Raw genomic sequence first — 144,179 nt, 5'->3', positions numbered from 1 at the left:
GCCAAATAGCGAAAAAGTTACTAAATTAGTCTGTTCCCAAACGAGACCTAATTTCTAATTAAAGTTACTGAAAACTCATTATTTGTTAATAGGTTTAACCCCAATCCCTCATTCATTATTCCTATTACTGTTCCTAACCTTCTTGGATATTCTGTTGAAAACTTTGAATCATGCTTATAGTCAATTTTGATTTCGTTAGCGTTTCAACTCCTAGATCTACCAGAAGTTTTTTTCTTTTTTATTTATTTATTATTATTTATTTCTCTATGTTTTGTGGTAATTACTGTATTGTGATTGTATATAAAATGACTAGAGGTACATGTTGGTTTAGGATGCGCGGTGGTAATGAAGGAGACTGGTATAGTGTTCTTAAACTTTTCAAAGTATAACTTTTGCTACCTAACCTTTTGTGAGTTTGAAAAGTTGAAAGACATTTTATAATTTGATATATTAAACGAATGTTTAATGCTTAACCACCCAGATAACCCTAATGTATGTATATATGATATGTGGGTAAGTGACCCACGTGCAGGTGCCTAAGGGGTGTGATTTCAAATTTCAATATAATAAATAAAGAGAAAAGTTAGGGATCATAAATTTTTTTTTATGAAAATGATCGTGAAAGATTTATGATCTTTAAATTATTTTGATTAGTGTGTGATATTTTATTTTAAATATAATTCAAAGGTCATAAATCTCTCATGATCATTTTCATGAAAGTTTTTTTATGATACCTAATATTGCTAATAAATAAATAGATGCTATCATAACACACATTAGTCATCCTAGCAAATATTTAATTCACTCATTAAGCATACCTATTTGGATCTGGCCTGCCAAATGAAAGACAATAATGAGTACTTTACGCTCTTCAATTATTTATTCAAAACCTGTTTCTATATATTTTATTCCTGATTTTTTTTTTTTTTGGGGTGTTAAGTTATCTTGAATCATTTGGTGCATTATTTCAAAGAATCTGATAGAGATTTTTTTTTTTAAAGTTTTTTTATTGAAATTGGATAGTAATGTGTGTTTGGCTGAGGAATTTGAAGAGGGATTTGGAAAGAGAAATTGAAAAGGTAGGTGAAATGTGAAAAAAATATGTCTACATTTCATATAGTTTCACACATCTTTTCTCTTTTCTTTTCTAAATCCCTCTCCAAATCCTCTAACCAAACACGCTAAGCATATCACATGCACAACAATCCAAAGCAGTCTCTCGCGCATGGATGCTACAGTGCACCTTATTGTGTTTGGTTTAATTGAACGAGCCTTTGGTTATGAGAATGACCCATATGATTTTTTGACGTATAGATTTCATTTTTTAAGTTATTGGACTAATTTTAACCATATAATAAAATTTAGGGTAAATTATATTGACACCTCACGAGATTTATGTTTATTATAATTTCCTCCCTCACCTTTTAGAAATTATATCATTCTCCTTGAATTTTAAAGTTTCATTACAAATTGCTCATTGAGGTTTAAAGTTTCATAACAGTTCTCTTGCTCACTGTAATGATCATCATATATAAAATTAAATTAACAAAGAGAGTCAATATAATTTTTTAAATATGAAGAAAAAATTATAATAAATATAAATCTCATGAATTGTCCGTGTAAGTTACCTTAAAATTTAACAAACAACTCATTTTGATGGTCTAATTAGACTAGAAAGCAACAATTGTTGTGCAATCCCTTTTAGGTGACCTACATCATATTGCGTGCTATGCGTCATTGACAAAAATTCTCTCGTCTCTAAAATTATTTCATAATGATATAATTTGAATTAAAAAGTGTGACTTGTGAAATTGCTAAGGCCAAGTTTGGTGACTTTTATTTTTTGTTAAAATAGTTAATAAAGACAAAAAAGATAGTATAATAGTTAATAAAATAAAATATCACGTTTTATACATCAATCAATCACTTTCTTTTTTCACAACTATCTATTCAAAAAAAAAAAAAAATCTACAAATCATTTTTAAAAACAACTTTTTTTTTCATCTCGTAAAATAATAAAAAGATCAAAAAATCAATTAAAATAATCAAATTTCCAAACGGACCTAATTACCAGCAATCTTTATTTTTTACCCAATCCAACCACACCAATTACATTTCTACTTTTAATGATCCAATGTCCAAATTTCGTAATGAGTATTTGGGATTTGCTTATTTATTTTTTGTTTTGTTTTTTTTTTTTTTTTTTTTTGTCTTAGTGAACTTTTTAAAAAAAAAAATCAAAAAACTAGGCTATTTTAAATATGACTTATAAGTTAAATTTTTTGCCTCCTATAAAAAGATGATTTGATAAAAATAAACTAATAAATAATTTATTTGAATCACAGTATTTATTTGACAAATTAAATTAAATAGAATTTGAGGTGTTCCAAAAGAGACCCAAGTAAAGCGGTGTGGTCTGACTCAACCCGGGCCCAAATTACATAAAATAGGATCACAGTTGTAAAGAAGCCGTATCAATTTTGGAAAACACTTGTCCCAAATCACACCCCTCTCGATGAGAAGTTATTGGTTGGTTGTAAGCACGGCGCTCATGTGGTGTCTGCGTGTGTTCTCAGGGTAAATTGTAACAATAATGATAGAGATTACTAATTTTGAAGTTTTAAAAAAATTATTAATGACATGACACTCAATAAAAAAAATATAACACCAAGACTAAAATATCAAATCATTCATGGTGGGACTCACTGCCACATCATTAGTGATGACACTAATTAATGCTCTCACTCATTTTTCAAATTGTAAATGAAAAATGTTTGGATTCCGTTTGAATTACCCTACATTCGTAAAGTGATCTTGAGGGTGATCTTAACCTTTTATGTATGTGTAGGATATTTGAGATTTATATCATGAGTGGTCCACATTCGTAAGAGCTTTGTGGAGGGTGAAGTTTCAATCATTGCTCATTATAAATACATGTTCAGAAATTTATTTAAAATATAAATAGTCTTCTGTGATTAGAAAAATTATAAATATCTCTATATCAGAATTTTTTATTTAATAGAATTAATTGAAAAAATAAAATTTCTAACTGTTCACCTATACAATAATAAAATTTTTTAAATTATTAATTGAAATAAAATTTTAACATTATTAAAAATTATTAATTAACTTGTTGATTTATTAATAAAATGACATATATATTATGAAATTAGAAATCTTAAAGAACATAATATAATTTTTAAAATTACAAAAATAATTTATAATTTAAATAAATTTCAAGAATTGTGTTTATAATTTATCCTAAAATTAATGATTTTATATAAATAATTTATAATTTAAATAAATTTCAAGAATCGTGTTTATAATTTATCCTAAAATTAATGGTTTTATGTAAATTGATTAGAAAGTATAAGAGACATAAAAGTTTATGATTGGCCCAAAACATGCCACGTGATGGTCGGAACCAATCAATAATTTTTTCGTCCCCACCGAATCGGAACCGTCTCGACTCATGCAAACCAAAAACCAAACCCAATTCAATCCAATTCAATTCAAACTAAAACCCTCTCTCACACTCCTCCTTCCCAAAAGGAAGATTCGGCATCTGCAATTCCGAGCCACCGATCGATCAGCCGTAGCACCCATGGGAGTCCCGGCGTTCTACAGGTGGCTCGCCGATCGCTATCCTCTGTCGATCGCCGACGTGGTGGAGGAGGAGCCCCAAGAGGACGACAATGGCGTCTTCATACCCCTCGATGTCTCCAAACCTAACCCTAATGGCATGGAGTTCGATAACTTGTACCTCGACATGAATGGGATTATCCACCCCTGTTTTCATCCTGAAGGCAAGGTATGGACTTTACTTTTAAAAAAGAGAGTAGAAAGTTCATTTGATACGCTGCATTTCGATGGATAAACTTAAATTTGAGTGAAATTGGCAATTGTCAAGTTTAATTTGGGTAGAAGAAGGACCTGTGTGTTATGTGTGAAGTTTTGATTGCATGGAAATTTGAGTTAATGAAATGGGTCTTCCTTGTTTTGAGTCAAAATGTGAGTAAAGTTTAATTTGGTATGGGTTTGATTAAAGGAGTGGAGGGGATTTTAGTGACTTTTTACTCAAATTTAAGTTTGATTGAAAATTTGGGTGAGGCTTGTAGATGCCCTCACACACACACACACACACACACTCTCTCTCTCTCTCTCTCTCTCTCTCTCTCTCTCTCTCTCTCTCTCTCTCTTTAAAAGCTTTATTTGATAACAAAGTCAGATTTAATTTAAGCATAAATTTGAGTAAAAGCTTTATAAATTATAAAGCCAGAGTGTGGTAATTTAAGAAATTTGAGTGAACTCATTTTGATATGAGTTTGAGTAAATTAGTGAGACAGAACAGAGACCAACTCCCAAAAGAGAGCTAGACTGAACAATTAATCAACACCAGCGGTTAGGCTGAATCAAAGTGGCAAGGCAAAGTGTAAGATCAAATCTGAACAGTATTTCTATGCTGCTTGTAAATTTGTTTCAAAATGTACTAGAAAATAGTCACATCAGCGTGTGCGTCCTGCTCATTATTCTTTGACCGTATGTCTCTAGTACAATTACCTACGGATCATTTGCTGTCTGACACCTCTAAAATAACTAATTGGCATTGTACTGTAGTGTATCCTTTAACTTGGCAAAGTCAGAATTGATTCCGGTGGGTGACGTGGAGAATGTTCCAGTGTTGGCGGCTGTTTTGGGGTGCAAGGTGACTATGTTGCCAGTTTCCTATTTGGGTCTTCCGTTGGGGGCTTCTTTTAAGGAGACTAAGGCATGGGATGGGGTGGTGGATCGTGTTCAAGAGCGTTTGGCGGGGTGAAAGCGTCAGTACTTGTCCAAAGGAGGGCGGATCACTTTGAACAAAAGTGTCCTTTCTAGTATTCCAACATACTTTATGTCTGTGCATATAATCCCAGATTCCCAGCAGGGGTGGCTACAAGATTGGAGAAGTTACAAAAGGATTTCTTGTGGGATGGCGGAGGAGAGGGCTTTCATTATCATTTGGTGTCTTGGGAGAGGATTTGTTTTCCAAAGGAGAAGGGGGGCCTAGGGGTGCGGACGTTGGTGGTGTTTAATCGTGCTCTTTTGGGGAAGTGGTTGTGGCGGTTTGCGATGGAAAGGGAGCGCTTGTGGAGGAGGTTGGTGGTGGCCAAGTATGGGATGGATAAAGGGGGGTGGTGTTCAAATAGGGTGTGTCAATCCCATGGGTGTAGTCTGTGAAAGGGGATTTGGTTAGGAAGGATAGCCTTTGGGTATAGGGTTCGTTTCAAAGTGGGGGTAGGGGATCACGTTCGCTTTTGGGTAGATAGGTGGTGTGGCGAGTTGTCTTTGGCGGCCATGTTTCCATTGATTTTTGTTATTACAGTTGATGTGGACGAGGTGGTCGCTTCGGTTCAAGTGCGGCAAGGGCAGTCATACACATGGAATCTTCGGCTTCGTCGTAATGTGCTAGATTGGGAGTTGAACCAATTGGTGGGTTTGTTGTATGAGCTTCGGTTTGGAGGGAAAGGTGAGGATACTTTATTATGGGAGGTTCCGAGGGCTAAAGGGGTTTTTTCGGTATCGTCGTTTTATAGGATGCTTGAGGGGGATGGAGTTGGGGTGTTTCCTTGGAAGACCATTTGGGCGGTGGGATCACCGTCCAAGGTTGCTTTATTTGTTTGGACAACTGCTTTGAATCGTATTCTGACTATTGATAACTTAATTCGGCGGAGCCATGTGTTGGTTAATTGGTGTTGTATGTGTTGTAGGAATGTGGAGACAGTGGATCGTTTGCTAGTTCATTGCCCGTTTATGTCTCGGCTTTGGAATTTGATTGTTGCTTTATTTGGTCCAGTTTGGGTGCAGCCGGGTCTGTACTGGGGGTTCTTCAAAGTTGGGGTGGGGTTAGGGTGGGCAAGAGGCGTTGGAAGGCTTGGGCACTTGCTTCTCATTGTTTGTTTTGGCTGATTTGGTTGGAGCGTAATAGGCGGGTTTTTCAAGATTCGAGCCATTCGGCTCTTTGGTTAGAAAGTAAGTTACTCTTGGTCTTGTATAGTTGGGTGAAGGGTTTGGTGGATCCCAATGTTTTGTATTTTGTTGATTTTGTGAAAGATTTGTTTAGTTAGTTTTGTGTCCGGTTTGGGGTGTTGGTTTTGCTCTTGTATTTTTTGCATCGCCTTGATGCTTTCTTAATAAAGTTTGATTATTTATCAAAAAAATAAAATAAATTGTGGCTATGATGAGACTTTTTGTATCTTCCTTACAAAATGCTCAAACTCAATATTTTTTTTTTTCCATGTTGCTTGGTAATGTCATTGAAAGATCTTTGTTGGTGTAATTGGTAGTTGGCATATTAGTTTGAAATGGATTTTAGTTTGATTGACCTCTCTTTTTTCCCTCTCTCTGTTATTCTGTCATGAGTTTGATAAGGCTATTAGTGTGATATTGAAGAGATGTTCTCTGCTAATGCAGCCCGCACCTGCCACTTACGACGATGTATTTAAATCAATATTTGATTACATTGACCATCTATTCTCATTGGTTCGCCCAAGAAAGCTTCTTTATTTGGCAATTGGTGAGATCTATTTTCTGAAATGCCTTATTCTCTTCCTAGTTACACTAGAGCCAGTTATCTATAATTTTGTAGATGGGGTTGCTCCAAGAGCTAAAATGAATCAGCAACGTTCCCGGCGCTTCAGAGCGGCAAAAGATGCTGCTGAAGCCGTAAGATTCTTTTACTCTCGTATCAGCTTAATAATAGAGAAAGTCAGTAAATATGTAGCCTTTTGTTTCTCGTATTTAGGAAGCTGAGGAGGAAAGATTGAGGCAGGAGTATGAAGCTGAGGGGAGAAATCTGACTCGTAAAGAAAAGACTCAAACGTCTGACTCAAATGTCATAACTCCTGGCACTCAATTTATGGCAGTGCTCTCAGTAGCACTTCAATATTATATACAGACTAGGTTGAACCACAACCTTGGTTGGCAGAGTACTAAGGTTTGGTAGACTTATTCCTATATATTTCTTGTTCCCTTGGTCTGTTCAAGGTTGGATAATTACTTTCCTGTGGGGTAAATCCCTTCTGGTTCTTTTGCAATATATTCCTGGCTTTCAGTATAGTTTCTGTGTTAGTTTATTTATGGCTCTGCATTGGGTGATTATTTGAAGGTTATTCTTTCTGATTCAAATGTTCCTGGTGAGGGCGAGCACAAAATCATGTCTTTCATTCGGCTACAACGTAACTGTCCTGGTTTCAATCCGAATATGCGGTATTGTTTGTATGGCCCAGTGAGTGTGATATCTTGTCCTTGTTTTTGTTAATGAAGAATAATCTGATTAATTCTTTCTTCTGTCTTCTTCTTCTTCTTCTCCTTCTTCTTTTTTTTTTTCTCCCCGTGCTTCCTGTTTACACATGCTATGTGGTAGCAAAAAGGGCTTTGAATATACATAAATATATATATATATATTTGTGTCCACTATAAACTTGCAATTTGGTAATTTCTAAATGAATGATATAGTTTAATACAAGCAGGATGCAGACCTTATTATGCTGTCTTTAGCTACACATGAGGTTCACTTCTCAATATTAAGGGAGGTTGGTGGCTACTCTTTTAAAATATTCTTATACCTCCTCTAACTTGTTCAATAATCATGATTGATGTCATATGCCTTTTGGTCAATCATACAGGTGATTACTCTCCCTGGGCAGAAAGAAACATGTTTCCATTGTGGTGAAGTGGGTCATCTGGCTGCTGAGTGTCCAGGTATGCCAGGTGGCAAAGATGAAGATGTTAATGGGAAGGTGGTGGACAACACGCCAATTCACAAGAAGAAATATCAGGTTGGATAATTGTCATCTTGCCTTCTGATGCTTTATTTTGTTTGTCACATACTATGTGCACTTTGTTTATGAACTTGTTTATGGCCTGGGCAGTTCCTCAACATCTGGGTGTTGCGAGAATATTTGCAATATGAACTGGAGATTCCTAACGCTCCATTTGAGATTAACTTTGAGAGATTAGTGGATGACTTTGTGTTTCTATGTTTCTTTGTTGGCAATGACTTTCTTCCGCATATGCCTACACTGGAAATGCGAGAGGTATGTGACTGGCTGGCAATCTGTTGCTCAAATGGTTTATGATTGAAACAATTGGTTGAACTTTTCACATTTGTACTTTTTAGATGTTAGGGAAATAGAAATTACTCATCTCTTTTTCTATGATGAAAATGATAATAATCTTGTTTTACAATAAAAAAAATATGCTACATGGCTGATGGCATTCTTCCCTTAGGACTCTAAATACTCTTTTCATACTGCTTTACGCTAACAAAAGCACACTTGTTTTTTTTATTTTATATTTCAGGGTGCTGTTAATCTTCTGATGTACGTTTATAGAAATGAGTTTACTGCTATGGGTGGTTATCTTACTGATGCAGGTGAGGTAATATTCTTCTCTAAGTGTTCTAGTGAATTCTTGTTCCCCCCCCCCCCCCCCCCCCCCCCACTTAACTCCTGTTTTGTTGAATGTTGTATTTGATGGTTGCAGATGCATTTATTCTGTTTTGATAAATTTAGCATATTATTAAAGGCCCATAGGTGCATAAGCAATATGCCTAGTATGTGTACTACCCATTCACATCAACTCAAGGATCCAAGATCTAGGCATTGCTAAATGAAGTATTCTCTCCTCGCCAACCTCAATATATTGTAAATCCCAATATAGTAAAAGGAAGGACAGTTCATTTCTCCCTCAACTCCACACACACTACAGATTTATTGTGGCATCTACTTAATATAATATTCCAATTTAAAATGGTTTGGCTTGTGTTTATCATTTCATGATGGTCATTTGATAACTTTATCTTGCACTTACCAAGTCAAAAATCTGGTGTTAGGTTGGATTAATTGCCTTCTTAAAAGCATGTCCTGAAGTCTGTAACTTACTTATTCAGGTTTTGCTGAACAGAGTGGAACATTTTATCCAGTCAGTCGCAGTCTTTGAGGACCAAATCTTTCAGAAGCGGGCTTATATACAACAGGTGTTTCCCTTGTGAGAATATTGTGTGAATATTTTAGATTGTGTGAATTTTTTGTTCTTAGGATTATTCTTATTTCCTATTTGGGATTTAGCCTAAAATTGCTATATTTATTAGATGTACACTTTGTATTGTTTTACAATTGAATATACAAATTCATTCAGAAATCTTACAAGGTATTAGAGTTGTGTATGAAACCCTAGCCCATCAATTGTTGAGGAGTTGCGATTGTACCCACATCACAATCAATATCAGTTCTCACCAAAATCAGAACCATTCAATACCAGAATCATAGTACCTCATCTCCTTTGCTTCAACCTTTAGTTTGCACATTTGATTCGCGTGACTGACCTATCTGGTTCGCACATCTGGTTCACGTGAGTGGTCCATCTGGTTCACACCTCTTCTTTGCTCATCTGGCTCGTATGGGTGACCCATCTTCGCAACTATCTCTGATTTGCTATTGCCTTTGCCTATGTTCATTACAATAGTTCATCGCATGACCCATCAAGTTGTCTGCCTCATCTGACCTCTCGACCAACTGGGTTCCTTCGTTGATCCATCTGGTTGATTCGGTGCACCTGTTTGTTTGGACCGATTGGTTTGAGAGATCCATCTGGGCGACTCACAATAGCTGTTCGGGTCTTCTCCTCTATGTGCGACTTATGATAACTCTCCCTCCCTACCTCGTCTGGTTCGAGAAACCCACTTGGTTGAGTCGTCGCACTTGTTCATGTTCTTCTTCTTTGTGTGTAACCCACGAAAAGTGTTCTTTGATTTGTGGTCTCTCCTTGCTGATTCACTGTGTTGATTGGTAATAAAGCTTCTATTTACAGTTCAGCCCCTCTATTTGTGATTAGCTGGCATTATTTTTGGATTATTACACTTTCACCACACCAATACTAGTCTTGTGTTTCTCTAGTTTTGGTGTTTTGGGGTTTATTACGTTTTGACCCATCAGTTTCTCTGGTTTCAAATTACAATGTTTGATGATAGGATTGCTAGGCCCGAAAATAGGTCACTAGCTTCAAATGAATGTGTTTTTTGTCATCAGAAGGGTCATTGGAAGTATCACTATCTCAAGAAGGGATGCTTTCTTGTCTTGTCTCTTCTCTTCAGCAGTCTCAAAATCCGTTCTGTACTCCTCTTGTAGCTTATACTGCATCTGCTCCACCTCTTGATCCCGGCTTCCTTAAGAGCTCAGATTAGTCAACTTCAGCATATACTGTCTACCTCCCAACCATCCCCATCTGCCTCTATTGTTTCCTCTTTGCATTCAAGTTTGGTTGGGTTCTTTTTCAAGTATCTCTTCGGTTGTCTGGCTTTTTTACTCTGGTGCCTCTCATCATATGGCTCATCATCTTTCCTTATGAAGATCATGGAAAGAAGAGAAAGAACAAATTTGGAATTTCACATGTAGCACATTTAGGGCATAAGAATTAAAGATTTGGAATAATTTTGAGTCTTCGTGTCATTATAGTAGGTTTTAGTAATTAAGGGTATAATGGTAATTCCAATCCAATAATTGTTGGACATGGGTTGTAGGGGTCATCCATGAGTTTTATTTTGGGTCAATTTATTAAATGAGTGATTATATATGAGTTTTATTATGTTTAAAATAATCTTAGTGGTCAAAAGTCCAAGTTTCCTATTTTGATATTGAAGTAGAATTAGAAGTCATTAAAGTTTTCTATTATGATTAAAGTAGAATTGGAAGTCATAGTTGGTCTAGAATATTAGTAGTTGCTAAATATTTTTAGTTTCTAAATTTGAGAAGTAGTCTTTATAGAATTAGGAGAGTCTTTAGCCTATAAATATATGTGTAATCTCAATGATTCAATAGCAGAGTTAATATTATGAAAATTTGAGATTGTGTTTGTGTGATTGGTCTATCCCTTGCGAGGGTAAAGCACCTCTCTCTCTCTCTCCCCTTCTTCTTCTTCTTCTTCTTCTTCTTCTTCTATCCAGTAAGGTTATTATTCACGTCACTGTTCACAATGCTTAGAACAACCACTCAATTACTCCTAAACACTTGTGTTTTCATTTTCAAAACCCCAGCCTTTTATAAATCCTTAAACTCCTATTTTTTAAATACTTTTTGCAGCCACAAAATCCCACCAAACCCAACCCTATAAGTCTATTGTTGCTACTGTCAGTATACTTAAACTGGGCTCACTATTTGTAGGAAAGTAATCCCTACTCGCCCTACATCAGTTTGGTATAAGAGTTTCAAGATCGTACTTTTATTCTCCACTGTTTTTGGTTTTTTTTTTTACAAAGTTGTTTTATATCATGGTGACAAACGCTGAATTGAATTCCAAGTTCGAAGCCTTCTCAAAAGATTATGAGGCTACTGACGAAGATGTTGCAATGATAAAGAGTGATGTGCATACTATCAAAACAACTTTGAATGGATTGAAAACTTCCATGGAAAGATTGTTGGTTGCTGTTTTAGAGAAGACTAATATCTAGGAGCAAAAGGATGATAGTGTAGAAGATTTTGAAGAAACTATGAAAGAACAAGATGAACATGCTGTTAATATTGAGGATATTGAAGAAATTTGCCTACTAAAGAAAGCATGAAAGATCATCTGATTAATGTTCTAAAGCCAAGGAAGCTATAGAGGATGATGAGAATGCAATTAAACTTTATGCTTTTCACAAGAAAAATGAAGTTCACATTGAGTTTATTATTCCTGACAAATTCGAAGTAGTCAATGGAGTGATGACAACATTGAACTTTTTGATTTTCTTATCGTTCGTTCCAAACAATCAAGTTGAATTGTTGCAAGTGCAAGATTCCATAATCCTTATACTTCAACATTATAAAACTCGAGGTCAAGTTTTTTCGAATACAGGGGAGAATGATGAAGATCATGGAAAGAAAAAAAAAAGAGAAAATCTGGAATTTCACACGAAACACATTTAGGGCATCAAGAATTTCCTATTTTGATATTGAAGTAGAATTAGAATTCATTAAAATTTCCTATTATAATTGAAGTAGAATTGGAAGTCATAGTTGGTCTAGAATGTTAGTAGTTGCTAAATATTTTTAGTTTCTAAATTTGAGAAATAGTCCTTATAAAATTAGGAGAGTCTTTAGCCTATAAATATATGTGTAATCTTAATGATTTAATAGCAGAGTTAGTATTATGAAAATTTGAGATTGTGTTTGTGTGATTGACCTATCTCTTGTGAGGGTGAAACACTTCTCTCTCTCTCTCTCTCTCTCTCTCTCTCTCTCTCTCTCTCTTCTTCTTCTTCTTCTATCCAGTAAGGTCACTGTTCACAGTGCTTAGAATTAGGGGTGTGCGCGGTGCGGGTCGGTGCGGTTTGAGAGAAAAATAGAAACCGTATGGCGGGTGGCGGATTGATAAAAGTGTCACTAGAATTTGCCATTTTCCTTATAAAAAATCGACGGTTCGTTGGCAAATAATGACGGATTTGCCTTGGCGGTTCGAGCGGATTGGCGGTTTATAAAAAATATAATTCAAATTACAAAACTTAAATCAAAGAGTAAAAAAAAGACGAGAGATACCGTGATGTTAAACATCTTGTGAAGCTTTTTTCTGATGCAACAAGTGTAGCAACAACATGATAATATCAACGACTATGCCATCAGTTCATTACAAACATCTGTGGAAGCTACAATGATCAAATACAATACATAAAATTAATGTCATTCAGGGTTTACAATATATTGAAAATGTTTACTATTGAAAAGTATTTAGATTGAAAAGTGAGCTGATGTAAGTTTGCAACATGGCTAGAAAAAAAAAAGATTGAAAAGTGAATTGGAATCCAACTTTATTTTAGATTACTGACATCTTGAATTCCCCTCGAGCAGTAATGTGATACTATATTCTAAGGTATAGAACAACAAGCAAACTTAAGTAAAAGAATTTTTAGAATCTTATAAAATATGATTTAATAGCGGTGCGGGTCGGTGCGGTTTGGAAGAAAAATAGAAACCGGCGGATTGATAAAAGTGTCACTAGAATTTGCCATTTTTCTTACCAAAAATCGGCGGTTCGATTTGCAAATAATAATGAATTTGCCTTGGCGGTGCGATTCGGTGCGGTTTTGGCTGTTTCGGCGGTATTATGCACACCCCTACTTAGAATAACCACCAAACTGCCCATAAACACTTGTGTTTTCATTCCCAAAACTAGAGGTGTCCGTAGTTCGGTTTAGGACGGTTTGCGGTTCGGTTTGGACCCGCCCGCATCTATGCGGTTTGGGAAAAAGTCAACCTGCAACCGCTCGCAATGCGGTTTGTACGGATAGGGTTCGCAGGTGTACGGGCGGTTGCAGGCGGTTTGCGGATTGAACTTTTTTTCCAAAAAATTATATTTAGACCTTTGCAGTGATTGATTAAATAAAACAAACAGATTCTATTGATTGATTAAATAAAACAAATAGATTCAACTAAGACACAGACAGATTAAATAATCTGAATTCCAAAAATTAAATAAAACAAACAGATTCAAACAGACAGATTCAAACAAACAGATTCAATTAAATAATCTAAATTCCAAAAATTAAATAAAACAAACAGATTCAAACAGATTCAACAGATTAATAAACTAAGATCAAACAGATTCAACTAAGACACAACCAAGATCAAAACAGATTCATATTTACATTCCAAATAGAGGCCAAACACAGATTCATATTTATTTACAGATTAATAACAGATTCATATTTACATTCCAAATAGAGGCCAAAACAAACACAACTAAGATCAACACATTACAGATTCAACACAGATTCAACACAACTAAGATCAAACAAAACAAACACAGATTCCGAATCAGATCTGCTGGTCCACAACAAAAATCAGATCTGTTGGTCCACAAAAATCAGATTTGTTCGTCCACAAAAAATCAGAGATAAGAGATCAGGAAGAGAGAGAGAGAGGGGGGCTTACCTGTGTGTGAGTCGATCGGTTGCAGAGATGCAAAACCAGAGAGTGAGTGTGAGACTGATGAGATGAGAGAGTAAGGGATACAGATCGGATCAGATCAAATCAGAGAGATATATATCTGATATATTATATATAGATATATAAATCAAAAAAAAAATCAACGATCGGGAGAGAGAGAGACAGAGATTGAGAGAGAGAGTTCACCTGTGAAGTAGATCGGCTGTGCGATGATGATCGGTGCGATGAGATGAGAAAGAGAGTGATCGCCGATCGGTGTGCAGAAACGAGAGTGAGAAAGAGAGACAATGATGTTGAGATGAGACTCTGAGAGAGAGTGAGAGAGCCAATTAGATTAGGGTTTTTTTTTTCTTTTGTTTTGTTTGTTATAGGTGAGTGAGAGATGGACGGTTAGATTTGAAAGAGGGGGGGGGAAAAAAAAATTTAATTTAATGCGGGCGGGTTGGGCGGGTGCGGTTCAAATCCACAACCCGCCCGCAACCCGAAATTTATATAAAATTCAAACCGCACCTTACCCTAATGTGTTTGCGAAACTGCCCACATGCGTGCGGTTCAGATCGGGTAGGACGGTTTGGGCGGGTCGAATGACCCTATGCCCAGCCCTACCCAAAACCCTACCCTTTTATAAACCCTTAAACTTCTATTTTTTAAGTATTTTTTGCGGCCACAAAATGTCACCAAATCCAGCCCTATAAATCTATTGTTGCTACTGCCAGTATGATTAAACTGGGTTCATTGTAAGAAAGTAATCCCTATTCATCCTATATCATCTCCTTACTTTAGAATTGTACTTCCCTTTCATTTCCTATTACTGTTAATGCCGCTAATGGGTCTGGTATGTCTGTTATATCTGTTGGATCTGTCTTACTGTCTGCTATGTCTGCTGTCTCTATCCCATCTGTCTTTTATGTTCCTCAGTTATTTGTCTGTTTATTATCTATCAGTAAGGTTTGATGCCTCTTGTTTAATGTTATCTTTTCTTTTTCTATTTGTTCTTGAATGTCCAAGTAACAGATTGGGATCAACTGTAAAGTTAGAGACCTCTATGTTGTGGTGAACTTGCATCTGTCTATGACTGCCTCTCCAATTGCCTTTTCTTTTTTCAATTAGATTCTCTGTCATGTCCTTTCTATTCGTGGCATTCTAGATTAGGGTATTTATCTGCTAACCGCTTACAGCCTTTGGCTCAGTCAGGTATATTGGGTAAAGTTTCTCCTAATCAAATTATCGAGTGTCGGGGGTGTAACCTTGTCAAAATGATAGTCTTATTTTTTCGTAAAAGTACTTTTATATTTGATACACCATTTTCTTTAGTTTATACTAATGTATGAGGTTCTTTTCCTATTCTCACCAAAAGGGGTTTTACATACTATGTGTCATGTATTGATTATTGCACCCGGGATACTTGGGTTTATCTTATAACTCATACGTTTGACTTCTACCAAATGTACCGTATTTTTCAGTCTATGGTCATTTCACAGTTTTGGTCTATTATTAAATTGTTACGGTCTGACTTGGGTGGAGAATATTTTAAAACTAAGTTCTGTGAGTATTTGACCAATTTGGGTACCATTTACTAAATTTCTTATAGTGATACACCTGTCCAAAATGGTCGTTTTTTGTGTAAACATCGTCATCTCATTGAGACAACTAGGTCTTTCCTTCTCTCTGCCTCTATTTCAGTTCTTTTTTAGGGTGAAGCAGTTCTTACTGGGCTTTTCTTCTAAACCTTATGCCTACTCCCCAACTCTCTGGTCGTTCTCCTTATGAGACTCTGTCCTCCCAACTTCCCAATTATTCTCTCCTGCATATTTTTGAGTCTGCTTGTTTTGTCCTTTTTCCTCGTAAAGATAGGACTAAACTTAGTATCCGATTTGTTCTGTATAACTTTTTAGGCTACAACCTTACCTATAAAGACTATTGTTGTTATGACCTTGTTTCTCGTCGCCTTTATGTCTCCTACCATGTTGCCTTTCTCGAACGTCTATCTTACTTTAGCTTCCTTCGATCACTACGCCGTTTTCCAAAGAGGATTTGGTTCACATTGATCCATTTCCTTCTAAGTCCCTCCGGATGAGTACATCTCTATTATTTCCCATGAGCTTGTTCCCTCCACCACCTCTCTTGCTGAGTCTCTCTCCATTGACCCATGAGTTTGTTCCCTCTTCTCCTCCTTTTCCTCCTCGTCCGTTGTTAGTCTATTCTCGTCACAAGGCTCTCTCTCCACCAGTTGTCTCTACCCCTACTGTCGATCCTTCTGCCTCTGATGACTCTGATCTTGCCAATTGTAAGTATCCACTTCACATCCGTAAACAGATAGTCAAATTTGGTTTTGCTAAAACATCTTTTTCTCCTTCGTACTGTACCTTTTTGTCTACTGTTCACTCTTTTTTCAGAACCCCAGTCTTACAAAGAGGCCTGTCAGGATCCTAATTGGATTCAAACTATGGAGGATGAGTTGTTTACCTTGCAGAAGACGACTACTACTTAGGAGTTGGTTCTTTTGCCTGCTAGCAAGAATCTGGTTGGTTGCAAATGGGTCTATAAAATCAAGACTCATTCTGATGGTTTTCTCGAGCGCTACAAAGCTCACCTGGTTACCAAAAGTTTCTCATAGGAGTATAGTATTGATTATGAGGAAACCTTTGCCCCTATTGCTAGGATGACTATTGTCTGTACTTTGATCTCTGTCGATGTTGTTCGTCATTGGCCTCTTTATCAGATGGATGTTAAGAATGTATTTCTTAATAGCTATCTCACTGAAGAGGTGTACATGCGTCCTCCTGCTGGCCTTCTTCATTCCTTTGGACAGGTTTGTCGTCTTCGGCGTGCTTTGTATGATTTGAAGCAATCTCCTCATGATTTGTATGATCGCTTTCAAACAGTTGTCACTGAGCTTGGGTTTCATCCTAGTGCCCATGACTCAGCTTTGTTTTTCTTCCACACCTTTGCTAGTTTTCTTGCCTTGTTATTGTATGTGGATGATATGATAATCACTGGCTCTGATTGTTCTATCATCTCTAAGGTCAAGTGGCATCTTTTCCGTACCTTTGAAATGAAGGATTTGGGCCCATTGTGGTATTTTCTTACTATTGAAGTAGTTTCTTCTCTCAAGGGCTACTTTTTGTCTCAAGTTAAGTATGCCAATGAGGTTATTCACCGTGTCAGTCTTATTGACACTAAGATTTCTAATACTCCTATTGAGCTTAATATGAAGCTCAACATTGATGATGGTGTCCCTCTAGACGATTCTACTCTATATTGCGAGCTCGTGGGTTGTATAGTCTATATGACGATTACTCGCCTGATCTTGCCTATGTTGTTCATGTGGTTAGTCAATTTGTTTCTGCTCCTCGCTCTACCCATTGGGTTGCTTTAGTTCAGATTCGTTGCTATTTTTGCAGTACTATCTTTCAAGGCTTGTTGTTGTCTTCTACTTCTTCCTTAGACTTGATAGCATATGTTGATTTTGATTAGGCTGATGATGTCACTAATTGCAAGTCCATTTCTAACTTCTGCATGTTTCTTGATAATTCCTTGATTTCTTGGAAGAGCAAGAAACAGACCATTGTTGCTCATTCCACTGCCGAAGCAGAGTACCATGTTGTGGCCCATGCCATTGCTGAGATTGTTTGGCTTTATTGTCTCTTGTCTGATTTGGGTGTCCCTCAATTTTCCCCGACCTCTCTTAATTGTGACAACTGCAGTACTATTCAGATTGCCCATAACACTGGCTCCCAAGAACAAACGAAGCACATTGAAATTGATTGTCACTTTGTTTATCAGCATCTACAGTTTGGCTCCATCTTGCTTCCTTTCGTCTCTTCGACTTTGCAATTTGATGACTTATTTACCAAGACTCACACCACTGCTCTATTTTAATTTTTTCTTGCAAACTCTTAGTGTTTTCTGTTAAAATGCCTTGGGTTTGAGCGGGGGTGTGAGAATATTGTGTGAATATATTAGATTGTGTTAGATTGTGTAAATACTTTGTTCTTAGGATTATTCTTATTTCCTATTTATGATTAGGCTTAAAATTGCTATATATATTAGATGTACAATTTGTATTGTTTTACAATCGAATATACAAATTCATTCAGAAATATTACATCCCTATCTTATATTGTTTCATCAGGATTTACAACATTAGGATTTTGATTCATGATCCAATTTTTGATTTAACAACTATGATTACATAACAGCATTGCCAATTCTTATATCTTGCCCATCGAATTAATATGCAAGATGCATCTGCATTGGTGTGTGTTTGCATGTGTATTATTTCATTCTTGTCATATGATTTTCCTAAACATCGTCGAAAACTATATACTTTAATCTCGTTGAGCTCGAGTTTGTTTTGCTTGGGCCATGGGTTTTGTTTATGCTTTCAGTGCATATCTTTATGCATAAATCCATTTATTATTGGTGACAAGTTTATTTTTTTTTAATTACAATGGGTTTTTTTTTTTGGGGGTTGTTGTTGTTGTGGTCAGGCTATGGAGAATAATGAAGATATGAAGCTTAAAGCAAGAAAAGAGGTTTCTGAAGTGCTACCAGTTGTGGATAAGGTCTGCTTTCACTTGGATTTATTGAAAGATCTTAAAAGTAATGAGCACCTAATTCAATTTTAATGGTAAACTTAGATTAGGGAAACTGGAAAACCCAAATCTTTCACATTATAATTCAAATAGCTTGTTGACTTTGTCCGATGATAAATGGTTGGGGACTAACTTGAGCTGCATGATATGGGTTCCCTTTGAAGATGAGAATAGATTATGGACGTGCGTCACAAGTTCTAAAGGATCCACCAAGCTCTCAATTATTTTGCCATTGATGCAAGAGTTGGAGACGCTAATTTTCTCTCTTCCATTGATCATTTAAGCGGTTGATCATTTTAGTTTTTATGTTTTTTGATAACAACTACAACTTTATTAAAAGGAAAGAGAAAAAAGAGATACAATGAGGTTAAAGGAAGAAAGTCCATAAAAAGAGAAAATCTGCATATCACATACAACCAGCCAATTTGCAGCGTTTGGTTCATTTTCAATTTTTAGGTTTTTTTAAACTACCTTATTAGAAAATTCAACTAATTCTTCTTTGTTTTAAATAATTTAAAAACTTGTTCCATCCTCGTACTGTTAGTATTTTAAACGGCTTAGATGTTGATTAAAAAAAATTGACATTTCACTTTCAAAAGTTGGATTTACTTTTCCAGCATGGAAAATGGAATTTAAAAAAAAAAGAAGAAAGTATTATAATATGTTTATATATTTGTATTCTTTGGCTTGTTTGTGATTAACAGTGGTCCTGTCACTTGGGTTTTTGGATAATCTTTATTTTAATTTGTAGAAATTTAATGTATAAAGAGAAATGATTGTATTATTGATTGTTATGTTGATTGATATTTATTACAATGATTCATGATTCCTATATATAGAAGAGGGTGAATGTGTAGTAGGTAAGGAGTAGGTGAAGTGGAGGTGGTAGTGGTGTAGTGGGTTAGGTTTAGTGGAGTAGGTGAGGTGGTAGTGGTGTAGTGGGTTAGGTTTAGTGGAGTAGGTTTAAGTGGGTGAAGTAGGTGATAGGTTTTAACAGCCCCCCGCAAACTCAAGGGGGATAGGAACTAGCCAACTTGAGTTTGGAGAGAGTAACAAAACAAGAAAATAGACGAATACATAAAAGAAAAGAGGATAGGAGACACTGTATGGTCGTGTCAGACCGATGGTGAAGACACTGTATGGTGGTGTCATAACGTTGTAGAGGACACTGGATGGTTGTGTCAGACCGATGTAGAAGACAGTTTATGGGGTCATGTCGGACCGTTGTAGCAGACAATGTTGTGATAGTTGTTGTGACAGTTTACGGAGTCTTGCTGGACCCTTGTAGAAACTAACCGAAATCAATGTCGGGACAGTTTACAGAGTCTTGTCGGACCCATGAAGGAGCTAACCGGAATCAATGTCGGGACAGTTTACAGAGTCTTGTCGGACCCTTGAAGGAGCTAACCGGAATCAATGTCGGGACAGTTTACAGAGTCTTGTCGGACCCCTAAAAAGTCGCACCCTCAAAAGGTGTTGTGACAGTTGTTGTGACAGTTTACGGAGTCTTGGTGGACCCTTGTAGAAACTAACCGGAATCAATGTCGGGACAGTTTACAGAGTCTTGTCGGACCCTTGAAGGAGCTAACCGGAATCAATGTCGGGACAGTTTATAGAGTCTTGTCGGACCCTTAAAAAGTCGCACCCTCAAAAGGTGTGCCCAATCTGTCAAAAAAGGCGTGCCATCAAAAGGCGTGCCCAATCCATAAAAAGGCGTGCCAGATATGATGGCGAGGCACGTGAGTGCCTTGGCTGGCGCGCCCGTTTGTCGTCTGGCGTCAAGTGGCGCGCGATACGCGTGGCTGCCTCGGCTATTTAACCAAGACGGAGGCTGAGGCTGAGGCAGAAGCTGAGACAGAAAAACTGAGAGAAACCTCTGAAAATTTTCTTCGTTTTGCTGAGAAAGATACTCTGTAACACTCTGTTGCCCAGAAAAATAGCTTCGTCTTCCCGAGGTCTGCTCACTTTCTTTCCCGACCTCAACGAGTCAACAAGAGAGATAACTGGTGCGGTGGCACTGGAACCTCAACCAAGCGCCCCGGAGTTTGCTCCGTTGAACTTTCCTATGCAGTCTGTGGAGCAAAGAATGGCAGTGCAGTCGGATGTGGAGGCCAATCAGTATACATTGAAGTCATGTGTGGAAACCATGACTGCGGTTACAAATTTGTCGAACCGGCTGTAGAGTAGGACAAATGAGGTGCAGCAGTTAAACGCCCAACTGGCTCTGCTCCAACGCATGTATAAGGATGCGCGAGCAGAGTTAAGTGTGCTAAAGGCGGAAAATAAGGAGCTGAAGCGGAAGGCCACCGTGATGTTCCGATTTGGAGGTCCACCGTATGCTGTAGTGGAGGAGCAGGGAGGAGGCAACTTGCTTGGTGGTCTAGGAAGCACGGAGGCAACGCCATCAAGGGCCGCGCAGGACGGAGGCAAGAAGAAGAAACCGGCGGCAGAGTAGATAAGAAAAAATCCCGCCTGTGGATGTGTTGTTTGTTTTTGTGGTTTTTTTTTTTTTTTTTTTTTTGGGTAAAATTGTGATCGGGGTTGAGCCCTGAGATGAATAAAATATGGTTTGTTGTGCAAATTGGTAAATTGTTTTGTTTAGGTTTTTTTTTTTTTTTTTTTGGATTTGGTTTTGGTTTAATAATAATAATAATAATAATATATATGTATAGATAGAAAAGAAAAGAAATGGAATGCAATGTATATATATGTATATGTTTACATATTAAAATATAGATAGAATATATTATGATGAGGTTTTGGGTGGGAAAAATGATAAATTATTGTAAGAGAGAGTGGGTGGTTCATGTGAGTAGTCTCGTGGGTGAGAAGAAAAAGAGGGAGTGGGGGATATAAAAAAAAGAAAAGAAAAGAAAGTGGAAGAGAGTGTGAACATAGTGATGATGAAAAGTGGGAACCAACCCATGTGGAGACATTCTCAGAGTACCCCCCACTTGGACGATTTGCAGTCAGGGACATGCGTCAAACTGTTGCTGTTGGTGTTATCAAGAATGTGGAGAAGAGGAGGCTTGTCTGATGGCCTCTTGGGCTCTGTAATCATATCGAGGTTGGTGGACCTCTCAATCGTGTTGTCACCCTCAAAACCAGAGATTGGGACAAAAGGAATTTTGTCAGGGTTGTAACCAACCTTCTTCAGATAGGAAGAGACTTCCTGCACAATTTCATCATACCTTGCTTTTGAGTACTTAGAAGTGGTAGCATCCATCTTGTTACAGCAGCAAATCATCTGCCTCACTCCAAGAGTAAAAGTAAGGAGAGCATGTTTACGGAAGAACTTGGGCTCCTTCTCAATCTCCTTGCCAGATCGACGATCAATCTCAGCAAACTTGACAGCAATGTGGGAGGTGTGGCAGTCAAGAACTGGAGGATACCCATTACCAATCTGACCCGGGTGATTCATAATAATAACCTGGGAGGTGAAATTTGCAGCTTCCTTGGCTGGAGCATCCTTTGAGTTGGATGCAACAAAACCACGCTTGAGATCCTTCACTGCAACATTGTAGATGAAGACGACCGAGACGGTGGTGTATGGGAGGACAACAGTGAGAGGAGGGGCAGTGGTGGTGGACTCGAAGAAATTTCAAGGTATGTGTAGAAAATTCTAGCGGATTAGGTTGAGGCCCGGCGGGCGGCTAAGGTGAGGTTGCCGCCCGCCGGGGAAGTGAAAATACTAGATTCTAAACCCGCTCTGATACCATGTAGAAATTTAATGTATAAAGAGAAATGATTGTATTATTGATTATTATGTTGATTGATATTTATTACAATGATTCATGATTCCTATATATAGAAGAGGGTGAGTGTGTAGTAGGTAAGGAGTAGGTGAAGTGGAGGTGGTAGTGGTGTAGTGGGTTAGGTTTAGTGGAGTAGGTGAGGTGGTAGTGGTGTAGTGGGTTAGGTTTAGTGGAGTAGTTTTAAGTGGGTGAAGTAGGTGATAGGTTTTAACATAATTTTTCAGCATATTTGCTTGTTCGATGTGCACATGAAACATATATGTATGGCTGTTTTTTTTATTCAATACTAAGAAATTTGTCATTTTCGCAGGTGAAATTAGGTGAGCCTGGATATAAAGAAAGGTATTATGCTGAGAAATTTGATGTATCAGATCCTGAAAAGATTGTTGAAATTAGAAAAGATACAGTAAGTTCCTTTTAAGTTTTGTACCATCTCAAAGAATGAAGTAGGTAAAATGTGTTTTCCAATTACTATGATTGTTGTATCTAAATGGTGTGGAGAATGTCCAACACCCCCCCCCCCCCCCCCCCCCCCCGCGCCACCCCTCTCTAATAGTGCTTGGCTGACTTGAATCTTCATTGTGCTATGTTTCTATGAATTTCTTTTCTTGGCATGCTAGTTTCTTCAAGTTTCAATTCCCTGACCATGCTTATCAAATTGTTTCACTGACGACTCTATGGAATATAGACATAGGGTGTGCTTTTTCCGTGATGTTTTGCAAAGATCCAAGTGAAGTTCAAAAGAAAAGCTTATATCACATGAGTTCCCCCCCATCAGGCACCGATTTTCTTTAGTTATGCCCAAATGGATTCTTCTTAATATTTTGATACTGTTAGCCAAGGAGAGGTTCAAAAGACAAGCTCACGGCACATGAGTTTCCCTTCACAATACCTGGTTTATTCGGTTTCTTACATTTCTTCATTCCCATCTGAGCCTTAGTATTGACTTTATCCTCTGTACCAAAACAGCTTGAGTGTCCCCCAGTCGTGTTATGGCAATAGAATAGAGCTAAGGCACTCTTACGATATGCTTGGTTTGAGTTATGCTCGATGGGTTTCTTTTGAACTAAGATATTTGATATACATAGAGAGGTTCAAAACAAAATCCTATTTCACATGAGTTCCACATCTGAATTCTTGGTTAAAACAAATTTCCCATATAGCCCAAAAAATAGACGTACACCACCTGGTCATACTACGCCTATCCTTCTAATGAGTATAGTGCACTATGTAGCTGCCTAAGAAATATCTTTGTTACATGGACTCTCCTAAATATATGGAGTACCCATGTTGGACCCTTGACACTTGAGTAAGGGCATGGGATACATGTTCCACATGTGTAGGTGTACATTTATCCAATACGTATGTCTAGCAATTCAAATTTACAAGATAATTATGCATGAGTTTCCCATATAATGTAAGCAACACTCTATGCTACATTGTACATAATATTGTCCAACAAATTTAAAGATGAATATTAAGAAATATAATTATTTTGCCATGTTTTTAGACATGGGGATTAGATGAATTTGACACTTAGACACATACTCAAGCCGATACCCATACCCAAGCCTGTGTAACATAGGAAATATCTACCAGTCAGCAATGAGAGGAGCAGTATTTAAAAATAAGCATAAATTTTGGGGTGGTATACCTTGTAGACCTTCCTTGCTTGAAAGTAATATTGAGGAAAGACTTCCAGTATTTGGCGTCCCGTTTGTTGGTGTCTTATGCCAACTACTTGCGATAATTCCTTGTCTCCATTCTTAACGGAGTAGCCAATCATTTCTTCCCTTGTATGTGTGTTTTTACTTGCCTTTTTCTCTCTAAAATGTATTCCAAGAATGAAGTTCAATGATTTTTTTATTTTTTTTACTGTATGGCTAATGATGCTTTTTTCCACATTTAAATGTTTTCACACATAATGAATGGAGTATCAAATTTGATAACCACATTTTGTACATTGTAGTTATAAAGTTTATATGATTGCCACGCAACAGGGATTGCACTGGATGATCCTAAGCTGTATTTGCAGGTTTTGAGATATGTAGAAGGTTTATGCTGGGTTTGCCGGTATTACTACCAAGGTGTCTGCTCATGGCAATGGTCAGTTTCTGATTTATAGGAGACAGCATCATAATTTGTTTTACCAATAATGTTCGGGACACTAACAATCATATTAACTAGACTATTTGGTGAATGTGAACCCTATGTCAACATGCGATTCTTGTATCTTAGTTGGTTTGTTTGTTGGTATATTTGTGACTGTTCTAGCATTACTGTTTGTTCTACATGCTCAATCATGAAGATAATCAGTCATCTGTGTATGTGTATAGATATTAGATATTAGTACATATGTTGATGATAAGCTTCTGTAACGACATATGGCAAAATAAGTGGCTGTCCACCCCTATTGTGCTGTATGTTGTGTGGGTTGGATAGGCAAAAGAGGGGAATTTTGCTTTGTGTCCTTAAATGAAGTCAGGGAAAGCAGTCCATGAATTCTTCACTTTTTTTGGATCTTATTTATAAGATGTTATTGAGACCAAGTATGTAGACATGGGCAGATGCTTAATCCCTATCCCACCACATAGATGATATAAACACTGTTAATATAAACACTGTTTTAATTAAGGAGGTTTATGCTTTTGACCATTTTTTGTGTGGGATGCTGTTCTTCAACATACTTCTAAAATTTTCTTACCTGTTTTTGTTCAGGTTTTATCCATACCATTATGCTCCATTTGCTTCTGATCTAAAAGGTCTAGCTGATTTAGAAATAACATTTTTCTTGGGAGAACCTTTTAAGCCCTTTGATCAGCTCATGGGAACCCTGCCAGCTGCAAGGTTCATATTACTTCCTATTTTTGTTTTTTAGTTTTTCCCATCTGCAGTTATCAAATATACTTCTGATTTCTTTTATTTTTTATTTTTTATGCTGTATTTGGTTGTGTAAGCATCTATCTTTCATGTTACAGTTCTAGTGCTCTGCCTGAAGAGTACAGGAGATTGATGACTGATCCAGCATCACCAATCCACGAATTCTACCCTTCTGGTAGTATTACTCGATTGTCATGTTCTTCTATAATTTATTTTTGAATCTTTTTCTCCTGTTCATTTATTGTTGGGGTTCTCCTATTTGGACAGATTTTGAGATTGACATGAATGGCAAACGCAAAGCGTGGCAGGTATGGCTTTTATGTTCCTAATTATTCTTCTAGCTGGACTACTACTACTACTAGTACTACAGATGTTGTTGGCTTTTACAAGTTATCTTGAATTGTTTTGTGAGGATCAGGGCATTGTCAAATTGCCATTCATCAATGAGAAGAAATTGCTTGCTGAAACAAAGAAGCTTGAGGACACTTTATCGGTATGAAACATGGGATTGTTTTTTACCCTTATGCTTTGATTATATAATGCACATTATGATGGATAATATCCTGATTGTTTTGCTGAAGAAATGTTACAGAAGAGCCTGGCTTAAGGAAATCCTTCTTGCCAAAATTAGGGAGACTTCAAAATAGACGATACTGGTCACCTTTTAAGATATTCTCTAGGTTATTTGCTGACAAGAATAGTTGTTACCCTTCTTGTCAAGCTTATACTTTTCCAAAAATGGTGAACGTATGAAATAGTCTTAAAAGCTTAAACTGTTAGGAAATAAACCCAACATTGTATGTCAAATATCCAACAGTGCAACCTTGTTTTGCACGTGGAGAGACGAGCAAACAACCCAACAGGGTTCAAAGAAACAAATATACCAAATGAGGGATCAAATGCAAATGGAGAGACTTAAAATCAAGACCTTCCAGGACCAAAAGCTCTATATTATGTTAGATCAATACTTGTCCTAGAAATTTAAACATGGATATTAATAAATATGATTATTTTGCCATGTTTTTAGACATGAGAATTAGATGAATCTGACACTTAGACACATACCCGATACCCATTCCCATACCCTAGTCCATGTAACATAGCAAATGCCCCTAATTCCCCACCCCTCCTGAACCCACCCAAACACCGATGCCCCTACTGAGGCTTGAACCCCCAACCTCCCCTATAGAAGTGTTGGGTTGATGCCTCTATCCCACAAGGCCATTGGCCAAAATTCTCTTCGTTGTTGATAAGAAAGAAACAAAAGACTAATGTTCTGAAAGGTCACATTTAATCCCTCTAGTTGTGTTACTTTGCTTTTTTCAATTTTATCGTTTTAGAATCAAATTACACTGAATCCCTTTTCGAAGAAGGTGAGATGTTTGTGGGTTCTTAGGGCTTGTTTGGTTTGTTTTTGGGAAAATTTTTTGAAAAAAATTCTCTACAAACAAATTTTCAAGAGTAATCAAACCAAACAAATTTTTTCAAAAAAAATCTCAAAATTTTGTTTTGTTTGGTTTGCTTCTTTCCAAAATCACTCTCTCTCTCATACACATCAAATCAATCACTTTTTTTAAAACTCTCCTCAAAATAATTTTCCAAAACCATTTCTGAAAAAATTCAAACCCAACAAGTTTTCGTACTTTTTATCTCAAAAACTACTCTACAAACACAAACCAAACAAGCCCTTAATTTCCACTCTTGTCAGATGATTGGAACAATAACACTCACACGATCTCAGAATTATAAAATTTGCGTTTTGTTCTTTTTATATATAATTTTATTTTATGCTAATCAAGGACTTGATACATGCAGGAGGAAGAACGAGTTCGCAATAGTGTGATGCTGGACTTGCTATATGTACATCCTTCTTATCCTTTGGCCGCCCAAATTATATCATACTACCAATTGTTTGATCAGTTAACCCCACATGAAAGATTTCCTTGGCCAATTGACACAAACATTAGGTTAGTTTAATTTATCTGTTCAGTTTTTGATTGTTGTGTTCACTGTTGGCATAGGCTGTTTTACAAACTTTATTTGTTGTCAATGTTTTGTAGTGAAGGAATGAATGGATATCTTTGGTTATGCGAGAGGAATGGGTGCAGGAATGTGGTTCCTTCCCCTGTCAATGGCTTGCAAGATATTGAGAATAACCGGATTTTGTAAGTTCCCTTTTGTTTTATTTATTTATTTATTATTATTATCATTACCATGTTTTGTGGACCACTTTATGGAGTGCTTTCCTAATGTGTTTCCGTTTTACAGAAATGCTACCTATCTGAATCCTCCGCCCCATAGCCACATCCCAGAACCTCCTAAGGGCGTACACTTGCCTGAAAAGGTGCATGACATGTGACATCTGCGATGTAGTAGCATAAATAGGTTAAGTGTCTATTAAATGGCCTATTAGTTGTAGTTTATAAATAGGTGATATAATACTCTATTGTACTTAGCTTTTTGATAAAAGAATATACATTGTGATTGGAGTAGAACTTGGTTTCTCTCTCTAGCCCTTAGGGGTTTCACCCCTAATTGGGGCATTTGTCTTCTCTCTCAATTTGATCATTGATTTGCATATGGATTGCATTAATTTGGATGCTCTTAGAGTTGCTTGTAGTAATCCTTTATTTTTTGAGAGAGAATACATTAGACTCATTTATCTACTTCAAGAATGGCACTTCTCCACCCGTACAAATGACATTGGACTACTACTATTTTGATTTATAAATTTGTTGTTTCTATTTGCTGCTCTTCCCTTGTGGTGTGGGCATAGGTGGAAGTATTGTGAAGTGTTGTTTTTGTAGGAACATATGCTCATATATGTGGCTATTGGGTTGAATATTATTTATTGTTGATGCTATTACATAGATCCTTTGTAAACAATGACCAATAAGTGCTTTGTTTTACCTCTGCAGGTTTTAAGCCCTTTGGACATTAAATCTTTCCCTATTTTATGGCACGAAGATAATGGTGGCCGTCACCAGCAAAGCAGAGAAAGGTAAGAATACATTTGACTATTTTGGGATTGTGAGTATGCTCCATCTTTGGAGTAGTTGTACCTCCCTGTCTGGATTTTACATGACTGTTAAGATTGTTATTAACACATGTAGGGAACCAATTTCGAGCCTTTATTGTTCTGTTACTCTTGTAATTATTTCCCCTAGTTGATCAATTACTCTTGTAATTGTTTGGAATGTTACTTTCTTTTTATTTATGAGTTTATGATTTCCTTGGATCAAACTCAATCCTGCCCCTTCCACAAAAAAAAAAAAAAAAAGCATTTCCTGTTTGAGCAGCAAAAGGTGTCCCTCTTCTTGTGCCTGACCCCAGAAGATGGGTATTTCTTCTTACGAGGACACTAGGGCTCGATTTGGATAGATGTGAATTTCAAATCAAGAGATTTGAGGTTGGATTTATAGAAATATTAGAGTAACTTAATTTAGGTGGATAGAAAAACTAGTAAAAGATGTATTTTGGTACTATCTTTGTAGTTAAATGGGGAATCCTTAGCACGATTTCAAATAACTGCTTTTGCATAGGTATTTCAAATGCTTCATGATAAAGCTCTTTAATATGATCTTCAAATACTTTTTTGGGTGAAATCTTCAAATACTTGGGTACACTATCAAACCTAAATTTGAGTTATTTTTCTTGCTTCCTTCTGATCTTGCTAGCCAGTCTAATTCTTTCAAGATCAGATTGAGAGATTGTTAGATCCACATCCTTCCCCTTGCATTGGAGGATCCTGCTATGTGGGAGATGGATTTGTTGATATAGCTGTAATTTTGTGAATTTGGCTTTTTTCGAAATACACTTCAAAAGGAATCAGTGCATGAGCTTTTAATGAATTTGAAAGAATTTGTATGGAAGTTGTGACAAGTCTGTCTTTTAATCATATTGACCTACACTTGCAAAACTTCCAAATCTGAATTCTATCATAAGTACATATCTAGCTAGGATTCTCTCTCTCTCTCTCTCTCTCTCTCTCTCTCTCTCTCTCTCTCTACATATATATATATGTTGACAAGTGACAACTGTAGTAGTATTTATGATTTTAGTTAAAAGTAGTCATATGAGATCATTGCCACCATCACCGTCATTATTATTATTTTTTGTTTCTAATGACAGCATATCTTGACATACCATTAATTTCGTTTTGATGGCATCTCCTTTTTCAGGCCACCTGTACCTGGGGCAATATCCAGTGCTCGGTTAGGAGAAGCAGCGCATCGTCTGATCAAGAACACACTGAATCTCAAACCCAATCACAAATCTTCTGAATCTTCGGAACAAACTCGGTTAGGAGAAGCAGCGCATCGTCTGATCAAGAACACACTGAATCTCAAACCCAATCACAATTCTTCTGAATCTTTGCAACAGACTTCATATACAAATTCCCCAAGCAACCATGTAATTAGAAGGCCAAGGCCAGCCAGACCGACTTGGTATCAAAGGGCCTTGATTGAGGATCCAAGTTTCTCATGCAGAAACTATAATCACCCTCGAGCAATAATGGGTAACCCTGGATTTGTGCTCTCTCGGTGCAAATTGCAAGCCAACAGATTTAATCAAGAACAGCAACGCAACTTTAGGGCTGAGATGTCTGCTTTGACAATTGGCGATGACAGAACCAGGCCAAATGCATTGGTGTCTCCGAGGATGCCAAATTCCGAACAAATTCCAAATATTCGTAACCAGTCTGTGCGGAACATTAGTGCATTTCCATCTCCACCTCCCAAGCAGATGATTGGACCAACAGTTAGAAATACCGGAGTGTATAGTAAGCAACAGAAGACTTCATTAGCTGCAACATATGGGAAGCAGGTGAAGAAAGTTTATCGGGTCAAGAGCCAGGGGTCCCCACCAGAATCTTCCTGATGCTGGTTATCAGCACCGATGTATGTTATTGTAATATTATCATATCTCAGTCATTCTGCTTGCAATAGCCTCATCCAAGAACATAATGCCAAGCTCCAAGCGTGACATGTCATCTTCAAGTGCAACAAAGAATACCATCTTCTCAAGTTAATTGGTGCGTGCTAGTGTAGGAACATCGTAGACGATCAAGTTTTCTTGATAGGGGGACATGGATCAAGTCCCCATAGCATTGGGTGAAAAAAGAAGAGAAAAAAAAAAAAAAAGAAAAAGTAAAGAAAAGAAAAGTAACAGGTAGCAAAATGTTCTAGTTGTTCTGATTGGATTTACCATAGCTGACAATATCCCATTCACAGCCTTACCCTCTTCTAAATTTCCCCTTTTTGTTGGGTTGTTGAAGAGGATTGTAATTACCTTAACTTGCTGCTGGGATTAGATATATTTTATCTTATTGTTTTTTCCCCGTTCATAATTTCATTGACAGGTTCGTGACAGGATTAGGAGTAATGTTGATCCCACTGTTAATTTGTGGGGAAAATGTGATCTACACCCAATTTGCTTATTGTTTGTGTTTGGACAGTACTTGGGAGAGATATTTCTGCTCCAAGTACTTGTTTCTTGACCTTTAGAAAGGTTGGAGAAGTGGAGAACTATGAAATCCAACCCAAGCATGTTTATCTTTATAAGAACAGTGCATTTCGTGCTTTGATTGTGAACAAGAAAAAAAAGGGAAAATTTATATGTAAATGACCGGGATATTATTTGGATGATGTTGATGCTTGCTTTCACAGTAGTGTTTTGCAGGACAAAATTACTTTGTTTCAGCTTAGTAAAACACAGGCATTGTATCCTTATAAATTTGAGGCAGATATACTTGAAAATGTATTTGGATCATTGATTGATCAGGTTTGGATCAAGTTTGTTTTTATTACTTTTGTAAAGGTATTTTTGCAGCGTTTTGTTTCCCTTTTAGGGTTGCTAGGGACTCATTTTTTAGGAATTGAATGTTGTTTTCACATTGAAATGCTACTGATTTTGTATGCTCGAATGAGGCCTTTTAACACCAGGGAGATATCACCTTAACCCCTGCGTTGCAGACTAAAAAATGTGACGTATCTGTATCACTTACTGATTAAAAGTATAGGATATTTAGCTAAATTTTCATAAATTTTAGAGTATCGTATTATTTCTTTTACAAAATTAAAATTATATTATTTCTTGCATAGCGTTATAATATAATATAATATAATTGTAAGGATAAATATAAAAATATTTTTTTAATATTTTGTTTAGTTTTTTTATAAGAACATTTAAGTTAAAGTAATAGAATTTGTCAAATTAATATATCTTTATTGTTTTATGCATGTCTTCTATAACTATATAAAAAGTAAGGATTAACAAAAAAATATAATTTGGTTCGGAAAAAAAAAAAGAGAATATAACAATAAGAAAAATAAATAAACAAATTACTGATTTAAATTAATACTTAATTCTTAAAGGTTAATATTTTGTATTATAAAATTATGGTGTGATTTCTCAACATTGTTTAGTTTATTTGTAACTCAATATTAAGTTTTGTTATATTGCCGTATCAATATCGTATCTATATTTTGTATCCGTATCTTGCAGATTAGTTTACTACGATTTCGTGAAGTAATCAGGTAATGCTACTTTTCAATTGCATATTTTATTATGACAGTTTGTCCTATTTTGAATCGAGTTGTTTGTAAAACAAATCAAGCCATTCGTTCTCGGTTTGTGTTTAGTGTTTAAAAATTTTGAATGAGATTGACTTGACACCGGTGACCATTGTAATACCCTCTTGGGTCTGTTCTGCCATTCTCAACCCTTCTTTCATTCTAACCTTTTTCAGTGTCGATCTCATTAAACTTCCTATCCAACAGAGCAACCCAACCTCTTTCCACTGCAAATACAATTTGTGTTTGGTGCAAATGCAACTTGGGTAATTCACTAATATTGCATAAATTTGTAGAAATTATCAAATATAGGATCCGTTTGGGATGTTAGTTGGCTTTTTAACTTTTTTGGTTATTTTAGCCTGAGACTAAAAAGTCTCGTTTGGAATGGGTTTTTTTATTTTTTTGAGAGAAAAAATTAAATGATTATAGTTTAGATGTGACATTTTATTTTATTAATTTTTTAGTTTATTTTATTTTATTTTTTTGTGACTATTTTAGTTCCATAGCCTTATGCCAAACGAGTGCATAATCTAGATCATTTGTTCCTATTTTGTGTATTAGAAGTGCTCAATGGATATTCTGATATATCTAAATCGATTGAATCGAACCGACCTGCCGCATTTTGGACAGATATGTGATAACGAACAAACGGTTACAGAATAATTTTTTTCAATTCATCTAATTTTGAATGAATGATAGATTTAAAATTTCTTTACCCATGACCAAACCGTCAAACCGCAATCACACTTATTATTATCTGTCTATTTTTTTTTCATAGGATTGCCTTTGATCATATAGACAACCCTTTGGACCAATAAGACGCAAGGGGATAAAAAAGGGAACATGAAAAGGAGTAAGAATATATATAATGGACTCACTAACCGATTAATTAATGTGCGGTGTTAAAAATAAAAACATGTAATGAAGAGATTATTGGTACATGTTTGAGATGTTAATCTTATTAGATTTAACTTTTTGAGTCCTTTAGCAAGTAGGAGGAATGCTTAGGAAAGGGAAAAAGTAATAAAAATAAAAATGATAGAGACATCAAATAAATTATTAAATATTCTATCATATATTTATAGGGATACTTACATGTAGGTCCTAATAAGTTTTAACGACAATTTATAAAAATCATGACAAAAAAGTCATTAATTGTCAATTTTTAGCGATGTATATAAAAAATTATCACAAAAAAATTATTTTTAGCAACAATTTTACTAAGACTTATTTTCAATGGGACTTGATGAGAATCTCAAATATTTGATTTATAAAAATCATGACAAAAAAATCACTAATTGTCAATTTTAACGATATATATAAAAAATTGTCACAGAAATTTTTTTTTTAACAATAATTTTACTAAGACTTATTTTTAATAGGATTTGATGAGAATCTCAAATATTTAATTTTAAATAAATTACCAAATATTTGATTTTAAAAATTATTGCAAGTCCCCCATCTATGTGAATATTTAAAATCAAATATTTGATAATTTACTTGAGTCGTAACGTTGCTTAGAAGAAAGGGGAGAAGGGATGCACGAGTCTTTTTTCACTTTTATTCTTATAAAATATATTAAAATGGTTCTTAAGGTATTGTATCTTTATTATTTATAATAGCGGTAATATTATAATCTTAGACATAAAAATTCAGAAATTCCTCAGAATATTATATCTATGACTTAAATTCATATTATATGTAAACTTCACATTATGTCAATTTAATTTCAACCACACAATACACTATCTAGAAAAATTTAAGTAGTTGTGCTTCGGATCAAAACATTTTTGTTATTGTAGTGCCTCAAGTACTCATTAAATTAATAAATCTCGAGCTATAAAATTAAATTAAACTTTTTATTATTTTTAAACAATTAATACACAATTTCAAAATATCATTGGAGGAGACACTCTAATTGATCCTTGATTCTTATGGAATCAAAGCAATGAAGATTCCGTCAAATTGGGAGTTGGCTATAGTGTGATTGATTAGCTTGCGACTTGTGATGAAAAGAAACTCCAATTCGGTGACCAGTGACTCATCCACCCAGTGGTCTCGTCCCACACGCAATAGCAAAAGAAACTCGTGAACCAAACCTAACCACCCCCCAACCCACCACTCCCTTCAAAATACTTTTATTTTTTAAATTTGTCTGAAAAAGTATTTTAAAAAAGAAAAAAATAATAATTTTTTTAGTGATTATTTTTTAATTATATCTATATATATTTGTTATTTTTCAAATTCATCTATCTAGTAAAAAAAAATTTCAAGTTTTTTTTTAAAATTTTAAATTTACCCCAAAAAAAAAAAAAACAAGTAAAGAAGCAACTGCTGAATGAATAGCTAAAAAATGTTATACATACTAGAGTATGCCCGTGCCTGAAGGCACGGTGAAAATATTGTTAGAATCAAAATGTAATTGAATATAAAATTATTGGGTTAAAATGTAATTTATTTAATTTGTTGGGAAAAAAATTTGAGGTGAAAATATAAATAGATGATCCGTATATAAAAAAGAGTTTGTCAAATTCAAAATTTTGTTTGGTTGTATATATTAAAAATTAAAAATAATTTTTACAAATTTAAAATTCAAAATTTACTTAGTTTTAGAGTTTTCAAAAATAATTTTTAAAATTTTAATTTGTATTTTACTATTTTTAGTGAAATTTTTAATATTTTAATAAATATTTTTTACTTTTCAGATCCACTCAATTTAAATATTTTGCATTATAAAATTTAGAGAGATGGAGAAATTAAAAATAGTGATGACACAATCATTACCTTGGCCAATAAAAGGTAAAAATAATGATGACACAAATGCAAATAGAGATCATATCACTAAATATTTACTATTGTAGTATTTTTGTTTATGTAACCCACTTGTAATTTGTAATAAAAAATAAGTATTTTATTATCCTGGCCAATAATAGTACCCAAATAAATTTTTATATCCACATTTTTTTAGATAGTGAGTTTTGGTTGAAGTAAAGAAGAAAGATCTCATAGCTATAGTTTTGCATCAATTTTAATGTAATGATTAAAATCTATCAATTTTTATGGTTTGGTGGTCAGTTTATTGTGCAGAAAATTAAATAAATGAAAAATAAATAAATTATATGCTACTTGGTGAATAAATCAATTTAAACATAAATTTTCCAAATTTATAGGTAAACAAAATAGTGAAAAGTAAACACATAAATGCTACGTAAAATTCAAGCACAACAAAAGTATAAGATTTTAAACAAACAACAAAATGTAAGTCCCACAACACAGAAATATCTATATAAAAATCAGACGAAATACACCAGCCAATGCTCTGCAATAGAAAAAAATAAACAACAAATTAAACATGCCAGCCAATGCTCTGCAATACAAAAAAAAATGCCAAATAACAAATTGAGCATACTAGCCAGTGCTCTACAATACAAAAAAAATGTCAAATAACAAATTAAGCACACCAGCCAATGTTCTGTAATATAAAGAAAATGCAACACCCTTTCTAATAAAAAGATATATGGAGGCAAAAATTCAAATTCAACCAAATAAAAATATAATTAGTTTTCTTTAACCTAATTCAAGAGCATATTAGGAAGAAAAAAAAAAAAAATACATCACCTAGTGTGTTACATTTACAAAAACAAACTCATAGCATAAGTCAATAATTCAAATGAATATTATTATCTAACATAAATCTAAACTTAGTTATAAATTTCACATAGATAAAAGGCTTTACAAAACTATTGTAAGTAATAAATTTCACATCGATCGGAAACTTTACAAAATATGGATCGTAGCTAGCATATGTACACTTTTCACAAAAATAAATATGAGATTCAAACTTGTTCTTTCTTAGAAATCCTAGGAGCGCCTCATCACTTTCCAAAAAGTCCTTGTATCAACTTGTATGTATCCCCAGTAAGGACCATGTACGACAATCTACTAATTTATAAAAACAAAAAAGGTTAGTATATTAGTAAAAGAAATTTATATATATATCAAAACACTTTCAAATTGAAATTACCTTGTTACATCCCCATCGAAGCAATCTAGTTGTATTTATCTTTTTGAGCTCCATATATTTTTTAACCCAATCCTACAAAAGTCGACACATTTAGTAAAATATTTTTAAAATAACAATTTGTAATCAATAGAAACAAATTTATCAATAAATAAATTGTACCTTTTGACAAAAGTAGTTTGATCCATAAGTAACACTATAACAAAATTTAAGGATAAACAATGTTTTGTAGTAGAATCTGGCTCATCATCGGGAAGGATGACACTTACATGATCAAAAAATGTGCATCTAGATAGGGCCACATACAATTTCCCATGACTAAACACTAGTGTGCGCAAATCAACTCCAACAAATTTCACAGATTGTTCTTGAGATTTATTAATGGTCAGGGCATATGCCAATCGAACTGAAAATTGACGTCTTGTCATTCGGAAAGGCATTTCTGAAGAAGACGGTGTCAAGGATATCATTGGTATGAATACCAAATTGCCACATTTTTTTCAGTTAAAATTTGAACTTCAATTATGCGAGTATTGCATCTAGCAACCATCAATCTTGTGCCATTGCACAGTCCATCTTTTGGTGCAATATTTTTTAACAACATTATAGGACAACCCACTTTCAACTCTACCTTAAAAGTCGGTAGCCCAGGAGGATCTAATGAATTTAAATATTCATTAGGATATCTATTTATTATAGTACGATCAATTTCATCATCTTCAGACATCTTGTCTGCTGCCAAATAAGTATGTGTGTTACCCGGAAAAATATTCAATGCTGCAGTATTAATAGCACTGACATTATCATTCCGTGCAGAAAGAATTGTACGTTCAGTTAAAAATGTTGCAGTCGATGTCATTGCCACATCCAGTTGCGGATAAACTACTGCGATTATGTCTTTTAGATCTTGGCATTTGTGTATTGTTGATGGAAGTTTAACAATTTCCTGAGGATTAGTCACAATCTATTTATAAAAATAAATAAATAAAATAGTAAGTAAAATCAATTAAAGTACATAAACGTAAATGTAATTTCGTCAATTTAAAAGAACCATATAATAGAGAAAAAGTTTAAAGAAATATTAGCTCCATCAAGAATTTTGTAAAATTAGCATTTTCAAGATTTGCATGATTCAAGCGCATGTTCAAATTTAAAGACATAACATGTATATCCTTCCATAGAAAAGAGTGTCTTAATGATGCATTCATAATTTCTCACGGACTCCTTTGGTTATAACTGGTAAGATTTGTCGAAAATCTCCACCAAGAACAACAGTGATACCCCCAAATGGCTTTTCACTATCACAAGTGTCCCGAAGTGTACGATCAACTGCCTCAACACAATGTCTATGCTGCATAGGAATTTCATCCCAGATTATAAGTTTTGTTTCTCTAAACAATTCTGCTTGTAATAATTGCTTGCTAAATCCACAAATTGAATTTTCCAATACATCCAACAGAATGGAAAATGTCGAATGAGCAATACGACCTCCTACCAATAACAATGATGCAATTCCAGATGAAGCCACAGTAATAACAATATGGCCAAGGCTACGACACTTCAATGCAATCGCATTGTACAAAAACGTTTTCCCTATTCCGGCACCTCCATTCAAAAAGAAAATAGTTTCTTTATTTTCAAAGAGTGAGGAAGTGATTGCATTATAAGCTGTTCATTGATCATTGTTGAGGCGATCAATAATAATTTATACATCTACCTGTTGTGCCTCATTCTGCAGTTGTTGATGTTCGAATATCAACCTGTTACCAACTACTACACTCAAAGTTGTAGAAGGTTGTGGCATTTGCGGAAAGTCAATTAAATTTTTTCCTGATTCTTGGAGCATTTGATTTAAAAGATATAGACCATAGTCTTCAATTTGAGCCTCAGTAGGTTCAGAAATGGCAAACAATGTTCGAATCTTATGTGCAAGATCATCACATATATGCATTAAAAATTGATTCCACAAAGCATATGGTTGCAGTGGAGAGCACTGAGTAAGAATAAAAGTAAATAATCTCCTTAATTGATAACCAGTTTTCATAACTGCAGCCTCTTTAAGGCATTGTATCAATTCTTTATCATCTTCTAAAAATCCTCTTACAACACATGCTGATTTAAACGTATCATGCAAAATATTGTTGACTGTGCGTAAGCATTGAAACGATTTTGGTCATTTGACAATAGTTAATAGCAAACGCAAATAAAATCGCTCACCACAATTAGGGTTAACAAAGTACATTCTACCGATTGCATAGCCCTGCTGCCTTGGTTTCCATCTATTTTTTGAATTAAGCCAAATAAACTGTTATGGAAATTCTTGGTAAGTGAATGGACATTCATCTTCCATATAAGTGCAACATGCAAAAAAACCAGTAAGAGTTGACATTTGTTGGCCAGCTCTTGAAACAATTGCTTCTAATGATTCATCAGGATTAAAAAGAACACGGTGCATTCTAGGTAAATGAAGTGCTAAGCATACAACTGTTGGTATCTCTGCATGCAATGGATAACCAAATATTCGCCAAATAGCTTTTGGAGTTCCAATATACCTCGCATCGAGATATTGTTGGATCTCATTTATCAATCCCAACACCAACGTTATACGATCATAACCCTTGTAAATGTACTAGTGTATATACTTGACACATCTCATTCTGGCACAAACTTCCACATTTATGTGACAGTTGAAACGTTTAGAAAGATATGCATTGTATGGTACGATGTCTCTGTTATCAACTTTTTTCCCCCTCACAATATGAGCTTGCCTATTATTGCGACGACGATAGATAGGATATCCATCTGGATCCATAGTAGTTGTTTCTACGAACGCTCGAGGGTATCTTTTAGTGCATTTACCATTTTCCATACATGGTGCTTGTGGATTTCGAGCACCACATGGTCCATGTACCATACAACACTTGATAGTTTCAAAAAGCATAGGGTTCATCTTTTGGATTTGGAAATTCTATACAAACCAATTTGTCTACTTGAGCACATGTTTGAATTTTGTCTGGACCCTTAAGAAATAGAATTGCATGCATATGAGGAAGGCCTCGCTTTTGGAATTCAATTGTAAAAACATGCGCAACTTTATTACCAAACACTCGGTTTGTTTCTATCTCCTTCATCAAACACTTTCTCTTTAACTCAAAAGCACAGGCAATTAAATCAGGACGATCAATAGGCTTTTGGTGCGGTAATAATGCCGGAGTAATTTCTGGCCAATTAGGATTTGCAGTCATGGTGAGAAAAATGTATGGATGTTGGTTGTATCGTGTGATAGCCATTGAGTCTTGAAAGATTTCAAACATGTGTCTAGGACCTCCAGGAAATGAAGATGGCAAAACAAACCTTTGACCAATTTGGTTGGGTTGAAGGTCATTTAGATCAATATCTGTCAAATCTTGGTAAAGTTCAGCACGGATTTTTCCTTGATTGAGCTTGTAGTAAGTCAACCTATTTTGTTCAGTTGCGGCCCAAGTATCAACCAAAAACTCTTGGAACAATTTTCCAGCTCTCAAAATTGTTGGAAAATTGTTGAATACTCTGTGGGTCGTTCAAACAAACGATAACTATAAAAATCCATTTGAGTAAGCCGATCAGTTAAAGACCGATCACGTTGAACATTATAGCGACCCCGGTCTTTTCCCATTTGCTTATTGTGTCCGGACTTAGGTTCCGCAGCTCCTGCCATTGTATTATGATTGTTACCGTCCTTTATTTTCCTATTTCTGAGTTGGGGGATGCAATGGGCAGGTTTGTAGCAGGTTGGTTGGGCTTGGGAGCAAAGGGTTGCTGCCCAGAATTTTGACCCTTCGCTCGAGCGAGCAGTTATTCGCTCGAGCGAACTCTTTGTTTTGGTCCGTCGCTCGAGCCAGGGTTTCTTCGATCGAGCGAGGATTGTATTTTGTAGTAAGACCTGAGAGCAGAGGTTTTTGGCTCGAGCGAGCTTTTCTTCGCTCGAGCGAGTTAGTTCGTTCTTCGCTCGAGCGGGAGTTCCTTCGCTCGAGCGTGTGTCTGGTTTCGGACCTGAGAGTTTGAGTTCTTCGCTCGAGCGAGACTTCTTTAGCTCGAGCGAGCTTTTGGGTTGTTGGCTCGAGCAAGGCCTCTTTGGCTCGAGCGTATATTTTCTGTGTCTGGTCGCTCGAGCGACCAAGTCTTCGCTCGAGCGAGCCTGTCAGGTTTAAATAGGCAGCAGCGTGTTTCAGATCAGTTTTTCATCCACTTTCATATTCCAAAACCCTAAGTACGAGTTCTCTCTCCCTCTACACACCTTTTCTCTTAGGATTGATTTACTTAGAGTGAGTTTCTACCTTAGATCCTTTATTAAAAAGATAGAGTGGGTCGAGGGCTTCCATTTAATCTGAGTTGTGGGTAGTTTGGAGCATTTTGGAGTTTGGGTTTTCATCTCCATCTTCTCTTTTGGGGCTATTTCTTCGAGGTAGGGATTTCTTACTCCATTCTATAAGTTTTGTTCTAAGTTTTGGTATTTTGATATGTTGGGGACACTTTGGTAATTTTGGGAAAAACCCTAGTGGCATTAATAAGTTAATTTGTATAATTAATTAAAGAAAATTGGGGAAATATGGTTAAATTCATGGAATTGAGGAATTCATTGATTAAGGGGTGTAGTTGGATAATTTAAATCACTCACCCATTGAATTGTTGATATATTTATTTTCAGTCTAGAAATAACTGTTTTGGGCTATCGGTGGAGGATAGCTGTGATTGTTGTAGACACTGCATGAGGATTAGGGATAACTGAAACTAATCATTGATTGAATCATCAATTTTGACTGTTGAATTAATACAGACATTATGTGTATTGATTGTGTGTTACATATGTTATGTGTTTACATACATTGTTTTGTGTGGGAGGAGATAGGGGATGTACTCCACGGTTTAGGGGAAGATAGGGGATGAACCTCTAAACCGGATTTTGTTTGGGAGGAGATAGGGGATGGACTCCATTAGCATCACTTTTATGTGTGCTTATTTATATAGAAGTGTTTTTATTGATACAACACTAAAATGTGTATCAATCTGGAAGTATGAAGTGTCTTGATTTGAGCTTGAGTCTCATTTGTTTGTTGACATTAGAAGAATGTGAATATGATATATATAATTAACTGCTGTAAGTTTGGCCAGGTTCTGAGCCATATTGATAAAGTTGGAAAGTAAAACGTGTCTTAGACAATAGTGTCATGAGACTGTAAAATGAAGTAATTGATTATCTTGGTTAACCATCTGTTGAATGCTATTGCTTTATTCATTGCTTATATGTGGTTTAGTATATTTCTACTGGGCTGTGGCTCACCCTTTATGGGAACATCATTTTCAGGTTCAGGTGATAAGCTACCTCCAAGGACTTAGCTTGGAAGGACTTGGATTTTGAAGACTATTTCTAGTTATTTGTTTTTCATTGTTAGTACATGTAAACACTCAAGCCTAGGGCTTTATTTATATTTGAGTTAAAACTCATACTTTTGTGTCCAAGTGTTGGCTTGGAAAGATGTAAGCCGTTAGGGCATTTAATTTGATGTTACATGTAATGCTTTTGTTTAGTAAGACTCTGATGAATATTATAATGAATTACTGAAGTGTTTTCTTTAAATAATGCATGTCATTGATATATATAATGGGTTAATTTTTAGGGCGTTACAACTTGGTATCAGAGCGTACCGAGTTTGAATACTTTGGGTACGTGGGAAGTGATTAGTATCACATTGGGTTCGGCTCGTTTGATAGAGACTAAGTCTAAAGTTATATGCTTGTGTGATAACATGTTTATGTGATTATGTGGGTATGAAATGTAGTTTCTAGGATGTTGATTGGACCCTTGAGTTTCTAGTAGTCTTGTTGGAAAGGCACTTGATCACTGCTGCTTCCAACCGGAACTATAGTAACGCATTGGGACTATCTTTATCCGGGAATGAAATTCGTAGGTGCTTCTGTGATTATGTGCTTATGTGGAATGAATTATTGTTGTCCAATGCATTAAGACGCGAAAGTTTAGCTTCGGCACATTTATGAATGTGCTAACGTCTTTATTTCCTTTATTAGGATGTCAGGACGAGGACGAGGACGCGGTAGGCGTGGTAGGCCGAGTAGGCAGGAGGTGCCTGTGCCAGAGGAGATTCCAGCAGTTCAGGAGGGAGTTGGCCAGGCCAATGTGGCCGAGCCAGTAGGCCAGCAGGCTATGGGCGTTCTAGCCCGAGAGATAGCAGGGGCATTCAGGGAGTCAGTAGGCATTCTCAGAGCTGAGAATCAAGCTCAGGATGTTGTTGCAGATGCAGGACCTTCCTTTCTGAAGAGGGAGTTCTTCCGGTCTAATCCGGAGGAATTTGTGGGTGATCCTAAAGAGCCGCTTAAGGCAGATGAATGGCTCGAACAGACAACGAAGACGTTTGAGATGCTTGGCAACGAAGACGTTTGAGATGCTTGGCATCGAAGACGAGGGGTTGAAAGTGACCTTGGCATCTTTCCAGTTGAAGGGGGATGCGGGTCAGTGGTGGAAGTTTACTAAGGGTCGTATAGGAGGTACATGGGAGGCTTTTGTGAATGTTTTCCAGGAGAAATTCTTATCTCCAGCAGTCAAGGAAAAGCTGCGAGACCAGTTTTGTCAGCTTAAGCAGTCGAGTTCTTCAGTGGCCGAGTTTGAGGCTGCATTTACTAGCTTGTCCAAGTTTGCACCTGAGTTGGTGGCGTCTGAGGAACGCCGTTGTATTGAGTTTGAGAAGAAGTTGAGGCGTGGCCTTAAGCTGAGAGTTGGGGGAACTATGATTCGGGATTATGGGCGTATGGTTGATGCTGCAGCCCATATGGAGATCATGATGCAGGAGGAGGAGGAAAGACAGAAGGGCTCCAAGATGAGTCAGGATAGTCAGAGTGATGGTAGGAGACAGAAGGGTTTTTATCCTCAGCAGTCTCAAGGTAGCTTTTCTAGATCGACTTTTCCTGTGCCGAGTGCTAGTTCGGGGAAAGGCAGTCAGGGAGACATTACCTGTTTCAAGTGTGGCCAGCTGGGCCACAAGTCTCCAGTTTGTCCTCAGAGGGGAGGAGTGCAGAGAGCAGCATCATCTTCGACTCGATCTCAGAGCCAGAGTCAGGGTAGAGGCCAGCCACTCTCGTGTTATCAGTGTGGTCAGCCAGGGCATATGAAGAGGTATTGCCCGCAGTTGGGTGGCACATCTGGTGCATCTGGTTTGAGGCAGATTCAGGGTCAGCAGCCAGCGCAGTCACGCCAGGCTTCGAGGGCCAATCAGGGGGCTTCATCGTCCCAGTCGGTGCAGCAATCTTATGCTCCTAGGGGTGAGCAGGTTGATCAGAGGTCGTCTAGGCGCGTGTATGCTGTTACCGCGCAGGATCTTGTGCCAGCACCATCAGTTGTGAGAGGTACCTTCTTGTTCTGCAACTCGGTTGCTAATGTTTTGATTGATACGGGTGCATCCCATTCCTTTGTGTCTGCTGCATTTGCATCTGTTTTGGAGTTGGAGTTAGCATAGTTAGCATCTCCTATTTGTGTAGTGTCACCTCTTGGGGGTGAATTGATTTTGAAACAAGGTGTTAGGGGTTGTGATATAGAGGTTGATTACCATAGAATTCCATTTTCCTTTGTAGTTATGCCTATGAGAGGTTTCGATGTTATTTTGGGTATGGACTGGTTATCGTCATACCGGGCAGTTATTGATTGCTACCGCCAGAGGGTCACTTGTTGTACCGTGAGCGGAGAGTATTTTCATTTTCTAGGGGACCGGGTTGGTAATGTGTTGCCACCGGGGTATGTTCCGCAAGGACGGAGTGAACTTAGTGGTCTACTTGCTAACCTTTCGATTAGTGAGGATGATGAGACTCAGATTGTGTTGCCAAGGGTGGTTTGTGAGTACTCGGACGTCTTTCCCGAGGATCTTGTTGGTTTGCCACCGCATCGGGAGATTGAGTTCTCTATTGACCTAGTGCCCGGCACGGCGCCGATTTCTATGTCACCTTATCGTTTTGTCCCAGCCGAGTTAGTTGAGTTGAAGATTCAGCTCCAGGAGTTACTAGACAAGGGTTTTATTCGTCCTAGTGTTTCGCCGTGGGGAGCACCGGCCTTCTTTGTTAAAAAGAAAAGTGGTGCTTTGAGACTTTGTATAGATTACCGAAAGTTGAATCGGGCCACGGTTAAGAATAAGTACCCTATGCCTCGTATAGATGATCTGTTCGATCAGTTGAAGGGTTCCCGTTGTTTCTCAAAGATAGACTTGAGATCGGGTTATCATCAGTTAAGAGTCAGGGAGGAGGATATTCCGAAAACGGCATTCCGTACGCGGTATGGCCACTATGAGTTTCTGGTGATGCCATTCGGGCTCACCAATGCACCGGCAGTTTTTATGGATTTGATGAACCGGATATTTCGGGAATTTTTAGATCGTTTTGTAGTCGTTTTCGTGGACGACATCCTTATCTATTCACCTTATGAAGAGAAGCACAAGGAACACTTGAGAGTGGTGCTTGAATTACTTAGAGTCCATAACCTTTATGCTAAGTTTGGGAAGTGTGAGTTCTAGCTAGAAGAGGTCAAGTTCTTAGGTCATGTAGTTTCTGGGGAAGGAGTATCTGTTGATACATCCAAGACTGAGGCAGTGCAAGATTGGGCACAGCCTAAGAGTGTGTTTGAGATCCGCAGTTTCCTGGGGTTAGCTGGGTATTATCGTCGGTTTGTAAAAGATTTCTCCAGACTAGCTTCGCCTTTGACTAGATTGACTCGAAAGGGAGTCAAATTTGTATGGAGTGAGACTTGTGAAAAGTCGTTTCAAGAGTTGAAAGTTAGACTGACCACCGCTCCAGTATTGATTATTCCAGAGAGAGGGTTGGGTTATGCAGTCTATTGTGACGCCTCACGAAAGGGTCTGGGTTGTGTATTAATGCAAGAAGGCAAAGTAGTTGCCTATGGCTCACGTCAGTTGAAAATTCACGAGCAGAATTACCCTACGCATGATCTAGAGTTAGCAGCTGTGATTTTTGCCTTGAAGATTTGGAGGCATTATCTTTACGGTGAAACATTCGAGGTCTTCTCGGATCATAAGAGTCTGAAATATTTGTTTACACAGAAAGACTTGAACTTGAGGCAGAGGAGGTGGATGGAGTTCATAGAGGATTATGACTTTGAGTTGCATTATCATCCGGGAAAGGCCAATGTGGTGGCCGATGCCCTTAGCAGAAAACCTGTTGGTGACATAGCTAGTATAGCCATCCGAGAATGGGAGATGTTGGGTACACTTGGGGAGTTTAACTTACTTCTGGGCGAGTCCGTTGAGGTTGCGGCCTTGTTTTCTGTTGTTGCACAGCCTACACTTGTGACTCGAGTGTTAGAGGCTCAGAGGAGTGACCCTGAGGTAGAATCTCTTCGTGAGAAGATTTCTGGTGGGAAGGTTGAGAAGGGTTTGACGGTGTATTCCGACCTGAGTGTGAGATACCGAGACCGTCTGTTTATGCCAGAGTCTTGCCGAGAGGAGGTACTCCGAGAGTTCCATCATTCACGCCTTGCGGTGCATCCGGGAGGCACTAAGATGTATCGGGATTTGGGTCGCTAGTTCTGGTGGCGGGGTATGAAAAGAGATGTGGCCGCTTTCGTATCTAAGTGCCTTACTTGTCAGCAAGTGAAGGCCGAACATCAGAGGCCGGCGGGTTTGTTGCAACCCTTGCCTATTGCCGAGTGGAAGTGGGAACATGTTACTATGGACTTCGTTGTGGGTCTTCCGAGGACTCAGCGGGGTAGTGATGCTATTTGGGTAGTTGTGGACCGGTTGACTAAGTCGGCGCACTTTATTCCTATGCGTGTTAGAGATTCAGTCGATCATCTGGCCGATTTATATATTCGGGACATAGTAAGGTTACACGGGGTTCCAGTGACGATCGTCTCAGATAGAGATCCTCGTTTTACTGCCAGGTTGTGGCAGAGTTTGCAGAGTGCCTTAGGCACTAAGTTGACCTTTAGCACGGCTTATCATCCTCAGACTGACGGGCAGTCCGAGCGTACTATTCAGATCCTTGAGGATATGCTTCGGGGTTGTGTTCTAGACTTTAGTGGGTCATGGGAGAGGCACTTGCCGTTGGTGGAGTTTGCCTACAACAACAGTTTCCAGTCTAGTATCGGTATGGCACCATTTGAGGCCTTGTATGGCCGACCGTGTAGATCTCCTGTTTGTTGGGCCGAGGTGGGTGATGCACCTCTGTTGGGTCCGGAGCTGGTGAGAGAAACGACGGAGAAAGTTGAGCTTATCCGTAAGAGGCTTGTTACAGCACAGAGTCATCAAAAATCTTATGCAGACCGTAGGAGGAGACCTTTGGTGTTTGAGTTGGGTGATCGTGTCTTTCTGAAGTTATCACCTAGGCGGGGTTTGATGAGGTTTGGGAAGAGCGGGAAGTTGTCCCCTCGGTTTATTGGTCCGTTTGAGATCTTTGAGAGGATTGGCGAAGCTGCTTATTGTTTAGCTTTACCGCCGCAGCTGTCTGGAGTACATGACGTGTTTCATGTGAGTATGCTTCGGAAGTATGAGCCGGATCCATCACATGTATTGGATTGGACCGATTTAGTGGTTGATGAGGATGTCTCGTATGAGGAGAGACCGGTTCGGGTCTTAGATAGGCGGGATCAAGTTTTGCGAGGCAAAACCATCCCTTTGGTCAAAGTTTTGTGAAAACATCACGGAGTGGAGGAAGCCACTTGGGAACGTGAGTTGGAAGTTCGCGAAAAATACCCGGACATGTTTATCGATTTGTAATCTTGTATTTAGATTTGTAATATTGCTGAACTTAAGAGCCTTACATATGTCTTAAAGTTGTAAAACATTGAGTATGTCTTGGTAAATGGAGGTATCTTGAAACTTGCTTCATTATAGAAGTTTAGTGTAACATTGCATATGTTGATTACATTGTTGAATGAGTTGTATATATCATGCACTTGAATATGATATGGGAATTGCTAACATTGAAAGGAATAATGCATAATAGTGATGCAGGCTGAAATATATGTTGTTTTATATACACATTATGAGATGCTTCTTGATAAGAGATGAAATGACCAGTTTTGGTCAAGATGTTTACTAATGAATTATCATATAAAAAAAAAAAAAAAAATCTGTTTTCAAAAACTTATGCTTAATTTCGGGGACGAAATTCTTTGAAGGGGGGGAGGTTATAGCGACCCCGGTCTTTTCCCATTTGTTTATTGTATCCAGACTTAGGTTCCGTAGCTCCTGCCATTGTATTATGATTGTTACCGTCCTTTATTTTCCTATTTCTGAGTTGGGGGATGCAATGGGCAGGTTTGTAGCAGGTTGGTTGGGCTTGGGAGCAATGGGTTGCTGCCCAGAATTTTGACCCTTCGCTCGAGCGAGCAGTTATTCGCTCGAGCGAACTCTTTGTTTTGGTCCGTCGCTCGAGCCAGGGTTTCTTCGATCGAGCGAGGATTGCATTTTGTAGTAAGACCTGAGAGCAGAGGTTTTTGGCTCGAGCGAGCTTTTCTTCGCTCGAGCGAGTTAGTTCGTTCTTCGCTCGAGCGGGAGTTCCTTCGCTCGAGCGTGTGTCTGGTTTCGGACTTGAGAGTTTGAGTTCTTCGCTCGAGCGAGACTTCTTTAGCTCGAGCGAGCTTTTGGGTTGTTGGCTCGAGCAAGGCCTCCTTGGCTCGAGCGTATATTTTCTGTGTCTGGTCGCTCGAGCGACCAAGTCTTCGCTCGAGCGAGCCTGTCAGGTTTAAATAGGCAACAGCGTGTTTCAGATCAGTTTTTCATCCACTTTCATATTCCAAAACCCTAAGTACGAGTTCTCTCTCCCTCTACACACCTTCTCTCTTAGGATTGATTTACTTATAGTGAGTTTCTACCTTAGATCCTTTATTAAAAAGATAGAGTGGGTCGAGGGCTTCCATTTAATCTGAGTTGTGGGTAGTTTGGAGCATTTTGGAGTTTGGGTTTTCATCTCCATCTTCTCTTTTGGGGCTATTTCTTCGAGGTAGGGATTTCCTACTCCATTCTATAAGTTTTGTTCTAAGTTTTGGTATTTTGATATGTTGGGGACACTTTGGTAATTTTGGGAAAAACCCTAGTGGCATTAATAAGTTAATTTGTATAATTAATTAAAGAAAATTGGGGAAATATGGTTAAATTCATGGAATTGAGGAATTCATTGATTAAGGGGTGTAGTTGGATAATTTAAATCACTCACCCATTGAATTGTTGATATATTTATTTTCAGTCTAGAAATAACTGTTTTGGGCTATCGGTGGAGGATAGCTGTGATTGTTGTAGACACTGCATGAGGATTAGGGATAACTGAAACTAATCATTGATTGAATCATCAATTTTGACTGTTGAATTAATACAGACATTATGTGTATTGATTGTGTGTTACATATGTTATGTGTTTACATACATTGTTTTGTGTGGGAGGAGATAGGGGATGTACTCCACGGTTTAGGGGAAGATAGGGGATGGACCTCTAAACCGGATTTTGTTTGGGAGGAGATAGGGGATGGACTCCATTAGCATCACTTTTATGTGTGCTTATTTATATAGAAGTGTTTTTATTGATACAGCACTAAAATGTGTATCAATCTGGAAGTATGAAGTGTCTTGATTTGAGCTTGAGTCTCATTTGTTTGTTGACATTGGAAGAATGTGAATATGATATATATAATTTACTGTTGTAAGTTTGGCCAGGTTCTGAGCCATATTGATAAAGTTGGAAAGTAAAACGTGTCTTAGACAATAGTGTCATGAGACTGTAAAATGAAGTAATTGATTATCTTGGTTAACCATCTGTTGAATGCTATTGCTTTATTCATTGCTTATATGTGGTTTAGTATATTTCTACTGGGCTGTGGCTCACCCTTTATGGGAACATCATTTTCAGGTTCAGGTGATAAGCTACCTCCAATGACTTAGCTTGGAAGGACTTGGATTTTGAAGACTATTTCTAGTTATTTGTTTTTCATTGTTAGTACATGTAAACACTCAAGCCTAGGGCTTTATTTATATTTGAGTTAGAACTCATACTTTTGTGTCCAAGTGTTGGCTTGGAAAGATGTAAGCTGTTAGGGCATTTAATTTGATGTTACATGTAATGCTTTTGTTTAGTAAGACTCTGATGAATATTATAATGAATTATTGAAGTGTTTTCTTTAAATAATGCATGTCATTGATATATATAATGGGTTAATTTTTAAGGCGTTACAAACATCCCACGGTTTCATCTCAGGTTCCCATCCAAGCTCACCATGTGGAAATAATAAAACTTAATGTAATGACAAATATGCTGAGTGACATTCATTGATTTGCATTAGCTCATTATTTCCATGTAGATGTAAGATAACATCTCTCATTCCACTAACTTTGGTTCTATCACTTGGTATTACAACTGCAATCTCATCTATAGTTGGTAGGTTATACCGTCGTCGATCTATCGATGAACTGTAGTGGAGATAAGCAGGCAAATTTCGTCATGTTCAAGGCTAATTGATTCAAAATTGCATGAGCCTGGCGAAATTTAGCAACGAATGCATTAACCTGTAATAAACTATCTTGAATATAATTATTTTACATCAGTGTCAATATTTTAATTTTTTACTCTGTATTTAAAAGAATTTAAAAAATATATATTTTATTTTTTATTTTCTATCCTTGAACTTTTTAATATTTTTATTATTTATTTTCAAATGTAGTTAATCTGGTCAAACTAATGTTTAAAAAAAAAATATCACAAGGGTTTGACCTCGGTAAATAAAATTCTAATTTTTTAATTATTTAAATATTAAAATTGATTCTAACAATTTATTTATAACAGAGAAGAGATAATTTAAATAATTAGATAATTTTTTTCTTGATTAATTGATAGCTATCTTTTATTGGCCCTGTTTGGTAGAGCTGTGAGAAAGTACTTATAGCTTATGCCTAAACAGCTTATAGCTTATAACTTTCAGCTTAAGCTGATTTCCAGCTTATTCTTAAAGCATCTCCTGCCCCACTTAAAGAATAAGTTGTTTTCTGACTTCTACAAAGCCATAAGCTATAAACTATAAGCTAAACCAAACACATCAAAATAACTTAAATTAAGCTGAAAGCTGAAATAAGCTGAAATTAAGCTGTACCAAACAGGGCCATTATTATCATCATTCATTATTATTCCTCCTCTTTCCTAACTCACTGTTGCCTTCTACGTCTCTTTTTTTTTTTTTTTTGTTCATCACTACTTTCCACTTTCTCAACTTATTACCATTCATTTAATTCAATCCTTGATCTATGGCCCTGTTTGGTAGGACTTATTTTCAGTTTATTTTAATTTTTGGTTTAATTTAAGTTATTTTAATGTGTTTGGTTCAGCTTAACAATACAGTTTATAATTTTTTGTAAGTCAAAAATCAACTTATTCTTTAAGTGGGTGAGGAGAATCTTAATTTATAAGTCAAAAATCAATTTATATTCATAGTTATAAGCTATAAGCTATTAGGCTATCAATTACAATCACTTTCCCACATCTCTACCAAACGGGGTCTATATCCACTATTATCATCAAGCACTACCAACAAAAAAAAATAAAAATAAAAAATTAAAATTGTCTAAATTGTTTCTATTTGGTTAGTTTTAACTAGGCTGGAATTAATATCAAATTAAAATTTTAAATTGAAACAATTAAAAAATTAAAATTTAATTTGTTATCTCAGTGCCAATCTTGATTTATTTATTTATTTGGGTAAATTACATTTACCTTCCCTGAAATTTCTGACAAATATAGGGATCTCCACTGTGATTTTAATAATTACAGAAACCTCCCCTACTTTATCTGACAATAACAAGATTCTCCCAATCCGTCAATTTTACATAAACGACGTTACTTACCTATACAAAATGACTTTATTACCTTTTTATTTGAGGGAAAAAAGATAAAAATACCTATTGATCTTGTCAGTTTTGTTAACCCCATCATATACGAAATGATTTTTTTTTTTTTATGTTCTCTCTCTGTTCTTGTATGCTTTATGTGCAAATACTAGTCCAAGTTACATCTTCTGGGTTACTATGTTAATCTACACAGAAGTGTATATCTTGCTTCAATATCTGTATTCTTAACTCCTTTTTCAATCCCATCACCACCACTATCCTCCTCCACTACTACCACCTCCCTCGCCACTGTCCACCACCGGCATGAGCGGTGGCGACGAGTGGAACAAAGCTTGAGAGTCCGCCTGGCTCCCCGACATCGACTGACCCATATGGGAGACCGACTGACTCCTGACCCCTATGGGAGACCAACATCAACTTCTCCAACGACGGCAACCCTTTTGCCGCCACTCCTCTCCTCCGACATCGACGCCGAAACGAAAGTCTTCGTTGAGGACACACCACTGCCTCCCTCTATCCAGAAATCTCCCTTCACTCCCTCTCCTCCACCATCCGCTGCTCACTTTTCCTCTCTTCCTTCTCTTCTTTTTCTGAAACCCTAACCCTAGATCTATAGTTTTTAGAGCGATGGTAAGCAGTGATGGCAGCAACGTTGGGTTGCAATCTTGGTTTGTGGTAGTTGGTTGCGATCTAGGTCGCAATCGGGAGAAGAAGAAGAAGAGGAAGAGAATGAGAGAAGAGGGACAAATAACTAGAGAAAGAAATGAGAAGAAAGAGATGAGGAGGCTGGAAGGGGTGGTGGATTCAGAGGGACCCAATTTTTGCACTAATCCAGTACCTTATTTTCTTTGGGAGATCATGGCTATGGTTTGATTTTGATTTCTATTGGCTTTGATTTTGCACTAATTTTTGTTGGGAGGTGGTGTTAATGGTGGCTATCCAACTTCTCAACTGAGTAATTGTGGATTAAGGCTTCAGTTGAGTATGAATATTTACATCTTCACCTATTCAGTTTTTTGTTTTTGGGGGTTGTAGAGTTTTGTAATGTTAGTGTTTTTTTTTTTTTTTTTTTTTAATTGGGAGGTGTTTCAGTGGTGAGTGTGTGCAGTGGTAGTGGTGGTTTGGAGGTTACAGAGCTAGTAGAGCTTGGGGTTTGACTGATGGCGTAGTTAAGCTAATAACAACGATGGGCATGTTATGGGTGTTGTGTTGTTGTTTCTATAACAATGATAATTATGAATTTTTTTTTTTTTTTTTTTTGCTGTAGAGAAAGCAAAGGGAAGAGATAACACTTAAGGAGATTGGATTAGGTGTTGCAAGGTCTATTGTTTGGTATATATAGATGAGTTCAAGATATTTGAGGGCATTATGGATATTTTGATATTTATCTTTGATGACATAAGTCACTTCTGTTAGTTGTGTAAACAGAAGTTAAAAAATGGGAGAATCTTCCTATTGTCAGATAAAATATGAGAGGTTTTCATAATTATTAAAACCATAAAGAAGGTCCTTGTATTTGTCAGAAACCTCAGGAGAGGTAAATGTAATTTATCCTATTTATTTTCTTTTTTTTTTTGTAATTATTTAATATAAAAAAAAACAATTGTGGGCCATGGAAAAACACGTATATGTATGACGTGACGAAGACCAGCCCGTGCAGGTGGCGTGCCACATTGTGATTCGGCGTGCCGGGTGACCCATTCACCCAGTCGTCTCGTCTCACAACACGTAACAAACAGCAAACAAACTCGTGAACCCCCTAACCACCCTCACCCCACCCCACGAGCCCAACTGGTCCGAACCCACCTACAACCCCAAGGCACCACCACCCTCACCCCTCTCTCTCTCTCTCTCTCTCTCTCTCCGCCGATGGCTTTCGAAGACGAACACACCGTCTACGGCGGCGAAGAAGACCTCGACGAAGACGACGATGACGAGAGCGAAGACCCCCCACCTGACCTCGACGACGACGACGAAATCGAAGACGAAGAAGAAGAAGAAGACGACGACACTTCCTCCTCCAATCTTGCTCCCGGTGACCCCCCTCCTCCTCCCTCCTCCGTCGCCGTCACCGTCGCCATCGCCCCTAAACCCTCTCCCTCTACCCCCACCACCGCCACCGCCACCGCCACCGTCTCTCTCCCCGATCCGAAGCGTCAACGCATCGACGACGTCACGATCGCCGCCGTATTCGAAGAGAAGAAGCCTCTGGCGGTGTTGGACGATTCGCGGAGGCTGTTTCAACGGCTTTGGACTGATGAGGACGAGATCGAGCTTTTGCAAGGGTTTCTGGACTACACGAATCAGCGAGGGGGAGGGAATTCGTCTCACCATCATGATACTACGGCGTTCTATGATCAGATCAAGAGCAAGTTACAGCTCGAATTTAACAAGAATCAGTTGGTGGAGAAGCTGAGGAGGTTGAAGAAGAAGTACCGGAATGTTTTGAGTAAGATCGGTTCGGGAAAAGAGTATGTATTCAAGAGTCCTCACGATCAGGCTACTTTCGAGATCTCTAAGAAGATCTGGAGCTCCGCCGCCGATCGCGGCGGAGCCGGTGGTGGCGCCGGAGAAGAAGGCGGATTGGAAGATGATGAATCAAACCCTAACCCTAACCCTAATGCTAATCCTAATTTATTTGATCACAATAGTAACGGTGTTGTTGATCCTAATAGTTCAGAGAAGAAAGGGTCGAGGTCAAGAAAACGATCGAGAGTGAAAATTGAGGAAAAACACCAATTCATCAATCAACAACAGCCTCAACAACAGAACGCAACTCCGATTGCTGCTGCAACTGCGACTTCGATTCCGAACTTGATTGAGGAGACAGTGAGGAGCTGTCTATCCCCATTGTTCAAGGAGTTGCTTCACAATGCCATGAATGGGGCGGGTGGTTCGCGGGGGTTCGGAGCTGTGGCGGCATTGAATCCAATGCCTTTGAGCTTCGGGAGCCCTGCGCCGTTGAATTTTCCAGGCGGTGATTCGATGGATGAGAAGTGGAGGAAGCAACAGATATTGGAATTGGAGGTGTATTCAAAGCGGTTAGAATTGGTGCAAGATCAGATTAAATCGGCATTGGAGGAGCTAAGGTCGATTTGAAGTTGAACTGGATTTGAGTGGTAAGTGCTTGGATTTTTGTAAAAGTTTTTAGTTCATAAATTTGTGGGTCATATAATCAATGGTGAATAGTGTAGTGGGTAATTGCAGTCTTGTTCAGATTTGATCTTTTTGGTTTGTTTTAACTTATTCACAGTTGTTGGAATAATTTTATATCTACTTGCTTGGTCTTGGATAGTTTGTTTAAGTTACTTAACATTGTGCATACATAGAGAAATTTATGTGATTTTTATGTGAACTCATGTTTCAAATGCTGTAATTGATGGATTCACATTTTGCCCATGTTATTTGTTACAGTTCTTTAAAATTTATTTCATGAACAAATATTTGTGGCATCTGATGGTGGGTTTGCTGTTAATTTGAGGTGGGATTTTTTGCATCACCTGTTTTGTGGAGGCTTAGATCATTGAAACCTCCAAAAATAGGAAAAATAGGGTACTGTAATAAATATGTTTGGGGAATTAGATGGTGGGTACAGCTTGGGTAGCGCATGGGTACCTATCAAGTACTTTTGTGGATGTGTTGAGGCATAAATGTCATTTTCATAATAGAAAAGAAAAAAGTATAGGGGTACTGAAATATTTATGTTGAGTTTATTCTTAAAAACTTATAAGACTAAAGGGTAAATATCACAAATTTGAGAGAGCTGTTAGTTCTCTGTAGTCTTTACTTTACAAAGTGAGCGATCATATCTTTCTCTATCGGTTGAGCTTCTGTTTATCTCCCTCAGTAATTTCTCTTCGTCGTTGACATTAAACTCTAATTTGAATTTTGCTTTAACTATGTTTAGCATCTGATTTCTAATTGGTATATATCATGTATTATTACAAGTTACAAAAATATTATTTTTGTGGACATATACCTGTTACCTGTATCTTTTTATTTTTAATTTTTTTAAAAAAAATTCCATATTGACGTACTCATACCAACATGTGTATTTGTATTATATCCATCTGTAGGCTGTAATTGATGGTCGGCTTGGAGGGTAGTTGCTTGACCCAAAAAGAGGTGACTGTCAACTGTTTTTCACTCTTTTCAGTGTAGTTTGGCATTTTGTTGGCTTGTCTCAGAAAAGAGACTGCAGTAACTCAACGCCTTGTAAAATTTCTTAAGTTTCCTTGTAGTTAGCTTTATTGTTTAGTTTAAGGTTGTCTGAGCCGGGGTTCTTCCTGTGAGTTAGGTCTAGAAAAGGTTGTAAATTTATCTTATGTATCAACTGGGTAAAGGAATTTATGCAAGATTATCATGCTTGTAATCTTACTTATCAACTTTTTTTTTTTTGTTCTAAAAGCATCTTGCTTGTAATATTGAGAACTATATAATTGTATAGTGGAAAAAGGCTTAGAAAAAGTGCGACGTATTGAAGGAATTAAAATCAGTAACAGGCACTGGAATACCTTTGAACATAGTCCAACTGATTTAATAAAAAACTAAATTAAAATTTGATATAGAAGCCAAAAAAGAAAAAAAAATTAAAAAAAAAGGTGTTTTGTTGGAGGCTGTGTTACATGGACTCTTCAAAATTAATCAAATACCTATGACACAACACTTGGACAAGGGTTTGGGATATGTATTTGATACTTTTCATCAAACACTTCTTATATATTTGAATTTAACTCCATAACTATGTGTATAACTGTTATAAAATGAGTAGAATGCCTTTTTAACATTGTATGTTGTATATAACATCATTTAATCTCATATTATAGATTAAAAATATTAAAAATGAGCCTTTTTTGCTGAGTCCATGTACCTTTAAATTTAAGGTTTGATGGGTCCGACTTCTAGATACGCACCTGTACCTGACACATGTACCCTAGTTCATATAACATAGGTTAGAGGGCCATGGGGGTCAAGTGTTTGAAGGATATTTGGTTTGGAGTTTGTTAGCATTGTTGCAAAGAGGTGGGTTGAGAAATATTTTTATGGTTGGAATCAGTCCCTTTTGGCTCATTGACGGGTGTGGGAAGGTGTTTTTAGTGCTCTTTGAGGCTTTACTAGTTAGATATGAAGAGAAGGGGATGATGTGATCTTGTGAAACAGAATTTTGGTTTTTTCGCCCCTAATGAAGTTCATTCTTCTCGACCTATATCAGATGTTGGGTTCTTTTGCTTCATTAAAGTTAGCATTCTTGCGCCCCATATAACTGTGGCTCATCTGATCTGATAAATAGAAATTGAATAATTCTATGTCCAAGTTGAACATTGAATCAATTGTTGATATCCTTTTTTGTCCGTTTATTTCTTTTTCTGGTTTGAGTAATCGCTGTTTAAGTTTATCTGGGGATGCTCAGCTCAGTGATAGGTGTAGCCTGTGGGTCATCATGGCTTGCTTCTGGCATTTGTAGCAATGAGCTCTGAAAGCTGGAAGACATAAGAAATTTAGAGTGAAGACATTCTGTGACTTCTGAGAATGAAAATTTTTGGAGCTGAAGTATCCTTTTCTGAAGAAGGAAAAAATTAGGCTTTGTGTTAGTATGTTTATTTACCTTTTTTTGTATGTAACTTGTACCTCCGTCGTTTTCTTTGAATAATATTTATTTTGAGAGAGAAAATGGCTTCGGAGTTGTATATATGTATTTTTTGTTTTTGTTTCCAATGGATAGGAAGGGAATGGGAAAGAAGACTTAGAAGAGTACATTCGAGCACAAACATCGCGTTTGGTAAGGGGGCACCTTGGCCAACCGTGTTGGACCTTATATTTGATAGCACCGCATGTTTGGCAAGACCTTGTATTTCTTGATCAAACCATTTTAAGATTTCTGTTTTGGGCAGTTGTTATTTATATAATTATAGATTTAAGAATGTTAGCAAAAATGGATATATGGTTAATTACATCAGGTTATTATACTTGCGCTTAGTGTCTGGTCTTTTATCATTTATTAGAGTTTGTTAAGATCTCGTTTGAGAATATTTTAGCAATTTTTTGGTTTTTAACGAAAATTTGAAAAAAAAAAAAAGAAAGTATTTTTGAGTTGATTTTTTGACTTTTTATGGTGTAAAAAATAGAGAGAAAATAGAATATTTGACTTTTTGATATAATTTGTTAATTTTTTTTATTTTTTTTAGTGATTTTTTGACTTTTAAATTCAAATTAAATGTTTTTACCGATGATGTATTGTAGTTGAACAGTAGTTAGCAAATTTGAAATCATTTTTATTTGTTTTTAATTACTTATTAATCATATAAGCAACCACACTTAATGATCATCATGGTGTTTGGGATAATAGTATGCAAAGAGTATCTTCATTTGTTTGTCAGTTTAATCATTTTGTTTACCATGGCATTCGCTATGGGAATCCCCATTTTCCCTATTAATGTGTTTTTTTCTTTTTCTTTACTCTCAACCTTTGTTTTATTTTTATTTATTTATTTATTTATATTTTTTTTGAGAATCTCAACTGTGAAGCATTAGAATTTCTGTTACAATTAGGGCTACAAAGGTTAGGGGCATGGGTTGATTAGGGGCATGGGTTGATTTGAGAAGATGGTTAAAAGTTAATTTTTTTTAATTTTTTTGATTTTAAAAAAAAAAAAACTGTGTAAAAAATGCGAGAAATGATGTGATTCAAAATGGGTTAAAAGTTGAAAGGTAACTTTTAACCATCTTTCTAAAATAGTCCTCTATCTCATAAAAGTTATATTCTATGCTTCTTATATTTATTCTTCTGAGAACTTCTTTGTCCATTTTATAAATTTCTCATAGATCAACATTATAGAAGAATATAAATGGATGAGAAGGGTGTGTAGATAAATTTAAAATGTATATTTTGAAGCTCCCATGTGTTTCCTCATTACATGTGTGGGGATATTTACAAAAAGTTTTCACTTATTTGTATTTACTTTTCCAATTCACCATTTATTTGATATTTTCTCAACACAAAATAGTAATGGGTAGTTAGATATTTTCCCAACACAAAAAAATAAAATAAAATAAAAACTTGGCCATAAATTTCTCTTTTTTTCTTTATTCTTTTAACAACTTTTAGAGCAATATCTATTTCTTTATGTAATTATATTGGCCAATGCCATTAAAAAAAATGAATAATTTTGTGAAAAAACATTTAAATCTAACCATGCACAAAATTGGGTTGTTTAATTGTCAACCTTAGTCACCATTTTAAAGTTGAAAATGCTCATTTAATTTCTACAACAAAGCCTAATTATGTGGAATTATAAGTTGTTTGTAATTATATTGACCAATAAAACTGGAAAAGCAATTTAAAAAGATGATCAAAACATGAAATTATTCACCGTGTCCACGACAAAGTTTAATTGTGCACACAATTTCTAACTATTTGCAAACATAGTTTAGACTTTATTATTTGTATAATAAAAAATATATATTTTTAAATTTCTTATTCATTGTATATGTTTCTTGAAATATATTAAAAAAGATAAATCAAAAATATAAATTTATTTAAAAAACAAATATATAAAATTAAAGTTATGATATCTTAAATTTTAAAAATTAATAATGGTAAATGAACTAAAAAAAGGCAGAATAATAAAACAAAAATTAATATTGAGGAGGATATGTAATACTTAGAAATATAAGATGAGGTATAAAATATTTAAGGGTGAATTACACTGGCCTCCCCTGAGGTTTCTGACAAATACAACGACCTTTCCTATAGTTTCAATAATTACAGTAACCTCCCCTACTTTACCTGACATTCTCTAGATTCCCCCTTTCTGTCAAATTGGAACTAACCGCATTATTTTTTCTATAATAAATGACCTAATTGCCCTTCCATTTAAAATATTAAAAAATATTTTTGGAATGGAAGACATGTTTGGAAGAAACGAAAAGCGTTTGAAACAATATTTTTAGATTTATTTTTTTAAAATATTAAAAAATGTTTAAGAAAATTTTATTTTTTATTTTAAATATATAATTTTTATTTAAATATTTTATTTTAAATATTTTATTTTATTTTGTAAATATTTTAATTTTTTAATTTTAAAATTTTAAACTCAAAATACATTTCCACACTCATATCATAACCAAACATATAACTCAAAACTCAATTAAAAAATTATTTTCAAACCTCATAACCAAACACATAACTCGAAACTCCACACTACTTTGAAAACTATATACTCAAATCGTAATCAAACATATAACAAAAAAATCAAAATATTTAAAAGTATATTTATAAAATAAAATAAAATATTTATAATAAAAATTATATATTTAAAATAAATTAAAAAAAATTAATATTTTAAAAAATATTTAAAATATAAAATATTTATCCTAAAAAACTAAATTCAAAAAATTTCAAAACTTATAACCAAACAATTTTTTTCTTTTCAAAACTCAATTCAAAACTCATAACTCAAAATACGACTCCACAAATCATGATTCGAAAAATAATTTCAAAAAATAAAATATTTTTTTTTTAAAAAAAATTTCTTTTAAAAAGAATTTTGGAAAAAGTTTGTTTTTAATTTTGTAAAGAGTTTTGAGTTTTGAATTAAGTTTTAAGTTTGTGTTTAGTTATGAGTTTTGAAAATAATTTTTGAATTGAGTTTTAAATTAAAAACATGTTCTGAAAAAATATATTTTTTAGTTATAAGTTTTGAATTGAGTTTTGAGTTTTGTGCTTGGTTATAAGTTTTGAAATTTTCGAATTTATTTTTTTAGGGTAAATATTTTATATTTTAGATATTTATTTATTTATTTTAATGTGCATTATATTTCATACATTTATGTGTTGTACTTTTTTAATATTTTAAATATTAATTTTTTTAAATATATAATTTTTATTATAAATATTTTATTTTATTTTATAAATATATTTTTAAATATTTTAATCTTTTTGTTATATGTTTGGTTATGATTTGAGTGTAGAGTTTTAAAAATAGTGTGGAGTTTCGAGTTATATATTTGGTTATGAGATTTGAAAATAATTTTTTAATTGAGTTTTCAGTTATGTGTTTGGTTATGATATGAATATGGAATTGTGTTTTGAGTTTAAAATTAAAAAAATTAAAATATTTACAAAATTAAATTAAATAAAAATTATATATTTAAAATAATAAAAAAATAAAATTTTCTTAAACATTTTTTAATATTTAAAAAAAAATCCAAAAATACTGTTTCAAACGCTTTTTGTTTCTTCCAAACATGTCCTTCAATCGAAAAATATTTTTTAATATTTTAAAAGGAAGGGTAATAAGGTCATTTATTATAGAAAAAGTAACCCCGTTAGTTTCAATTTGACAGAATGGGGGAATCTGGAGAATGTCAGGTAAAGTAGGGGAAGTTACTGTAATTATTGAAACTACAGGGGAGGTCGTTGTATTTGTCAAAAACCTCAGGGGAGGACAGTGTAATTTACCCAATATTTAATATATCAGATAGATATAGGGATGGTCACGAGTCGGGTTTGGAAACCTACCCCCACATCGAGAATGGGAAAAATCAGGAGGTAGGGTAAGAGACGAGTTAATTTTGTAAGTTGAAGAATGATAATATTAATAAAAAATATAAATAATATGATGTATTACTGATAATAATTTATACTTAATTAGAATTATAAGATATAAGATTAGAAAAACGAGCAAAATTTAAAATTAAGCATAATATTTTAGTGTTTAATTTATTAAAAATAAATATATTATATATTATATACATATAAATATATTTAATAAATATAATCTGGACGGAGAGAGTAGAACATGATGAGAGAAGCAAAACCCATCCTTGCCCCACTTTTTCATTGGAGTGGGAAAGCCCTTGTGAGGCATGACAGGGGATGCGGGAGAAAAAATAGATATATATATATATATATATATATATTATGGAAGATAAAAAGATAGTTTTGATTATTAGATGAAAACTTAGATGTCAGGAGACATCTATATAATAAGGCACAAAGCTTTTTGAAAAATGTATCAAAATGTATGTGAGATACATTTTGATCCAATGGCTGAGATCAATTCCAAATATATATCAATGGTTGAGATCAATGGTTTATATCAAAATGTATCAAAGGTTTCCCGCCCAACACATTTCTGTCTCCCCCATACCCTCTCTCTCCCCCATACCCTCTGTCTTCTTCCCATTCCTACTCTCTGATGAGATGTGAAGCTTGACAGAAAAATACTACTGCACTCTTAACTGCTGGAGAGAAACACATACGAAATTGATTTGAGAAGGTTGGAGAGAAGCACATGTCAACATTTTATTGAATTCAAACAGAGGTGGGTTGAATTCAAATTCTAACAGAGGTGGGTTGGAGAGAAGCAGGTTGGAGAGAAGCACATACTACTGCACTCTTAATTGCTGGGTTGAATTCAAATTCTGCACAGTTATTGAACTCAAAATCAAAAGTTATTGAATCCATATATGCTGGGTTCTTAACTGCTGGGTCCAATTCTTATATGCACAGTTATGTTTCGGGTTCCTTTCCTTTCCTCTCTTATGTTTCGGGTTCCTTTCCTTTCCTCTCTTATATGCACAGTCAATCGATTCATATATGCTTTCTCTCATTTTTATTCTCTCATTTTTGTTCTTCTTCTTGAATTTTTTTTTCCCTCAGCTTTTGCCTTCATCAGAGCTTACCGTTGTTCACTCTGGCTCCAAGTGAAACAGGAACTTCAAACAGAGGTGGAAATGATTAACTCGGCTGCTTGGTAATGTGAAACAAAATGACTACTCCAATGATTAACATACACTTAATGATACATGCTGGTTTTGCCGACTCCAGAGTACTCCAAAAAATGAAACCAATCTGATGCTTGATGATGATCAAGCGTAGAAAAATGACTACTCCAAAAATGTCTCTCGGCTGATTAACTCGGCTGATTTTTCTATGCTTGATGATGATATACTCCAAATAAATTTTTCTATGCTTGATGATGCTTGATGCCAATTGAAACCAATGATGATGATATACTCCAAAAATTTTAATATACAAAATTCGGACATGTCTCTCAGTTCTGTGCTTTGCTCTTTCTCTCTCACTCTCTTTCTTCATGACAATTGAGTATTTAAGGAGAGAGAGCGAAGAACAAAAAGGCATAATACAACTAGAGTTTACAAGAGTTTCATTTTTCTGGAGTTTACAATACAACTAAAGTTTACAAGAGTTTACAAGAGTTTCATTTTTCTGGAAATGTTTACAAGAGTTTCATTTTTCATTGTAATTATACAAGAGTTTACTACAACTGGAGTTTACAAGAGTTTCATTATTTTGCTAGAAATGTTTCGGTGTGTAGTCGGTGACACAATACAACTAGAGTTTACAAGAGTTTCATTTTTCATTGTAATTATACAAGAGTTTCCTGATCAATCATGTTTCATATGGATTCATTTCAGGATTTTTCTGCACGTATCTGACCAGGATTTTTCTTTGGGATTTTTCTTTAGGTATCTTTTTAATGATTTCAATTATTTCCTTTTATAGTAGATTGGTTAATCTGATGCTTAATAGGATACAATTTATATTTAAATACTCAAGTCTGGAGTAAATTTGATCATTAAAGTATTTAAATACTTTTAGGATACAATTTAAAATTTATAGGATACAATTTTCTATCATAAAATATATTTATGATCATTAATAGGATACAATTTATAGGATACAATTTTCTATCATACAATATATCATAAAATTTATACTTGAGATTTTAAAATTTTCTACAAACAGAGGTGAGATTTTGATCATTAATAGGATACAATTTACAATTTATAGGATACAAAATAGGATACAATAATATATTTAAATACTTTTATATTTTGATCATTAAAAGATAGGACTCCACCATTTCGTTTCATTTACTCCAGACTTGAGATTATAGTAGATTGGTTAATCTGATGCTTTAGTTTATGATTAAGAAAATATTGATTAAGAACATTTTCTTAGTTGATTAAGAACTTCAAACAGAGGTGTTAGAAGTTGAAAAACATATTTTGAAAAACATGATGATGTTTACCGCTGTGACTTTCTATTTTGAAAATGGTCCCCTCGCAGAATGGTGTTAGAGGTTGAAAAATGTGACATATTTGGCACAACGACATGTGGAAAAATGTGAGTTGAAAAACATATTTGGCACATAGTATTTTAATGATTAAGAATAGCATTTTAAGAAAATATGATTAAGAAAATATTTATACCAGCATATATTTTCTTAGTTGATGATTAAGAAAATATTCACATATATTTTCTTATCATCAATGTAAAATATTCACATTAACAGCATATATCATCAATGTAAAATATTTATACTTAATGACTACCAGCATATATCATCCAGAGTGAAGTTCCCCTTGCACCCAATGACTACTCAGTAAAATATTTATACTTAATGACTACTCAGTAAAATATATTTATGATAGAAATATATTAAATTCTTATAATATATTTTTAATGAGTAAAAATGTATGTTATTTTAAGTATGAATGTTCATTTATTTTATTTACTTAGTTTCACATGGTTGCGAAAGTTCATTTATATATATAAGTATGAATGTTCATTTATATATATAAGTATGAATGTTCATTTATTTAAGTATGAATGTTCATTTATTTTATTCACTTAGTTTCACATGGCTCCATGTATCTCCTTGCACCCAACAATATCACTTATTTTTTAATTGAAATCAGGAACTTGAACTTGAAACAGGAACTTTGCTCGGCTGCTCGGTTAGTTAATCAGGAACTTGGAGCCATAAAAAATAAAAAGCTCGGCTGCTCGGTTAGTTTATTGCTTTGGTAACGTTTGGCTGCAGCTTCTGTTATTGTTTTGCTTTGATATTGAGCCAACTGTGTTTTCAAAGAATTCTGCTCAATGTGTTTACTGAGAAGAATTTTAATTGTCCACTGTTTTCAAAGAATTCTGCTCAATTAGAAGAATTCTGCACAATGTGTTTTCAAAGCAGAATTTCTTATCACCAAAATCACTAAATTCTGCTCAATGTGTTTACTGTCAACTGTTTATCACCAAAATCATAAATTTTGGTTCCGCCAAAAATTCTGCTCAATGGATTTTTTAAATTAGTTTGGTGTTATACACTTGAAAATTGGTTTCAAAAAAGGTTATTGGCACATATTTGAAGACATGTTATTGAACTACTTGATGTTATTGAAGACATTTTTCTAATTATTGAACTACTTGATATTTGAAGACATTTTTTAAATTAGTTTTATGGGTAATTATGATTTATTGTTTCTTTTTTTGGAAAATATATTAACTTTATTATTTTTTAAAATTTATTTTAAGTTTTATATTTTGAATTCAATCATACAATTTGCTATTTTATTTTCTAAAACAAAATACTTATATATACACATACACTATATGGGATTCTTTTTAACTTGATATCCTAAATAAGTACAAAAGTTGCTTACCCCTTTAAATCACCACTGCAATGTTGGACACTAGAGATCCCACAACAATAAAATTGAATGAAACTTTTGTGACAACCATGCCACTCATATATCTATATTTATTACACAAAAAAATTTAAAAAATTGTATATAAAATTAGGTAGGAAATTAATGAAGTGGTGCAGCACGAGAGAGCATACTTCAGTTCAGTGGTTTGACCTTTTGCTTGGTTTAGTTTAGCCTCTTGAATGTGTTCAACACTCCAAAAAGAAAAAAAAAAAAAAAAAAAAAAAAAATTGTGGAGAATCCAAGCCCCCTTTTGGCTTTAGAGATGATTTTTTTATGACTCAAAATTATTGGTTTGAGATATCATATTCAAAAGAAACTTGATGATATATTTTACTGAGTGCTTTGATTTTTTTTATGTTTGTTATTTAAAATGAAATTCAGTGCTCTCAAAAAAAATAGATGATCTTCACAAATCATGTGAATCTGTGAATCTAAGTGCCTTGGATTTTTTAATATTAGGTGCATTATATAAAAAGATTATGTATATACAAATTGTGCATAAATTCAATTTTAAAAAATTTGGTTTGTTTGTTTACTTAATCATCAACAAAGAAATTATTAGGTGTTTACAATTTTTTTTAGGGTTTGCTTAATCATCAACTAAGAAATTATTCTGCCAGGGTTTACAATTTTTTTTTTACTTGCTCTTATATTTTGATTTGCAGTATTGGTGAACATTAAAAATCTTATATGTTTATTTCTTAATTTGCATTAACATTAGGGAGAGTTGTTATTTATTTGAGTTTTGTAGAGCATGTAATACAAGCAAAAATGTTACAAGTTATTTAAGAAAAAAAAAATATATATATTTTTAATCTTAAAATTATTTATATCGTGCCTTCTCTCATAACTATTAAACATTGAGGAAATGTGTCTCTCATCACCAAATTTCTGTCAATTTTTAATCAGAATTATTGTCAATTTTTTTAATAAAAAAAAACATTAAACAGAAATTGGTTTGCTATTAAAAAAAAAAAAGTTATACACATTGTGTTTACTGTCAACTGTGTATAATAGTTGGTCTGTCAATTATTTAAAAAACATCATGTCAGCCAAATTTCTATCAATTTTGATTAAACATTAACCAGAATTATTGTGAACCAAATTTCTCTCAGAACTATTAAACATTGAGGAAATGTCTCTCATCACCAAATTTCTGTCAATTTTTAATCAGAATTATTGCCAATTTTTTTAATCAAAAAAACATTAAGCAGAAATTATTTTTTCATCAAAGAATTACTGTCAATTATTTGAACTATTAAGCACAAATTTGGTCCTTACACATAAGGTTGGTCTCAAAATTATTTGGCTATTATACACAAGAAAAACGTAATAGATCCAAAATTTTCACTAAATCAAGGATGAACAAAATTTTTTACCAAATCTCCAATAATAATACTTTTAATCTTTTATGATAAAATTTTAAAATAGAGTATGGATAGGAGATGGTTTTCTTTCATAAAAAATAGTATAGATAGGAGATGGTTTTAGGATAAGTTTGGAATTTTTTTGAAAAGATTTGAAGAAGACCATGAGAGTAAGGATTGGAGTATTCGTATCAGATCAAACTTTTAATCAAATTTTTACTCAAATTTGATGAACAGAGAGAGAGAGAGAGAGTAAGTTAAGTAATTTACTAATCATAACCATCATGGTTTGGTTGTCCTGACTCCTTTACTTAGTGAGGCATAGTCGGGCTGCTTCATCGTAGTTATGTGATGATATCTTTTGATGTAATATGGGCTTCTATTCTCCTTTTTATTTATTTATTCCTTCCAAAATAAAAACCTAGGCTTAGGCGCCCATAGGATTGTTTGACAAAAAGGCATTATTCATTTCTATTCAACTTACTAAACCATCAAGCACATCACTAATCACTGGAATGCTCAGTTGAAGAACTCTACATGCTCAATTTTATTTTTCAAAAATAGATGCAATCAACCATGATTTAGTCACCCTTTTGATGAAAGAACATTTCATTTAGTGGGTCACACATGCATGCAAGATATAGAGAGAGACATCACTACGATATACTTTTACACAAAAATTGTACCATTCAAACGTAGTATATTTGTTGTGTGATTCTAAAAAAAAAGGGACTGTTTTTTTCATTTTTTTTTTTGAATATCTACAGTTCCTAATTAAAAGAAAAATTTGAAAGACTTGGCATTTTAACATTTATGTGTAATATAGCAAGAGAGTTTATGTTTTTTTTTTTTTTTTTTTTTTTGTACAGATGATAAATATTTTTATCAATTTTTTTGAATATTTTTTTATAAATATTTTAGTTCTCTGTGTTGTACAGATGATAAATATTTTTCATAATTTTTTTTTAATATCTAGAGCTCCTAATTAAAAGAAAAATTTCAAAGACTTGGCATTTTAACATTTATGTGTAATATGGCAAGAGAGTTTATGCTTTCTTTTTTCTTTTTTTGGCACCTTTTTAAAGGAGTATAGTATTCTATGTTATATTTCAAAAAAATCTGGTGAATGTATATATGTGTATATTACTTTAGTTGTCTTTATGAAAAAAAATGTATTAAACTTACAAGTATTTAACTTAACCCAACTATTTAACATTATTTGTTTTGCTTTGAATCAAATTCACCAAGTATTTAACTTAACCCACAAAAATGTATTCAACATTTTATTATAAAAAAATAAAAATAAAAATTGTACCATTCAAATATAATATATTTGTTGTGTGATTCTAAAAAGAAATGGACTATTTTTTTTTTCAATTTTTTCATTTTTTTGAATATCTAGAGTTCCTAATTGAAAGAAAAATTTGAAACACTTGGCATTTTAACATTTATGTGTAATATGGCAAGAGAGTATGTTTTTTTTTTTTTTTGAGGGAGTATAGTATTCTATGTTGTATTTCAAAAAATTCTGGTTAATGTATATATGTGTGTATTACTTTAGTTGTCTTCATGAAAAAAAATGTATTAAACTTACAAGTATTTAACTTAACACAATTATTTAACATAATCCGTTATAGATATCCTACAAGTATTTAACTTCACCAAGTATTTAAGTTAACCCAAAAAAATGTATTTAACATTTTGTTATAAAAAAAAAATTGTACCATTCAAATGTAGTATATTTGTTGTGTGATTCTAAAAAGAAAGTGATTGTTTTTTTTTTCATTTAATTTTTTTTTTGAAAGACTTGGCATTTTAACATTTATGTGTAATATGGCAAGAGATTTATGTTCCTTTTTTTTTCACATTTTTAAGGGAGTATAATATCATATGTTGCATTTCAAAAATTCAGGTCAATGCATATGTGTGTATTACTTTAGTTGCTTGATGAAATAATTATTCATTATTGCTTATAAAATGGCTTTCTTATGTGGTGAATTTTTTTTTTGGCATAAATTTATGTTTGGACTTTCCAAATCATAAATGGTGAACTTCAAAATATTTATGATTATAATAGGTTTTAATTTTGGTTTTAATTTCATCTCTATAAAATTGAAGTCAGTTAAGAAAGAGAAAAGTTCAAATTCGGACAATTATTGTGCTCGAGTTTTAATTTATCATTTTAATTTTAATGTGATTGTTAAAAAACATCTATTCTAAATGCTGGGTTGACTCAGAAAATGTGAGTTTGATTATGGGTTTCGCAAAGAATGTAGAGAGACAGAGGGGGAGAGGGAAAGGACTGTTTGTTTGGAGCTATTTAAAAACAAAGAAGGGTGATTTATTTAGTTGATCTTCCTGCAACAAAAAAATTAAACTAACACTCAGAAAAATTTATTTAACATTTTATTTGCTGTGTAATATATTTATTTAGTTGTACCATTCAAATGTAATATTTATTTGCTGTGTGATTCTAATGTACAGATGATAAATATTTTTCATTTAATTATTTTGCGAATATCTAGAGTTCCTAATTAAAAGAAAAATATGAAAGACTTGGCATTTTAACATTTATGTGTAATATGGCAAGAGAGTTTATTTATTTTTATTTTTAAAGGGAATATAATATTCTATGTTGTATTTCAAAAATTCTGGTCAATCCTTATGTGTGTGCGTATTACTTTAGTTGTCTTCATGAAAAAAAATGTATTAAACTTACAAGTATTTAACTTAACGCAAGTATTTAACATAATCCGTTTTGTTTTTAATCAAATTCACCGAGTATTTAACTTAATCCAAAAAAATGTATTTAACATTTTGTTATAAAAAATTAAAAAAAAAAATTGTACCATTCTAAACAAAGAAGGCACGTGCCTCTGATATCTGTTGACCTTTTTCTTTTTCTTAGAAGTTTATATTTTTATTTATTTCTTTTCCTCTTGATTGTAACCCGTTAAGTATTTTCTATTCCTGGTAGTTATTTATTTAAATAAAATTTTGAATTTTATTATTCGAATTTTAAATAACATTTCATTTAAATAACATTTCATTTTAAATGTTATTTGAATTTTATTTAAATAACATTTCATTTCCAATTTTTTGCTAATTGCTAATTTTATTATTGCTAATTTTTTGTTTCTTTGTGTCTAAAATTATATAACCAAACATTTTTAGGTTGAAGTACAACAGTTATGAACAATATCACTATTTTTGGTCAAGTAAGTTTTTTTTCTTCTTTTTTCTCTTCATATAAATTTAAGTACCTCTCTTATAAATTTAAGTACAACAGTTATGGACAATATCACTATTCTAAATATTTTTTTTCCTCATACTTTATAGGTGGATGGGGACTTACACCGAACCGTAATATCACCTCCCTTTACTAATTTTCTTATCTATGTGTATAAAGTTTTATTTATCACTCTAAAATTTTTGTATGTATAGGTTCGATTTCTTCAAGAAAGAAATGTTAATGTTGTTATTCGCGATGAGTGTGACCTTAATACTATTCGCATTCATGAGGTAAGCCTAAAAGTCGCTTCAACGTTGGACATGTATTTTCTTATCATTTTAAAAATAATTTATAAATATATTCTACTTATTTTTTACAGGCAAAGGCAAAGGAAAAAGACAAGGCAATATCAAAGGAAACAAAAAAAGCTATTCCTTATAGCAAAGGAAAGGAAAATGCACATCCCATGGTATGGTTTCTCAACAATTTTTAAAAGTTTCTTTTTCGAATATTATATAGATTTTTTTAGGAATTGCATAGTGTCATATACTATTTTTTATGTACATTTTTCAAAAGTTTCTTTTTCAAAAATTTATTCAATTCTTTTTATTGAATGTGAAATGTTTTTCTAAAGCATGCTAAAGTAAGCATTTGTACAACATGCTAATGCATTTGTATAAACATTAATTTGAATTTTTAATATGTTTGTCTATTTGTATGATAAAAATATGTTGTATTTGTACAATATGTTGCATCTACAACATAGCATAATAAAAATAAAATAGAAGAAAACGAAAAAGGAAAATAAGAAGAAAGAACAATTATGTGATGAAAAGGAAACTACATAATATAATTTTTTTTATTTTTTATTTTTCTTATAAGAAGTTCTTAAGGAAAGAAGAAAAAGACAAAAATGCATTTTAATACAACAGAAACAACAAGAAGAGAGAAAGGAAAGTACAAGACATTACATAGACATTACATGCTAATATTCACATTTTACGTACCCAATGATTTAATATTTACCTTTTCAACGTACATTTTGTAAAGAGATGGGTAGTGTCTTAAAACCAATAAGTGTGTGCATAGTGAGTTTGCAGTTTTGTGTTTTCAAATTATTTTTCCCTTCCTTTTTAAATTTCATAAATACATGCATTGGTTCTTATATGACTAACAACTTAACCGAGTGAAGAGGAAAAGTTAGTTAAAAGGAAGAAAAATTACATGATGAAAGGGAAGCAAGTTAGTTAATCTTCACATTTTATGCACATTCTTATATAATATTCTCATTTTAGGCACACAATGATAATGTGTTATCAAAAGCTGCATTGGCCCAACGTGCACGGCGAGAACGTGAAAAAAATCAAAAGCCATGTTCTGCATACCAATTGGGACAACGCCTGCGACGAGAACGAGAAAGAGAAAGATCGAAGTAATGTATTAACCCAAGACAATCTTCTTTAACACCAAATTGGTAAAAAGAAAAAGAATTTTTTACCCAAGACAATTTTGAATTTTTTACTCTTACTATTACCACTTTATTATATAGATTTTAATTTGTTCACAATCTATTTCTGTAGGCCTCCTCCTACAACTCCATGTAGAAATGTTGGTGTGGTCATCCGTGATGAGCACGACCTTAATGTTATCCGTGTTCGTGCGGTAAGTACAGAATCAAGTCAAACATTGTATGTATTTTATTTATATAAGATTATATAAGATTTTTTTTAATCTTTTCAATATTTTATTTATATTTGTTAGGCAAAAGATAAAGAAAAGGTCAACCCAATGTCTAAAGGAAAAGAAAAGATGGCTCCTTCCGGCAAGAGAATGACAAATGCATGTCAAGTGGTATATATTCTTTTTTAAAAATATGATGCAAAACTAATCAAAATTTTGATAGTTAAAATATATGAGTGTGTAAAATGAATTTATTGTTTTATGTTGTTTTTGTAGAATGATTGTAATATGTTTTCCTGTAACTTGCTATTATTTGTATGTATTTTTCAAATTTATTTATTCTTATTTTGCATTGATACATGTGCATTTATAATGTACCATCCATAAGTTGCTACTTATATAAAGAGAATAGGAAAAAAGAAACGAAGAAATAAAGAAAAAATATATAAAGAAAGGAGAAACTAAATAAGATAGGTTTTTAATTCTTATTTAATATATAAAATAGAAAACAAAGAAAGGGAAAGGGAAAGTGAAGAAATAAGAAGATAGAAAGGGAAGAAATAAGAAAAAAAGAAATAAAGATAACACTATTAAAGGTATAAAACAAATAAAATATAAAACAAAATTAAGAGAAAGGGAAGAAATAAGAAGATAGTTTCATTTTAAACACAAAATATTCACATATTTTGCTTCAATGATAAAATATTTTCTTTTTAGGCACAAAATGATAATATAATAACAAAGGCTGCATTGGCCCAACGGGCACGGCGAGAACGTGAAAAAATTGAATTCCAATGCTTGCAACGAGACCAAGAGGGATTAGAAGAATGTGTTCAAATAAGACAACGTTCTTTAACACCAATTCGTCATGATCGCACTCACTTGGAGTGGGAAACAATAACTGAAGATTCTCAGTCGGCACAAAAACGAACAATGGTTACCTATCATCAGACATGTTCGTTTTCTATGCCAAGCACATCTTCAAATTCACAAAGGAATCGGTAAATTACTGTGTCTACTCCTATAAATCGATTTCTTCAAGCACATCTTCAGATTCTCACATCTTCAATACATACTTGTACTCATACCGTTTTGTTTTACAGAATTTTATTTATACACAAATATTTGTAGGTCTACTCCTATAAATCGATTTCTTCAACAAGATCTATATACTGATGATGAATTAGAAGATCTACCTACGAGTATATCAATTGGCGCCCGGGCACACAAAGATTCTTGCCGCCATTATCTTGGCAAGATGGATGTATTATGTCCTTATTGTTCAGCCTTACATTGGATGGATGAAAAATTGACAAAATCATCTATAAAACGTCCCTTATTCAGAACTTGCTGTTTGGAAGGGAAGATTAGGCTACCTTTACTTATTACACCCCCTCCACCACTTCAGGCATTGTATGATGGGAATAATTATCAATCAAAATCCTTTCGAAGTTATACTCGAGTGTACAATGCAGCCAATGCTTTTACGAGTCTTGGTGCTACATTGGATCCTAGAGTACTCAGTGGAAGGGGCCCTACATCATTCACAATTCATGGGGAATTGCGACATCGAACAGGATCACTACAACCACAACCAGGGCAGGATGCGAGTTATGCTCAGCTGTATATCTATGACCCTTATTCAGCTTTAGAAATTCGTAATCGTAGAAATCCTAACTTGAGAAGGGATGTTCTCAAAACTATTCAGGATAGTTTGTTGCAAGTCAATGCATTTGTAGATAAATATCGCCAGGCTCATGCCATTTTAGATCAATTAGACTCGGCAAGACACAATCTACCTGCTCATCTTCATTACAGTTCAACAACTGATCGACGTCGGTATAACCTACCAACTACAGATGAGATTGCAATTGTAATACTAGGTGATGGAACAGAGGTAAATGGAATGAGAGATATTATTTTACATTTCTGAGGAAATAATGAGTTGATGCAAATTAATGAATGTCACCCAGCATACTTGCCATTACATTATGTTCTATTATTTCCATATGGTGAGCTTGGATGGGAACCTGAGTTGAAATTGTGGAATGTTCAGTATGATCGACCTTCAATTGATCGACTTACTCAAATGAATTTTTATAGTTATCATTTGTTTGAACGACCCACAGAGTATTCAACAATTTTGAGAGGTGGGAAACTATTTCAAGAGTTTTTGGTAGATGCTTGGGCTGCAACTGAGCAAAATCGATTGACATACTACAAGCTTAATCAAGGGAAACTTCGGGCTGAGCTTTACCAAGAGTTGTCAGATATGGATCCAGATTATGTGCGACCTGGACAAATTGGTCAAAGGTTTGTTTTGCCATCTTCATTTACTGGTAGTCCTAGACATATGTTTGAAATCTTTCAAGATTCAATGGCTATCACACGATACAACCAACACCCAGATATTTTTCTTACCATGACTGCAAATCCCAATTGGCCAGAAATTACTTCAGCATTATTACCATATCAAAAACCTATTGATCGTCCTGATTTAATTGCCCGTGTTTTTGAGTTGAAGAGAAAATGTTTGATGAAGGAGATAGAAACAAATAAAGTGTTTGGAAATAAAGTTGCACATGTTTTTACAATTGAATTTCAAAAACGAGGCCTCCCTCATATGCATGCACTTTTATTTCTCAAGGGTCCAGATAAAATTCGGACATGTGCTCAAGTAGACAAATTGGTGTGTGCAGAATTTCTAGACCCAAAAGACGATCCAATGCTTTTTGAAACTATCAAATGTTGTATGGTACATGGACCATGTGGTGCTCGAAATCCGCAAGCACCATGTATGGAAAATGGTAGATGCACTAAGAGATACCCTCGAGCTTTCACAGAAACAACAACTATGGATCAAGATGGATACCCTATCTATCGTCGTCGCAATAATGGTCAAGTACATACTGTAAGAGGGCAAGAAGTTGATAACAGGGATGTCATACCATACAATGCATATCTTTCAAAACTTTTCAACTGTCATATAAATGTGGAAGTTTGTGTCGGAATGAGATGTGTCAAGTATATACATAAGTACATTTATAAGGGTTATGATCGTACAACGATGGTGTTAGGAATGATAAATGAGATTCAACAATATCTCGATGCAAGGTATATTGGACCTCCAGAAGCTGCTTGGCGAATATTTGGTCATCATTTGCATGCAGAGATGCCAACAGTTGTACGATTGGCACTTCATTTACCTGGAATGCATCGTGTTGTTTTTAACCCAGAAGAGTCATTACAAACGATTCAATCTAGAGCTGGTTAACAAATGTCAACTCTTATTGGCTTCTTTGCATATTGTGCTGCCAGTGAAGATGAATGTCCATTCACTTATCAAGAATTTCCACAACATTTTGTCTAGCTCAAGTCAGAAAAGAGATGGAAATCAAGAGAAAGGGGATATGCAATTGGTAGAATGTACTTTGCTAGCCCTAATTGTGGTGAAAGATTTTATCTATATTTGTTACTAACCATTGTCAAAGGACCAAAGTCGTTTCAGTCTTTACGCACAGTCAATAATGTTGTGCATGATACATTTAAATTAGCATGTATTGCAAGGGAGCTTTTAGAAGATGATGAAGAATGGATACAATGCTTGAAAGAGGTTGTAGTCATAAAAACTGGATATCAATTGAGAAGATTGTTTAGTATTATTCTCACCCAGTGCTCTCCACTAAATCCATATGCATTATGGAATCAATTTTCAACGCTTATATGTGATGATCTTGCACATAAGATTTGTACATTGTTTGTCATTTCTAAACCAACTGAGGCTCAAATTGAAGATTATGGTCTCCATCTTTTGAATCAAATGCTTCATGAATCAGGCAAAAGTTTAATTGACTTCCTACCCATGCCACAACCTACTGCAAATTGGAGTGCAGTAGTTGGTAATCGATTGATAATTGAACATCAACAACTGCAGAGTGAGGCAGAACATGCAGATCCACAAATTACTATTGATTGTCTCAATAATGGACAACGGAATGCTTATAATACAATCACTTCTTCAGTTTTTCAAAATAAAGGAATTGTTTTCTTTCTGAATGGGGGTGCAGGAACAGGGAAAACATTTCTATACAATACGATTGCATTAAAATGTCGTAGCCTTGGGCATATCGTTGTTACTGTGGCTTCGTCTGAAATTGCATCACTGTTACTGGTAGGAGGTCGCACTGCACATTCAACATTTTCCATTCCGTTAGATGTCTTGGAAAATTCACTTTGTGGGTTTAGCAAACAATCATTACAAGCTGAGTTATTTAGAGAAACAAAACTCATAATTTGGGATGAAGTTCCTATGCAACATAGACATTGTGTTGAGGCGGTTGATCGTACATTGAGGGACATTTGTGATAGTGAAAAGCCATTTGGGGGTATTACTGTTGTTGTTGGAGGAGACTTTCGACAAATCTTACCAGTTATACCCAAAGGAGTTCGTGAGCAAATTGTGAATGCATCATTAAGACACTCTGTTCTATAGAAGCATATATATATCTTGACTTTGGATTTGAATATGCGCTTGAATCATGAAGGCCATGGAAATGCTAATTTTGCAAATTTCTTGATGGAGGTAACACTACTTTAACCTGTATTATATAGATTTTAAATTAATAAATTGTGTTTACACTTACTTTTTTATTGATTTCACTTTTTTTTAGATTGGGACCAATCCTCAAGAAATCGTTAACCTTCCATCAACAATACACAAAGATTTGAATGAATTACTCTCTACAGTTTATCCATAATTGAATATGATAGAGACGTCAACCCCAACATTTTTAACTGAACGCACAATTCTGTCTGCGCGTAACGATGATGTCAGTGACATTAATACTACTGCGTTGAATATCTTTCCAGGGAGATTATATACTTATCTTGCAGCAGATAAAATGTCTGAAGATAATGAAATTGACCTACCATTACAAATAGATATCCTAATGAATATTTAAATTCATTGGATCCTTCTGGGTTGCCAACTTTTAAGTTAGAGTTGAAAGTGGGTTGTCCTATAATATTGTTGAGAAACATTGCACCGAAAGATGGACTATGTAATGGTACAAGATTGATGGTTACTAGGTGCGGCACTCGCATAATTTAAGCTCAAATTTTAACTGGAGAAAAGTTTGGCAATTTGGCATTCATACCAAGGATATCTTTGACACCATCTTCTTCAGAAATGCCTTTCCAAATGACAAGACGTCAATTTCCAGTCCGATTGGCATATGCCTTGACCATTAATAAATCTCAAGGACAATCTGTGAAATTTGTTGGGGTTGATTTGCGTATACCAGTGTTTAGCCATGGGCAATTATATGTGGCATTGTCTAGATGTACATCATTTGATTGTATAAGTATTCTCCCTCCTAAAGATAATTTGGATTCTACTACAAATATTGTTTATCCTGAAGTGTTACTGTAGTACTCTATGCAGATTAAATGACGTTTTATTAGAAGGTAACCACGTAGATTTATTTCTGTTGATTATATAACTTTTTAAAAAATTTCAATTTAATAATAATTTGAAATTTGGACTTTTGTAGGATTGGACTGAAAAATCTATGGAGCTTAAAAGGAGAAATACGACTACCTTGCTTCGATAGGGATGTAATAAGGTAATTTCAATCTGAAAGTATTTTGACATGTATATTTCCAACACATGTACTAATCTATATTTTTTTTGTTTCCACAAATTACCAGATTGTTGTGCATATTCCTTATTGGGGATACATAAAAGTTTATACAAAGACTTTTTGGAAAGTAATGAGGAGGAAGTTTGGGCAAACGCATATTTGAAGACATGTTATTGACACATCTTTTGTAAAGCATACATATTTTTGGTGTATGACAATATAATTTTTTGTGTATGACATGTTAATGACACATCTTTTGTAAAGTATACATCTTTTATAAAGCTTTAACCCACTTTTTGTAAAGTTTTAACCTACTCTTTTGGTGTATGACAGTGTTTACACTTTTTTTTACTGCCTTTTATATTTTGATATGCAATATAACTTTAAATTTTAAATGTTTGTTTCTTAATTTATATTAAGATTAGGGAGAGTTGTCATTTTATTTGAGTTTTGTAGAGCGTGTAATACAAGCAAAATTGTTGTAAGTTCTTTAAGAAGAAAAATATTTCAATATATTTTTTCAGTATCTTTATCAAAAAATGACATAAATTTTATAAATTTCAACATAATACGTATAAATTATAACTGCATTTTAATTTTAAAATTATTTACACCGTGCCTTTAGGCACGGGCATACGCTAGTATAATAATATCAAATAAATATATATACACATTCATAGATATGATTTATAGACTATTTAAATTATTGTTGTTTTGATAGTTTTTTCGAAAATAACAATGCATATAAAATCAATCATGTACGTGATTGTCACATTTGAATATATGGAGCAAGGGTGCGTAGAAAATAAAAAGGCAAGAAAGAGAAAGAACAAAGAAAACCAGAGGCATAGAGATGTTTACAAGATTGGCTTCATGAAAAATTAAGAAGCTTTCAATGAAAATATAATGGCACATATTGGCCTTGTTTGACAAATGCTATTTTTTTTGCTTTTTGGGATAAAGTACACAAAAAGATAAAATAGATTAAAATAGCTAATAAGATAAAATGTCACATCAAATCCATACCATTTCACTTTTTCTCTCACAAACCTCACATCCAATTGTAAAAAAATCTAAACATCTTTCCAAACAAAAATATTTTAGCCTACTAAAATAATAACTTTTCAAACACCCACATTGTATTTTTGTTTTATTTGTAAGTAATAACACAATAACAAACAATGACAATGATGATAATTGTGAATTTTGATGGAGTGTATTAGGATTTTGGAGTGAGAAGAATGTAAAATATTTGAAACTTGGGGGAAAAAAAAAAAGAATACATGCATAAGTTATTTGGGTGTACTACGAGAAATATATATATATATATATATATTAGGATTTAATGTGTATTGTCCTTATTAGTAAATTTACATTAGGGTATAATAAGAATTAAGATTTTAAAATTTTATTTGGGAATAATTCTATTTCCATGCACCAAAACATCTTATTCCATATCCTTTCTCAATACACATATCAACTAATTTTAAATGTTATAATTTTATTCAATGCACAACTCTTTTTGTCAAAAATATCCCTCTCTTTAACATTGAAACCCTAAACCAACACCCATTAGAAACCTTTGAATTATTTCCCTAACAAGAATGCAGGAGACTAAATTCAAACTAATCTCGAGGGAAAACATTAAGAAACCTTTGAATTGCAACTCTTCCATTAGAAATTGGATTTTCACACAAGCAAAATTATATCTTTGTTAATGGACAATATCTTCTCTTCCTTTCTACGACAACTATGGGCAAAGAGTTTTATGATGCCATGATCTTATGATCGGCCTGGAGATTTTGATTCGTCGTATGGAGATGATGTAGACACTAAAAGGGATCTAATTAAACAGTGCCTATTCTCATGAAAAGACCAGGACGATGCTTCCCGAGGACATAAGATACTTGCATGGGACTTCAATTTCATTTTGCTGACTACAACTAATAGAAGTCATGCTGTCAATAATTTATCAAAATATGTCCCATGGTTACCAATAGTCACCAAGTGATGAATTGCCCAAGCAAATTGTACTTCTAACTTCCATTCGTTTAAGTGTGAGAGGAAGAAATTAGGATTTTGGTGGAGAAGATAAAGACAATTTAGTAATTTTAATTTAGAAGAAAATTGTAATAAAAAATAAATCATTACGTATGTGTACAGAGGTAGGTAAGTGTGTGAAAATAGAATTTCCCTTTATTTGGGCTTACTAAGTTATTGTTTTTGGTGTAAATAAAATCACCCGCAATCAGTGGATCAATTACAAGTAGTTGAAATAAGGGCAAATTACAAACACCCCCCTCGAGATTTGGTGAAAATACAGATTCCCCCTTGAGGTTTGAGAAATTACATCCCACCCCCTGAGGTTTATATTTTCATAACAAATTGCCCCATGAGGTTTTTATTTTCATACAGATTCTCCCCTAATTTGTTATGCAAATTTGACCTTCAAGGGGCAATTTGTAATTTCTCAAACCTCAGGAGGAATCTGTATTTTCACCAAACTTCGAGGGGGTGTTTGTAATTTGGCCTTTAAATAATGATAGGCCAATTTTTAGGAGACATTTAGTGCTTGTAAATGGTAAGATGGCTTGTCAATATGGGTCAACAATTCATGAGGGACACATAGTAGTACTTGTGAAGTTCAGTCTTGCTTTAGAGCGAAAATGGAATGAACCATAAATTATTTTTGTCAATTGTGATCTGTCAATTATGGTTAAATCTAGTCTAATTGATTGTGACTTGTCAACTATGATCAAATATAATTTTTTTAATTGTGACCTGTCGATTTTTATTTGTTAATTCAGACCATACATCATCTTTTCAATATTAATTATGACCACATTATTATTATTATTATTATTATTATTATTATTATTATTATTATTGTTATCAGTTGGTGCAAGAAATGGTTAGAACATGGCGGCAAAGTGGGGCATAAATATTGGAGAAATTATTTTCATATAGTGTGACACATGGGTGGAAACAAACTGGCGAGGCAGTTACTTGTGATTTGTTTGAAGCCCACAACTTACAAAGAGGCCGAAGACTGATGGTAAAAGGAACATCATCAACAACGCAATAACAACTTTAGTTTTATTTTAGGAATAGTTTTATATTAAGTGTAGGAGGAATTTCTCTTTGTAATTTGCAATCTTTGCAAATATTGGTGATTTTATCTTAAAATCATCTTTAAGTTATGTTTGGTTTTAGCTTTTTGACTAAAAAAGTACAAAAGATAAAATTAGCTACATATGTCAATAAGATAAAATGTCACATCCAAATCATAATTATTATACTTTTTCTCTTACAAAAGTCAAAAACGAAAACTAAACGAGGCTAAAAAGCCAAAAAAATAAGCTATTTTAGTTATTCCAAAATGAAGACTTACTTTGTTTGATCTTGTTGATTGTATCATTTGTTCCGAAGAAATCCTTATACTTTCAAGATATTTGAATGAAAAACATAGTCGCTTAATCTCTTTGGGTGGATTGCTTGTTTAAATCATTATTTGATCCTGTCGACTTGAGATTAACATAATTTTCACTAACAATTTCCTTTTGAGAGATATGATATATAAACTCTATACAAACCGAATAACCAAACACTTGATTGGGATCGCATCCACATAATTTTTAGTTAAACGTTTATTTGACACGATATAAACTTGGTAGATAATATTAATAAAACAACGCTTAAATAGTACATATTATTGGTAAATTCAGCTTGTTTAGTTTTGGTTTTCAAAAAATATTTTTCATAAAATTGTACTTTTTATTTTTTGTATTTTTTTATTTTCAATTATTTTTTTTAATATTTTAAGCAATTTGTATTAATTTTTAAACACACTTAAATAAATACATTTAAAAATTATAATATTTGTGAAAAAAACTTTAAAAAATTTACTAAATACCAAAAATATAAAAAATATACGAGTGTATAATATGAGTTAGACATGGGTTGGATTTGAAGTGATATGGTAGAGATATGATATGACTTAAATAAGATAATGTTACTTAAATAAGATAGTAATTTTTTGATTTTTTGGCTTTTTTAGGTTATGATAAATAAGGCCTTAAAAAAAACTCTTAAGTGTATTTTTTTCAAACGTAACATTTCAATATAATACTAAAAAAATATAACACTCCAATGTAATACATTAAAAAATTCCGTAGTGTACTTTTCTCAAATCTAACACTCCAATCAATGTAACACATAAAAACTCCTTAGTATACTTTTTTCAAACGTAACACTCCAATGTAACATGCTAAAAAACTCTTTAGTGTACTTTTCTCAAACATAATAATGTAACATTTCAAAAAAAAAATTATTTGCGTATTTTTTTTCCCAAACGTAGCACTCCAATGTAACACACTAATAAATTTCTTAGTGTACTTTTATCAAATGTAACAACATAACATTTTTAAAAAAATTATTTAGTGTATTTTTTTCAAACATAACACTCCAACAAAGTAACACACAAAAAATTATTAGCGTACTTTTTTCTAAACATAGCACTTTAATGTAACATTTTAATGTAATACCAGAAAATCATAGTAACAAAAATATAAATTTCAACGTCTAATAACCAACACTTCAACCACCAATCTTTCAAAAAACAATCTTGCACACCTCACCTCACCTTGCTATTACCATCCAAAAAACAAATCAAAATATTAGAAAAATGAATCGTAAAAAGACATTCATATAAACGACCAAATCAAATAAATAAAACTTTATAAAACAAAAAGAACTAATTGGTTCATAAAAAAACTCTTAAGACAAAACAAATCAACATTTTTCCATATAGGATTTATGGATAAATTTTCTAAAAAAAAACCAAACAAACATTTAATAGTTCCAAAAATATATTTTTTGGGTTTAGCTTATCTCATGTTGAGATCAAGACTGGACTCATCCAATTCGCCTTATGGGCTCATTTATGGGCGCTGTTTCAATAATCCGAATCATTCGATGTGTCGTCGTGTACTAAATTTCTATAAAAAATCACGTTAATCGGATATCAATAGTTACTTGATCAGATCATAATTTAGTCAAACGTTTATTTTTTCATCGCTCATTTTTTTAATACAAATATGATATGATCAAATAGCTATCGATATTCGATCAACATTATTTTTTACATGAATATAATACTTAATGAATTCTCCACATTAAACGGTTTGAATTATCAAAACGAGTCAAAAAAATGGGCCTATGGGGCGGACTGGATGGGTCCATTATTGAGCTTAACAAGAGACAAGTTGGACCCATATTTGTTCATAAAATAAAAACTTTAAGGATAAATTACCAATACACATTCTGAGATTTATTTAAATTACAAATTATCTCCCGTGGTTTGAAAAATTACATTATGCCCCTTAAAATTTATAATTTCATAACAAATAAGTTGTTTTATTAATAAATTATCAAGTTAATTAATAATTTTTAATAATATTAAAATTTTATTTTAATTAATAATTTAGATAATTTTATCATTGTATAAGTGAGCAGTTAAAAATTTTATTTTTTTAATTAATTTTGTTAAATAATAAATTCTAATAGAAAAATATTTATAATTTTACATATCATAAAAAATAATTCATATTTTAAACAAATTTGAAGATGTATATTTATAGTGTCTCCGAACTTTTATTATAATGTCTCCGAACTTTTATTTATCGGAATAAGGAAAAGGAAGGGGTGGAGTTGGATTCGGTCGGACCAACCAACCACATTCGAATCCGATTCGGGTACACCATTTTAAACCCTCCCATCCACTTCCATTGACGAAGAGGGTCTTATAGAGACAGAGAGAGAGAGAGAGAGAGGTGAAGAAGAAGAAGCTAGCACAGCAATGGTACAGAAGAAGGGAGCAAGTAGGGTTTCTGAAGATGCAGAAGAAGAGTTGGCTCGAGCACCCTTACAGGCCGTCCTCTTGGCCGATAGCTTCGCCCAGAAGTTCCGCCCCATCACCCTCGAACGCCCCAAAGTAATCTCTCTCTCTCTCTACATATGCATATATATATGTATGTATGTATATCTGTATATGCAGAGTTGTGTTGAACTATTACTATACCATTGTGATTGTGATTGTAATTTTTGGATAGTGATGTTGAGCTCTGATTTAATCAATTTTCTTTTAGGTCTTTTAATGAATAGAAAAATTGTAGTAAGTAATGGGTTTGTAGAATTTTCCAACATTATTTCTTAAATGATTGAAGAATTGTTTACTGTTGCTAATTATGCTGGTATTGCTTAAATTTATGTGTGGCAAATTTATTCAAGAATTTTAAGCTATTTATTTTCATGGTGGCGCTCATATTATGGTGAAATTTCACTTATTTTTACTCTAGTTTTGGAAAATTATACTACCTTATTCCTTCTGATATTTTTACCAATTTTGTTTTCTCGTTTAATTTTTAAAATTTTGTTTCTTCCTTCCTTACAAATGTAGATATTTTGGTTCCTTGTATCAGCTTAGAAACAACTTTTGGGCTTTGTTTGGTTCATGGATTTGGGTAGGGATTTGGAAAAAGAAAAGGAAAAAGGTAGGTGAAATGTGAATGAAATATAGCTACATCTCACCTATATTTCACATACCTTTTCTCCTTCACTTTCCAAATCCCTATCCAAATTCATGAACCAAACACAACATCAGGATCTGAAGACAAGTAATGGAAACCGATGCTTACCCATATAGAAAAAAATGTAACAGATCCCTCCGGTTGAGCATCTTTTGTCAATCAAAGTTATAGCATATTGGTACATTTTTTAGTTGATATTTGGCGTCAACTTATGCAACTCATCTGCACTGATAATAAAATAGAACTTGCACAAAGATGTTCATTTTATTAAGATTTTGGAGATATACCAGGCATTGGCATGTGCAATTAAGGATGCATACCGGCGTGCTTATCCCAAAAAAAAAAAAAAAAAAAAAAGAATAAAATCAAGGATGCATACTTGACTTTTTTGAATATTGCAATTCATGTTTAAAAACTTTTATCATTTTGTGGCGACAATTATTGCATTACTTGACTGTTTTTCCGTGTTGAAGGTACCATTTGCATTTGTGGACACCCCTATGGTTGATTAGATTGACATGTGGTATTAACAATGCATTCTTCTGGACTTGTTTATTCCTGCTGATGGTAATCTTTCTTATAATGCCAATTCTTCATTGACATACAATTTTTGCCGTTGAAGGTACTATTACCATTGGTCAACATCCCTATGATTGATTACACCTTAGCATGGCTTGAATCAGCTGGTGTTGAAGAAGTTTTTGTCTTTTGCTGTGCTCATTCCAGGCAAGTGATTGATTATTTAAATAATTCCAAGTGGTTCGGTCAACCAAACTTTACGATCAAGACAATAGAATCTCACAATTCTGTTAGTGCTGGAGATGCATTGCGTTTGATTTATGAGCAGAATGTGGTATGTCAAGATCTCTCCTCGTAGTTATTCATTTTCATTTTTTAGTTCTTTTGGGGCATTCCATCAGTAGTTTTGGTTTAAAAATTCTATCAGAAAAAGTGAACATAGTTTCTTGTTTCTTTTTTAGGGGTTTTAATGTTCTAGATGTGATATTACAAATGTTACTTATCAAGAGAGGGGGGGGGGGGGGGAACCCTTTTTCCAATTGAGACAAAGAATTTGGTCTCTCTTCTCAAAAATCAAAATAAAATTAAAAAAACCCTTTGTCCAAATGTTACTTCTCAAAAGGAATTTTTGAAGGCAATCTTCTTGGAGTTTTACGGTGTGTTTGGTTTGGTTTGGTTTTGGGAGATTAATTTTTAAAAAAGATTTTGGGGAGAGTTTAGAATTTTTTTTGATTTGTTTGGTTGTATATTTTGGACATAGTTTTGGAGTATGAGAGTTTGGGATGATTTGATGTTTTGTTGTTTTGTTGTAATTGAGTAGATGTGTGTGAGAGAAAAAGTGATTGAGAAGGAGAGAGGAGAGAGAAAAAGTGATTGGTTGATGTGTAGGAGAGAGAAAGTGATTTTGCAATTTTTTTTTCCAAAATCACTAAACCAAACAAAATTTTGAAAATTTTTCTCCAAAATTTGTTTCTCAAAAGCAAACCAAACAAGGCCTTAATGTTTGGATTTTCCTTTTTCTCTTTTCTTTTTTTTAAAAAATTGAATAATGATTGCCAAGAGAAAAGGAAGTGAAATAATGATCCTATGTCGGATAATTGTAATTGCCTGAGAGAAGGTAAAAATAACTTTGCGGGAATGCATTTGTGTGGGATGGCATAATTCTGATGAAACATAACTTGTTGGAATTCGAAAAATTCTCCTTGAGGTTTATGACTGTTTTAAGGACCTTCCCTTTTGTGCAATAACTTTGCACCCCCTTAAATTGAGAATATGCTGGGACCTCGACATTGTTAATGGCTGATGAATGAGATTGACAAAGAAGGTAATGTCACCGTTTTGATATTTTAAAATGCCAAAATTTACCTTATCCAACCTCTGTTATCAGAATCTTACGATTCGCGATTCGATTCACGATTCGATTCACAATTTTTGCAAAATCGATACGAATCTAAGGGTGAATCTATTTTGAAAGTGAATCTCTAGTGAATCGCACGATTCACAATCGATTCACGATTCGATTCGCTTTTTACGATTCATGCAATTTTAAAAATTATTGTGTCCGACATATTTTTGACTCTATTTTTCCTCTATCTTTTTAGTAAAAATGACATAATACAACTTCTAATAGCGTTTAATACGAAAATAACCAGCATATATACATGCTTTGTTGTTATTTTAGTGATCATGAAGTTTTTAATAGGATCCAATTAGATTTAGTCAGATCCAACATATTTTTAACCTTTTTTCTCATTATTTTTTTTCCTTTAAAAAATCATAATATATCTTCTAAAGATGTTTAAAATTAAAATTACACTATGAATTATCTGTTGCTATTTTATTAAATTAAATATTACATCTATGAGGTCAGTTATATTTTTAAAATATTTTAGGCTTTAAAAAAAAAGATTCTAAATGATTCTTTCTTATTATTTGCTCACTGTTACTTAGAAAAGTATGTATGCTTATTGTCTAAATATCAATATCGTTGTTAATTATTATTATTTTAGAAATTGATAGTTTGTCTATTTGGTTATTATTTTTATTAAGAATGGTTGATAAGAAATATCTAAAAAAGAAAAAAAGGTAAGATAGTGATCTTACATAGGAACGTTTGTTAACTTCTTACTTATTAAACTACGTGATTATCATTCAAAATAATATTTTTATTGATTTAAGTCTAAATATTTTATATTCATAAGATATATTTAACATCTAAATGTGTAAATATATGTTTTTAAATAATTTAGAAGAAGTGACCGAATCTTTACGATTCTCGATTCGATTCGATTCACGATTCGGTACGAGATCATTTCGATTCACGATACGAATCCCGATTTGACAACTATGTATCCAACACATTTAAGTCTAAAATGATTTATATCCCTTTAAACAAAATGAAAATAAAACATATAAACCTTCACTAATATTACACATTTTCTTCTACAATAGTGAACCTCAGAATATCAAATCACATGCAATCCATCACCTACCAGCACAACTAGAATACCATTGCATTATGTTTAGGGTTGTAACTTTAGTTAACACGTGCATTACCTTCCTTGCTACTGATATTTTTATCTCAAAGTATTTTTTCTTTTTTTTTCCCTCAACCGTTTATCGTTTCTAATTTGTTTTATACTGTTACAATCTCATCTTTCTGATTTTGCTTCTGAAGATATATGAAGATTTCATCCTTATAAGTGGAGATACATTGAGCAACATGTCACTCACACAAGCACTTGAAGAACACAAGGAGAGAAGGAAAAAAAATAGCAATGCTGTAATGACTATGGTTATAAAAAAGTCAAAGCCTTCGCCGCTTACTCACCAATCTCGGCTCGGTACTGATGAGCTGTTTATGGCCATTGATCCTGAAACAAAGCAGCTTTTATATTATGAGGATAAGGCTGACCATTTAAAAGGGTCAATAACTCTTGATAAGATGTTACTTGTGGATAATCCTTCTGTTTCTCTGCACAATGACAAACAGGTTTTTTTTGTCTTTCCTGAGTTTTCTGGTTTGGTTATAATTGCCTTCTTTTCTGTTCGTGACGAGTTCTGCCCTCGTGTGCTTGGAGTGCTTATCTTTCCAATATACTAACCTTTTTCCAACTTTGGTTGGTGATTTTGCGAATAATTGTGAAATAATGAAAGCAATGATGCTGTTAACATGCTTACACTTTCATCTATGAAGCACTAACACTTCAAATTAGTCGCCATAGCCTTGTTCTACACGCGTTGGACACCAACACGCCACAACATGTGTCGGTCGTGCCACATGGTGTGTATTTTTTTTCTTCTTTCTATTATCTATTCTTTGTTGCACATGTTGGGGATACTTCACAGACATGTGTCCTGCCTCTGAACACGCCCTAGGAGACGTTTGACTAATTATTTATTTTTGATGGATGATCTATTCATTATTAAATTAAATGCTTTTGACATTTGTTATGTATTGATTTGTGATTGACAAAATCATATTTTGTATGTTGAGGGATGTTTAGAGTTTTTTTTTTTAAAAATAAATTTTTTCATGACGAGTTAATTTTTCATTATTTTTTGTGGTTTGTTGGTGTGATATTCATATATATAGCAAATAAAAATATATAAATAATATGTTTTTGACATTTCCTAGTTGTGCGTATGTCCTGATTTTTTGGAAATTGTCGTGCCCCGTATCCATGTCTGTATCCATATATGTGTTTCTTTGATGTTCATACTTTCTAGTTGTCAATTTTGAGCATCTTAGAATTTGCATGTTTATAAATTATAGCTGATAAACAAGTATGCAATTTGTTTCTTTGTCCTATGATACTATGGCTGACATGATTGTGTCGTATATGTTTCGATTTAATTAATATGTACATTTTTTTTCTAAATTAAATAATGTGGTATTAGCTGACCTATTACTGAATGATTCACAAGGTTGCAATTTGGGTGAGTTGGGTTGGATGGTGGTCAACATGTGCTCAAACATAATAAGAAAATGTTTTTTTCTTGTTTAAAAAAATTATTTTGTTTCTGATCCAAAAAAAAAAAAAAAACCTCAACCTGAGTAAACCCAAGCCCAATTTGGGCTTGAGTAATGATCTTGAATTTTGTGTCTTTGGTTTAGTTGAGTTAAATTGATTGGGTTGCTAAGAAGCATGGATACGGACACGTAACACGCCATGGATACGCCGACGCACCAATTTTCAAGAAATGTAGGACACGATGCGCGGGGAACACGCATAAAGTATATAATTTTATATATTTATTATTTGTTATATATATGAATATATCATTCAAAGATAATAAAAAATTGCAATATGACACTAACTTCTATAAATTTATATGGTTTTTGTTTTATTATTGTATTTTAAGTTGTTTAGTTCAAACTTATAATTAGTTTCACTTGTGTCTAATCGATAGACATGTGTGTTTAAGCGACAAACATGTGTGTCCTCCAACTCTAAGTATCCAAAGAGTGTTCAGGTCTTTAAAAAACATTAAAAAATAGGACAGGTTTTGAAGAGTGTTAGTGTCCGACACGGATACGTCACCTTCTTAGAAGTGTCCGTGCTTCTTAGTTGGGTTGTCTAGAGGAGTAGAGTGCAAAAAAATGGCTCGTGTCATAATGAGTTATCACTTCAAATGCATGTTTGGTTGTCAAAATTGAGGGTGGGAATGGGCATCCTGTTGCCATTCTGCACAATTTTCAGAGTTGGCATCGACAACAGCAATCTCTTTCCTTTTGGAATGGAATTCCCTCAAATGGTGGGCAGGGTATGGTGCCATCATTCACATGTAGATCAAACTTTAAGCATGGAAGAGAGTCCAATGACAATACATATTGATCCACTCAGTAACAAGTAGACAAAGCTAATTATTCAAAATATGAATGATATTGTAATAATAGAAAATTTCAGCTTAAATATTTTATTTTATAGTTTATTTATATACTAATTTCAAATTCAAATATTAATGACAATGGTGATTAAAACATAATTACCAAGTGTTGATCTTATTGAAACAAGAACTATTATTATTTTTTGATGGACAACACCGAAAGTTTAACTAAAAAGAAGAAAGCGAAACACAAAGTACAAGAGGGACAAGAAGTCCACCAAAACCAAAAGCAAAGCATGAAGAAAATCATGACCTGAAATTGGTTCTCCAATCTGTGTACAGCATGCACAAACTCATTGTCATTCTTCCTGCACATTATATTGTACTCAAATACTAGTCACCTAATCTGTGAAATTGCTCTTTGCAGGATTGTTATATTGACATCTGCTCTCCAGAAGTTCTGAGTCTTTTTACCGACAATTTTGACTATCAACATCTGCGCCGTCATTTTGTTAAGGGATTGCTTGTCGATGATGTATGTCTTGGACATTGTACATCTTTAGATTGCGAAAAGATACTCTCTCTCTCTCTCTATATATATATATATATATAATATGGACACAACTCAACTTAAAAACTTTGTCATAAGTCTTTAGCGTCTGCCATTTGAATGCTGTTTCTATATAAACATATAAGAATGTATACATTTTTTTACATGTATATTCATTTTCAATTATGCATTCACAAATGTGTAGTGTGTGTGTGTGTATGAACTCTAATCTATTTGTGCTTTCCTGAACTTGCGTAAGACTTGGGTGTCTGGATTCTAGCTGGCTTATTTTCTTCTTTATTTGTCCTCATCTTCCAATTGTTTAGTGTTGTCAATGTCTTCCATTAAGCATGTTAGTCTAAATGTTATCTCATGTTCTCATTAAGCTCTAATTTTAGTTATTGTAGAATGCATTGATGTGGAACACCTTGAAACAATGTCTGAACTTAGCTTCAAGAACTCTGTTGAAGTCAACTCATGTTGTTTACCTAATCTCTCTTCTTATTGAGGAGTTTGTTAATGAATGATTTTCTTTTTCTCTCTTTTCGTTATGAGTTACTCATAACTTCCAATCCTGTCTTGGTTCTATCAAATTTTCGTTATGTGTATATATGTTTTTGGAAATACTTGCCGAAAATAAAAAATTATATATTCTGAAGTGACTTCAATTATAGTTACTACAACGGATTTAAAATGAATGGATAGATTGATAGAGTGGTTCGATCCTGTTTTTAGTTAGGTGAAGGATGTTTAGTTGGATTGGGGCTAATAACTGTAGCTGAAAAGATGGATTTCTCTGCAATAAAATTATCCTCAATGAATTTAAAGCCAACTTCATACAAAGTCATTAAGTTTTCTTTGTATCACTATTCTAATTTTTATTGTATTTTTAGATAGGGGCTGGCCTTGGCACAATAGTAAGGTTGCTTCATTGTGACTTGCGGGTCATAGGTTTAAAAAACGAAAACAATCTCTCTCTGCACACAGTCTAAGGCTGCATACATTTGACCATTCCTAGACCTGCTGTGGCTAGAGCTTTGTGCACTTGGATGCCCTTTATATATTTTTGTGATGAGCAACAATAGGACTACTTTATTGAAGAAAAAAAATGTGCAATGCTGAAGGATGATGAATTTGTCATTGAGGAAAACAGCACCAGAAGGCCTAGGGTTGCAAACCTAAAAAGTAAAAAAGTGGGAAAAACCAAAGGAACCATGTTCTAAAGCAAGAAACAGAAATACTGCCTCAAATTATTAAACAACTATGAGACTAGATTGCATGGGGAAGTTTGGTGGCTTCTAAAAGAGTCAAAAGCTGGATCTTTTTCCTTGTACCAAAAAACCATCTTTAAGGTTCGCTTTTCTAAACACCTGATGTAACACTTGTCCTTACTCCTAAGGCGAATGGAAATTCTTCTATGCCTGTCTCAAATGCCAAGATGCGAGTCAAGGGTCTAAATAATCACCTAGCCACAAAAGAATTGCTATCCATCTGGATATGACTGAACTTAGCATTGTAGTTTGCCTGAACACTCTTGAAAGTGCTGCAAATTGTACTTTCATGGCACTTACTCTAGCAGCCTGCATTAAGAAAGCTAGAATTTTGGTTCTTTTAGAGACTGCAATGCCTAAGTGCCAAGAATTCACTAAAGTTAATTACCTAATAAATGTGGACGTGCTTCAGAGTCTTCTTTATCTAAATGATTAAGGAGCAGGTTGGTAATCATAAGAAACAAAATATATTTGGCATGTGTAATGTGTTTTCTTGTTGCTTTAAAAGGGTTACTTGTTTAAAAGGTTGACCTGCATTGCCTCCGTAAAAAAATAATGCATTCTTTCAACCTTCAACAAAGGAAGAAGAATAAAATTTGTAACTCAGAGAAGGCACTAGAAGTGTTAAAATATTGAATTATATTCAATTAAATTTGTAACATGCATTCTTTTCAACCTTCTTCCTTTCGTGTTCTAGTTGGTTCTTCTGAATGCATGCGTCTTCCTTTGAGGGAGGTTTTTTTTTATAAACCTCTTTTGAATGGCGTCTAATCCAGAAGGCTCAGTGGCAGAGTATTAAACTAAACCTACGGGCGTAGTTTGGACACCCATTTTCAGGAGACCCCTTAGGTATGGGAGGTGAAATTTGTGGGGGGGTTTCCTTGGCACGAATCAGGGTAAGCGAGTTCAACCAAGAGTGGAGGATATCTTAGTTTGGAAAGGGGCTGGGAGCGGCATGTTTTCAGTGTCTTCCTTTTATTGGAAGATGGTTAAAGGAGGGGATGTTGGCTTTCCTTTGTAGGGGATTTGGAGGACAAATCCCTAGAGGTGACTTTCTTTGCTTGGGAAGTGTCTAGAGAGGCTATATTGACTACAGTTAACTTGAGGAGGGGGCAAGTTCTTACTGGATTGATGTTGCATTGTAAGAGGGAGGGGAGAGTGCGAATCATCTAATATTGCATTGCCATTTTGTGAGTGAGGTGGAGTTTGGTGTTCTCAGTTTTTGATGTGGAGTGGGTGGTGCCTAGTTCAATTAGAGAATTGTTTACTTCTTGGAACAGAGGTTGTCCGAGAGTAAAGTTTAGGAAGACGTGGGAAGTTGCCTCACTTTTTTTATTGGTGCTTGTGGAACAAGAGTAACAAAAGATCTTTTGAAAAAATTGGGACTTCATTTTTTGCCTAGAAGGGAAGGTCATTGTCTCCTTATTTTTTTGGCCTAGGGAGCAGTTTTCTTTTTCCTCGTGTGATTTTATTGATTGCTTGTGGGTGTTCTACATTCTTCCTGTTACATAGGAGGAGATATTTTTGCTTTTGTATATGTTGTGTTTACAAGGTGCATCCCCTTTTGTGGTGCTTTCCTTTCTTATAAAATTTGCACTTTATAAAAAGTAAGATAAAATCCAAACATTCTATTGGACCACTTGCATTTTTGGTCTCTAATTTGCTCACCTTTTTTTTTTTTAATATTGATTTTGATATTTTTTTTCCCGCTTGATATATGTCGACTATCATCTTATGCTTTCAGATAATGGGTTACAAAATTTTCACCCATGAAATTTACTCAAGTTATGCGGCTAGAATTGACAACTTTCGAAGCTATGACACTGTTAGCAAGGATATTATTCAAAGATGGACATACCCATTCGTTCCAGATGTCCAATTTTTTGGGAATAATGCAGCTAAACTTGAAAGGCAGGGCATGTACCGATCATCAGGTAAGGATCATAAAAGCAATTTCCCAAACTACTTATGTGTTTCCCTATAGTAAACTCTTGGTTCTCTCTCTCTCTCTCAATAAGCGAAGAAAAATAATCTTATCACTTGAATTTATTGCTCTGCCTTCTATTTAATTGTTTGCTTATAAAGTAAATGAAATAGAATAGAGATTCCTTATACAATATGTTGGGGGTTTCTGGAGGAGCTAAATGCATTTTCAGTTCTAGTTATCCTCTCCTATGTATTTGATTGTTTCAATATTTTATTCAGGATAAATTACAAATACACCCCTTCAAGGTTTGTCTAAAATACAAATTCCTCTCTCTAGTTTGAGAAATTACAAATACCCTCTAATTAGAGATTGACTTTTAACAGTGTCAAATCTTATTGATGAATTTATCACCGTAAATTTATTCATAAAAAATAAGAGAAAATGATAAATTTATCAATATGACGTAATGGGTAATGGGTAATAAGTTCCAAAAGTAGGACCTATTGGTAATTTACCCATGATTCTACTACCCTCATCTTCTTCATCCTCACTCTCCTCTTCTTTTTTCCTTCATTTTTTTTCTGTTCTTCCTCTCTGGAACCAACACAATGGCCATCGCTGCCTCATTACCTCACCTCCACCAACTCCCCAAACCGCTCTCCTTCCCTTCCATCGCTGCCTCATTACCTACCCATCCATTTTTTTTGGTTCTTTTTTCTTTTTTTTTTCTTTTTTTTTTTGGGTGTAAAGAAAAAGTATTGAGGGTTAAATAGGTATTTTAATAAATGAAATTAGTGACATTAGCAAAATCAGTTAGTTGACCTAACGGTTGACTAACAAAAGAGGGTATTTGTCATGCGATTTGAAACTTCAAAGGGATGGAATGTACTTTTCAAAACCTAAGGGGGAAATTTGTATTTTAGGAAAATTATTTGCTAATATTTTTTCCCACTTTTAAAATTTTACTTGAGTGATGAAACTTAGTAGTATAATGATATGATTACATTATGAATAAGGGGGATTTGGTCAAAGCCCTCTCATAACAAAACTTTAATGCATTAAGGACAATCACGAAAAGTTTTTATTGAAAAGTCAAGCACACACCACTATTACTAAAATATCCTTAGTGACTAACTCAATATTTTAAACTTTAAAATGATATAACTTTTGATTTAGATGTTGGTTTTTAATAAAATTAGTAATTTTAGAATCCTCTCATCAAGATCTATCAAATGAGATTCAGGTTCACTATGAAATTCTTAAAAAAAAAATACCGCAGTAATTGACGTAAACAATAAAAGTTTACTCTATTTTATAGTAAAACTTTACTACTTACGTTAGTTTCAATAAGAAAAAAAATGACGATTTTTTTTTTAAAGAATTTCATAGCCAACATGGATCTTGTTTAAGAGATCTTGACAAGAGAATTCTAAAACTATTCATTATGTTTGGTTCCATTTTTTTGATTTTTTTTTTCAAAAAAGTGATTTGAAAACTCTGTTTTAAAAAAGAATCTTTGTTTGGTTTTCAAAAAATGCATCATTGCAATTTCAAGTTTTCCTCCAATTTAAGGAGAGGCAATTTAAAAAAAAAATTTGTCACATCAAAAAATACTCTCACCTTAGTTATATATATATATATATATATGTACATGCTACATATGTATGAAAACATAATTTGGTATGTACCCAACCCATTTATGGGTACATATCCTAACATTAATTGTGTGACTTTATCATAAAATTTTCACTCATATCAACCACAGAAAACGTAAATTTTTTTTTTTCAAATTAGCATTAAAAAATTTCTTTTTCATAAATGTTATGTAGAAAATTTATTTACCAATTCACATTAAAAAAAAATAGTAATTTTTGGAAATTTATTTACAAATTTTCGGAAAACGTAAATTTATTTACAAATTTGCGGAAAACGTAATTTTTTACAAATTTGTGGAAAACGTATGGTATGTTTGGTTTGGCTTTGTAGAGTGATTTTGGGAAATTTTTTCAAAAAAACTTGTTTGGTTTGTAATTTTTTCAAAACAATCTCCAAAATCGCTCTCTCTTTTATACATCAATCAATCACTTTTTCTCTCACACACATCTACTTAATTACAATAAAATATCAAATCATTCCACACTCCTAAACTCCAAAACTACTTTCAAAATACACAACCAAACAAATCAAAAAAAAATTTAAACTCTCTCCCCAAAACAATTTTTAAAAACTCCTTTCTCAAAACCAAACCAAACATACTCGTAATTTTCAGAAAACATAATTTTTTTTACAAATTGGTATTAAATTTTTTTTGTAAATTTATGTTTAAATTTATTAAAAAAATCGTAAATTTGTTTACAAATTTATTTACAAAATTGTAAATTTATGTTTAAATTTACTTACAAAATCGTAGATTTATGTTTAAATTTACGATTGACAAAATTTTCTGCATAACATTTATGAAAATTTAATTCTATGAAAGAAATTTTTTAATGCCAATTTGGAAATTTTTTTTTACGTTTTCTGTGGTTGAAATGAGTGGAAATTTTATGATAAAGTCCTACATTTAATGGTAGGATATGTACCCATAATGGCTACATACCAAATTATGTTTTTATACATATATAGCATGTATATATATATATATAAGATGAGAGTACTTTTTCATGTGACAATTTTTTTTTTTCTTTCAAAATTGTCTCTCTCCTTAAATTGGAGGGAAACTTCAATTCGAAAAGTCCTCAACATATATATATTCAGAATTGTCTCTCCTTAAAATCATCAACATATCATTTTGAAAAGTGAACTCAATTTTCGGAATAACCAATCAAATACTCTAAAATTTTCAAAAAATTGAGTTTGAAAAACAACAACCAAACATAGTGATTAATTTTATTAAAAACCAATATATAGATCAAAAGCTATATCATTTTAAAGTTTGAAATATAAAAGTAATTACCAAGGGAAAGATTGTCTATAAAAAAATGGAAACAAATTTGTTTATCCTTGATGAAAGAGGCGCTTCTTCTCTAAGGAGCTTTCAAATTAAAAAAAAGTTTGGACTATCCTTTTCATTTTAAAGGGGACCAATGAGGGACTTTGGCCAAATATCCCTATGAATAATGGCCTACTTCATTTTTTGATCTCTTAATATGTCACTAATTGCATCTGGGCAACGATGTTCACTACACTTCTCTGTCGCATAGCATCCATACTTATAAACTGACAAACTGATGCTAGTTCTCTAAAAGTATTTATTTACAGTTTTCTTGACTTTGATTTTCTTCAGGGATAGTGCAATCACGTTCTGCACAAATTGGTCCTTTTACAGTAATTGGAAATGGCACTACTATTGGGAACAACACAAAAATTTCAAATTCAGTTGTGGGGGAAGGGTGTAATATTGGATCAAATGTTGCAATAGAGGGTTCCTATATATGGCACAATGTCACCATCGAAGATGGCTGTACAATAAGACATGCCATAGTATGTGATGGTGTGATAATGAAGTCTGGAGCAGTTTTGGAACCTGGTGTAGTTTTGTCTTTCAAGGTTTGTTTAATTATGTAATAGCCAAAATTCCATTTACCCCATGTTTCTAATTTTGTTGGGATAAGTTTAGAAATTTGGTTGAAAAACTTTTGTTTATTTTTTAAGATTTGCATACTTTGGTCAGACTCAAAGATATATCTCAAAGTAGACTAACTTTTACTTACAAATCTTATAAATAAGAAAACTGTAATGAAATTTAGGGACTTATTTTGATGTGTCATTGAAGATAATTCAGTCAAAATTAATGATTCCTGAGCGGATAATGTACCCTTACGTGCGATTTTGGAACATTAAAAGTGAAGTTAGACTAGATATGCAGTCTTATAGAAGCTGGGATGTCTGGCCAATGCTATTGGGCCTGCTATTGAGCTAAAGTATTACTAGCCCTTTTTACCCTACATGTCATTCCATATTTCCTAACCTTTGCAAATGCTCTACTCCAAGTTGAAATTGATATGACCCTCGTTACCACTCTATGAAACCCTTTACAGTTTTCACACATAAGTGCCTTTTGGTTTGAAGCAGGCTTCCTTGAACCTAATTACTAAAGGTATTAGCTTTTCTAGTTTGACAGTGGTCCAAAAGTTTTGCATTTTGGCACTCATCACCTCAAGGCTCATAGAGTCCAAAAATCCAAAAAAAAAATAAAAAGATGTATTTGGCTTATCCATGACCCAAATATACAAGATGTAGGACGAGTGAGGGAGACATGAGTTGAAGCCCAAATTTAATAAGATGCAGAGCAGGAGAAGACTCTAGTTTTAGGGCTGAATTTACTAGTTTATGCAGCCAAAAGCTTGTATAAATCATGTAGAATTTTAAGGTGCAAGCCCAATAACAAAAGGGCAAAGCTTCACGAATGAAAGGAAATAGTTTGGGGGCTATTTAGGACCTGGTTTGGGTGTTTTCTTTTTTTTACGTGCTATGGTAATTAGGTTGAAGGAATATGGGTATAGTTTTATGCTGATACTTGATATTCTGACCATGAGTTTTTGTTCAGTAGTTGATATTTGAATGAAAAAAATGGTGTGAACTGAGAAATGGGTGATGTGCAAATACAAGCTCCTGGAGGCCAAATACTAGTTTGGTAGGCAATAGAAGGTGACAATCCTTGGAGTTTTGTTCTTGTTTGTGTTTCCCTTCAGACTAAGAAGCACAGGACATGAACATTCCGGCATGAACATTTTCAAAAAATTATAGGACATGACACGTGGGGACACAAAATATATAATTTATATTTTTATTGTATGTCATGTATAACAAAAGCAGTTATTATATCTATAGGGGATTTTGCACCAAGAGGAAAGCTCGAGTTCTTTGGATTGTGACCCTTTCACCATATTTTGGGAGATTTGGTTAGAAAGGAACACAATTTTTTTGACAAATTTGAGGATATAGGATAAGATTTGTCATTTTTCTTTTGTATGGGCTTAAGTCTCTAAATCTTTTCAAGGGATTCATTTTTTTAAATTTTTTTGATTTGTAGGGATTGAAGGTCAGTGTGTAATTTGTAATATTTTTATTGTTTATTGTATTTTTGTATTTTTGGTGGACTTCTTGTTCTCTGTTTTACCTGGTATTGTTCCATTTTAATTTATTAATAGAAGTTTTTAAATTGCCTACTAAAAAAAAAAAAAAGGATTAGGAAAGGCTAGACTAACCAAAGATTACATAGTCAGGTTGATGTACCATGTGAATTTATTGAGGTGTTTCTCATGAACTGAGGGTATGCTGGATGAATGATGGTTAAACATTCAACCACTGCAGAGAAGAACAAAGTAAACCGTCTATCTATTCAAACAACTTCACAATTGCACCTACTTTTGTGGTGTAGAGCTGCTGTTTTTTATGTTATGAGACTTCAAGAGAGTGATTGAGTGAAGATAAATATTTAATAAAGGTATTTGAAAGTATGTTCATATAAAATGATTTAGCTTTTAATGGATTCGTTTGTAGAACAGTTAGGCCCTATACATATTTATCAAACTAAAGCTTTTAGATAGATAATTCAAATTTACAATTTATAGTAAACCTGTTTGTGTTTAGTCTTTTCCTCGTGTACTTGTTATGCTCGTATGCTCAAATCTTATTTTTGCTTGGGATTTTCAAATAGAAATTCACACAAAAATTCAAAATCATACATACTTGCTCTTTTTTTTTTTAAAACAAAAATTAGAAAGGAATTTCACTGTTTTGGTTAATTTAAGATGTAAAGTTCAAAACTATGCTTGCTTGTCCAACCTTAGTTTTATAAGTCATATCATGATCTTCCTGCCTTTCAGGTTGTAATAGGACAACAATTTGTTGTTCCTGCTTACTCAAAGGTATCATTACTTCAACAGCCAACCAAGCAAGATAGTGATGAGGAGCTGGAATATGCTGATGATAGCAGTGGGATTGTCGAAATTCCATGTAACTTCTTAATACTTGGGATCTTTTATATTGCTGCTTGTGTAAATCTGGATTTTTGTTGATTTCAATGGCAGGAGCATGAAATGGAAATACATTCACTATGTTTGGTTTGAGTTTTTTGGATTAAGGGGTGGTTTAGGATGATCTAAATAAGTGCATTTTTTAACTTTTTATGAAATATGGGTTGGGTATAGGTTGGGTTTGAAGTGATGTGGTAGAAATGTGATGTAACTTAAACAAGATGATGTGACTTAAATAGGATTGAGACTTTTTGTATTTTTTACTTTTTTAGATTGTGACAAACAAGGCCTAAGTTTTTTGTTTTTTGTTTTTCGTATTTTTTTTTTGTTTTTAGTGAGTATTTTTAAATTTTTAAGCTTCTTTTTTTTTATTTTTTAGATGCACCGTACTTAGATGTATCTAAAAAGTAAAAATTTGTGAAAAAATATTTTAAAAAATTAATAAATACATAAAATAAGAAAAATATACGGAATTCTCGTATATATATATATATATATTTGTATTTTTGGTATTTAGTGAATTTTTTTTAAAAAAATTCAGAAAAATTATCATTTTTATGTGTGTTTATGTTAGGTGTGTCTAAAAATTTAAAAAATTGCTTAAAATATTAAAAAAATTTAGTAAAAAAAAAAAAGGAAAAATAAAAAAGTAAAATTTTTTGAAAAGTGTTTTTGGAAAACCAAAAACAAGCAAGCTAATTCGTATTATGGATGGATAATCAAATTTTGCCAATTGTAGAATTCTAAGAAAGTGCTTTGCGTGATTGACCTTTACAGTCCTCTATTTGTAGGATTTTGGAGACATTTTATCAGTTCAGCAAAGTAGTGGTTTGACTTGTATGAAGAATAAGATAATTGTTGAAATAAAAACATGGAATCATTGTTAGCCTCACAATTGAACTAATCCATTCCCATCTACGAGAAGAAAATTATGTCCCAAATCCGAAAAACATTTTGTGATTTCTTGTTCAAGTTGTTTTGAATTGTGCAACGCAACTACATGTTACAAGTTTATAGCATTATACAACTGATGTGTTTACTAGTTTATATGATGATCACGACTTAACTTGGTTCCATGTATTAGACTGAAATGATTTGAGTGTTGGATGCTTATGATATTTGTTTCCCCAGTGATTAACTAAATTTCTTTTTAGTTAAATTTCTCAACCTTAAGTCTTTGTCTTTTTGCATTAGTTGGTGATGAGTTGACGAGAAATATTTAGGATGATGTGTCATGGTGTATGTTTTTTGCAGATGATATCGTGTTAATGGATGAGACTAGAGAAGGAGTTAACACTAAGTTAGAGACATGGGAAGAAGCATTTGAATCTGAAAGATTTTGGATAAGCAAAACTAAGAGTACATGTAATGTAATTTTAGTAATAGTAACAATAAAAATAGAGAAGTAAAGATTGAGAATTAAGAACTGTCTAAGAGTGAATATTTTTGTTATTTAGGATCAATTATCACAACGGCTGGGGAGGTTTGAGAAGATGTGATCTATAGAATTAAGGTGGGATGGCTAAAGTGAAGGACTGTGTTTGGGTTACTGTGTGATAAATGAGTACTCATTAGATTAAAAGGAAAGTTCTACAAAACAGCTATGAGACCAGCGATGTATAGGACGGAATGTTGGGCAACTAAGAAATAATATGTAGATAAGATGAGTGTTGTTAAGATGAGGATGTTAAGGTGGATGAGTGGCAAAACTAGAAAAGACAGAATTACGAATGAGTACATTCGTGAATGGGTAGGAGTAGCACTGTAGAAGATAAGTTGAGAGAGAATAGATTAAGATGGTTTGGTCATATACAATGGAGACCAATAGAGCCAGTAGTGAAGAGATGCGATACAGTGACGGTGGAGGAAAGTGTGAGGGGAAGGGGTAGACCTAGATTATCGTGGACTAGTGTAATAAATAGAGATATGAATCTCTTTAATTTGACCAACCAAATGGCCTTTGATAGAGTTTGATAGAGTTGAGTGGAGAAGAAGGATTCATATAGCCGATCCCATTTGATGGGACTTGAGGCTTGGTAATGTAACACTTAATAATTGAACATCAGTAAACCACCAAGATTTAAATTTCTTGCATTACCTTTATATTTTCTTTCTTGGGGGTGGAGGGTTACTTTGAGGGAGGTGCCTTCTTGTTACTGGAAGCATTACGAAATTTGCTCTATTTAAAAATGCCAACTGTGAATTTTTAACTCTTTATGCTTGCTACTGAAAGCAAGAACCTATTGCTCTTAGGCATAATGTCCATCAGGCTTGTGTGTGGATAAGGAGTGTGTGTGAACGTGTGCATGCATGTGCACAAGTTATTTGTTAGTATGATATATACTGTTTTCTAGTTGTGGTATACCCTTACCCTAAATTGTTTGCTATGCAGCAATTTCTTGTACATCGGATAAGTTGAGTGGGGAACTAACATCTGAATTATCTGAGACACAGCGGTGGGCGACATCTGAGGTTACTTTTCCTTGGCTTTCATTGTTCTTAATCCTCTTGTCCTCTAGCTTATATCCTGCAAAATGTGCCGATTTCTGTATCTTTCATTGCTGTGACAACTTCAATGCATTTGTGCATGATTTGAATTAGTGAGGTATTCTTATTGAAATTCATATATATAGGAATTAGAATTGCGCAAAGTGGTGCAGAAAATAGGCCAAACTTCCAGTAGATAATAGAGAAATTACAAAGATTGCAAAGGCTCTTATTTTTCTTTTGCAAAAGACTTGTGTGGGTCCATTCTTATTGTCTGTTTAAGCAATGTTACTGATGAAGTGAAGAGCCTAGTGTTGCCCGATGAAGGAAAAAACGGCTGCTCTAGACCCAGATTTTGGATGAACATGTATTTATATATACCACATTTTAGATTCTTTTATACCTAGATTTTTCTTGATATATCTTAATTATAGTCAATCTTCAAACTCCAAAAGACATTGCCTCATCTTGAAAGTCACCTCCACTTTATGACACATCTGCCTCGTAAGTTAAATTTGATATGAACATTAACTTAATTCATATTTGAATATCAAATTTTTAATATGTGTGTTTTTAGTATTATGCTTCCAATTTCATTGTCGTTGAGGCAACCAAAATGATTAATCTATTAGAAGAACCAAAAATACCTAGTGTAAGTTCATAAACAAAGGTGAATATTGTCCATTCATTAAAGTTTATTCGCTAAAAAGTATTCACTTTATGGTTCCTGAGTTGTGAGTCTATGACATCTTTTATATCCAATCTATTATCTCTTTGGTAGTAAAATAAAATCCTGATAGATCTGGCCATACTACTCCTGACCTGACATGTGATTGAGGGGATGCATAATTTTATTTTCTAACACCAGTCCCTAATAATTAATCAGGTTGGTGCTGGTGGAGTTGGTTTCATATGGTCCGTTGGTGAAGGAGGCTATGAAGAAGAATTGAGACATTCTGTTGCACCCATTCCTGCCGATAAACTTGCTGAGATTATACAAGCTGCAAATGATGATGTCGAGATGTCAGCTCAAGATGGTAATCTTTTACCTCCTTCAGGAGAGCTGCAACCTGACTCTAACAGTATTGGTTCTGAAGATAATATTGAGGACATGAGAGATGACTATATATACTTTGAAAAGGAGGTATGGGTTGATTATAATGCTGATGATGGATACACCTTATGTTTGAATTAAACTTTCATTTCTCTATTTTTGTTTGTAGGTTGAAGCAACTTTTTTGAGGGCTGTTCAAGAAAACATTACAGAAGAACATGTTGTATTAGAAGTTAACTCACTGCGGTATGTAATATTCAATTTTTACGTTAAACTAAACTGGGCTATCACATACCTGGGCTGTACAGGGGTGCTCACATCACATGTATGTGTGTGTTCTTGTGATATAGTCGCCTGGTAAAAGGTGAGTTCTATAGAACGGCTATTACACCAACGATTTTGTTTGGGACGGAGTGTTGGGCAACCAAGAAACACAATATATAAGAAAGATGAGTGTTGCTGAGATGAGGATGCTAAGGTAGATGTGTGGTAAGACTAAACAAGACAAGACAAGACAAAATTAGGAATGAGAGTATTGGGAAATGGGTAGGAGTAGTACCGATAGAAGATAAGTTGAGAGAGAATTGATTGAGATTGTTTAGTCATATTCAACGGAGACCAACAGAGGTAGTAGTGAAGAAATACGATGCAGTGACGGTAGATGGAAGTGTTAGGGGACCGGGTAGGGGCTAGATTAACGTTGGCTAGCGTTGTAAATAGAGATATAGATCTATTTAATTTAACTAACGAAATGGCCTTTGATAGAGCTGCGTGGAGAAGAAGGATTTATGTAGCCGACCCCATTTGATGGGACTTAAGGCTTGGCTTGGTTTGGTACTACTTGGACCTTTTACATCAATAATTTTCATTGTCTTTAGTTACCTATTTCCTTTTTTGGTTCCCTTTCTTCATTTTCTCCCTTAAAGTCCACAAGCAGCAAATGGAAACATCTCTCTCTCTCTCTCTCATGTGAATTTCTCTTCTGCCCTCTGAACATGATGCATTCATCTATCCTCAACCATTCAATATTGTTCTTATAAAACAAGCATTATGTATTCATCTTTTGTTGTTTCCACAATCAAGATAATTTAGCAAATTAAATTGAAGTATCCCTGTACCTAGAACTAGAAAGTAAAAGGCAACGAAGTGATAAGAGTAGTAAACACAGACTGCTAGGAGGATTTTGTCCCGTTCTTGTAAATAAATCCAGGTGACCCTGGATTAATGGGATCAGGAAAGGTTGAAACCAAATTTTGCCGGGAGGAGTCAGACAGTAGGATGGGTCACATACATTTTCACAGTTTTTAAGATGGTTGACTTTGTCGGAGATAAAAGGAGCACACATCTGGGAAATAATTTTTGGAGTGTCATCATTTATCTATGGTAAATCTGTACAATTACCATAGAGCAGAGTAGATTATAAGCAAGTGCTTTCAGACCTGTAGTGGCCCACCTTATGTACTGCTAAACTGGTGATTCATCTGGCCTGTCTTATTCCTTTAAGCTTCAAACTCTGATAAACTCTCAGTTAACTTGTTTGAATTATGGGATGCCTGTTTATATTGTAAGTCAAAGAAACTGGGGCTGGTCAAGCATGAGGCAACTTTTTATTTAACTGTAAATTTGTGTCTATTTTTGGCTGTCTTTGTCTGAACTCGTTTGAACTAGAGATGCTTACCAAAGACATAGCTGGTCCCTAATTTCTTTTAGATCAAATTTAATATTAACAAAAAGTAATTTTCTTCCAAGACCATTCATATTAATAAATATAGGAATAGGTAATTACGTATTTACTAAATGTCACATTCTCAGAGTTCATAAAATGTATTGGAAAAACATATGAATAGTTACACATGCATGATGCATTGACTATGTAAAGGAAATTTTACCCCTTTTTGTTACTTCCAATAGTAAAAATTCATTTTTGCAAGCATCGTTCTAAATCGTGGTATTGACCAGTGTAACAGGGGCGATCAAGTGTAACGGGTATCATGTATTTCTTTGTAGGTTGCATCTGTTTCTTTCTTTTCTTTTCTTTTTCTCTTGCCTTAACCTTCCTCGTCTTCTTGCTTCAACTTGAATCAAATCATTTCTTCTTATTGGTCCAGCTGCTGGTCTTCATGCTCTTGATCAATCCATATGAAACTATTTTTGCTTGTCTTAGCTTGACTATGTTAAGTAAAAAAATACTTTGCCTTTTATCAAACTGGTAATGTCAAACTGTTGATGCATCCAATCTCTTTTCCAGTTTACTGAACTAGTCTGTTTTTTGTTATTGATAATAATGCTTACATATGCATTTAGTGAGTCTCTATTGTTCATCAATATCCTACCATGTCATTCTTTGCTTATCCTATGGATCAGGTTGTCATACAATAAGACTTCTGTGGACTGTGCCAGTGCACTATTCTATTCAATGATGAAATTGGCATTGGAGACTCCACACAGTTCAACTAGTAAGTAGTTTTACACATTTATTTCTTTCTCATCTCTTGTAGATTCCTTCAGCTACATCATTTTCTTTTGCTGAAAATTGTATGAGAGAAAATAGTTTGTGCTATGAACGGGAAGATGTGGGGCTTGTTTGGTTTTAAGATACAATTTTTGAGAATTTTTTTTAAAATTTTGTTTGGTTCAAATTTTTTGAAATTTTTTCCAAAATCACTCTCTCTCTCTCTCTCCTGCACATCAATCAATCACTTTTTCGCTCTCATTTGTCCTTCTCAATCAGTTTTTCTCTCACACACATCGACTCAACTACAACAAAATATCGAATCATCCCAAACACCCAAACTTCAAAACTATTTTCAAAATATATCCAAACAAACCAAAAAAGTTTCTAAACTCTCTCTGCAATTTTTTTTTTTGAAAATTTATCTCAAAACACAAATCAAACACACCCGTGATTTTCAAGTCTGGTGTCTTGTCTTCACTTCATGTGTATAACTATCACCATTTATATAATTGTTCTTTTTTATGCTTTCCCACAGGTGAATTGCTTGGGAATGCTACAAATGTAATTGGCACATGGCAAAAGCTTCTAAAGTATTACTTGCCAAGCCTAGATGAGGAGGTTCGTATTTGTTGATCATCTTGGCACTTTTTGACTACTTGTATCCATTCCTATGGTTACTAAAATTTGGCAATTAGGATAATTATTTAGAAGTCCCCTAGCATTATAAGCTTCTCATGCACATACCTTTTCATTTTATTGTATTCCTTACGATTTTACATTGTGAACCTTTTGTTAGGAGAACAAAACAATGTTGCTCTCAAATTTTATTATTGATTCACATTCTTAATGCTCAATCATAATATTGTGAATGTCCAATAATTGATGAAATGGAAAAAAGGACTTCACTACTCCATTTGTTTATAAATTCAAACATCGAATTTCGTACTTACAATTGATGAAATAAAAAGTTTTTTTTCTCGTCAAATGTCATATTATTGGATGCAAAAAGTATTAAACTTCTTGCTTATCAAAATAGTGTCGAACTTTCTGCCAAATATTCTTTGTTCCCCAGATTATAAATGCTATTGATCACCATGCCCTCCTTCACAATCTACAAAAGGTTCCACCTCTTTAGTGTCCTTACTGTCAAATATTGCTCTCATCTCTTGTAACCTAGGTGGCATGGACGCGCCTACGAAGTTGTGTTTGTGTCTGAGAGATTAGGAAACACAGGTGCGGGTAAGGGTAATGCCGATATGGAAAGACCTAAAAAAAATACAATTTGGGTATGGTCGGGGTATAGCCATAATTTTTTTCAAAAAATAATTTGTTACATGATATATTATGTTGAAATTCAATGTATAAAGAGAATTGTATTATTGATTGTTGTATTGATATTGTATTGATATCTATTACAATGATTCATGATTCCTATATATAGAAGAGGGTGAGTGTGTAGTAGGTAAGGAGTAGGTGAAGTGGAGGTGGTAGTGGTGTAGTGGGTTAGGTTTAGTGGAGTAGGTGAGGTGGTAGTGGTGTAGTGGGTTAGGTTTAGTGGATTAGGTTTAAGTGGGGAAGTAGGTGATAGGTTAAGTGGGGAAGTAGGTGATAGGTTTTAACAGCCCCCCGCAAACTCAAGGGGGATAGGAACTAGCCAACTTGAGTTTGGAGAGAGTAACAAAACAAGAAAATAGACGAATACATAAAAGAAAAGAGGATAGGAGACACTGTATGGTCGTGTCAGACCGATGGTGAAGACACTGTATGGTGGTGTCATAACGTTGTAGAGGACACTGGATGGTTGTGTCAGACCGATGTAGAAGACAGTTTATGGGGTCATGTCGGACCGTTGTAGCAGACAATGTTGTGATAGTTGTTGTGACAGTTTACGGAGTCTTGCTGGACCCTTGTAGAAACTAACCGAAATCAATGTCGGGACAGTTTACAGAGTCTTGTCGGACCCATGAAGGAGCTAACCGGAATCAATGTCGGGACAGTTTACAGAGTCTTGTCGGACCCTTGAAGGAGCTAACCGGGATCAATGTCGGGACAGTTTACAGAGTCTTGTCGGACCCTTAAAGGAGCTAACCGGAATCAATGTCGGGACAGTTTACAGAGTCTTGTCGGACCCATAAAGGAGCTAACCGGAATCAATGTCGGGACAGTTTACAGAGTCTTGTCAGACCCCTAAAAAGTCGCACCCTCAAAAGGTGTGCCCAATCTTTCAAAAGGCGTGCCATCAAAAGGCGTGTCCAATCCATAAAAAGGCGTGCCAGATATGATGGCGAGGCACGCGAGTGCCTTGGCTGGCGCGCCCGTTTGTCGTCTGGCGTCAAGTGGCGCGCGATACGCGTGTCTGCCTTGGCTATTTAACCAAGACGAGGCGGAGGCTGTGCATACCAGTCTGAAACCTCTGAAACCAACCCTTCTCTGAAAAACTCTGCCGCTTCGGAGAGAGAAACTTTGGAACACTTTGTAGCCCAGAAAATGGCTTCGTCTTCCCGTTCAGCTACCCAGAATATGGCCTCTTCGTCCCGTGGTCTGCTCACTCTCTTTCCCGACCTCAACGAGTCAACAAGAGAGATAACTGGTGCGGTGGCACTGGAACCTCAACCACGCGCCCCGGAGTTTGCTCCGTTGAACTTTCCGATGCGGTCTGTGGAGCAAAGAATGGCAGTGCAGTCGGATGTGGAAGCCAATCAGTATACATTGAAGTCATGTGTGGAAACCATGACTGCGGTTACAAATTTGTCGAATCGGCTGCAGAGTAGGGCAAATGAGGTGCAGCAGTTAAACTCCCAGCTGGCTCTGCTCCAACGCATGTATAAGGATGCGCGAGCAGAGATAAGTGTGCTAAAGGCGGAAAATAAGGAGCTGAAGCGGAAGGCCACTGTGATGTTCCGATTTGGAGGTCCGCCATATGCTGCAGTGGAGGAGCAGGGGGGAGTGAATGTGCTTGGTGGATTAGGAAGCACAGAGGCAGCACCGTCAAGGACCGCCCAGGACGGAGGCAAAAAAAAGAGACCGGCGGTAGAATAGGTCGGTGGGTGGCCGTCTGCAGAAAAGAAAACAAAGCTGTTGTTGTTGTGATGGTGATCGTGTGTGGTTTTTTTTTTTTTTTTTTTTTTTTGGTGTAAAATTGTAAAAATTTATGTATTATTGATTGATTTCTGATATTGATTAATATTACAAATGGTGAGTGGCTCATTATATAGGAGAGGGTGAGTGTAGTAGGTGAGGAGTAGGTGAAGTGGAGGTGGTAGTGGTGTAGTGGGTTAGGTTTAGTGGAGTAGGTGAGGTGGTAGTGGTGTAGTGGGTTAGGTTTAGTGGAGTAGGTTTAAGTGGGTGAAGTAGGTGATAGGTTTTAACAGCCCCCCGCAAACTCAAGGGGGATAGGAACTAACCAACTTGAGTTTGGAGAGAGTTACAAAACAAGAAAATACATAAAAAATAAAAGAGGATAGGAGACACTGTATGGTCGTGTCAGACCATTGGTGAAGACACTGGATGGTGGTGTCATAACGTTGTAGAGGACACTGTATGGGGGTGTCATAACGTTGTAGAGGACACTGTATGGTGGTGTCATAACGGTGTAGAGGACACTGGATGGCGGTGTCAGACCGATGTAGAAGACAGTTTATGGGGTCATGTCGGACCGTTGTAGAAGACAATGTTGTGACAGTTGTTGTGACAGTTTACGGAGTCTTGCTGGACCCTTTGTAGAAACTAACCGGAATCAATGTCGGGACAGTTTACAGAGTCTTGTCGGACCCTTGGAAAAGCGAACCGGAATCAAATGTCGGGACAGTTTACAGAGTCTTGTCGGACCCATGAAGGAGCTAACCGGAATCAATGTCGGGACAGTTTACAGAGTCTTGTCGGACCCTTGTAGAAACTAACCGGAATCTATGTTGGGACAGTTTACAGAGTCTTGTCGGACCCATAAAGGAGCTAACCGGAATCAATGTCGGGACAGTTTACAGAGTCTTGTCGGACCCTTGTAGAAACTAACCGGAATCTATGTCGGGACAGTTTACAGAGTCTTGTCGGACCCTTAAAAAGTCGCACCCTCAAAAGGTGTGCCCAATCTGTCAAAAGGCGTGCCATCAAAAGGTGCGCCCTCAAAAGGCGCGCCCACTTCATCAAAAGGCGTGCCGGACATGATGGCGAGGCACGTGAGCGCCTTGGCTTGCGCGCCCGTTTTGTCGGCTGTCGGCAAGTGGCGCGCGATGCGCGGCTGCCTCGGCTATAAGACAGAGGCTGAGGCTGAGGCAAAAAAAAAAAAAAACCTGCGAGAGATATTCTGAGAGAGATTTCTGAGAGAGATACTGTGTAACACTCTGGTGCCTAGAAAATGGCTTCATCGTCTTCCCTTGGACTGCTCACCCTCTTTCCCGACCTCAACGAGTCAACAAGAGAGAGAACTGGAGCGGTGGCACTGGAACCTCAACCGAGTGCCCCGGAGTTTGCTCCGTTGAACTTTCCGATGCGGTCGGTGGAGCAAAAAATGGCAGTGCAAACGGATGTGGAGGCTAATCAGTATACTTTGAAGGCATGTGTGGAGTCCATGACGGCGGTCACAAACTTGTCGCACCGGCTGCAGAGTAGGACAAATGAGGTGCAGCAATTAAACGCCCAGCTGGCTCTGCTCCAACGCATGTATAAGGATGCGCGAGCAGAGATAAGCGTGCTAAGGGCAGAAAACAAGGAGCTGAAGCGGAAGGCCACCGTGATGTTTCGATTTGGAGGTCCACCATATGCTGCAGTGGAGGAGCAGAGAGTAGTGATCATGCCCAGTGGACAAGGAAGTACTGAGGCAACACTGGCAAGGGCCGCCCAGGACGGAGGCAAGAAGAAGAGACCCGCGGCAGAGTAGAGAAGAAAAATCCCACCTGTGGATGTGGTTTTTGTGGTTTTGTTTGGTTGTTGTTGTTGTTGTTGTTGTTTTTTTTTTTTTTTTTTTTTTTTTTTTTGGTGTAAAATTGTGATCGGGGTTGATCCCGGCATGAATAAAATGAGTGTGGTAGCAGTTCTTCTTCTTCTGCTGTTTTTTTTTTTTTTTTTTTTTTTTTTTGAATAAAAAATAAGAATACAATAAAATAGAGAAAGAGAGAATATTTGTGGGGGGAGGATGTGGATGATAAAATGAATTAGATATATATATATATATAGATATAAAAGAGACCATGTGCAGAGGTCTGATGAAAGAAGGTTGGGCGGTGGGTTGATTAAAAAAAAGAAAGTGCTTGAGAGATTCGAAAAAGGTGAGTGGGTGGGTCTTTAGAGAGAGAAGGTTGGGCGGTGGTATGTGATGATGGTGTTGGATGGAAAATATTTTAGAATGGAAAAGAACCTTTGCAAAAAAACAGCTGTCTAAGGCAGTAGAGGACAGCACGATAATCCTGAGATCTGAAAACTTTGGTAACAAATGTTCCTGTTGCAGCCAAGAACTCAGTAGCGAGTTTCACAGAAGCAATAACCAAAGCATTCTTGCTAGTCGCCTCGTGAGCCCAAGACTCGTAGTAGGCGATCATTGTGGAGTTTCCCGAGACTCGCCGGAGATTGCGGAACCGGTGACCGGGACAAGTTTCCGCAGTGTATATCTCAGATCTCCGACTCTTGTTCTCAGATGATTCTTCAACTGCATGATCAAATCCAGGCAAGAGTGAAGATTAAGGTGGTAACAGGTACACCTTCTGGTGTGGTAGCGGCTGAAGCAAAGAGTAATGCAGCCAGCTGGGTCATATTGGACAAGTAAGTTAACAAAAAAAAAAATGAAACAGGAGCAAAAGCATTGCTTGGAGGAACTTCACTGTAACATTGTAGTAATGAAAGGTTCTCAACCAAAAGTTCTTAGGCTGAATCTAGGATCCTCAGATGAACTCCAAACCCAAAATGCTGTATGGAGTCAGCAACTCAGTACTTCTCAGAGGTGAGATCCGGCGGGCGGTCAAGGCAAGGTTGCCGCCCGCCGGAAGGCGAAGAACACCAAGATCTTTAACCTTGCTCTGATACCATGTAAAAATTTATGTATTATTGATTGATTTCTGATATTGATTAATATTACAAATGGTGAGTGGCTCATTATATAGGAGAGGGTGAGTGTAGTAGGTGAGGAGTAGGTGAAGTGGAGGTGGTAGTGGTGTAGTGGGTTAGGTTTAGTGGAGTAGGTGAGGTGGTAGTGGTGTAGTGGGTTAGGTTTAGTGGAGTAGGTTTAAGTGGGTGAAGTAGGTGATAGGTTTTAACAAAAATGATGATCGGGGTTGATCCCGGCATGAAGAAATGACAAGTTGTGGAATGAAAAGAGTTGGTTGTGAATGGATTGTTTTTTTTTAGTTTTTTATTTTTGGGTATTGGAATAAAAATAAAATAAAATAATAAGAGAATGGAAAAAGGATGATGCTCACCAACTGAGTTGTAGAATATTGAAATATTGAAAAAGAAAGATAGAAAAAATAAAAATAAAAATAAAATAAAGGTTTGTGAAAAATCATTATATATATATATATATATATTGATGAATCAGTAGATATAGGGTGAGTGAAGGATAATAGTGTGGGTAATATATTATAATAATAAAAGATATATATGCTTTGTCCCCTGAATCGGTAGATATATGGTGAGTGGAGTGCAAAAGGTGAAGGAAGGGGTTGGAAAGTTGACAAAGTGGTGGATCCTTGAGTAGAGAGAGAGAAAAAGGGACCAGAGAGAGAGATAGTGGGTTGATTAAAAAAAAAAGATTGTGGGGTTGAAAGTGGAAATATGAGAGAGAGAGAGATAGATTCGGAAGCCATCCACCACCTGAAATGCCACACTCACTGGCCGGACAAATGCAACAGCATGCTTTAGTTCATCTTCAGCACCCAGGGTAATGTTGACAGAGTCAAGAACTTGGACACCAACATTTTCAGAAGAAAATTTGCAAGCACCGTCTTTTGCAGTGTAAGGGTATGCTTCCTCCGTGTCAAGACCCCCATTGTATGTGATATACTCATAGGCTTGGGATGGCAACCCACCATTGCAGCCAAAGGTATTAAAAGCTCCTGCACAAACCACAAGCTGCTGTTCTGATAGAGAGATCGCCCTTCCAAATGCCTGCTTGTAAGCTGCCTCCAGAGCCCCTGTGGTGCTGAAAGTCCAGCATGATCCGCAGTGGCCTTGATCTTTGACTGGGCTGACTATTCCTGTCACTCTCCAGTCTTTCGAATTAGGAAGAACTTCATCAGTGAGCTTGTGATTTCCCCTTGTGGTGGCAGAACAGTTTTGAGCAGCTCCCAACCTATGTTTGCGGAACTCTTCCCAGGTCCAATCGGAAAAATGATTGACACTAAGAGTGTAGGAAAGTTTCTTTTTGTTGTGCGATTTGATGAGCTTCAAGTTCTCCGAGAAAATCGAGAATCGTAGCTTCATTTCTTCGGGAGTCTCGTAGCTCTTTCCATACCTATGGGGATGGCAACGACTAACTGAAGGGGTTTTAACCACCAGACTGAGGCATTTGCAGCTGACCAAGTTGTTGGAGTGATGCCTGTGAAGGCTGCGTCTGCGAGTAAGACGATGGGAGTCTGAGAGTGTAGCTGCAGGGAAGATGGCAAGTCTTGTGGCGATTGAAGTGGTGATATTTGCTGCTGCCCAATTGACGGGACTTGTGCCAAGGACTGGTTAAAATTCTGCTGTGATGCAGATGCAAGTCCAGGAAAGACACCATCTGAAGGAGCAGATATTGGGATACATGTGTTTGAGGTTCAAGGCTGAGAGCTTGAACTAGCAGCAACAACAAGAAGATCAAGATCAAGAAGAATAATTTGTGGCAGCGGAGTGAAGGTATGTGTAGAGGTCCGGCGGGCGGCCAAGGCGAGGTTGCCGCCCGCCGGGGAAGCGAAAATACTAGCTTCTAAACCTGCTCTGATACCATGTTGAAATTCAATGTATAAAGAGAATTGTATTATTGATTGTTGTATTGATATTGTATTGATATCTATTACAATGATTCATGATTCCTATATATAGAAGAGGGTGAGTGTGTAGTAGGTAAGGAGTAGGTGAAGTGGAGGTGGTAGTGGTGTAGTGGGTTAGGTTTAGTGGAGTAGGTGAGGTGGTAGTGGTGTAGTGAGTTAGGTTTAGTGGTGTAGGTTTAAGTGGGGAAGTAGGTGATAGGTTAAGTGGGGAAGTAGGCGATAGGTTTTAACATATTACAATTAGAAAATCAAATGCAAAAGATAATTAACGACTAGAAAAACAGAGAACCATAGACAGAGGGTAAAAAACAGATATGAATATAGATACTCTATGAGAGAGAGGGTTCTGTTGAAAAAACCAAAGATAGAGAGAGGGAGTGTCGAAGAGAAGAAGCAGCCAAAAAAAAACCCTAAATATTTTTAAAATTTTTGATAATTGCAAAAATGCACTATTTTTAATAAGTTTATAAAAAATAGGCACAATATAGTTGTTCCAATACTACTATTTAAAAAAAAAGAAGTTACATTTATATCCTGATGTACTCACAAAGTACCTGAAATGCACCCATCTCGTACCCAAAATGTACCCATCCTATACCCAAGTCGTACCCAAGCCTTACCCAACATTCAAAATGTACTAGATACTTATTTCGCTAACCCGGTACACAGATGTTGGACATGCACCAACATGTGTCGTGCACACATCCAAATTTGTCCTATTATTTTTAAATTTAGTTTAAAATTGGACCCACTTTGGACACGGGGGCTCACGTCTGATGTTTAGATATGTGAAACACATCTAGGGTTTTGGCTTAAGTCTAAAGAAAATAAATAGAAGGCCTAAGATTAAAAATAAAGGTTGAAGTAGGCACATATGTAATAAACAAAGTAGAAGTAATGGTAACTCATGGCCAACTTGTAACTGTGTAAAGTATTTATCGAAAAACAAAAACTTGTAGCTGAGTAGAGTGTAGACCCTTGCATTTCTGTCAATGTCTCAATGGCCATACGTTGTTTGACTTTTTTGGAAGCAAAGGGTTAAGACAACTTGTATGGCCGGGACATGAGTGTTTCGCTATATCATTGTTGTGTAGGCTAGCAATAGGTTGGTGATGCTTAGAAAACATTTTGGTGCTAAAGCATTCAGGCCTACAATTGTGTTCCAAAATCCAGATGTATACAAAATAGTATTGCAATTTGCGTGTTGAGGCCAACTGATTTGTTTCTAATGGTGTTGTTTTTGAAGTTTTCCTTCAGCGGAATTTGAGTATTGCATATTTAAACTGCATGTGTGAATGCATGATTGCATCTTCATTTAATGGGTTGAAAATAACTGAATTGCTTGAAAAGTATCTTGTGTTCAACTTGTCAAGTGGTTTGTTCAGGCGGATTTAACAGACAAGCTTAAATCTCACTTGGACTAAAAAATTAAGGCCTTTGTGGTCATGGCCTGTTAGCAAATTACCCAATTAGTATGTTGCTTTGTGTTCTAATTCTCAAATAGAGCTCAACTTTGATTTATGTTGGACATCATACTGAAGCTTTAGATTTGGCTTATTAATGGAGAATAATATTTGCATTATTTTTTTATGAGTAAAAACTTGGACACTTGTTCAATGATGCTATATGTTAGTGCCTTAGTTATGATGTCTAACTAATACTTTCCACAGAAGTTCATGTAATAATCTACTTCTGGGATAATTGCAGATTGAAGTCATATTGAAATTCGAAGAAATGTGCTTGGAATCTGCTAAGGAATTTTCTTCAATATTTGTACAGGTAAGCTTTCATGGAATTGTCATCATCTATGCAAATGCTTTGTGCCTTGAGCATTAGATTATTATGTAAATGCATTGTCGTAATTAACAAACATGATCCTACAATACCTGGAATTCCTCTCATTTTTAAAAATTGCAAAGTTTATTTACTTACAACTACTAGTGTGTTTGGTTTGAGTTTTCTGGATTAAGTTTTTTGAAAATCTATTTTTTTGGTTTTCGTGTTTTTTTTTTTGTTTTTAGTGAATATTTTTTTACTTTTTTAGATGCACCTTATTTAGATGTATCTAAAAAGTAAAAAAATTGTGAAAAAATATTTTTAAAAATTAATAAATACATAAAAATACAAAAAATGTACTGAATTCTTGTATTTTTTTTGTATTTTTGGTATTTAGTGAATTTTTAAAAGATTTTTTTTACAATTTTTTTACTTTTTAGGTGTATTTGTGTTAGGTGTGTCTAAAAAGTAAAAAAATTGCTTAAAATATTGAAAAAATTCAGTAAAAACAAAAAAAACACGGAAAATAAGAAAGTAGAATTTTTTTAAAAGTGTTTTATGAAAAGTGGAAACAAACAAGGTGTTATTATTTTTTATTTTTTATTTTATAACCTCATTTGTAGTACTTTCCAATAAAACTCCTATAAGTAACCCTAGGTCCTATAGTTTTTATAATAGTGAATCCTATCAAAACAGGATGCCTATCAAATAAGCTTAATGCTCAATTAGGGGCCAACAACTATGGTCTTTGCAGAATATTTTTTCCTATAAAAATGTATTTGTGCATCCAGTCTAGATTCTTTTATTAATTTGGTAAATTTTCGCTAAAGTCTAAACTCTCCCATTATGATGGTGGTTGTCAACTGCAATGGTGACAAGATGGTGGGCAACTCTATGCCCCTTGTAAATTGTAACAGCTTTTGTGTGTGTGTGTGTGTGTGTGTGTGTGTGTGTGTGTGTGTGTGTGTGTGTGTGTGTGTGTGAGAGAGAGAGAGAGAGAGAGAGTTGTTTCCTATCGTTCATTTTCTATCCAAAGTTATAAAACAAACAAGAAGTGATTTGTCAGTCTTTTAGTTCATCTTTTTCCTTGGTTGATTTGACCATCATTAGGTTTTGCATCTTTTGTACGACAAAGACATTTTACAAGAAGATGCTATTCATAATTGGGCCACTGAAAAAGAAGGTGCAGACGAATCTGATAAAGTTTTTCTGAAGCAGTCAGAAAAATTCATCCAAGTAAGCCGTTTTGTCTTTTATTTTTATTTTTCATTTTAAATTATTTATGTATTGCTTTATTTTCTTGCATATAATAACAGAAAATAAACATACATTTAACTGGGGAAATCAAAGCCGTAGAATCTAGTTACTCTATGATTATGCTCTTTTATTTGTTTTTCTTAAGTAGTACAATAAGTTTGCTATATCAAGCTTGTCTTATTGTAACATTTGCAAATTCATCTATGGATTTTTGGTGCAGTGGTTGAATGAAGCGTCCGAGGAAGAAGATTGACAAGATCCATGTTTGTTCCTTGTAACGTGATTAATTTGTTCCGTAGACATTGTCTTTATGTCATCTCTTGTGGCGCTTGTGGTTTTTTCTCATGTTTGCTGATTTACATGTAACTGTTATTTACTCTAGAAACAGTGCCCAAGAAAACCGGCTGATAATCCTTAGAAATCTCTTTTTTGTAATTTTTTTTCCCAGTGTCTGGTTAAAGAGAGAAGAGAGTTACAAGACAGAGACTGTTGGGATGCACCATTTTTTTTTCTTTGTTCATCGTGATTTTAATTTTTATTTGTTTATCAGAGAAATAGATTATAGCCGGAGGACCAAACCAGCGTATAAACTAAAGTTACGGACATAAAATGAAGAATTTGAGTTGAATTGTGTAGTACCTCCGAAAGCAAAGTGCACAATTGGGAACTTAAAATCGCAACATTTTAAACTTTTTATTTCAATTCTAAGATTGGCATGGTAACTTTTAACAATTCTCTTATTCTCAATTTTACTACTTCATTGGGTTGAAAATTTAGAAGTCAAATGATCTCTAACAATCTCTCTTTACGGTATCACCATCTCAAAAAATTGTAAAACTAATTTCTCTCCAACTCTCTCTAATAAAATAGTATTTAAATAAAATAAAGAAAGAATATGGAGCATTATTAGAGAGTAGTTGAAAAACTGACTCCCTAAAATAGGGAATCTCTTTCAAGTAAAATTTGAAGGGAGAAAAAAACAAAATCAGAGTTATGATCTTTTCACGTGTGTTTTGTTTTTTTTTTTTTCATGGTAACCAAACATAGCCTGAGTAACAGATCGGTGATCCATGAATCATTTGATCTTCTCCCTCAGTAAAGATTAAGGATTCACTTTCATTTTTGTCCCAGGAAAAAAGACTTGTCCGGACAGAGATATCAACAGTTTCCTCCACTCATTTCTCCATCTTATTAATCCAAGTTATCTTCTGCTTCTGGTTATGGAAAACGGTGGTGCTACATGCAGCAATTAGTATATTAACTAGTGTATCAACACTAGTTATGACATTATTATTGACTCTACTTAGTAATCACATTACAAATTCTAAAAATCTCTTAAATTATATCACATCATCAATGGGTACAGTAGTTGGTATATCAATTGGTACATATAACATTATTCTATGAAAAACTCAAATGTATAAAAGCTTGTTAAACACGTTCAAAGATAATAATATGGATACAAACATAACAAAAATCACAATTTCAAACTAGCCATTAAATTAACACTTGATAAAGCCAGCTGACATATCCTTCCAAATCATGTCACATATGTCACACTTAAAAAGATGTAAAAATAGAAGTCGAATACAATGTGACATAACGGATCCACATTTCACCAGAACGAATAGTTTCAGTTTTGTCCTATGCAAAAGCAATGATGGAATAATAATACAAAGGCAAACTTGACAGTTCCGCAATAATTTGGTTAAGAGTTAGATATGGGATTAATTAATACATGGGGAACTTGGCTTTTGTTTTCTCAAATACTTGCTCGGCAATCACGGCTCCATTACCATCAGCTCTTTTGATCTCCAAATGAGCCTTCTGATAAAACCCGGTACCCCTTAATGCATCCGCTATAAAATCATCAAATCCGATAGATATGGCTGCTTCAGCTTTGGCTCCATAAACCAACCTCTGCACCGAAGAGCAATACGTGAGGCACAATGAAAATTACTGAAACACGCAATGTTCCAATTACTGTCTCTTTTTCTTTCTTTCTTTTTTTTTTTTTTTTTGGGTCGGGGATAGGGGAAGGGGATCCCAAGGCTTGAACCCAGGCATTGAGCTTGGAGCTAAGGGTTTGGTGCTTTTTCACTGCACCAATGACCCTTGCTCCGTTCAGTTATTAGATAAAGCGCTTGTTTAGTGCAACTTTTTGTAAATTGAAAATTGATAATCAAAAAGTAAAAGTTAAAAACATCCCTCCTCTAATTTCCCAATAATAACCTTTTCTAGCTTTATTTAAGCTATTTCAACTTAATAAGCTATAAGCAGAACATGTACAAAATATTTTGATACAGACTCTTAAATTAAAAAAAGCAATAAGCAACCCATATAATATGCACATGCACGCATATATTATATACAATAGAAAGAATAAGTCTAACAACACAAAAACCGATCATAGAATTGGACACAATGTATATGGATGGACAAATTTTTTGTAGAAGTGAGCCATACTATTTTTTTTTTGTGTAAAATCATGTCCATTTATATTTATTCTGTGTTCCTTTCTATGTTCATAGCAGAACTACAATAGAAAAGGGTGAGGGGGAAAAAGGCAGACAAGGATAATTGGACCTTTATTCTTGAAAGATGGATAGCGCCAAAGCACATTGGGCAGGGCTCGCAAGAGGCATATATTTCACAGTCGGAGAGCTCAATTTGATTGAGCTTTTTACATGCCTGAAATATAACCAAAACGTCAAAAGTGCAAAAGATCAGATATCTACAACTACGTTTCAACGAGTACTGCAATAGTAAACTAAGGTATACATTTTTTAGGATATGAGCATAATGCGTTGTCATTAAAATGTGATTCTGATATTTGAAAGTTTCTTCATTTGAATAGAACCACAATAACAAAACAAAGACAAACAAAGCTTGCGTCATACCAAAATTGATTAGTTTTCTCTACTATTGCAACACCCTAAATCTAATTCCTCGATTCATACCGTCCCTAAAACTGCCAGCTTGTTGAGATACATATTAGAAGGTAGCCTTCAAACAGAATAAATTAAAAGGAAACCAGAAAAGCCACCAGTTTCTGTACTATGAATTAGCAAGCATCGCAGAGTCTTACTTTGTGTAAAATGAGAATATGAAGAGAATCCAATTTACATGATGAAATTGCATCCATTTAAAAAAATAGCTCTAGCCTATGTATTAATTTTCAACTTTCTAGCAGTCATGTGACCATTATTCATTGATTCTGGAGAGAAAAAAAGGTTTGTCGCCTTAGTGTTTGACTCATTTGTGTATCACTCAATATCACCATACCCCCCCCCCCCCAGCTTTAAATTTAATTTAGACCTGTCAACTATCAAAATTGTTTCACTTTTAACCCCTCCAGAAGGGGGTCTTGTACAGTTTTTGATAGTTGAGGGGTCAAATTGTACAGTTTTGAAATTGAGAGTGTAAGGTGATATTCCATAATAGTTAAGGGGGTAAAGTGCAATTAACCCTTATAATTTTGATATTCTACAAATTTCAGGTATACGCTGCCAAACATGCAGTAAACATGTTCTCATGCACAAAAAGTGGAACTTCAAAGAGAAACCTCCATAATACGAGATGTAGAATAAAACAAGATATTAATATTCACATAACAATAACACTTATTGAGCATGTTTTCCAATTTTATGCAATTGAAAATAGAGCAAGCAAAACAGATCTATATTTTTCATAAAATATATTAGTCACTAATCAGTGAATTGCTTACAATGTATGTGTGCTACTACTTTATGATTTGCCATCTCTGAATGGAAGTTAGTCCGCTAGGGTACAAAAGCCACAACATGTGCCATGGATAAGAGGAAATCGAAAATGTTTGAGCCCTTTCTTATGCTATGCCCGATAAAACCTAGATTCAACTTCTTCAAAGCTAAGCTAAATCTAATGGTTTTGAGAAATCTCAGGCACAAATCTCTATCCGCTAACCCACATCAAACTTCTTAGGCCAACCAAAATCACCTAGAATTCTATTCCAATAGCTTTTCTTTAACGTCATGCCAATAAGCAAAACCAGCCAACTTCAAATATCTAGTGTTGAGATGACAAAATTCACAAATGACGATAAAGAATGCTTTCATAAAACTTTGACAGATCCAATGCTCACGTTCAACGGTGCAACCTTTGCAAGACCATCTTATTTGATTCCAAACCATACTTCTTTTCTCAAAATATCTTCAACAGATGTTTCTTCTATGATTAAACCTTTTTTAAACACTTAAAGACTTGTGTCAAACCTATCAAAATGAAAATGCAAAAACCAACACAATTGAACCACAACCAAACCAAAAGACCGACCTCAAGAAACAAACAAAGCAAAGGGTCTGTAAATTGTATACCAACAAAAGTTAGCCACATATTACTATCTGTCCATTTCTTTTTGCCCCACCTAAAAAAGCTATGAATATATGCTGATATTGACGAATATAGAGATAGGAATCAGAACTATATTAGACTCCCAAAACCAGTGGATGAAAACAATTTCACAATGACTAAGAAGGTAAACCTTATTATGTATGAGAAACCCACATAAGATATATAGTAATACTATTATTACTACTGCCTTAAGTAAATTTTTAGACCTCATTTTGTTGTGAACTCACTTTTAGAATCATTTACAATTATGTTTAATAAAATTGATTCAGTGATTAACAATTGTTTTGAGATAGTAAAAAAGGATATGGATTTTTTTTTATTTTGTATTGAGCATAGAGCCCTTGTAGCCGACCCCACTTGATTGGGACATAAGGCTTAGCTTGGTTTGATTTGGTTTGGTCCATTTAACGATTCCAAAACAACAAAAACAAAATGAAAAGAAATATTTTGATCCTCAAAAAATAATAATGATTATACCATAGTTCCAGTTGTCACATACGAGAATGGGCAAGAACCACCATAAAGCAAGAGCAAGCGAATGTTATAACTAAAAAAGTTTCTTATGTAGCCTCAACCCAGATACAAAAAAGTTACTATAGGAACTTATCAAGTAGCGAGGTGGTAAACAACCTCATACAAGAAATCTCCACAGCATAACTCGACAAGGAAACTTCATTCTTGGATTTGTGTAGTTTTTGACCTTTTTTTTGGTCCTTGTGGCATAGAATGCAAAGGGGTAATTTTAGAACTAAACTGCATAATTACATTTCATAAATTTATCTTGTAAACATTCAACTAACCAAGGATATCTTGAGAAATATCAAGTCACTATCAGAAATCACCAAAATATCTACAACATAATAACAAAGTTCAACAAGAAGAACACCTAAAACAACCAGGCACCATGAAACTTTGTTGTAAACAGATAAATTACATAAGGCCAAATAAGCAATTTCAAATTCTAACCTCTCTTATTGCTGTAACCTCAGCATGTGCAGTTGGATCAGTGTTTTTCAATACCATGTTGTGACAGCTCACAACAACTTCATCATTACGAACAACAACTGCACCAAATGGGCCTCCATCTCCACATTCTACCCCCTTATATGCTTCTTCAACAGCTTTTGTTAAGAATTTGTGGTCTCTATCCTGCACAGCTGGTAGACAAACACGGAAATCAAAACCACAACAACATTAATAAAGATGCATATCAATATAATCTTCACCAGGTGCGTCATATTATTATTTCCTCATCAAATGCCCCCCAAAAAAATCACAAAACACTCATACGATAATTTCTCTAGATGACCAAACACTAAAATTTAATTCAGAAGTATAATATGAACAATCTAAAACAACAACAATGGTTCAAATGGATTATATAGAATGACACATTTGATACCATTATTGTTCATAGAGTTGTATGTCTTGATATATACATATGTATGTATACAGATCTAACTTAATCAACTAATGCGAATAAAAGAACATTTCGAAATAAGACATAAGATTGACTTCACCTTCATGGTTGTGATAACCTTGGTCCATATTATGATAATTAATCTTAATTGTGATTGTGATTATGTGTTTGATATGATTTTGAGTGTCATTTATATGAGTATGTGTGGTTTTGAATTTCTGTCTATTTACCGTAGGAAAATCTGTTTGATTATGTGCTTTAGAATTTAAATTGAAGGCCTTATTGGCCACAGAAATCGAAATTGACTACGCCATTGTGATTGGCATAATTTTTAGAGCCTACGGTGAAATTTAATTGAAAATTGATTCGAATCAGATTAATTAGATTAAATTGATGATATAGTGCTCAATTATTTAATATTAAAGAAATATGTTTGAGAAGGAGCTCATAAAGGGCCAATTTACACCCTCATTCACTTGTTTTGAGCTAAAATCAGATTTTGCTCTCTAAAGAGAGAGAGAGGGCCGGATTTAGTGAGAGAGAGGGTGGAAGGATTGAAGCTTTGATTTTGAAGCTTGGAAATCTTGAAGATTAACTCAAAGAACTTGAGTATTTGAAGCTCCTAGGTGAGTAATCAACTCTTAATTTATGAGTTGAGTATGTAATTTTGTGAATTTAAGTGGTATGATATGATAGCTCATGGCAAAGATTGAGTTGAATATGAAGTTAGAATGTACATGCATGCATGATATTACTATGAATCACCATGAATTGCCATGAAATTGCATAAGCTAGCATGAATAATGTTGAATATGAAGAATTGGGTACCAATCTTCACATGCATGCATAATTTTCATGGGTCTCATAATAATAAGTGTCATTTGTATGATGTGAAATAGAAATGAAGTCAAAAATTGACATGCATGTTTGATTATGGAAGATATGGAGCTTACATGAGGGTTGAATGCATGAGCCTTGATTATACAAAAGAAATGTTGATTAATTTCGAAGATTGGACCATGATTTTGAGCAATTGGCCTCACATTGTTGTATACTCATGATATATAATGTGTTTCCCTATTTTTGGTACCTTAATTCGAGCTTTGGAGCCTTTGAATATCAAGTTTGAGCCTCAAGAACAATTCTGGATTTTCCAGAATTTGGCATGTCCGCTCGAGCGGGGAAAGCGCCGCTCGAGCGGGAAATACGAGCTCCCAGAACTTTTTGTAGGCATGAATGTCCGCTCGAGTGGGGAAGCTCACGCTCAAGCAGGGAGCTATGTAGAGTGACTTTCAGCTCGAGCTTCCGAATTCACGCTCGAGAGTAAAAATGAGGCAACCAATACTTTTGTAGACCTAAGGGGTCCGCTCGAGCCGGGAGCCCCGTTTCAGAAAATTTGTAAAGGTGTTATGTGTTTCATTTTCCGTTCTCCTTCACTTTTAAGTACTCTTAGGCGTGCATTGAGCATTATAAATGAATTAAAAGGATTAGAAAGAAGCCTAAGAGGGATGTATGAATTAAAAACGGATTGAATCATTTGTGACCCGTATGTGTTATGTAATGTGTAGGGTCGAGCTCAAGGGTGATTCCAGAGGCAGAACACTGTGAGTAAAATCTTAATAAAGATCTTTTGAAGTATGTTAATTGTCCAATTGCTTATTATAAGTCTTATAAGTTTGTTAATTTGAATTGTGGACAAATGTTTATCATGCCATATGGTTGGGCCAAAGGCCGTTGGATACAATTGATTGGGCCGAAGGCCGTTTGACATGAATGGACCAGAGGCCGTTGGATATGAATGAATGGGCCAGAGGCTAGTGGATGTGAATGAATAGGCCAATGTGTGGGCCGGAGGCCATTGGACATGAACGATTAGGCCAAAGGCCGTTTGATATACATGAATGAATTGGGCTTGAGGCTATTTGTTTAAGAACAAAGTGGGCCAAGGGTCGTTTGATATGTTCGGGTTTGAATCGCCTAATGTACTGAATAATACACGAAGTAGAATACTAAATGGGCCCAAGGCCGTTTGATATATGTGAATCTCATTTGTGTACTTTCTTTATTTGATATTAATCACTGGGCTTTCGCTCACGCTCATTCATGTGTATGCAAGGTTGTTAAAATCGGGATCCTACGTTGGATCGTTGGAGGTGTTTATAGGATCGGATCGTAGAATCGGATCGAGGATCGTAAGATCCTACCGAAAAAGACAAATTGCATAATAATTTAATTTAAATAAATATTTCTTATAAAGTATACACAAAATGAACTTATATTCTATTAAAAAGAAGTGAAGATATTGTGAAAAATATAATGCTCCATGTAAAATGTACATATAATATTATGCAATAGAAAATCCGACGGTAAAAGTTCTGTATTTTATTAAAAAAGAAGGTGAAGAAGAAGAAGAATTATATAACAAAATACTTTACAATGTATAATAATGCATAAAAAGTGAAGAAAAAATATTTAACAATATTGGAAATGAAAATAGATTAAGAACTCAAAAGAGTAGCTTAGTCGAATGATAAGGTTTGTCGTTAGCATCCCTAGTGGAGCGGATTCGAGTCACAAAAATAATTTCTCCAGAAATTAGGATAAAGTTGCAATCATCTTACCCTTCTTAGACTCCGCTAAAGTTAAGTTGGTTTTTCCGACTATTTAATTTTCTTAAATTACCGCAATATTTGAATGTTTGTTTCCTAGTTTGTTTTTCTTAGTCTATTTGATTCAATACTACTTAATTTTTAATATTTATTTTGACAACATAAATTGGTATTTAGACAACAAACATAAAATTTACAACAAAATATGTCATACAATACAAAACAAGGCTTATAAATTGGATCGGATTGGATCGGATTCGGATCGGGATTCCACGATTCTATTAGATCCCACTACTAGGATCGAAAGATCCTACCTACAAAGAGTTTTTTACATGATCCGGATCGATTGTACTCAAATGGATCGTAAGATCGTAGGATCGTAAGATCCGGATCGGGATTCTAATAACCATGTGTGTATGTAGGTGAGCCAAGGAATGTCCAAACCCAGCCTCGGTGAAATATGTGAGAAACAATCAAGGTTTTGAAGAGTCAGCCCATCGTCTCATGCACGAGACTTGTCTTCGCCTCTTTTGTTCTTTTGTTATAGTTTTGTTATGTTGGCGAAAACATTGGATTACTTTTGTATATAAACTTTGGGTCTAACTGACTTAGACTTGAATGATCCTGTATGTACAGTTTATATGTTAACTTCCCTTTGATGTGAGTTATTAACGAACACTTATGTAAAATGTTATGATGTGCATATAAGCACAGTTCTATGGATTTTTAAATTTGCTTCCGTTTGGCCCCTTTACTCTGATGAGTTATGTCTTATATGGTTTGAGGCTGTAGGTAATCTCTTGATTACTGGCCGGTTATGTTCTTAACCCATAGGGGAGGGTTCGGGTTATGACAATGGTAACCAGCAAATGCAGAAGCAACAGAAATGGTTCCATCCTTAGCTCCCAACACTAGTGTACATGGCAAAAAAGACGAGCAGATAAATTTTAATGATGCTGAGTAGACGAAACAAATGTAAAAGGATACTACCACTATTAAAAAGAACACAATAAAATTAAACTACAACTACAACCTCCAAATATTATAGAAAAATAGCGAGATTATATCAATTAGGTAAAAGGCTGCTAATCTGGCCACTTGCAAGTTCAAAATTCCATTTTTATCCAAGAATTTTATTATTCAAATTGCAATGGAAGTAATCTATATCCACCCAGAAAAAAACTCTCACTCTGTTCAGAAGAACCCTTCTTCAAGAAGTTCACAAGAAACGTTAATGTTTGTGATCAAATGGGTAATAAAATGGTTTTTTTGCCTATGTTCCACATATTGATGTAGAAAACCATAATTCAAAACGAACCAATTAAAGAAAATTGGAACACTATCAGCACCTAGTATGGTTCAAGATTTGAATACTTATTTGTGATTATTGTTCCATGACACACCATTTTTTTAAAAGACTTCGAACCAAAATGAAAATGAAAGAAGTGAAGAAGAAAAGAAAAGAAAGAGAAGTGAAAGAGAAGTGCCATAAAAAACTTGGAGTACTGTATGCACAAACACTATGTTTAGGAGAGAAAAAAAGAAAAGAAATAATTATGCAAGTTATGAGAGAAAAGAAAATATTGTGATTTCTTTAAGAGACAAAAGAAAAGAAATTACATTGATTTCTCTACTATTTTGGTTAAGCTATATAAAAGAATATATATATATATATAATATTATATTACCAAATTAACCTTTTTATAGGGATTAGCCTTTTTATCTATACTATCTACTATATATTAAGGAAAATGGGGTTTAAATGAGAAGGGATGTGAGAGCTCCATATATTCAACCTCAATTTCTTGATTTTTCAATTTAAAAAATTAATTAATAAATCACACATTCAATTTCATATATGATTTTACTCTTTTCCAATTTTACAAATTAAACAAAGAAGGCATTTTTTTATTCCTAAAATTAATCATTCCTTCCTTACAATCAAACAAAGAAGTTTTGCAATTTAAAAAATAATAATTAATAAATCACACACTCAAAATTACTAACCGTTTTTATTACTTATTTTCTAATTTCAAATAATTAATTGCAAATCAAATAATCTATATATATATATATATTAAGCAAAAGAAAGTTCACACACTCAAAATTACTAACCGTTTTTATTACTAATTTTCTAATTTCAAATAATTAATTACAAATCAAATAATCTATATATATTAAGCAAAAGAAAGTTTTCAAAGATGAAGGGTGTGGAACCTCCAAAATCTCATAATAAACTTTACGATTTTTTAATAATTAAATTTTTTTCCTATTGGTTAATTCTCATTTAATCATAAATAAAAAAAATTTAAAAAAAAATCTAATAATCCCATAAAGAACTCTAACTAACCCATAAATTATGACTTTGAAAAGGAAAGTTTCCTTCACCATTTCAAAATTTAGATTTGTGTAAAATGATGCAATTTACTAGAATCTAATTATAATCATAAAAATAAGGAAAATGATAATTTATCTCTTTTAAAAGGAATATATACATTTTTCCATTTCAAAATTTAAATTTATGTGTCATTAAATATGATAAACAATTCACTAGAATTTTCATTTCCTTAAAACCAACCAACGCCATGAACAGAACTTCCCAATCGAAAACTTTTAGTACCATATATTTAACAAGATGTAACCATATATTAAAGCTTACTATAATGGAAATATCGTAATTTTCTACGAAGCTTCTACTAATTGAACAAAAATCTTGTCATGATTTTATATCCTTCTTGATTTTCTAAAACAAAAAATTCTAATTATTGTAATTATATCTATTTAAACCCTAATCATTTTAACCTATATAGCCGTAATTGTATTCGACAATATTAATGTTCTCTTCCACTTTGTCTCGCAGTATACCAGTGTTCTCTTCTACAACATTCTCTTACTTATTAGGTTTGCATAATTCATCCACATAGATTTTTTTTTTCAACCATTACATTGTTTCATACCATGTATTTTGTAAAATGTTAATAAATAGATTTCTTTTCACAATTATGTGTCATGTGGTTTACACTTTTAAGTCATTTATGGTTTGTTTTGCTCCATGTACAAAGAATCCCCATATCATTTCAAAATAAACATTTTAGTCACGTGATTCAACATGTCGAGTATTTTTAAATTATTTTCTATAAAATTCATTCAAATATATTAGCATGAATTTTACTATTTTTTTTTTTTTTTTTTAAAATACATGATGCAAAATGAATCACATGACTTAATATCATATTTTGAAATGATGTTGGGGTTCTTCGCACATGGATCAAAACAAATATAAATAGCTTAAAAATATAAACCATATGATACATACAATTATGAAAAATTGAAAGCTATGCCATCCTAAGGTGTTGCTAAATGGAAGGATTTTATAAACGTCCATGAATGATAAATCATAAATCGAACCACCAAATCTGGAAAATTGGTTGCTATCATATAGCTTTGTATCGGTTAAGTTCATGAGTTGGATATAAGCGGACTCGAACCACTTACATCCGCAGAAGGGTAAACCACCGCCTCTCAAGTCCCTCGACTGATTCTACCATAGAGGCCAACGATAAACAATAACTCCCCCCGAACACAGCTTACAACCTTCATCGTATTGTGCTCTCCAAAGAGCAACTCTTCTCAAAATCTCACTCAAGGGGTGCTAAGTTGGAATCCCATTCTAACTAAGGATTCTTATAGTTCCGAAAGATCCAGTTACAGAAGAACCAGGAACAGAGAGTGTTCTCCCCTTTTCTGCCCGACTCTTTGGTCTTAAGAACGATGGTTTTAAGAATAAGTGATTGCCCTTCTCCCAACCCTTATTGCCCAACCTGAGAGCAAACAACTAATGCGTTCCACTTATTAAGCAGGGTTCTATGGTCGATCTGTGACCCCTAGATGACGAAGGCGTCCTTGGGGTGATCTCGTAGTTCCTATGGGGTGGAGATGATGGGGTTGGTCCATGGATTTTCCTTTCTTTTGCCGTTTTTCGCTCAAAGGGTTAAAGGGAGATAGTGCATCAAGCTATTTGCAAGGGCCAACTTGATCCTCTTCCAATCCCAATTGTATGTATGTATCATATGATTTACATTTTTAACCCATTTACATTTATTTTGGTCCATATGCAAAAGACCTCTATATTAGTATGAATTTTACAAAAAAAAAAAAAAAAAACTACTAATAGGTCCTGATAGTTTGATTTAATTTTCATCAAATCCTAGTACAATCGTCGCTAAAAATAATTTTTTGTGATGATTTTTTACACATGTCGCTAAAAATTAACAATTAGTAACTTTTTTCTGCCACGATTTTTATAAATTGTCGCTAAAACTTATCATAGGTGACGTTTTTTTTTGACGAATTTTTCAAACTGTCACTGAAAGTTGAGAATTAGCGACTTTTTGTGTGACTATTTTCTTAAACTATCGTTAAAACTTATAATTAGTGACATTTTTTGTGATAAAATTTTCAAACTGTCACTGAAAATTAACAATTAGTGACTTTTTTTTTATAGTGTATGATGAAAAATATCATTAATTATCATAGGACCTATTGGACGATAGTCTACTTAGTAGAACCTACACGTAAGTCCCTATAAGCAATTTAGGGGTTGTTTGGGGTGTCATAAATAAGTGCACTTTTTGTCTTTTTGGACTAAAAAATTGAGGAAAAAAATATGGATGTTTGGGTTAACTTTTTGACTTTTTATGGAAAAATGTGTATTAAAAATTTGTAAAAATTGGTTTGTAGGAGAAAATTAGGATTGTGAGTTGTATAGTCGTAATTGTTGACTTTTGGTGAATAGTGTTAACTTTTTAACTTTTTGAGTAACTTTTTGACTTTTTGGCTTTTTCTTATTTTCCCAAACTTGGCCGTAGTAAGGTGATTTGTGAAAATGCCTGATACAAGATAAGAAAAAATAAATAAAATAGTTACAATTGAGATAAAATAATTCAATAACACACAGCAAAAATAACATCGTTCATCTTCACCAAACTTCTCTCAATTTATGTTCTAACCCAAAGAATAAAAATTAATGAAGTTGTGAGAGCCCTAACTACTAATTAAAATTTAAAATTTTCTGATTTAAAAAAAATGTAAGAAATACAGATAATTAACTAATCCTACCAAAACTAATTTATTATATATATATATAGATAGATATATGGAAAAACCAAAATAAAATTGTAATAGTTTGAAAAATAAAAAAAAATAATAATAATAAAAAAATCTTCAAATGCTAAGTTAAACATGGAATTTGATTCATATTTAATTTTAAAAAAACTATCTATTATATCTATAGCAATATGTATCTATCTATCTGTAAGATAATAATTAGTTCCATTTTAGTAAGTCACGATCACCATAAAATAATCAGAAGAAAGACCCAACCGAGATCTTTTCTCTCCAAATCACTCAAACCAAATTCCAATAAAAAAAAAAATACCCAAAAACAGATTTGACCCAAAACTAAGCAAACAAGAAAGACCCAACCGAGATTTCCAAATCATAGATCCACAAAATCAAGAATCAGAGCAATGTCATCGAAATGTAACAAATAGACAATCCAAAAACTACCCAATACAAAAATTCAGATAGAAATTTAAAAACTTCAGATGCTATAACATAGATATAAAAGACAGACAGATAAAGAAAATCCCAAGAAAATAATCAGAAGGGTCTTACCATTAGCATCCTCCATGATCAAATTCAGATGAAATACAAGAAAGTGAATGAATTCCAAGAAATGGGTTTGGTTTGGTTTTGGTTTTGGTAGGAAAAAGAGATAGATAAAGAGAAGACGTGTGAAAGCACACGATAAAAAACTGGTCCACGAGTTCTGAACATAAATACAAACTAGAGAGAGAAAGAAAAAGTGCGAGAGAGGGGAAGGGATCTTTGATTTCTGCTCCTTTCGTTCTAAAAGGAAGTGATCGTGAAAAGTCTAGATATTAGGAAAAATACAGAACAACTTACAAGAGATTGGTAACAACTAGTGAGAATACGTTTACCATTTTTTTTTTTTAATAAAATAAATTTTAAATTTTGTAACAAAGTAAAATTTTAGTTCTTAATATTTCGATAATTTCAAATTTTTTATTTTTTAAAATTTAAGTTATTTATTTTTTTTTGTTAAGTAAAATTAACAGAAAAATAATATTTTAGTCATTAAATTTAACGAAAAAAATGATATTTTAAAATTTTTATATGCATTAATATTAAGTTTACTGACTAAAATCTTCTCTTTTTTTTTTCATTTTAATTAACGAAAATAGGGAAACTGTTTAAATTAAAAGAAAATAAAAAAATCAGGATTTAAATTTAAAAAATTTAAAAATTCGTGATTTATTTTGTTATAAATTTAAACTAACATATTACGGGTATAAATAAATAATCAAAAATTAGTTTCTAAATTAAAATAATAATATAAAATTTATTTAAATTATAGGAATTTTTTTAAGATTCCTGATATTAAGATTTTATAAGAAAAAAAATATACAATATTTTCATAGTGGTTAGGGTCCCTCAACATTTTCACAGAGAAAATTTAACTCAGATAAATTTATTCCCGACTCAGAGAAATTTCAATTTTTCCATAAAAAAATTTCTCTAATTTCACAAAGAAATTTTAAAATTTTTCTAATATAATTATAGAAAAATTTCATCAAGAAACCTTAGCTGATAAACAAAAACATCTTGGACCACTCTTGGGACAAAAAGTTGGAGAGTGATGTTTCACTAATTTTTATAGTAAAAGTGATTTATAATCAATTAAATTTTATTCTTTTTTATCAGAATTATACATATGAGAAGATTTTATTCTGATGTCATTAATTGTGTATTCTAAGTTCTTAATAAAAAATTGCATGTCGTAATTTAATTAGTAAAAAATAAAAAATAAATTACAAAAATTATATTTACTATAAAATATAAATATATTTCATTTTTATAAGTTTCATAATTTTAATTACCATATGATAGTAGTAAATTACATTTGTTAATGTACTACTTTTTTTTCTTGTTTTGTGAAGTCTAAAAATGTGAGAAAATGTTATAAGCACCAAATTTTCTACCAAATAAATAATCAAATGTCTTATATGGGTGTGAAGTCTACAAAATTGCGGACCCCACACCCATATGAGACATCGAGTCATTTATTTGATAGAAATTTTGATATCCCTATTATTACTCAAAATTATAAATTGTCGTATGTGATAACTCTTATGTGAAAATTGATTATGATTGACTATTGATGTTGGACTAAACATTAGAAGTGACCTAGAAGCTACTCAACTCAATATTTATGCTAATGTGACCTTTACCTAATCATTAAAATTTGTCTTTATCAGTTCGTGACCGGTACGAGGTAGTTTGGAGATTTCAATATTGTATTAAATATTAAAAATTAATCTAGAAAATCTAATTCGAGTCGATTGTTTTTTTTCCAACAACTCTTGATTTAAGCTATAATACATCATATTTTAATAACTCAATATCATAAAATTAAAAAAAATATATCTTAATGTTTATGGTGCTTTTTATCAATCAATAAAAAAAATTATAAATATTAAGAGAATTACCTTTGAACAAATTCTAATATAAAATCCTTACTTTAAAACTTTAGGACTTACAAATTTTCTTTGACTCTATAATTAATTTTTGAGATAGCAACTAAAATAAATTTCAATTATTATTATATGGAGATATATGTGTGATAAGAGTTTAAAGTACACAATTTTAAAAAGTAATACTAATTCAAAATTTTCAATTTGAAAAATATGTACCCAACTTTATGTTATGTTTGATTCATGGATTTGGGTAGGAATTTGAAATAAGAAATGAAAAAGATAGGTGAAATATGAATGAAATATAATTATATTTTACATAATTTCACACATTTTCTTTTTCCCTTTCAAATTTTCTACCAAAAACCATGAGCCAAACACATCATCAATATTTGAAAATAGTTTTGGATCCTTTATTGTATTGACATACAACATCTAAAAAAAAGGAATATTTACATACAAGTCCTATTTTATGAACTTATTATCCATTAAGTCCTAAATAAAATTATTTATTTCTTCAAGTCCCATTAATTTTTAATAGACCAATTTATCCTTCCAATACCTCCTCCATTGCTACCAACAATTGCTGTCTTCATTCTCTCTCTTTCTCTCTTACTTTTACACCCACTCCCCAATGGCAACAACCAAATAGACTCTCTCTCTCTCTCTCTCACACAAAACTCCATAGCAGAGAAAGTTTTCAATCACCATAGCTCACAATCATTCATCTCTTGCAAAGACGGAAATATCGTTGCCATTCTCTTGTACGCCGCTGCCTCAGACTTGGTGTTTTTACAACATTATTTCTAACAGGGCATTCTACTACTTGATCATCATCATCATCATCTTCTTCTTTGTCTGCTTGATGATGGTCGTCATCGTCGATGATGATATTATTAACAGAATGACCAAAAGTGTTTTGCTAATTGTGTGAATGTGATGACTCGTTGATGTTGTTTTGAAAACCGTTCTCGTCGGAGACAAGGTATTTCAAACTTGTCGTCTGAAATACTAGATCTAGAACTAGATTAGGAGATTTTCAGATCTGGAAAGTGTAGATGGAGGAGGAGTAGGTAAATGTAAGAAAGAGAGTAGATTGATAATATTATCAATTTTAATCACGAAAAAATTGAGAAATTTCTCGAAACTGATAATATTCTCAGTTAATATTAGAAAAAAATTTACGAAATTTCTTAGTTTTGATAATTATAAACTGAAATCATTCTTTGTTTTGAAATTGTGAACATTCTCAGTTTATAATATTCTCAATTTTAACCATGAAAAAAAATTGAGAATTTTTTAAAACTAATAATATTCTCAATTCATACTAGAAAAAAAAATTGAGAAATTTCTTAATTTTGATAATTATATACTGAAATCATTCTCTATTTTGAAATTGAGAACATTCTCGGTTTTGGCGTTGATCTAGGTTAACAGCAATGCTATTATATATACACTTGTTTAGGTTAAAAGGCAAAACGTTTTTTTACCTATAAATAAGATTTGTTGGTTCAAAAACTTTTTGACAGGACCTAAGCTACTACTAATAAATATGTAAATAGAACTTTTAGGTAATTAATCCAAAAAAAAACTATATAGGCCTTGTTTGGCAAAGACTACAATTGGTGGGTTTAGGCTAAAATTCACAAAAAAACAAAATAGGTTAAAATAGACAATAAAACAAAATGTCACATTAAACTCAAAATTATTTTACTTTTTCTCTCACAAACAGCACATTCAACTAAAAAAAATTCAACAATTTTCTCAAATACAAAAATTTTAGCCTACTAAAATAGTCAAAAATTAAAATAGCCAACTTCCCAAACAAAGGTATAAAATTTGGTAGGAGAAATAAATTCTTAAAATTGATCATCAATCACATTATAAGGGAATAAAAGTTATCTAATAATTCTTTTTAATTATTTAAAAAATTAAACATCAAGAGAAATAAACTATGAAAGATGTGAATTGATTCCTATATTTTAGTGGTACAAAAATCTAAATTTTAAAACTAATTATTTTCAGATTTCTAAATTTAAAATTTTAAATAGATTAATTAACTTCCTTTTTTTAAGTCTGTAAATCAAGACATAATAAGATTTTTTTAAAATGATTTTTTTTTAAGGTGTCTTTTTTCTTTTTCTTTTCTTTTTTAAAATTTTAAAATTGATCAGTTAGCTTTCATTTTCAAATTTCTAAATGGATTAATTAACTTTTCTTTTGAAATGTGTAAATCGAAACCTTGCTTGTTTCCATTTTTCAAAAAATATTTTCCAGAAAATTCTATTTTCTTATTTTCCGTTTTTTTTTGTTTTTATTGAATTTTTTTAATATTTTAAGCAATTTTTTTACTTTTTAGACACACCTAACATAAATACACCTAAAAAGTTAAAAAATTGTAAAAAAAATCTTTTAAAAATTCACTAAATACTAAAAATACAAAAAAATACAAGAATTTAGTACAATTTTTGTGTTTTTATGTATTTATTAATTTTTTAAAATATTTTTTCAATAATTTTTTACTTTTTAGATACATCTAAGTAAGGTGCATCTAAAAAAGTAAAAAAATGTTTAAAATTTTAAAAATATTCACTAAAACAAAAAAACATGAAAACCAAAAAGTCAATTTTCAAAAAACTAATCCAGAAAATTCAAACCAAACACACTGATTATAAGATTTTTTTAATAATTCAATAAAAGTTAGTCAATAGATTTTTTTTAATTATTTAAAAAATAAGAATTTTATATGTGAATTGATTCCTATATTTTAGTGGTACAAAAATCTAAATTTTAAAACTAATTATTTTCAAATTTCTAAATTTAAATTTTTAAATAGATTAATTAACTTTCTTTTTAAAATGTGTAAATCAAGACATAATATAAGATTTTTTTTAAATGACTCAATAAAAATTAAAAGATTTTTTTAAAAAAAATTTAAAACTGATCAATTAACTTTCCTTTTCAAATTTCTAAATTTAAATTTATAAATGGATTAATTAACTTTTCTTTTGAAATGTGTAAATTGAAACATAATAAGATTTTTTAATAATTCAATAAAAGTTAGTCAATAGATTTTTTTTAATTATTTAAAAAATAAAAATTTTAGAAAAATAGTATGAAATTTTGAGTTTCACAAGGCTTTTTTCATTAGAAACCCAATTTTCCTTAATATATAGTATAGATATAGATTATGAATTTTTTTATTTAATTTTTCTTTTTATTTTCTTTCTAATTACTAATCTAATTTGTGGATTTGCTTTAATTAAGAAGAGTTAACCCAAAGTTTGCAGTTTAATTAGGAGCAAATTGTGGAAAATTCTATTTCCACACACCTGATTAGCTTAGTGCATATACTTAATGAAATATTATTTTAATGACAATTATATCATAAATTAAAATAACCATAATAGACATCTACTAGTACTTATAATATTATATAAAAGTATTCTCTATACACATCTTTTAAAAAAAATAAAAAATGAATGTACACCTTTTGAGTATTAAAAAAAAAAAAAACTAAATCCTAATTTTTTCGTTGCTGTCACTTTGCTTGCTACACACTCTATACTCCTCTATTGTTTACAAATCAATACTCTCATGACAACTCTCAAATTGTTTTCATCTCTAAATTTATACTCTATTAGTGATAAAAAAGGGGACTGTTTGCAACCATTTAGTTTCAGTTTTCAGTTTATATTTACAAAATTTTAAAAATTGTCATAAAAACTTATTTGATAATTTTTTTGGTTTATAAATAGTTGTCTTAATTTGTAAATTTGAGAAAAAAAAATGTAAACTCAAAAAATTAGTTTACCTTGGTTTTTAAATAGAAATTTTAAAATTTGACTAACAATTTTTTTTTTCAATTATAATGCGTGTGATCCCATTGTCATAAATAATAAAAATAAATATAAATATTTTAGGTATGAACAAACATATTTTTTAGTTTATGTTTTTAAAATTTTTTAGACATTTTGTTCAAACCAAACGCTTTTGTAGTTCATGTTTTTCTAAAAATAAACAAAAACCAATTTATAAATTTTTTGTAAACATAAACCAAAAGCGTAAACGTTACCAAACGTTACCTTAGTTTTTTCATGTAGATTTTTTTTTTTCGTGGTTTTCAGTCGGAGAACCAGTGATGAATTATTTTATTATATTCAGACATTAATTGTTGAAAGTTTTTTTTTCATTTTCTTTCGAAACAAATTTGTCAAACCAATCACTTTTATTTGGAAGTTAAATTTTGAATTAAATGTATAATTTTGAAAAACCAATGCCAAAATCTCCAAACCGAGAAATATTAAAAAAAAAAAAGGTGTGAAAAGGAGGGTTGAATGGTACAATGATTATAAGTGAATGTTATAATTGTAACTTTTAGTATGTGAATTAAAAAAATTAATTAATAATCAAATTAATGTGTATGCTAGAGAAGATGTATACTGAAGTGATTAAATGTGTGAAAATAGAATTTCCTGCAAATTCTACTTTTTGGTAGTAAAAAAAAAAAAAATACTTTTTGGATTTTTGTTGTTTAGCCAAATTCTAGCCATCCTTCTAGGCTATGTTTGATAACAATTGAAAAGATTTTTTTTAATTTATTGTAATATTTTTCAAATTTGTATGAAGAAAAAAAAAAAAAAAAAACTTTTCACGATCGTACAATATATAAAAATCTAAAAAGTAAACAATTAAAATTAAAACTAATAGAAAAGAAGTTTACTAAAGAAAAAAAAGAAGTAATTGTTTTACCTTTTTTTTAGGGCGTAAATTATATTTACCTTCTTTGAGTTTTGGAAAACCGACTGCCTTTTAGTAACGCATAAGAAATCATAATTAATGTAGACAGTGTGAATATGTAAGAATAAAAAATATATATATACATATCAGTGTAAAAGAAATGATAATATTATTATTTTTATTATATCTAATGATTTATTGATAAAAACAGAATTGAGTGTTATGTAATTAAAACTTTAAAACTACTTAATGTAATTATGTCAAAATTATAATACTTTATTATATTTTCTTCAAATCTTAGAAATGTCATTGTAATTTACCCTTCTTTTTTTCTTTTTTCTTTTTTCTTTTTTACTTTAGCCATAAAAAAAAATTAGTTTTACTTTTCATATAGTCAAGTTTAAAATTAAAAAAAATTTATAAATTTATAAAAAATTTATTAAAAAAATAAAAAAAAAATATAATTGCCAAACTCTTCCTTAATTGTCACATAAGTTTTACATTAGTCTCTTATTTTTTAATTACAAAAATTAAGTATTCTAATTTTAACTTGCATTCGTGGGTGTTTGGTGTGGTTTACTTTGGGGGCTTTTCCCAAAATAAGCCAAAATACCAAGTTATTTTTCAAATTAGGCCTAGTTTTGACGGGTTTTCCAAAATAAGTTAAAACGTGGTTATAAATCACGCTTTCACTGTTTCTAGGACCCTCCCGCAAAAAATTAGTAAAATAGTAAAAGTGTAATAATTTTTTTTTTTCTTCAAAAAACATAGTTCCAAACCACGTTTTTATTATTGAAATGTAAAAATGTGTTTTAAAACAACGTTTTCCATATAAACCAATACACTCACCCACAACACACGCACACACACGCCCACAACACTCACCCACAACACTCACTCACGCACATTAATTTATATATATAATAATAATTAAATATATATAATAATCAATTATATAATTTTTATATTTTTGTAAATATAAATTATTTCTATCTTTCGAGTGGTTAGAAATATTTTTTTACAAATTAAATTAAAATAACCATACGTATGTATATAACCTGCCCAAAAATTAAAATGATAATTATTTTTTACCCTTAAATGATAATTATTTTTTATTTTTTATTTTTTAACCAAATTAATTTTTATTTTTTTAAAAAAATTCTAAAAATCAAACCATACATAGCCTAAAAATCTTTTGATAAATGATACGTATGGTTTAAAGGTAAAGATTTTGATAAATGACTTAAATGATAAATCAAACCATCCATAATCTAAAAATTTTTAATCCTGGATTTACCACGCATAATTTATATATTTTTTGTAAATATAAATCATTTTTATATAATTTTTAGGTTATAGTTGGTTTGATTTATCATTTAAGTCATTTATCAAAATCTTTACCCTTAAACCATACGTATGTAAATCATTTATCAAAAGATTTTTAGGTTATGTATAGTTTGATTTTTAGAATTTTTTTAAAAAAAATTAAAAATTAATTTGGTTAAGAAATAAGAAATAAAAAATAATTATCATTTTAACTTTTGGGTAGGTTATATACATACGTATAGTTGTTTTAATTTAATTTGTAAAAAATTATTTCTAACCACTCGAAAGATAAAAATTACATAAAAATAATTTATATTTACAAAAATTATAAAAATTATATAATTGATTATTATTTACTATTATAAATTGTTATTATATATATTTAATTATTATTATATATAAAAATTAATGTGAGTTGAGTGTTGATGTGCGTGAGTGTTGTGGGTGAGTGTTGTGGGCGTGTGTGTGTTGGTTTGTATGGAAAGAGTTGTTTCAAAACACGTTTTTACGTTTCAACGGTAAAAGTGTGGTTTGGAATCATATTTTTTTTTAAAAAAAAAAAATTATTTAAAAGCGTGGTTTATAATTACGTTTTTACTATTTCACTAATTTTCTGCGGAAGGGTTTTGGAAACAATGAAAGTGTGGTTTGTAACTACGTTTTAGCTTATTTTGGGAAATCTGTCAAAACTAGGCCTAATTTGGGAAATAACTTGGTATTTTGGCTTATTTTGGGAAAAGCCCCTTACTTTGGCCAACTTATAGATTTTAATTTTGGAAAAGTTATTTTGGACTGTTTAGTTAAACTTATTTAAAACAGTTTCTGATTTTAATAATTTATTTTAATTTAAAAAAAATTGATTTTGAGAAGCTGTTCACCCTCTAATTCTAATTATCAATTGTTGTTATGGGCATGTTTATTCACGCTATATTCTTAGATTTTTTATTTTTATTTTTGAAAGTACCCAAATGAATTATGGATTAATTTTTTTATGGGAGATGTACGGACTAGTAGTGAATAACCAAAATAATAATAATAATAATTAATTCAATTTATAACTAACAATTGTTAATTCAATTTACATTAACAGAGATAAAAAATGACATTTACATGTCAAAAAGTTATGTCACAATTTATTTATCAAATACTACTCAACAATTTAAATCTATAATCCAGCAATTTTACCAAACAGATTAAAGTTGTTTTGGAAAAATGATTAAAAGTTGGCTTTTTGGTTTTTTTTGACTTTTTTTAAAAAAATGTGTAAAAAATGTACGAGATGATGTGACACAAAATGGATTAAAAGATAGAAGATGACTTTTAACTATCTTCCCAAAATAACCCTAACAAGTTCTAATTAAGGTTATAATTTATATTCTATTTTACCAGTTGCACCAAACACGTCTAACACCACCCTTTATTCTTGGTATTATCAATTTATCCTTTAACAAAGAAAAATGTTATGGATCCTAAACAATTTACCAAATTTTCTACCAAATGTTTCACGTATGTATGAGTCCCACACAAATTCACATGTGTGTAAGTCCCACACCCATATAAAAGATTTAATAAAAAATTTAATAAATTATTTAAAATCTCTAGCATTACTCTTAATAAATTTAGATAGTGGCCTATTAACCTGCTCTTTTGGTTTCAAAAATCTAGAGTTAATTGGATTACTCAAGGCGAAAGAAACACCAAATATTTTCATGTGTCTACTATCACCAAACGGAAGAGACTTAAAATTGATTCCTTACGGTCTGATTCTAGCAACTGGATTATGGAAGCCCAAGCTATCAAAACAGACATCCAAGATTACTTTATAGCTCTGTTCCAAGCTGTTCCAATTGTCAAACTCAGCCACTGGAATAATATTGCTACTCACACCATTTCACCTGAAGAGAATCACAGGCTCACTAGGGGTTTAACTAATCATGAGATTTGGGAAGCCACTAAACATAGTAATGCCTTCGAAGCTCCTGGCAGGGATGACTTTCAGGCCATCTTTTACTATAAATTTTGGGACATCATTGGTCAGGATGTTTGTGCCTTCATCAAAAGCTGTTTTCTTGAAAAGGCTATACCCCCATAAATCAATAGAACCCTCATTGCCCTTATACCTAAGTCTGATAATCCTGAAACCATTAAGCAATTTCACCCTATCAACCTTTGCAATGTGTCTTACAAAATTTTAACCAAAATTCTTGTCACCAGACTTTGCCCCCTTCTTCATAATCTTATCAGTCCTAACCAAAGCAGTTTTCTCCCTGTCCGGTCAACCCATGACAATATCATTATAACCCAAGAATTAATCCATACCCTTCATCATAGGAAAGGTCAACATGGTGGCCTTATTCTTAAATTAGATCTTGAAAAATCCTATGATAAAATTTCTTAGGATTTTCTTAGAGATACCCTTTAGGAATTTAATTTGAATTCTCACTGGATTGATCTTATTATGTCCTATGTTACTTCTATTAGATCCTCTTTATTTTGGAATGGGGAAACCTTGGATGAATTCACGCCTGACAGAGGCTTAAGACAGGGTGATCATTTATCTCCTTACTTATTTGTTCTTTGTATGGAAAGATTGTCCAATATGATTACATACAAAGTGGAGAAAAAACAATGGAAGGGTCTTAAAGCAGCTCGAGAGGGCCCATCTATATCACACATGTTCTTTGCTAATGATCTCCTTCATTTGCACAAGCTGACCAACTTAACTGTGAGACCATTATGTGTACCATCAATGAATTCTGTCTCATATCTGGTCAGCAACTTAGCCTTCACAAATAAAAAATGTTCATCTCTCCAAATGTGAATAGTAGAAAGGCAAAAGAATTGAGTCAGTTTTGTGGGATAAGTTTTACTAAAAATCTGGGCAAATACCTGGGAGTCCCTCTTCTTCACAGTAAAATTCAGAGGGGTATGTTTAATGACATCATGGAAAAAGTTCAAAACAAACTATCCACCTGGAAAGCCAATACCCTCTCCCTAACTGGCAGAACTACCCTTATTCAATCTGTGCCCTCAGCCATACCATCTTATATCATGCAAACTACTAAACTCCCTCAAAGTGTGTGCCATCACCTTGATAAACTTAACAGAAACTTCCTTTGGGGAGACCTTCCTGGCAAGAGGAAAGTCCATCTTGTTAATTGGAGACAAGTCTGTAAGAGTAAACAAGAGGGAGGCCTTGGCATCAAAAGAGCTGAAGACTATAATCTAGCACTTCTAACTAAGCTTGGTTGGAAATTAATCAGTGACAAGGACACTCAATGGTCTGCTGTCCTCAGAGGTAAGTATCTTTACAAAGAATCATTGATGGATTGGCCTAGTAACAGACTGGCTTCTTACACTTGGAGAAGCATCATTAAAACCAGGGATCTTTTGAAAAAATGTGTGAAGTGGTCAGTTGGTAATGGTCAGAATATATCCTTCTGGAATGACTAGTGGTATGGAGAGACTACAATTGCATCTCAATGCCCAGGCGACCATACCTCTAACTATTTGAAAGTGGTTGAGGTTATTAAGGAAGATGGGTCTTGGAACCTTGATTCACTTACTGAGTTCATCCCTCAGTCCATTCTACTTGACATATCCCAAATCCATCTACCCCAATTTGTTGAGGCACTTGATAACCCCACTGGACAGGAGCTCCTTCTGGTAACTTCACTGTTAGTGCTGCTTATGACCTCCTAACAAATTTGGATCAGGATAGTGATAATGTCAGCTGGCATTGGATCTAGAAACAAAAAATACCTCAAAAACTTAAGGGCTTCTGCTGGTTTCTCTTTCATGAGAAAATTTTGACCGACTATCATAGAAAAATTAGAGGCTTGACCATGGATGACAGTTGTCCCAGGTGTAATTTAGCTCAAGAAGACTTATGCCACCATTTTAAAGACTGTCCTAAATCTATGGAAGTTTGGCTTGCTATTTGTGGCCATAGCTGGCTGCAGATCAGTGTATATCAATCTTGGAATCAGTGGCTCCAAATTAATTTGAGATGCTAGGAGAAAAAAAATTATCAAGTCCCTTGGAGTATTGTATTTTTGTCTGCTGTGTGGAAAATCTGGAAAGATAGAAACACTCTTGTTTTCAGGAATGAAGAATGCAATGTCTATGAAGCCACCAGATATATTCAATAACAAGCCACTGACATTTATGATGCATTCAAATCTGATCACCTTACTGGTCAACTTCTTCAACACAAAACTAATTGGGCTTTGCCTTTTACAGGTACAATTAAAATTAACATTGATGGATGCTCAAAAGGCAACCCTGGACCAGTTGGTTATGGAGGCCTATTCAGGGATGAGAGAGGAACTTGGATTCATGGCTACCATGGGAGACTGGAGGAAGCCACTAGCTTGGAAGCAGAGTTGTAGGGAGCGTATAGGGGTCTCATTATCATATTAGAGAAAGGATTGAAAGACATTACGGTTGAGACTGATTCTGTTACGATTGAGACTGATTCTGTGCAAGTTGTTAAACTCATTCAGGAAGAATCCAGCCCAAACTTTCAGCATAGGGCCCTCCTTGAGGATGCAAAGTTCCTGATGTAGAGGTGCAAATGCACCATCCAACACATCCCCAGAGAAGACAACAAAGTTGCTGATGGCGCGGCTAATTTAGGAGTTCAACACCAAGAATCGTTTGTTTTTTTGAATGACCCTCCTACTGAGGTTGCAAGTTTGCTTGTTGCAGATATTCTGTCTTTATTTCTTTTGAATCGAAAAAAAAAAAAAAAAAAAACCTGCTCTTTTGTTTTTATAACACAAAAGGCCAAAACAAATGCTTTGCATGTTTACATATCAAAAGAAAAGAGACTAATATGTTTACATATTAAAAGCCTATTAAAAAACACTAACTTTAAATTTTTTAACATTTTTATTTATTTTTAAAATATATATTACTTTAATTCCAATACTAAGTAATGCTCCTACAGATTACTAACTAAAAATGATCTATCCCCTTAAATTTTTTTCATAAAAATATTCCGTCATTAATTTTTTACAAGTAAAAATAGTGAATGAAATTTTTTGCCGATAAATTTTTTTTGACGAGATCTTTTTTAGGAAAAATTTGTGGAGATGTAAACTGTTGCTTACTAACATTTGTCTTTATTTAAAGAGTTAAAAAGTTTTTTATTTTTTATTTTTAAGTAAAAAACAAACAGAGAATAAACGAGGAACATGATGTAGCATAGGTGTCGGTGTGATGCATTAGAAGATTCTGCATATTAGGCCAACGCATGGTTTGAATTTGAGGGTTGGTTTTATTTTATTTAATTTATATTTTATTTTTATTATGGTACTGGACAAAAAAAGGTCCACAAAAAAAAAAAGGCATTAAGCACGCGGCGTAGAGAGTATACCATTTTCACTTATACGTATTAGTTGATATATTAAGGATATATTATAAATATATTTTTTAAGATTTAATTAAAATATAAATTATTTTTTGTGATTTTAGAAATTATATTTCATTTCTTAAAATTTTTAATTTCATAACAAATTACCTATTTTATTAATAAATTATCAGGTCAATTAATTATTTTTAATGACGTTAGAAATATGTTCCAATTAATAATTTAAGTATTTTATTATTGTATAAGACAGTAATTATGAATTTTATTTTTTTTAGTTAATTCTATTAAATAAAAAATTCTAACAAAGGGGGAAATATGTACTTTAAGCAAACCTCAGAGGATATATTTGTAATTTATCCATATATTAGTGTATCAATATATATTATAGCATTATCATTTTAAAATTATGACCCTATCCATTATATAAATTACAAAAATTTATAATTTTTAAAATTGTTACATCATCCGTTGATATACTAATTGGTATAACATTATCATTTTAAAATTATGACCTTATCCATTATATAAATTACAAAAATTTAAAATTTTTAAAATTACTGCATCAGCCATTAATATATTAATTAATATACCAATTAATACATATACTTTTATTCTTTTCCCATGGGCCATTCAATGCTATTCTATGTAATTGGTGATAATTGCTCTTCATCAATTAATTTGTTAAATCACATGGGTGGCTCTCACACCCATGTGAGGAGTTTGATAAAAAACTTAATAATTTATTTGGTGTCCCTAGCATAACACTTTGAATAATGAATAAAACTATATGTACCAATTGGTATATCAATTGGTGTATTAAAAAATGATATGTTATAATTTTAGAGATTTTAGATCTTGTAGTTTGTATAATGGATGGGGTTCATAATTTTGAAATGGCAATGCCGTAGCATATGTTGGTACACTAATTAGGAAACCAATTGGTACATGTAGTACCACTCAAAGTATTTTATGTTTGAATTTATGAAATTTCTTACAGATTTTATTTTAATAATTTTAATTATTCATTTTATAAAAAAATTCATCTATATCACTTATAAAAAAAAATTTAGCCGATCCAGTAATCTAACTTATCTAATTTATTATGTTTGTCACTAAAGAAATAATTTATTTATTTTAAAAAATATATTTGTCATCTTTTTTTAATTATTATAGATAAATGTAATTAATTATATATGTCACAATTATCAAATTAACTTATTGTTCATATAGATAATATATATAACTAACTAAATAAATAAATAATTTTGATCACCGAAACGAAACGTGTAATAAGCCTCACGCGCCCATATATATAGTAAAAATGAAAGGACAAAATCAATTCATGCTCAGCTCAATATATTCATCAAACTTTGAACTATGCGTTTTATCACATGATGAATAATGAATAAAAATGGCAGCTACATCGTGAATTTTTTTTAATTTTTTTTATTATTTATATATAGGGTATTTTGGACCAATTTATGCACATCAGATTAACTCTTTACAGTCTGAACAAACCTTTCGAAACAGGACTTACGTCCTATGATTCGTGGTGAACTTGCTATATGGGTGTCTTTAAATGTGTCCCCAATAATTTGACAAGATACCCTATTTCTTTGGAGACATCTCAAATATATATATATACTAGACAGATTGGTATCGAGTATGATTATGAATGCGATACACGTATTATTTCATGATAAAACAATTCTTTAAACATGAAATTAACCAAACAATTTTTCATTTTCCTCAACTTTAATAATTAAAAAGAGTATTTATTTAATTTGAAAATATAATGAATCTCTAGGTAAATATCTACCAGTAGTTTATTAAAGAACTACCAAAATCACCCACACTTTACTGGTTGTTACCCGAAAGGAAATTGATACCTATTCCACACTAATTTTCGGTCTTTCACTGAGGACTTCAAGCCAACTTAGCCTCCGTTTGGGAAGTGGGTTGGCTTTTTTGGCTATTTTAGCCTGGGCTAAAAAGTTTG

The 144,179-nt window shown here is 33.6% G+C and overlaps 6 protein-coding genes and 2 long non-coding RNA genes across 17 annotated transcripts; 5 read left to right on the top strand and 3 right to left on the bottom strand.

Moving 5' to 3' along the window:
- Nucleotides 1-3,481: 3,481 nt before the first annotated feature.
- On the top strand, nucleotides 3,482-30,839 carry LOC114309962 (5'-3' exoribonuclease 4). Of its 4 annotated transcripts, XM_028255854.2 has the most exons (23): nucleotides 3,510-3,811; nucleotides 4,618-6,009; nucleotides 6,451-6,553; nucleotides 6,626-6,702; nucleotides 6,782-6,973; nucleotides 7,145-7,264; nucleotides 7,509-7,571; nucleotides 7,665-7,817; nucleotides 7,911-8,075; nucleotides 8,341-8,418; nucleotides 8,930-9,016; nucleotides 18,452-18,526; nucleotides 22,622-22,717; nucleotides 24,347-24,417; nucleotides 25,030-25,158; nucleotides 25,290-25,366; nucleotides 25,459-25,499; nucleotides 25,610-25,684; nucleotides 27,007-27,158; nucleotides 27,252-27,356; nucleotides 27,460-27,535; nucleotides 28,110-28,192; nucleotides 29,373-30,839. In XM_028255854.2, exons 4-23 carry the CDS (start codon nucleotides 6,649-6,651, stop codon nucleotides 30,070-30,072), a joined length of 2,592 nt encoding a protein of 863 aa, XP_028111655.2. In that variant the 5' UTR covers nucleotides 3,510-3,811; nucleotides 4,618-6,009; nucleotides 6,451-6,553; nucleotides 6,626-6,648; the 3' UTR covers nucleotides 30,073-30,839. The 4 variants fall into 4 exon arrangements, 3 of the variants coding, with proteins under 3 accessions (XP_082723951.1, XP_028111654.2, XP_028111655.2); XR_003645946.2 differs by lacking the exon at nucleotides 4,618-6,009 and having other exon boundaries at nucleotides 3,482-3,811; nucleotides 27,460-27,576; XM_028255853.2 differs by lacking the exon at nucleotides 4,618-6,009 and having other exon boundaries at nucleotides 3,488-3,811.
- Nucleotides 30,840-36,256: 5,417 nt separating this feature from the next.
- Nucleotides 36,257-37,594, bottom strand: LOC114309976 (uncharacterized). The gene is made up of 3 exons (XM_082872191.1): nucleotides 37,508-37,594; nucleotides 37,013-37,348; nucleotides 36,257-36,754 (listed from the first exon to the last, which is right to left on the bottom strand). The coding sequence occupies exons 1-3, from the start codon at nucleotides 37,592-37,594 to the stop codon at nucleotides 36,257-36,259; spliced, it is 921 nt and encodes a 306-aa protein (XP_082728317.1).
- A 14,680-nt stretch (nucleotides 37,595-52,274) lies between these two features.
- On the top strand, nucleotides 52,275-56,605 carry LOC114281524 (putative transcription factor At5g28040). 5 transcript variants are annotated; one of them, XR_014328573.1, is made up of 3 exons: nucleotides 52,275-53,791; nucleotides 54,749-54,797; nucleotides 56,395-56,605. XR_014328573.1 is itself a non-coding variant. In XM_028224024.2 (2 exons), exon 1 carries the CDS (start codon nucleotides 52,542-52,544, stop codon nucleotides 53,769-53,771), a length of 1,230 nt encoding a protein of 409 aa, XP_028079825.2. In that variant the 5' UTR covers nucleotides 52,275-52,541; the 3' UTR covers nucleotides 53,772-53,791; nucleotides 56,395-56,605. The 5 variants fall into 5 exon arrangements, 3 of the variants coding, with proteins under 3 accessions (XP_028079825.2, XP_028079824.2, XP_028079823.2); XR_014328572.1 differs by having other exon boundaries at nucleotides 56,083-56,605; XM_028224024.2 differs by lacking the exon at nucleotides 54,749-54,797.
- A 4,053-nt stretch (nucleotides 56,606-60,658) lies between these two features.
- On the top strand, nucleotides 60,659-68,953 carry LOC145790017 (uncharacterized). Its single transcript, XR_014328571.1, has 4 exons — nucleotides 60,659-61,403; nucleotides 63,421-63,492; nucleotides 68,735-68,778; nucleotides 68,900-68,953. It is a non-coding gene; the product is annotated as an uncharacterized LOC145790017 (long non-coding RNA).
- Nucleotides 68,954-69,209: 256 nt separating this feature from the next.
- LOC145790230 (uncharacterized) lies at nucleotides 69,210-70,750 on the top strand. The gene is made up of 4 exons (XR_014328907.1): nucleotides 69,210-69,261; nucleotides 70,088-70,266; nucleotides 70,373-70,454; nucleotides 70,554-70,750. It is a non-coding gene; the product is annotated as an uncharacterized LOC145790230 (long non-coding RNA).
- Nucleotides 70,751-81,773: 11,023 nt separating this feature from the next.
- LOC114281522 (Trimeric LpxA-like enzyme) lies at nucleotides 81,774-115,245 on the top strand. Of its 3 annotated transcripts, XM_028224018.2 has the most exons (16): nucleotides 81,777-82,106; nucleotides 83,175-83,224; nucleotides 83,324-83,554; nucleotides 85,898-86,212; nucleotides 88,478-88,585; nucleotides 91,616-91,805; nucleotides 95,085-95,347; nucleotides 97,630-97,759; nucleotides 100,172-100,251; nucleotides 101,153-101,410; nucleotides 101,490-101,566; nucleotides 103,685-103,776; nucleotides 104,311-104,393; nucleotides 113,438-113,509; nucleotides 114,617-114,742; nucleotides 114,984-115,245. In XM_028224018.2, the coding sequence occupies exons 3-16, from the start codon at nucleotides 83,351-83,353 to the stop codon at nucleotides 115,014-115,016; spliced, it is 2,031 nt and encodes a 676-aa protein (XP_028079819.2). In that variant the 5' UTR covers nucleotides 81,777-82,106; nucleotides 83,175-83,224; nucleotides 83,324-83,350; the 3' UTR covers nucleotides 115,017-115,245. The 3 variants fall into 3 exon arrangements, with proteins under 3 accessions (XP_028079818.2, XP_028079819.2, XP_028079821.2); XM_028224017.2 differs by lacking the exon at nucleotides 83,175-83,224 and having other exon boundaries at nucleotides 81,774-82,106; XM_028224020.2 differs by lacking the exons at nucleotides 83,175-83,224; nucleotides 85,898-86,212.
- Nucleotides 110,023-111,742, bottom strand: LOC114304409 (pro-cathepsin H). Its single transcript, XM_028249567.2, has one exon. The coding sequence runs from the start codon at nucleotides 111,183-111,185 to the stop codon at nucleotides 110,502-110,504; it is 684 nt and encodes a 227-aa protein (XP_028105368.2). The 5' UTR covers nucleotides 111,186-111,742; the 3' UTR covers nucleotides 110,023-110,501.
- A 990-nt stretch (nucleotides 115,246-116,235) lies between the features above and the next one.
- Nucleotides 116,236-129,187, bottom strand: LOC114281523 (Cytidine/deoxycytidylate deaminase family protein). Its single transcript, XM_028224021.2, has 4 exons — nucleotides 128,861-129,187; nucleotides 120,122-120,312; nucleotides 117,350-117,454; nucleotides 116,236-116,683 (listed from the first exon to the last, which is right to left on the bottom strand). The coding sequence occupies exons 1-4, from the start codon at nucleotides 128,874-128,876 to the stop codon at nucleotides 116,495-116,497; spliced, it is 501 nt and encodes a 166-aa protein (XP_028079822.1). The 5' UTR covers nucleotides 128,877-129,187; the 3' UTR covers nucleotides 116,236-116,494.
- Between the last annotated feature and the right edge of the window lie 14,992 nt (nucleotides 129,188-144,179).

The sequence above is a fragment of the Camellia sinensis genome, chromosome 5 (genome assembly GCF_055761805.1).
Source record: "Camellia sinensis isolate YWXY chromosome 5, ASM5576180v1, whole genome shotgun sequence".
Classification (NCBI taxonomy): Eukaryota; Viridiplantae; Streptophyta; class Magnoliopsida; order Ericales; family Theaceae; genus Camellia; species Camellia sinensis.
Note: the sequence above shows the minus strand (reverse complement) of the source record. Positions and strands in the feature narration are given on the sequence as shown.

What these genes read in the sequence shown, in the direction of transcription:
- LOC114309962 (XM_028255853.2), top strand. Translation starts at nt 3,605, where the DNA reads ATGGGAGTCCCGGCGTTCTACAGGTGGCTCGCCGATCGCTATCCTCTG. An exon ending in AGCGGGCTTATATACAACAG is followed by an intron (nt 9,017 to 18,451) that starts GTGTTTCCCTTG and finishes TGTTGTGGTCAG; the next exon opens with GCTATGGAGAATAATGAAGA. An exon ending in GCGTACACTTGCCTGAAAAG is followed by an intron (nt 27,536 to 28,109) that starts GTGCATGACATG and finishes TTACCTCTGCAG; the next exon opens with GTTTTAAGCCCTTTGGACAT.
- LOC114304409 (XM_028249567.2), bottom strand. Translation starts at nt 111,185, where the DNA reads ATGAAGCTACGATTCTCGATTTTCTCGGAGAACTTGAAGCTCATCAAA.
- LOC114281522 (XM_028224017.2), top strand. Translation starts at nt 81,972, where the DNA reads ATGGTACAGAAGAAGGGAGCAAGTAGGGTTTCTGAAGATGCAGAAGAA. An exon ending in GTGTAGTTTTGTCTTTCAAG is followed by an intron (nt 95,348 to 97,629) that starts GTTTGTTTAATT and finishes CCTGCCTTTCAG; the next exon opens with GTTGTAATAGGACAACAATT. An exon ending in ATATATACTTTGAAAAGGAG is followed by an intron (nt 101,411 to 101,489) that starts GTATGGGTTGAT and finishes TTTTGTTTGTAG; the next exon opens with GTTGAAGCAACTTTTTTGAG.
- LOC114281524 (XM_028224024.2), top strand. Translation starts at nt 52,542, where the DNA reads ATGGCTTTCGAAGACGAACACACCGTCTACGGCGGCGAAGAAGACCTC.
- LOC114281523 (XM_028224021.2), bottom strand. An exon ending in AGGTTACAGCAATAAGAGAG is followed by an intron (nt 117,455 to 120,121) that starts GTTAGAATTTGA and finishes GTTATATTTCAG; the next exon opens with GCATGTAAAAAGCTCAATCA. An exon ending in TCCATCTTTCAAGAATAAAG is followed by an intron (nt 116,684 to 117,349) that starts GTCCAATTATCC and finishes TCTTCGGTGCAG; the next exon opens with AGGTTGGTTTATGGAGCCAA.
- LOC114309976 (XM_082872191.1), bottom strand. Translation starts at nt 37,594, where the DNA reads ATGCCACAACCTTCTACAACTTTGAGTGTAGTAGTTGGTAACAGGTTG. An exon ending in TGCAGAATGAGGCACAACAG is followed by an intron (nt 37,349 to 37,507) that starts GTAGATGTATAA and finishes ATTGCATTGAAG; the next exon opens with TGTCGTAGCCTTGGCCATAT. An exon ending in TACCAGTTATAACCAAAGGA is followed by an intron (nt 36,755 to 37,012) that starts GTCCGTGAGAAA and finishes TTTTATAAATAG; the next exon opens with ATTGTGACTAATCCTCAGGA.